The sequence below is a fragment of the Camelina sativa genome, chromosome 15 (assembly GCF_030686135.1).
Source record: "Camelina sativa cultivar CO46 ecotype springtype chromosome 15, ASM3068613v1".
Classification (NCBI taxonomy): domain Eukaryota; kingdom Viridiplantae; phylum Streptophyta; class Magnoliopsida; order Brassicales; family Brassicaceae; genus Camelina; species Camelina sativa.
Genome location: NC_141894.1, coordinates 29,872,437 through 29,979,825, shown reverse-complemented (window position 1 = coordinate 29,979,825; position 107,389 = coordinate 29,872,437). Strand labels below are relative to the sequence as shown.

The following is a 107,389-nucleotide window of genomic DNA, read 5'->3' as shown; positions in this document are numbered from 1 at the left end:
AAAAAGATCATTGTTTTCGCTTAAAACAACAATCCAAGATTAATGCAAGTCTTTAATAAGTTCCTTCTACCAAAGTATTATGGTTCCTTGGATACCAAAACTCATTTGCAACACTCAAGTTCAACTAATTAAGTGAGGAGGGCGATATAAAACATCAATTGTTTTATCGTATTAACATTGAACACTTAAGATAATTGCCTGTGCCGTACACCTGGCATGGGCTCCCACCAAACAAAACAAGTATCCACATTTAAAACTTATTGTTCTTGTATTGATCCAAGACTGCATTATTATTAAGAAACAAATTATGTAAATACAATGATTAATGTTTTTGGTTTTAGATAGCATCATTGATCATCAAATTGGTATCCTAGGTCGTGGCATGCTCAAATTGGTTGAGTCAGGGATCTTGAAGACTCATTGTTAATGATATTTCAATTGAAAAATTATTTTATTTTAAGATATGACCACTCATTATTTTAAGATATTTGCACTACTAATTTCAGAAGATATTTGATGAAAAAATATCAAAAATGATTGTGTTTGCTTATACTAAGAAACAATGTAATTAGTAGGATGCAAAACAACGTGACCCTAGCTCTTAAATGTCTTCTACTGAGATGATATCATGCCCATGGGAGTTTGCAAACTCTTCTGGATAGAGTTTGGTTATAGTAATATTATAAGCAGTCGACATCTAAAAATAAATAACACCTCATTGAATACTACAATTGTTTACGGAATAGACAACTCTAAACAAATATATACAATAAAAACAAAATTGAATTTTCAACAATTTTACAACTAAGTTTTAGATCTAGCGACTACGATGTGAAGAGCTTCGATTAGAGATAGAGTCAGGAGGGGAGAGTGAGATTGAAGAATCACATTCACAATCCTCAAGATCTTCATATCCCCAAAACTCTTCTTTCACTTCTTCTTCCTCTTCCATTTTCCATTTCTCCTTCTCTATATCTTCTCCTTGTAGTACTTCTAATACCTGATGTACCATAACGAATCCACACATAGAAAATTAGCAATATATATATATATATATATATATATATATACATATATATATATATGAATATATCTTAACAATCAATCTTGTAATAATGTAGTAACATCTTTTTAAATTATATATTTGATTAGTTTAAGTGTCGGTAAATGAGCCTCTTTAAACCATAATACTTTTCTTCACTATTTCAATAATCACAATAGAACTATAGTGCTTGTTTTGTTTTGTATGGGACTGTGATTAAGATTAGGTGTCGGTAATTGAGCTTTTTCATAAGTATATTATAGTACGTGTTTTTAATTAAATTGAAAAGTTGAAAGGTGTTGCTTTTCATAAAAAAAATCAATAACAAAGAAAAAGTAACATAATACAAAAGGTTTGATGTATATGTCGTATTAAATAATGATGTTTCTAGTTAAGGACCAAAGACATTTTTTTAGTCACGCAGCCGATGAGCTAACTGAAAAGCGATCGTTGAGTAACATATCGACACGATTACGTCTCATTTATGAACCAATCATCAATTACTATTTTCTTTAATAAAAGAAACTATAATTTCATGGCACCTAGTTATTCGTATGTTGCTCAAATAAGGGTTTCACTTATACTATAAATGAAGGGAAAAAATAAACAAATGACTCACTATTAAAAGAAAAAATAAACTAACATATATATTGAAGTATTAATGGTTATGATTAATAAGCTTCATGAACGTACCTCGATCATGGAAGTCGACATAGAGAGGATGATCGGATACAGAGAGATGCCGCGAAAGCTATTCGATGAAGTTGTTGGATATCAAACTCTTCACTGATCCTCGGATCCACCAGCTTCTCAATATCTCCCTCTTTTATAATCAGTTTTGCCTGAATTACAAAATAAAATTAGCAACTCTACAAATTCGTATATATAACAAAATAAGAAAATACATTTCTTAGGTGTACAAAAAGACCTACAACATCTAAAATGTTGAGTTATTGGTGGAATGTAAGTTTGATTGATAAAACTATATGATGTAAAAGTGATTAAACAGCTGTACAAAATTTCCAAAACTTTTACCAATCACATTTTGGAAGTATATGCATTTTAATAATAAAAATGTTTTTGGAAATTAGTCAAACCCAAAAAAAATAATTTAGATAACTTATGCGATAAAATAACCGATAAAACCGTAAATAAAAATCAGAGTTAATTTAGAATTTACCCAGCTGTGTAGGCTCTGATGAGAAGCATCAACAGGTTTTTTACCGGAAATGAGCTCAAGCAAGAACACTCCAAAAGCAAATACATCAGTCTTCTCATCTACAATCCCATGTGTATAGTATTCTGGTGCTAAGTGCCTGTTTGGTTTATTTTAAGAAATGATCAATTAGTATTACTAAACAAAATTAGAAACTTTGTTAAAAATAGAAACAAAATTTGAGTAAAGAGTACCCAAATGTGCCTTCAATTGGAGCAATGGAATGATGAGACCATTGAGAAGGCAGCCATTTTGCCAACCCAAAATCAGATATCTAAAAAACAAAAAAAAATTATTGACTCTTTTAATAATATAAAACCAAATGAAATAAGTGATTAAACAATAAAACAGTAGAAAAATAAGAGAAAAAAAAACAGAGGAGGGACCTGTGGTTGATAATCTTGGGTTAAGAGAACATTAGAGGATTTAATGTCTCTATGTATGATCCTTCTCTGACAACCTTTGTGTAAATAATGAAGCCCTTTTGCTGTCCCAATTGCAATTTTATACCTTGTCTCCCACTCCAATGGTGCTTGATTCAAATCTACACCAATAACAATAAAACAATCTTTAATATACAAACAAACAAAAAAACAGCACATAACTCAAGAATTGTTGTAACCCAAGATATTGTGGGTTTACCATGAAGGAGAGAAGCAACAGAGCCTCTAGAAGAGAAGATGAAAACAAGATAGAGACCATTGTCAATACAACAACCAAGAAGAGACAAGACATTAGGGTGCGAGACATGTCCAATTGTTCCAATCTCCATTAAAAACTCTTTCTCTCTCCTCTCATCATCTCTGCCTCCTCTTGTTATCCTCTTCACAGCTATCTCTTCGCCATTTTTACTTAATACTCCTTTATACACTTCTGCAAATCCACCTCTACCTACCAAGTTCTCTGCAAAAGAAACACAAACCCTTTTAGTCTAAAAAAAGACATAATAGGAAGTGAAGTTTTCAAGAAGAAAGAGATGTACAGAACAAACCTGAGCTGAAACCGTTGGTTGCGTCGTAGATTTCATCAAAGGAGAAACATTTCCATTTAGGTCTTTGAAACTGCTCTGTTTCTTGAAAACCCTCGACGCATTTGGTGTGAGGAGGAGTTGAGTTCTCAGAGTCAGAGTCGAAACTGCGTCGTTTGAAGGAGAAGAGACGTTTCAAGCTGTTGCTTCGAATGTACTTCATTTGTGGATGGAACAGAGTTAAGAAGAAACTCGAGGTTTTATGCAATCACAGAGAGAAGAAGAAGAAGAAGAAGAGATGAGAAGGGAGAGAGAGAGAGAGAGAGAGAGAGAGAGAGAGAGAGATTATTATTATCTGTCTGTTTTTTTTTTTTTTTTGGTATCTTGTGAATAAAAACACAGAAGAAATAAATTTGGGTTGGTGAAGGTTTACGGTGAGGTCGACCACAGAGAATTAGGTAACGTAAGAGAAACTGTGTTTGGCGTTTTTAAGATTTCCACGTTTGGCGATTAGAGAGTTATGAGAAGAAGTGTTGTTTGTTGTGTTACACAAAAGGATGAATGAATGAAAAGAACATTGTGTTGTGTGGTGTGGGTGAGACTTTAATGGTTTTTTTATGCTTTTTTTTTATCTCACAAGGCAGGTAGCTTCGCTGGAGGATATCCATGTTCTCAATTTTACTTTTTATTTTTTTCTCTCTTTTTTTTTTCTTATATTTTGCCATATTTGTTTCACAAATTTGAGAGTTCGGAAATTATAGGTAAGGAATAATTTTACGGGTAGAATCAGAATGAATTTTTTGGTTTGTTGTGATATATCTATATCATATATGTAATCTATTTCGTTTTATTCATATCGATATTTTTTTTTCATAAACAATCCACTTTGGAAGTAATCGGATATATATTAGGTTATAATTTATCATTTTTAGTTAGATATACGTTCGGTTCTCTAAATTTGAAAAATATTAGATTGATGTTGTATATGTGTTTTGCTTCGTAAACTTACGATTATTCATATTTTTTCGAATCATTCAAGATGTATTGTACATCGAAAATACATAATACGTATAAAAGGATTATGACACCATATTTGTCTCCAGCCATTTTTGAATATGTACAAAATGAGTTAGTATATAGTACCATGCCAAATTTATTTTTGAAACGTAAACATCGTATTTGAAATTTGGCTACAAAGACTGCAATAGAAACATACAAATTCTTAAATCGATTGAGTTAATGACGTTTAGATATTTAGAGGAAGTCTATTGGGTGTATTTGGGATTCGTCAAATAATTGCGGTCAGATTATTGTCGAGTAGTTAATGAAGTAAAAAAAACAATGCTACTTTTGACAGAGATATATAGGATTCTTTTATCTTTTTTGGTGATGTAGAATGGATTCTTTATATTTTAAAAAGTCAAGCCTAACATATTTTGCTTATTCAAGTGAAACTATTGTTAGGTCGTCCAAATTTTAATTCTCTTCGGCCTAACTTAACACTCGTCAGTTTTACTAGCCCCAAATCCTAGCTAGAGTATCACTATTGGGTTATTTATGTTTTATCCTCAAATGTAAACATATAAACAAATGTATATCTGTTTTTGTGTTTGGGTTATCTTACGTTCAACTTCATGTTATGAAGAAGTTATGGCTCTGGCCTTTCATTTAAAGCGGAGTTGCTTAAATTGCAATAGAGAATCTTTTATTAACTATAATTATGATAACATAATTTTTCGTATAAAAGGGAACTAGCTTAGACTTAATTAAGCACTGGTAAATACAAATAAATACGAGCACCAGGTCAACCCTCTTTTGAGTTCATTTGAAGATTATAAATACTTATCTTCAAATCTGGATTACCATCAGAGCAACATATCAAAATATTAATCTAGATATGTATCATTATTGAGAACTATAAGAAAAAATATTGAACTATGTAAATATTGTAATATATTTAATTTGAACAATTTAGCTACTAATTAACTTTTAATTTTGATATATTACTAATTACTATACGCATGTTAATCTAACTAACATAAACAAGTGAAGAAGCAAAACATGTTCAGTTCAACTGAATGTTTCATCTTCTTCTGATTGTCTTCTCTACTTACATTTTATTCAAGTGTCCAAAGTTTATTGGCCTGTATAGATATTATATTAAGTTGGACGATACATGTATAATTAATTAATTAATTATTACAGCCTCACATCAACTTAAGAAGATCAGAAGACGACACATGGCACTTTACTTGGACATGATTGATCTCTTGTGAATGGAACAGTTTACTTAATGTCTCTACTGAGATAATGTTTTGTTTTAAAGCGACGTTGTTAATTAAATTGATACTGGACATGAATAAACAAATTGACAGAAGTACATTATTAGTGGTCGATTTTGTTTATAATATTATTAAGTTACACTAGACGAACCTTGGTTATTTATCGAGAGGTCTTATCTAGAAGGGACTTTTACAGAAGTTAGTGTATTTGATTTGAGAATTATACAAAGGAGTTAATAATATATATATATATAATGTGTGTATGTGTGCACAAGCTACACAAGTTTATTTGTATATGTAGACTATCTCTATTCATAATAGATTTGATGTTTTGAGATTTTTTTTTGTTTCTATAATGGGATTAAATTTGTAGATTAAAAACCTGAAATGATTTTTTAATTTTTTTCCAGGTGATATGTTTATCTAATGTTTATATTTTTTTTCTTTCTAATATAAAGTAGTTATAAATTAATATATAAATAAAACAATAATATTTTTTTAATATGTGTAACAATATCAAAACATCTGTCTACTATAAATAGAGGTAGTATTTTAGAAAAATTAATACTGAATATCCTAATTTTGTGAGAACGCTTGACTTATTTTAGGGATAAAAACATTTTGGTAGAAGTTTTCCACATATTTACTATACGAAAAACATTTGATTCAAGTTTCAAATAAGACCAAATTTACTCGCAAAGTTTACATCAAAAATATCGAATATATATATATATATATATACCATATCATTAATCCATATAATTCACACTGGTTACCTTTTTTATTTTTATTATTATTTTATTTTTGTTTCTCATCATTCACCACTGATTACCTTAAAAGTTAAATCCATATATATATATATATATATATATACTACATTTCCATCACATATGAAAATTAAATTGTGTTCTTATAAAAATATGTTTTTTTCTTTTCAGCGAAATTTCTGCGACCAAAACGCTTTTTATAACAAGTTTACATATATTAATTGAGGAAGAAATATAAGACCGTCGGTCGAAGACGATATCAAAGTGAAGACTGAAGAGCACATCCATACATGTAACCAAAGCTATCAAGACGGCGACATTTTACTTTTGTTCACGAGACCCCAAACCATTCTCCGTTGAGAGACCTCGATTCTTTATATCAGATAGCGACAACAACCTTACATTTTATTGTCAGCTAAGCATTTCATATTGGAATTTTTTATTATTGTTATACAGAGATACATTTTTGTTTGATATCATATATCAAAATTATTATTTATTTTTTTTTTGTTAAAGGGTTTTCTTGCATTAACATAAAAATATAGAGATTACAAAGGAGCCTTATCACCACAAGTAACAAAAAACAGAGTGAGAGGAGGGAAGGGACAACTCATGTGCCAATAAGTAGAAAAAGAGAACGAAAGAAAGAAAACAGAAGAAAAGTGGAGAGAATTGCAGGTCCGAAGCAGATATCAGAGAGTTGCTTAAACGCCAATCGATTTCAAACTCAAGGTTGAGCAAGCCTTGGTGGGAGAGACCCATTCCAACATTGAAGTAGAGTAGCCCACTTTTGATTCTTTAATAGTAGACTATGGGCTCTATTTCTGGATGCATATAACACATTCCGTAGAATAACAGAAGAAGGGAGAGTGGTTCCATCATGATACCTACGGTTCCTCTCTCTCCATACTTCATATATGCACGCTTGCCAAGCTTGAAGCAGGCCGATAGAGATGTCACTGCTGGGGGAAGCAGAGGGGAGCCATTGAATAATAAGATCCCATTCAAGAGGGGGGGGGGCCATGGATAATAGCTTTGAGACTATTTGGGTCCAAATTTCCGCTGAATAGGAGCATTGGAAGAATAGATGATCCCTAGTCTCTTCCTCAGTACCACAGAGTAGGCAAGTTTGTTCTACATCGTATCCCCACCTCTTCATTCTGTCTAAGGTTGGGTTCCGATTTAGAATAAACAGCCATACTGTAAGAGCATGCTTGGGAATTCTCGCTTTATGCCAGACTAGAGATGACCAAGGTACCAAAGGCTTACGCTCCCTGATTGAATTCTAAACATTACGAGAGGAGAAAGATTTCTCGATCTGCCCATCGATCAACCAGACAGTAGTATCACTTACGGAAGAAGTACGGATGGTAGTGATAAACGCATACAAGAGGGTTTGTTTCTCTGACCTAGCAGCAGTTAGGTTCCATCCTGATGGTGTAATCAACTCCTGAACTGTTGAGAACAGAGGAATTCCTAGACATATCAAAATTATTTCACCCGTGAAGATCTTCTTTAGATATAGTTATCGAAGTTGCTTAACATTACAATCTGTTAATCTAAAGATGTTCAACATCAATTACCTACACAATTCTGATTTTTTTTTTTTTCATTCAATTATAGTTTATAACATGTAAATCAAATGATTTTGATTAAAAAAAAAACATGTAAATGTAAATTTAGTAAGATTGATTTGGTAAAATTAGTAAGATATATTTTTCATTCCGTTATAATTTTTAAAAGATGTAAATGAAAATTTAGTAAGATTGATTTGGTAATACATCATTATTCATTAATTAGTCACTACCAATCGGAATCCATTATTTCAGACTTGACTAGAACGTTTGGCTTATTAGCTACTGTATTTGGTGTAAGACCTGGGGTCCCCAAAATCATTTGAATGCTGTACATTATAAGTCTTTTTAATTACTTTTCTAAATCATTAGTTCATTTTGTAAATTTCCGATGCTATAGGGAAAGTACATTGTTTTATAAATTAGTGTCCTACCATTATAATTTTTTTTTTTGGTTTTTCCCTGTCTTTAAATTTACAAAGATGAGTAGGAAGAAATCTATTTTTTGTATGTAGATTTGTATATCAGTATATAGAAACAACATAATTCAACCGAATATATGGTAGAGTAACAAAGTAAATAACACAATGACCACATTAAATCTAAAATGAAATAATTTTTAAGCTGGAATTTTCTAACAAGTACTACTACAGTAAAACCTCTATAAATTAATAAGGTCAGGACAAAGAAATTTTATTAATTTATAGAGGTTTTAATTTATCGATAAATTAATAATTATTAATTTATCGATAAATTAATAAAATATTAATTTATGAAGAGATTTTCTCATTTTCATAATTTTATATTACAAAATAAGATATGTACTTTTGTTATCATTCACATTTTTAAATAATGTTTTCAATTTATAATCTTGGCTATCGTAATATGATGAATGTTAATTGTTTACTAGATTATCTAAGTAAAAATGATAAATGTTAGAAGTTTAGAGTTTAGAAGAAATTGCTACTAATATCCTTCCTGGTAATGATGAAATCGAAAAAGATATTGCGGTACCTTAAGAACCAGTTTCTAAAGAAGCAGTTATCGCATCTAGGACTCTCCACAATTTTTGAATGCAATTTAAGAAGATAACAATGAAAAAGATTAGAGATGAGCTTCAACAAAAATATAAAATCAAGAATATGCAAACAACAATAGAGTCATATTTCACTAGATTTTCTTAGATAGGTAAACAACAAAAGAGTCATATCTCACTAGATTTTCTTAGATATATATGTATATATATTAGTTTATTTAATTTATTAATTTATGATATTGATGGGACTATATTTTTACATAGGATTTCTAAAAAAATTATTATCTTATTATTTTATCGAAATGTGTCATTTTTTACACCGGCTCAACTTGGGACCGGAAAAATTTATTAATTTATAGCGATTATTAATTTAAAGAGTATTAATTTATAGAGATTCTACTGTACATTAAACTATTTGCACATCATTATAAAAAGCTGAAACGAGTAATGTCAGTTAAAAATTTTATATACTCGAGAAGTTTGATTTACTTTACGGGGAGAAATAATTGACTAATGCGATCTTTTTATAGAAGTTCGAGTTTTAAAGATAACATAATTGGACGAGGAAATGGTCCCCAAGAGACGAACAGTAAAGAGTCTGGCCAGTTTTGTTATAGTGAAAAAGAAAGATTTTCGTATTTTACCGATACCGAAGTACGCATGCATGCAATAAAGTTGGCCTTTGCATTCTTCACGAGATGGTGGAGAAGCAACGCTACAAAAACAGTGCCCTTTTATTAATGAGGGTTTCGGTTCAACCGTTTCTGTTTGAGCCAAATTCAACTAAGTTACTTTTGGTCGTCAATGCTAATCATATACTTTTTGTAACTAAAAGAATGGCTTTTTTGAACTTCTTTACATAGATCATATACAAATTGTTTAAACTCATAATTTCTAATATTTAATTGAATTAATGGTATTTATACCATACCAAATGTCAATCTCAAAAAAAAAAAAAATTCTCCAAATGAGAGTAATATGTTTCACTTTCCCAAATTATAAGATGTTTTAGAGAATAGTAGCACGAAAAGTAATTAAAAAATCATTTTTTAACACTACACATCAATTAATAATTAGTTAAAAATATAATTCAACTAATCATAAAAAAGATTGCAGAATCCAGTTAGGCAAAAGTATCAAACAACATAAAAATATGTATAGTAATTTATAAAACATCTTATAAAATGAAGCAAAAAAAATTCTTAAATATCTTATATATATGTATTATGGGCCGGGACAGAGGGGGTGTTTCAATTTATGAGAATCTTGAGAGCTAATATTGTGAATTGCAATTTGTTAAAGTGTGTGGAAACTAGAAATTAGTTACAAAATATCAACAATTTGTGTGGAAAATAAAAATCATTCTTCTAAGAACAGGAATGTGAATGAGGTATCTGATCATGATTAAAGAGTACATCTCACAAGGAAACTCTTACCATGCAGTCTCCGCTATATAAAGTGTTGGAACTTAATATGTTTTGTATGTGACAAGAACACCGATCACTAGACTTCTCCAGGCTGACATTGAGAGGCTGATCGTATCTTATGATCGCATTATATGAGAGACTGATCGTAAAAAATTTGTAGAATTTTTGAAACTATAAAAAAACAGATTTGAAAAAATCATTATTTCACAGAAAACTAAAAAATCTACAAAAACTATTAACGTAAGGAAACTAAACGATAATGAAAATACTAGTACTTATATATTACCTGAAATTTTTTTTTTGGGGCAAACATTACCGTTTTTTTTTTTGGTCAAACTCATATATTAAGAAAAGGAAAGAGTTAGCCTCCAAACGAGGAGGAAGGTAATACAATGAGATTCAAAGAGGAAGATAGAGCTGATTTAGCTAGAGCATCAGCAGCAGTATTGTTTAAACGAGGAATAAAGTTGAAAGAGATAGAGGAGAAGACAATCTTTAGACATGAAATGTCATGGAGAAGTCCTGAGAGCTCCTTGAGGCTACCAGCAGAATTGAGCAGCTTGATGAGGACTTGAGAGTCCGAGAAGATCTTTAAAGATCGAATTTGAGAGATATGAGCGAGTGAAGCGGTGTGAACCAGAGCACTTCGAATCGCCAGAGCTTCAGCTGCGAGAGCTGAAGGAACAAAAGAACGTGAGGAGGTATCCTGCGAGATGATAAGACCATTCGCATCCTCAATGATCCACCCCGCACCAGACATTCCGGTAGTTGGACACCAAGCTGCATCCACAAAGCAAGAGTGTGTACTAACAATGTCCGATGGGACTAAGGGGGGAGAGGAAGGGGATCGTAGAGGCGAGATATCAAGTTGGGCGTTTTGCCACTGGATTGCATCTGTAATTGCCTTAAGGATAACTTCTTGGGCAGAGAAGAGACGACCTTCAAAGAGGTTAAGGTTCCGGGCAGTCCAAAGATTCCATAAAATCCAGGGTGCAAGCGGAGTTAAAGATACTCCCGAAGGAGGAAGGGTCACCAGATGGTGAAGTTTCTGTAAGAGGAGACGAGGGGAAGTAAGAGGGAGGGGATCTAGATGGGTTGCGAAGGGTGCCAGTCTCCAAACCTGCTCAGCAAAATCACAGTGAAGAAAAATGTGAAGTTCATCTTCAAAGGCATCGCATCTCTTACACCCTGTATTGTCATTGAGTCCTCTTTTTGCTAGGTTGGAACCGGCAGCGAGAGCACCAGAAGTGAGTTTCCAGAGGAAGGTTTTGAGCTTGGGAGGCAGCTTTGTGTTCCAGATAAGCTTCGTCCAATCAAAGGAATTCCCTGCTGATTTCTGAGGAAGCTTCTTTGCCAAGGCATAACCTGTTTTGGAAGAATAAGAACCTGATTTTTCAGGTAACCAAATCAATGAGTCTGTTGCGGGGACAGAGCTTGGGATTAAAGAACGAATTTCGGCCTCATATTGAGGTAAGTGTTGACGAATGGCGTCCACATTCCAGTCATTGGAATCTTGGCAAATGAGATCTTAGACTCTAAGGTCTGCTCCTGTTTGAGTTGGGGGTCCGAGGGGGCGCTTAGGTTGGGAAAGTGACAACCACGGGTCGTTCCAGACACTAATGTTTGCACCATTCCCTATTGCCCAACCTAACCCTTGGAGCAAGAGGTCTCTGCCCACAAGGATGCTACGCCAGCCATGAGAGGCTACACGGGGAGAGGAGGAACAAGTTAAGAAGGTGGAGGAACTACAGTACTTGTTTAATAGCACTTTGGCTAGTAATGAGTTTGGTTCTTTGATTAGCCTCCATCCTATCTTGGCGAGAAGAGCGTCATTGAAGTGTTCTAAGTTGCGAAAGCCTAAACCGCCTGCATATTTCGGTTGTGTAAGAGATTCCCACGCCACCCAGCACATTTTTCTCTTGTCAGGCTTGTCATCCCACCAAAAGCGAGTGAAGACAGATTGAATTTGTTTGCAGAGTGATACTGGGAGCTTAAAACAGGACATAGAATAAACAGGGAGGGCAGTGAGAACGGTTTGGAGGAGAACTTGTTTTCCTGCTCCAGACAGGCATCGCGAGGACCAACTGTGAGCTCTTTGGCGGATTTTATCGACATTTGAGGCAAAAATGTCTCTTTTCTTGCGACCAAAATTCTCCGGGAGTCCTAAGTAGTTACCGAGACCACCTTCTTGTGAGATGTTGAGAGTAGACCTAACTCGGGTTTTCATTGAAGGTGGAGTCTTTGAAGAGAACGTAATGGTAGATTTGTTAAGATTGATGCACTGACCCGAAGCTTTTTCATAAGTACTCAAGATCTTCAACAGGTTTTGACAACACGCATCACTTGATTTGCAAAAGAACATAGTATCGTCTGCAAATAGAAGATGGTTAATCGGAGGGCTTGTTCTGCAAACTTTGATACCAGGAAGTAAGCCTCGATTCTGAGCCTGGACGCATAAACCGGAAAGAACCTCGGTACAAAGAATGAAAAGATAGGAGGAAAGGGGATCTCCTTGACGCAATCCACGGGATGGGATGACTAGACCTTGAGGAACTCCATTGATGAGAAAGGAGTAAGAAACTGAGTTAACACAAGTGAGAATCCAAGAAATCCATGTGTCACTGAAGCCAAGTTTTCTTAGAACAGCTTTGAGGAAGCCCCATTCAATGCGGTCATAAGCTTTGCTCATGTCCGTCTTAACCGCCATTGAACAATACTTCTTAGCTTCGGATGTTCTGAGGAAGTGCAAGATCTCATGTGTTATAAGAACGTTATCTGAGATGGCTCGATTTGGAACAAAGGCAGATTGAAAAGGCGAGATGAGTTGATGTAGGAGGGTTTGCAGACGCTTAGTGAGAATTTTGGCAATGATTTTGTAATGAGTGGTACAAAGGGCAATGGGTCTATAATCGCTCACTCTTCTAGGGGTAGTCACCTTGGGGATTAGTCTCACATGTGCTTCGTTCTGGCGTGGGTTCAGATAACCTGTAACAAAGAAACTCCGAATGTCTCGGCAAACGTCTTCACTAATAATGTCCCAGAAAGTCTGGTAAAAACTTGAAGAAAAGCCATCAGGGCCAGGGGCCTTCCCGGGGTGGATTGAGAAGGCAGCTGCTTTTATTTCAGCATTGTCAAGGATCATTGTTAGCTTCTCATTCATTGATTGGGAGATAGAAGAGTGAAGGGTTTCTTCAACCACCTTGAAGTCTTCATTGCCATTCGAGGTAAAGATGGAGCCATAGTAGTTGGCAAAAACAGAGGCGATGTGTTCCTCTTCGGTGAATTCCTCTCCTTGTTCATTTTCGATGACAGAGAAAGCATTAATGGCTCTTCTGCCTCTTGTGACCGCGTGGAAGTAAGATGTGTTTTTGTCCCCGGCTTGAAGCCATTGGACTCTACTTCGTTGTCGCCAAAAGAGTTCCTCGTCCTTATAAGCTTGCTCCAGGCTTGAGGAAAGTTCAGAGATCAGGTCATCATTTGGAACAGCATTGGAGAGAGTCTCATCCAAACCTTGCTGCAAATCTTTGATCAGTTTGCTGCTGTTGTGATGTTGCTCTTTAGTCCATTTAATGATCTCCGAGCGACATCTATTAAGCTTAGTGATAACGTGATCTTCTGCAGAGGTCTGATCCGTCCATGTTTTGGAGATAAGGTCTCGGATTTCAGGTTTTGAGGTGAGTCTGCGATCAAAGCGGAACAAACCTGTCTTTTTGCGAACAGTAACATTGAAGAAAGTGACCAGAGGTCTGTGGTCCGAACCCTCAAAACGGAGGTACTTACAACGCCCAAGGGGGAAGGCTTCTGTCCATGAGCAGTTAGCTAGAGAGCGATCTAATCTTGAGCGGATGAAGTGAGAGTAGCGTTTACCCCTCCAGGATAAAGCCTCTCCCGTGTGCTTGACGTCCCATAAGCCACTTTGAGAGACAAAGCTCCGAAAATTTAAAAAAGAACCTTCCCATCGAGGAGGACCACCAACTTTTTCGTCGTTGTTGAGGATGTCATTGAAATCTCCAGTAAGTAACCAGGCCTCTTCACGGAGAGAACCTAAAGTGGTCATGTGTGACCAGAATAACGCTCTATTTTCTTGCTGAGGAGGACCATAAATAAAGGTAATGAAAGAGGAAACTTGTTTGAAAGTAGCTTTTACATCTATGAAATTTGGGGAGGAGTCCAAAATATCAATAGAGATTCCTTCTTTCCAAAGGAGAGCCAAACCACCACTTAAACCAATGGGGGGAACTGTGAAATGATTTGTGAAACCAAGTTCTTGAAAGGAGGAAACAATAAAATCATCTGCATTTTTAGTCTCCATGAGAAACAAAAAGTTTGGGGAAAAACATCGGTGTAATTCCTTAAGACGACGAACTGCCCGGTTGCTTCCCAAACCCTGGCAGTTCCAGCTCAAAATAACTAAGGAAGAGGGTTTAGTGGGGATCGAAAATCCACCACTTCCCTTACGGTAGCAGGAATAAGGTTGATAGCAGGCTGCGTTGAGGGAACAAAGCTGGGGCCTGCATTGTTGTCCTTATCGCAAGGTAAAGTCCTAGAGGAACCTGCGCACAGTCGCTTCCTAGGAGGGTTAGTTGATCTTACGGAGTTCACTTTTCTTATGCTTGCCCCTTGGAGGGGACTCCTTGCTCCCCTTGGTTTAGCCGGAGCTCGAGGGACTTTCCGTTTGCCCGCAGACTTTGAAATGGATTTTGAGGTTGTATTAGCGACTGATCTTGTGGAACCAGCTTTGGCTTTTGTTTGTTTCCTCTTAGTTGGAGCAGTGGAGGGTCCTAGGCGGAGAGCAATGGGAGTTCTCTCAGGGGTGAGAACAGGGGATCTCGCAGACAAGGGATTGGTGGGTGAGAGGTGAGCATTGGGGTGATCATCAGAAGCCAAATAACGTACCTCAACATCCTGAAGTTTGCTGGAGTTGACAGAGACCTCTTGTCTTTGTAGGTGATTACTAGTACCTTCTCCCAAAGAGAGTCGTTCAAGGGCAGGGCGTCTGCTCTGCGACGAGATAGGCAAACCCTCAGATTCTTGGTGAGAAGGGAGGATTGGTAGTGTTGGGGGGTTTCGTGTAGGCCTTGGGGATGGCGTATGTGATAAGTCAAGTCGAGCAGAGGCTGAAGCTTCACGAAGAAGTGGAGAGTTGTTTGCAGGTCTTCCTCTGGAAGTGCGTGCACCTTCCGACTCCAAAACAGCAGAAAGAGTTCGAGGATCAGTTCTCCTTGGAGAAGCGTCATTAGTTCCTTTGGAGAAGTTATCTCTATCAGAATTTCTTGGTAAAGAGTGTTGAGGACTGCTTTGGGAGAAACCTCGTGAGGGTTCTGCAGGAGTACGGTGAGAATAACTAGAAGTGTGGTGGCGAGGTTGGTACTGACGAGTGTGATGAGAGAGGGTAGATGGGCGCCTAGGGGGGGAATGCCTACGAACTGAGTCTTCACGCCGATCTTCTTTGTTTCGAAAAGTGCTAGCAGAGGGAGGAGCTCTAGGATTAACGGTAGAGTCAAACCTTGGTGTCCTTGTATCTCTTCGACGGTCGATTCTGCGTTTGTCGTCGAGTTTGTTGAGAGTGAGTTGTTGGTTGATTCCCAGGGGTTTGCTATTGTTTTCCTCAGGGGATGAGAGTAGAGGGCAGTGCCGTTTCTCATGAGAGAGAGAGAGGCAGTGGAAGCAATGCTTTTCGAGTCTCTCATACTCTAATTCAACCGAAGTGACCTCTCCTGAGGGAAGACGTATTGGGACACTTCTTTCCAACGGTAAAAGGCCATTGATTTCTACGCGGACCCTGGCTTTAGTTGAGTCTTGGCCAGTTACGGGTCCCAGCTCCTTACCAATTGTACGAACAGTCTGGTCGTCCCAAAGGAGTGCAGGGAGCTTATGGATACGAATCCAAAACTCGATGGTGTTGGGAAAGGAAGCCGAAATGATGGGAGCCCAACGTTGAAGGATAAGCATCCATTGCTTGAAGTGGTATGGACCTTTCTTGAGAACGCTTTGCAGATCCGTTTCAGTTTCAAAACGGAATTGGAAGAGTTCTGGTCCGAGGTCTCGACCAGTAACTCTGTTGTCGAGGTTCCAGAATTGGGGTAAGTACTCGACAATCGCCTTTGCTTTTTGAACTCTAGGGTTAGTAACCCTCCCTATGAGGGTGAGCTTGTTTTCGTCAGCTAGTCTGGAGGTATCTCTGTCAGGAATTCGAACTGGAGATCTACGAGCACTTCGTAGGGAGCCTGCTACCCATTTTGCTTTATCAGATCTGGAATATCTAGGCGACATTTTAGACTGAATGTAGAGAAAAAGTCAGATAATTCCGTGACAGTCAAGTAGGGAGAAGACAGAGCACAACCTAGAGGTTACGTAAACAAAGATCAAGCAGGGGAAAAACGTGACAGAGAGTCAACCAGTAATAGGTGGGTTTAAAGGAAACAGGACTGCAGCGACGCAGTAAGGGGGTAAAAGAACCCAGAGAAGAGTGAAAAGGCAGCTCCAAAAGAAGTGGAGGGGCACCACCAAGATCTGCACTAAAAAGCAGAGAGCCTAAAAAACAGTGGAGAACCTCATGGGGAGGTAGTAATTCAGTCCAGGACAAAAGGTTACAAGAAGTAAACGGTGAAAAGCTAGAAAAAACATGAAAAAAGAGAGATCGGAAAAGTTAGCTGCGGTGGAGTAGAGCTCATGCACGGCGGTTTAGATGGTAGGTGCGGTGGAAATTGTTATTCCGGGAGTTGGTGAGACTTCCTCGGGGAAAGTGCCTGAGAGCTTCTAAACCTTGTACGGACAGTTGACTGACTTACTATTCTTTTGTTGAAGTGTTACATTACCGTTAGTTAATATTCAATAAATTGGGGGGGGGGGGGGGGGGGGGGGTAAACTAGAAGAATCTGACCAAGTAGAGAAAATATTTAAATCCAAAATCCAAATCAATAACTAAAAATCCCCTTTTTAATAAAAGGGAAGTACATGACTTATTTTTGGTAGACCATATAATAGTTATATAGGTCATTAGTTGGTTATAGAATTGACATATTAATAATTTAAGTATAACATTTGATAATATTTTGATATTTACGGGTCTACTTTGATTACTGTTAGATCTTATATCGCTTATTTATTCAATTATTCATAATTAATTATTAATAATAGCAATAGCAATGAATCCACTTTAAAACTAATCGGAAATAATAATAGCATTTGAAGGAATAAAAGATGATATACACAAATGAAACAAAATATTTTAACTCAAGAAATCTTCCAAGTTCGGTAACCCTAAACATAAAAACTGTGATTTTTGTTAAACTAAACAATATTTCGATCTTACCTAACAATATATATCCTACTTCTATATATCTTACTTCTATATATTGTTTAAGGAAATTTAACAAATTTAAATATCTCCCGACTTAAATAGGATTAACTCTAGAGACCCCTTTGACGGTCAAAAATATTCAAAATTAAAAATACCACTTACACATAGTCTACACAACTTTTTATAATAGATATATGAGTCCAGTACATAATTTTTTTAAGGCTATATAATAGATATATGAGTCATTAATTGGTTATAAAATTAAAACATTAATCATTTTAGTTGTATTTAAGTGTATCATTTGTATAATTTACCTTTGCGGGTTTGCTTGATAATCGAGATTCGAGATCGAGATTTATAGGGTTCGCTTGATAATCGAGATTTATAGGGTTCGCTTGGTAATCAAGATTTTTTTTTTTTCAACCATTGGGTCACAACTGGCCGGCCCATTAGCCAAATTCCTACAATCGTAGGAGCCGGGACTCGATCCCGGGTGTGATAGTGCCTTCTACAAATGGACTTACCTCCTGCCACTACACTAAGGTCACTTCATTGATAATCAAAATTTATAGGGTTTACATTTTGCCATTTTAATAAATATCATATCTAAAAGTTATTATTTGTAATATCACAATTTAAAGTTATATGTACTTCTTTGCTTAGAAACAAATGCATATCTTATTAACATATTCTATTATTTTACATATAGTTCGGTTTAAATGTAAAATATCAAGGTTATATGATGATATTGTTTAAAAAATATATCAAATAAAAATATTTAAATTTGTTGTATAAAATAAAATTTAACCCGTGCTATAGCACGGGTACTAATCTAGTAATGTTGTTATAATGTATTTTCATTATAATGTAGAGTTATAAGTACTAGTATTTTCATTATATGAGAGACTGATCGTAAAAAATTTGTAGAATTTTTGAAACTATAAAAAAACAGATTTGAAAAAATCATTATTTCACAGAAAACCAAAAAATCTACAAAAACTATTAACGTAAGAAAACTAAACGATAATGAAAATACTAGTACTTATATATTACCTGATTTTTTTTTTTTTTTGGGGCAAACATTACCGTTAGTTAATATTCAATAAATTGGGGGGGGGGGGTAAACTAGAAGAATCTGACCAGGTAGAGAAAATATTTAAGTCCAAAATCCAAATCAATAACTAAAAATAATGTTGCTCCATGTTAATGTTCCAATAATTCTAAAATTCCAACTGAAAAAAAAAAAAAAAGAAGCGGAATCCTTTCTAAATAGTCCAAAAGAGAGTTTAAAGAAAAGAAAAAACTTCAATCAAATGCTTATCATCAGATGCCACCACCATCAACCGCATGACGCTTTCTTGAAATGCAATCAGAGAATGTATCAATAAGCTGCTCAGCAAGGGCTTTTGTATCTTCTTCAAAAGTAAGACTAAATATGTTCACTACATACTTCTCTTTAGCCGTCGCCCATAAGCTATACCAGGTGAGGAACTTCTGCCTAAACTCACTTGTAACTTGCCCTGAGCATTCAAGCTGCCTGATTAGCTTGACACACTTTTCAAACCCAAAGCTGCTGCAGCCTGCTACGTCCTCCACTTTGTCCGCATTCTCGGGTGTACCTTGACGACTGTCATTGAGTTCGTCTGACCTGAATCTAGGAGGCGGAGGGATGGACAAATTCTCCCGGACCAATTGACAAGAACCGTTTTGCTTGGTCTGTATGACATCAGAACCCGTTGCGGTACTGACCGTTTCTCCTTCACCGTTGAATTCAGTCTGTATTAGTGAAGGCTGTGGAGTTGAAAAATTGTTGCAGTTTGTAGAAGAGCTTGAAAGAATCAGTAAACCTTCTGCTGCCGCCGCGTCATCTTCTGGGACGGTTTTTGTAGAGACTTTGGATTTGTATACGCTCAACTCTTTGGCGCCGCGAGAGGAAGCAACTTTGAAGAAATACTCTGTAGCTGGAGTTAGACCAGAGACCACAAACCTTGTGTTTGGACTGAACAATTTACAAGTCGAATCTTTTGGGTAATCTAGCTCTGTGACCTTACGATGCCACACGCTGTAATGGACGTCGGTGGTTCCCCTTGAGGAAGATTCTTCCGCGGGGCCAATAACTAAAGTGACAGAACTCGCCAAAACATCCACAAATGTGATGTTGAATGATCCTGTGGTTCACACCGAATCAAGAACTTAACAAGAAAACAAAAAATACTGTATTAACTGATCATAAGTGTTTATTGATCTTATTACCATCGATCAGCGTCTTCAAAGCAGAACAGCAATAGTTCTTCACGTTGATCGCACATCGAAGTCTGTTAACGAGCCTTCTCCTCATATTTGATGGATCATCAGTAAGAGGATCACTACGGAGTTCAGTTTTTAACTCCTCCACAGCTTTCTCCACATCTTCAGATATTGCTTTGTACTTCTTTGTGTCCTTTAGGAGCTTCTTAACGAAGAGAAGACGGATATAAAGTACGCCTATTCTTCTTTCTTCTTTTGCTATAACTAACTGCTTCTTCACACATCTGAGAAGAAAACAGAAGACAGAACATAAGTATAAAAATATAGAAAGTGAATTGTAAAAGAATAATGTGACTGATTTTTTTACTCAAGTATACTGCTAGGCGTGCCACATGAGACGCAGATGAAGCATCCATCAACATCACTAGTTTCCTTGTCCTTATGTATACCCGATTTCTCACTCATCAAAGCGCATTCCAGATGGCACGATAGGCCACAAGATTTATCGCCGAATGAAGGATCAGAAGTGCAGGTTAACCAGTAACTATGATCTTTATTGAGATCATACTTATGGCAGATACAACAGGAACACCTTTTGCAAAAAGTGTCTACCTTTCTCAGTTTAGCCTTGCAAGCCCAGTTTTTACAGTATATAGTACCCTTCCCTGATCAATGCTATGTTCAAGTTAGCATATAGAAACAGAACAGAGAATGCTATAAGTGGAGTATTACTACTACAGAACAGGTTTGTTACCTTCGGTTTGAGCTGATGGAGTCACATCATTCAAAGGATCATGATCTTTCTTCTGTCTTTTTGGTGATGGATTCCTCTCTTCTACCTCACGTTCTCCAGTGTTTTTCTTTGTTGATGCGGTTTTGTAAAGCTTCTTGATGATCTGACCTTTCCTCAAGCCTGTGTATTTTCTTTCTTTCTCTGATTCTGCACGTAACATCTCTCGAAGTTTTTCGCTGGGCCAGTCATGCAAGAAGTCTTTAAAGGTAATCTCTGAATTTTTTGACAGTTCATAGACAAGCTGTTTCCTTTCACCAAAACTCATGTTATTGGTTCCGATAGAGTCACCTGCAGCTCCTGCATGGAGATAAAAGGATATAAATTTACATTTCAATCGCAAACACAACTCCTAGAATAACAAATGCATTAACAATGATTCCTCATGACAGGAACACAAAGACTGCTTCCAAGAAGCTACATTAGCTTGCTAACCAAATTTAGAAAGCAGGGTTTTAGATCAAAACTTATGCAACAAGATATTAATATTATGGTACCATGTACAATAATAACACAAAGAAACCTCAACTAGCACCTTAGAACAAACATAGAATCCACATTCAATACTATAGGTTTGAAGAACATCTCAGACACAAGTTTCCTCTTTTATAGTACAACACATCAGCCAATGAGCTGGAAAATGTGTTTTAGAAGCAACAAACTAGATAAGTAGGAAGACTCACGATCAGGAAACTATTCAATTAACTATATGAGAGGATGTAGAATCTAAAAATGAGCAGTAAAATAATAAAACCATCACAACGCTACGGTCATCTTCACAAGTTATAAAAAAGTCTCAAACTTTCTAAAAACTATGAAATGCAGAACCCAAAATATATATTAAAAAAAAAACATTACCTTTATCATGAGAAGACGCCATGAAAGAGGATAGTAGAGAGCCTAATCAAACCTGAATAAAGAAAACCTGCAACAAAAGAGTGATAAAGAAAACAAAATGAGACTAATGAAAAAAAAAAAAATAGTTCAAAAATCTATGCTAAATAATAAAATTAAAAATCATCTGAAAAAATAAAATAATAAATAGGGCTAAAACTTCATAAATATTAAACATATATAACTGTGGGTATAAAAACACAACCATCAAAATGAAAACTTATAATAAAAATATAATATGGCTAAGAAGCTCATAAATAAGAATATCAAACGAATGATTATAATAAGTAAATATATCATTCTGATAAAATAATTTTATAAATAAAAGAAATTTCATCTTGAGAGAAAATTTATCAACCAATAATTATAAAAAAATACCCCAAATTTTTAAAATAAAATATTAAATAGTTAAATTTTAAAAAACACATATTTTACGAAAGTTACAATAAATAAGCGCAATTGTGAGTTACATAATTAAAGTTGATTAAATTTATACTATAATCATTTTAAAAATATTTAGTTAGATTATAGAATAATATAGGATATTGAATATTAAAATTCATTTTATTTAGATTCAACATGAAACAGAAAATTTGTGTAGCGAACAATGATTTGTTAGTTATCTAAGAAAAAACAAATATATATATATATAGAGTTCAAAAGACATAAACATTTAGATAAAATAACTATTGGAATGAAAAATTGTGAATAAGATATGGTGAAAAGACACAACTCTACAATGAACAGAAGCAACAATATGATTTTCTTTTATGGTAAAAGACACAACTCTTGAAACAAAAAGTTGTGAATAAGATATGGTGAAAAGACACAACTCTACAATGAACATAAGTAACAGTTTATCGTAAAAGACACAACTCTACAATGAACAAACGAAACCGTATGATATCTTCTAAATAAGTAATGTTATCAAGTAAATATAAAAACTAGAATTAGAGTTTTAAACTTCATTTACAATAAATCATTAATTAAGTATTCCAATGAAACAAAAATGTTAACAAAAAACTAAAAATATATTTGTTTACGGATTTTCGGGTCGGCCCAAGGCCGATCGGACTAAACCCAAAAAAATCCTATAGCCTAAACGGGCTGAACCAAAATGCTTGATTTTTTCTGGACATATATATAAGCCCAAAACCGATATTTTTAGGGCTGGACCGGGCCAGCCCGCGGTCTTTGGCTCTGATTGACGTACCTACTCTCGAGTAATGTAGAAACATACTAAGTGAAGTGTGGTAAAAAAGAAACTACTTAGGAATATTAAAGTTTCAAAGTAACTTCAGACAGAGTAGATCAGAATACTATAAAGGACTAGATGAGCTAGCACGGACTGACCACATAAAGGAAGGTACTAGGACCTTAAGATCTTGTCAGTAAACTATATTAAAATTTCCACATCACCCTTAGAGGGCACATGGTAAACGAAGAGAGACTTTCAATATGGTGAAGAGAAGAGGTCCCTTAGACTTACCCAATTCGTGGATGAAGAGAATTCGGGTAAGAAGCAAGAAGGGAAAGATGGCGAGGACCTTCAAGAGTCAACAAGATATCAATCAGAAAGCAATTGAGAAAAGAATGAATGCATGATCTTATGAAAACAGGAATCATAGTGCCCGCGATAGAGAAGTGCAAGGTGTGCATTTTTACTGGGGCCATTTTAAATTAACACAAAAAGTAGTGTATTCTAAGGCCAAAAAATAATTTTCAAAATTTTTTATAATGTAATTAAGGACTATTTTAAAAAAAAACTGAACAGAGACCCTAACAATTTTTGGGATTTTTACACCGGCCATCAATTCTGATGGAGAACTATACCATGTGTGACTTTCAATTAATTCCGAAGGTGAACATAACCTTTGACAATGAATTTCTTACAACCTAACATGGATAAAGCTCGTAAACTAAACCCAAAATGACATTATTAAAGGTGTAATTATTATCCGGAGACCGATATCTAAATTTAGATATTCTAAAATTCCAGATTTATGATTCCGTTCCACACATAACCAATATAGTCTACACATTTATTCTTATCTTATACCAAAGATATTAGCAAAATCTCATTGAATCGATATACATAATAGCATATCAATGAATACAATCATAATTCACAATACAAATGGTCTAAGGAAAATATTTTCACACAACAAAATCGAATCTGGAACCTATTAAGTTTATTTCTTGTTTATTACAATTTAAAAATCAATTATTCGATAAAATTTACAATAAGTACAAAATTTGTTAACAGAATTCAACATATCATAAAAGAAAACCAAAGTTAGGTATTTGACATACCTTATGAGATTGCAGTGGAATAAGCTTATCTCCTTGCAGTTGTTGAGCGGAACAAGTTGTGTACTTCGCACAAGATCTAGTCTTATGTGAATCAAGATTAAAAATTGATGAGACTATATAGGATTTCTCTCTAATAAGAGTTCGAGTTTTGATTGGTGTAAACCATGAACAGTCGCTCTCTTTTGTTTTTCAGCGCCGCCCGAAAATATGTGTGAAATCTCTTTATATATGAAAAAATTAGGGAAAGCTCAAAAACCTAGAAAATATGAAATCTGAGTTGTCAAAGGCGGAATATCTAAATAATTGGCGGAGTAAAGCAATTTTTAAAAATGTGGCCCTCAAATTATTTAATAAATTTGACCACTTATATATCTTTATAAATTATTACTATATTTCTTAACTAATTGTGGTGGACCAATTTTATTTATTTAATTAAATTGTGGTCAAAAGCAGAATGATATAACTACAAATTTCTTTCTTTAATAAGTTTGGAGTGACACTTGATGTGAGCCATGAGTTTATTTCTCCTTTTCTGTTTGCACCTCTCTATGTAATATATGTGAGATACCAATTTATAGAAACTGTCTTGGTATACCCTCGAGACCTTAGAATACCTTAATTTTTTTTTGGCTATCGAGACCCTCAAAGCCTTAGAATAGATGAATTTTTAAATACATGAATTATTTCTCTAATAAAAATGATAACTATATATGTATTTTTTTTTGAATTTAATGTTAAATTATATTCAAAAGAAAAATATAGTTGTTTTACAACTTGTGCAACGTTCTTTTAATATGCAAAACATTTAGTAGAAAGAGTTTTTAACTACATATGTATTATCTACTACAATTAATAAAAAGTAATCTAAATGCAATTGTTAATTAGTTTTTTGCATAAATATGTATTGACCAGTCTTAATTCAATATAAGAGCTATTTGAGTTAAAATAAAAAAAAAGTTAATTTTTTGCATTTGTATTTGATGGTTACTTTTGTTCATCTTTTTATAAAAATTAAAATAAAAATTAAAAATACAAAAATGAAGTGTAAATTAATTTCTACCACTATTAGATGCGGTTTAGTTAGAGATACCGGTGTGGTGTTTTCTGAACATATTTTCTTTTCAAGTAAAATTCTGTATCCCCTATTGATACTCAAAATATTCAAATGTATTTACCATGATTAAGTATATATACTTTTTACATAAGTTTGACGCTGATCTTTTCTTCAAATCTGGTTAATTTTGGGGTTTAGAATGTTATTAATTTATATTGCTTACCTCCTTTCACCTTCTAGATTTGGATACCGAATATGTATCGTTTGATATCACACTCCATTACGATAGTCTTATAATTTGCTAAAATGCGTCAGTTGAAGTTATTGATAATAAATTTGAATTATGGAGTGTATTAAAAAAGAAAAACATTCCGCCTCTCTCTCTCTCTCTCGACACTCGCATCGCTTCATCATGACCTTTCTCTGTATGAGTGTTGATCGCCGGTTACCGGCAGTTTCTTCAAGGGATGGTAATGGTAATACGGTTACAACTTCTATAACCGTCTCTTACCCGAACCTATTTAAACCCTACGTTGTTCTCTGGATCCGTCAGGTTGATCAGAGTGAAAATTACTCTTTTCCTTTGTTCATATTGATTATGGCGGATAAAATCCGACGACAACTGCAAGAAATTGCTCTAGGAATTGAAGATGACACGATCACCCTCCCTGTTGATTTGTGTGAAGAAGCGATCCAAGAGACTCGCTTCAGCATGATTGTGAAGCCAGTCAACCTCCGCAAGCAAAATCTTCGTGCAATGCTGAGCACATTACCATGACTGTGGGGCGTCCTTGATGAGGTATCAGGACGGATGATGGAAAACAAGAAGATTCAGTTCTTGTTTCATTCGGAGGAATCCATGGCTGCAGTTCTCCGGCGTGGTCCATGGTCCTTTAATGATTGGATGTGTGTGATTCAAAGATGGAATCCAGCGATTGCTGATGAGGAAATCAGATTCATTCCATTTTGGATCCAAATTAGAGGAATTCCTACTCATTTCCTCACCCTCCAAATGGTAACTTTTATTGGCGAAACTCTGGGCCAATTTATGGAGACTGATTTCGGCGGAGAGACTGTTGTGATGGTGGACTACGTTCGGGTACGCCTCATGTGGAATATTGACACCTATCTACGGTTCCAAAGATAATTTCAGCTTGGGGATAGGACCTGCATCCTGAAGTTTCGGTATGAAAAACTCTGAAACTTTTGCTCTACTTGTGGTCTAATGACCCATGATGCATCTAATTGTACGAATGGGAACAACCCTCCACCACCACCACCGGAGCATGAAGATGATGATCCCGACTACGACCCTGATGGTTCTGCAGGTCATCCCGAAGAGCCACCAATCGCACAAGTTCGTCAGAATACACAGGACAAGAATGAAGATGGGAATCCGACTGCTCCTAAAAAGAGGAAAACATAGGCATCTGCTTCTACAGAATACATTACTTGGCCTCTACTTTGCTGTGACATGCGACAAACTTTTGCTACAGACGATACTGAGCAGTGTTTCTCCAAGTGTAACATTCGTCAGTCAGAAGTCTATGAGGTTTGCAACTGGTTCCAACCACGAGAGACATTCGCACAACCAACACAAGGAATAGGGAGAGGGACTCCGATTAACCCAACAACCAACAGTGACGGTACGGTGGGCCATAAGCCACCGGAGGCGCCATGAATACAGCGTTTTGGAACTGCTAGGGCTTGAAAGGTTCCCTGGTAGTACGATGCCTAAAGGGAATTAAGGCAACTTATCCCCCGGACTTACTCTTTCTGGTCGAGACAAAGAATCCCGATGATGTCGTTCGGGATGTTGCTGTTCAGTTGGGTTATGATAATGTTAAGTGTGTGTCTCCTTTTGGCACTGGGGGTGGTTTAGCTTTACTTTGGAATAACTATGTTTCAGTTTGTTTCTATGATGTAAACGACCGACTAATCGATTGAAAAATCAATAATAAAGAAGTTTATTTCTAATTCTCTTGTGTTTATGGCCATCCGACTCGCAAATTGAGACATATACTATGGGAACATTTACAAAGAATATCTGCTACTAGACATGGAGAATGGTTGATGTGTGGTGACTTCAATGAAATACTACACTCAAATGAAAAACGTGGAGGTCCTATTCGTGAAAACTAGAGCTTAGTAGATTTTCGAAACATGGTACATGCTTGTAAAGTCTCTGATATTCCTTTCAAAGGAAACAATATGACTTGGACTGGTAAAAGTCGTAAACACACAGTCCAGTGTTGGTTAGATCGAGCAATGGCAAACGATCAGTGGAATGCAACTTATCCTGCTTCTGAAGTTATTTACCTCGAGATGATAGAATCTGACCACCGGCCAGCTATTATCCGAATAAAGCGTACAACATACAGTAGATTTAAGCCATTTCATTTTGATAGAGACTATGTCAAAATCCAGACTTTGAAAGTGTGGTTAAGGAGAGCTGGAATGGCATGGATTCCTATGATCTCACACTCTATGTGCGTATTCAGAATTGTCGACGATAAATCTCTGCTTGGAAACGTACTCATGGTACCAACTCTGCCCTTCGTATTAAGGAGCTTATTCAGGAAATTGACGATGCTCACATAGATGCATCTATTACTACAGCTCAACTTCATGACCTTCGAAGATCTTTGGCAACTGCCTACAAGGATGAGGAAAAATACTGGCATTTAAAGAGTCGTAACTCATGGTTGAATCATGGAGATCGGAATACTAGGTTATTTCACGCCTCAACAAAAAACCGGATTGCAAGGAATCGGCTTACTTCTATTAAGGACTCAAATGGTATACTGGTTTATGGCAATAAGGACATCGCCTCAGAAGCAACTAACTACCTTCAGGATCTATTCACCAGTCAAAGTCAGAATATCGATCCTCATGTTCTCCGTAATGTACATCGTGTAGTCACAGATGAGATGAATGCATGCTTAACAAAGGAGATATCTGACCTGGAGATTAAAACTGCACTGTTCTCCATTGGTAAAACAAAAGCTCCCGGACCGAATGGATTTAATGCAGCCTTTTACCAACAATATTGGGAGATCGTTGGACCATCAATCATACTAGCAGTTAAACACTTCTTTGAAACTGGAGTTATGCAGCAGAACTGGAATCACACTAATCTATGTCTCATTCCAAAGATGACGGAACCAAAAACAATGAAGGACCTACGGCCCATCAGCCTATACAATGTCACTTATAAGATCATTTCAAAGATCCTCACAAAGCAGTTAAAAGCAGTACTACCAGATGTTGTCTCTGAATGTCAGGCTGCCTTTATCCATGGACGCTACATTACTGATAACATCATGATTGCCCATGAGATATTACACTCCTTGAAAGTTTGAAAACGTTGTGCTAACTCATACATGGCGGTTAAAACAGATATAAGCAAAGCTTATGACCAGATTGAATGGAGGTTTCTCGAAGATGTCTTGGCTAAGAAGGGATTCGCTTCTATCTGGATCAACTGGATAATGACCTGTGTACGGTCAGTAACGTTTTCTGTACTAGTTAATGGCAGTCCATACGGTTTGTTCTCACCAAGTCGAGGCCTACGCCAAGGTGACCCATTATCACCTGCTCCGTTTATTCTATGTGCTGATGTACTCAGTTCTCTAATGAGTGAGGCAACCCGGGAAGGATGTATCCAGGGTATTCAAATTAGTAATGGGGACCTCGTGTTTCTCATTTACTTTTTGCTGACGACTCATTGTTCTTCATTAAAGCAGATCATCAAAATAGCTCTAATCTTCTGGAAATATTCAAAGAGTATGGTGAGGCTTCAGGTCAAATCATAAATTTCGACAAATCCTCAATCACTTTTGGAAACTGAGTATTTCATCATACTCGAGAGAGCATCAACATAAACTGCAGATCCCAAACGTTGGAGGTAGTGGCAAATATCTAGGATTACCAGAGCAATTTGGCAGAAAAAAAGAAGGAGATGTTGCAATACATTCATACTCAAGTTACAAAAAAGACAGATGCTTGGCAAACAAAGTTCTTATCACCCGCAGGCAAAGAAACACTCATCAAGGCTGTAGCATATGCAATGCCAGTGTTTTCGATGAACTGCTTCCAACTACCGATGTAGTTATGCTCAGAACTTGATAGTCTAGTAGCAAATTTTTGGTGGGGATCAACAAAAGACAAAAGGAAGATATCATGGGTGGCTTGGAAAAAACTTATTTCAACAAATAAAGAAGGTGGATTAGGATTTCGTGACTTCCATCTATTCAACCAAGCACTTCTGGCTAATCATATCTAGAAAATAATCAAGAGACCGGAGAGTTTGATATATCGTCTTCTCAAGGCCATATATTTTCGTGATAAAAATATCTTCGATGCATCAAAAGGTCATAAGCCTTCTTATGGATGGAATTCCCTCCGCTTTGGATGTGAACTGTTGACTACATGAATCTAGTAGGCGATGGTCAAAAGAAAAGGATGGGCATAGACCCTTGGTTGCCAACTTCACCCCCACGTCCTCCGACTGTTCTTAATGCGCATAGTCTTGAGCTACCAGTGCAACTATTGATTGATCAGGTCACCAAACAATGGGACGAGGATAAGCTAGCCAAATATATTGACCCGAGTGACCATTATATTATACGGAAGATATATCTCCCTCAGACAGATGCGTCATATGACTATCTTTGGAGTCTCACATCAGATGGTCAGTACAATGTGAAATCTGGATATTGGCAAGCTCTAGTTTTGACAAGAAATGAAGATACACCTAAAGCTCCACTAGCTACTAAGCCAGATATTGCTGCTAATATTTGGAATTTGGATATTAGTCCAAAACTAAAACATTTTATATGGAGACTGGCTTCTCGAGAAATAGGAGTTGCTGATAATCTACGACGCAGAAACATCAATGTCAACCCGTACTGCTCCACCTGCTGTATAGAACTTGAGACGAGTGAACACATATTTTTCTCATGTTCTAGTGCTATTGCGATACGGAGAACATTAGGCATCCCTACCACCATGCTAGCAGATTCGACTATTACCTTAGATGACAAACTAAGGTACCTCATCAACCTCCATCAGGACAATAGCCTCCCTAAAATCACTAGGTATGCTCCGTTCTGGTTGCTGTGACACATCTGGAAAAGTCGTAACAGTCTGGTATTCAATCATAAAGTGATTGATCAAAATGTCACCAGCACACAAGCATTTTCTGATGCAGAGGAATGGCTTTCCAATATGTCAACACAAATAGTCCAGGGTCATGAGGGTCACCGATCCAGATCACAAGGTACGAAGTGGACACCACCAGACCAAGGATGGATTAAATGTAAATATGATACCTCCCACCACGAAGGTGACAGAGATTCAGGATTAGGATGGATCCTCCGCAGTATAACTGGTGCATTCCTTGAAGCTGGTATGGGAAAATTCCAGAGACGAGCTACTATTGAAGAATCAGAATGTACATCACTTATTTGGGCAATCCAATCATCATGGGGTTTAGGATATCATTTTGTAGAATTTGAAGGCGATAATTCCACAATAATCAGGTTACTCAATACTAAATTAACAAATCCTCGCCTGCAACACTATTTGAATACAATCATGGCGTGGTGCTCAAGATTTATCGCCATACGGTTCTCCTTCACATCTCGAGAGCAGAATACATGTGCAGATATGCTAAGCAAAGTTGCAGTCGCTAGTAACCATCTATATGCTTTGTATAATGTATGTCCAACATTTTTGTACTCTGTTGTAAACTCTGACCTTCATTTTGGTCCTTAATAAAGTCATTGGAAGAAAAACAAAAATTGAATTATGTTTATTGTTTGTATAAGTGAATCCGCCTCTAGCTTTGTTATTTATTGTCTATTTATTTGTTCAAATTAAAAAAATTTAATTTTATTTTGATCAATTTCAAGGTAAACTCTTACAATATTTATCAATATATATATATTTTTTGGTTCATCAATAAATTAGTATCACTATATATGAATAAAATACCATAGTTCTGATATTATTATTTATAAATTTTTTTACTGTAATTAATATATTTATATATCGTTAATAGATTAAATTGTAAAATTATGCACGTATAGTATTTGAAAAACTTTTGCATAGACTTATATTAGCAAGATAATTATGTTATCTTCATTTAAATAAAGTTAGAGGGCTTTGGTATAAGGAGGAATGCTATTTTTCCAGTAATAATTTTTGAAACAAATTTAATGCTCTTTTTATTGGTCAACACAATAAATATTCTATCATTGTCTTACAAAGGTCTTTGATTCTTCAAAATTCTATTCGATTTACATTTTCTGTTTGTTTGAAATACGATTAAATTAAGAAATTTACATCGAAATTTACATAGGTACAAGAAATTAGCCATACATGCTTTCTCAATGTTTTGTATCTTGTTAGAAAGCATGATAATTGTTTAAGCGTCAATTGGATTGTTATATGGTTTACACTTAACACTTACTTGACATAATAATAGTCTCGTAACCTCTATTTTACTAGTACTAAGGGCATCTCCAACCCCACTCTATTTTAGAGTCAAATCTCTATTATAGAGCAACATTTGCTCCAACCCTACTCTATATTTTACTCTAAAATAGAAGAAAATAATAGGATTGCTCTATATATAGAGCAACTCTATTCTCACCTCTATTTTTTTACACTAACTCTATTATAAAGGTGAAAATAGAGTAATACATTGGAGGAAAACAGTGCTCTATTTTTGAGTTACTCTATTTTAGAGAAAAAAATAGAGAAATACAATGGAGATGGTCTAAGTACTAACATTAGTTGACTACAATCATTAAAGATGATTATTTGCATTTGGGATCGTACTATGAAGAAAAACATACCAACACAAGATTACAACCATTCAATTCATTCATCTATAATAGTAGTAATACTCTACAGCTTGCAACTTGCTGTCAGCAATTGTTCTGTACAAACGTTACAAATACGAATCCAACAACATTCATATCAAATTTTATATAACTCTTTATGTTATCTTCCTGTAATTTGATTTAAAAGACATAGGACATTTCTTTGTGAAAACAAGAGAAATTACAGGAAGAGTTTTTGATCTTTGCACCTGACATTTGCAATCTAATCGTTCAGCCACGCAGTCCATTGACAGACTGTGGAGGAGCTGAGTTCCTTCTCCTATCTGTCTTAGGTAAATGTTTAGACATTATAGATTCCTGCATCAGAAGATTGTAAATTTGTAATTCTTTTAGATGATCAAAGTACATTGAGATATCAAAGAAGACCAGGTTTTATAACTTACCTGTTCTTGAATAATACTGCGTGCCTCGACGAGCTGTGCTTCAAGTTCAAGTTCCCTCTCTGACGCTTCTGAAGTGATAGACACATCTTTTTGTGCATCTACTAACTGACCCATACGTTCCTTCATTAATCAAAACAAACAAAAAAGGGGAACAGGTGTTAGTAAATGAAAAACTATAAAATACGGTGAAATCGTAAACCTCGAGTTTTTTACCTTAATGGAAACCATCTTAGTGCGCAAGCTATCTTCTATTTGACCTCGAGCCATACGAAAAGGTAGGTCAAACACGTCCTGTCAATACCGATGTTCGTTCTTGTTGATATATATTTGGTGTTTTGGTTGTATAAATTGAAAATTGAATTAGCCTATTAATGAAATTCATGTACCGTCTTCCCGCCTAAGGGAGACTGAGAAGGGTCTGCGCCGTGTCTTCCATTAGCTATCAAAGATTGGTTGGTTAATCCACCGGAAGCATTCAAGAAAGATCGCATGTCACCCTGGCAAAAGGTGTCATAGTCTTCAATAAAAATATTCTTTTACACAATGTTTTTTTCAGATGGGAAGAAAGATGAAAGGTAAATAACCTGTGTGGATCGCAGTAACGCTCTCAGATCGGTGTTCTCTGCCACTAGTTCTTGATTTTTCGCTTCATATGCATCCACCTGAGAAGATCATACCGCGCCAATAATATTATAAGTAACACATCAAATCAATGGAATATGTAAGGCATGAGAAGCTAAGATTTTCATGGTGGTTACAATTTTTTTGTAGAAATCAGAGTCAGCTTTCTTCCCACTCCATGTCCCACGCTGTCTGCCTTCTTTCTGTGCATATATGTACCAGAGAATATTCATTAGCCAAAGGAGATCTATTCACGGATAACTCAATGAATAACAATATAAAATCCAAACTAGTACCTGGAGTAGATTCATAATCTCCATGCCTGATCTGGTTTCCTTCTTTTTCTCCATCAACACTTGGTTTAACCTCTCCTAAAATAAGATCAATTTTTTTCATCAACTAAGATTCGACCCTATATTACAAACACTTAGAACTTGTATTGTGAACCCATACTTTATGTACTCCTTTTCTTTCTTCTTTGTTTCATGTAATTGTTGGGTCTTGACTTGCTTTCATACACAAAGAAACAAAATGTTCAGAGAGCACTGCATCAGCATTCTCAAACTCTTTGAAACAAGCCACACTACAAAAAAGAACTAAGCAATGATCCAAACCTGGTTAGCAATCACCATCCGTTGAAACTCATCTCTTTCTTTCTGTAACTTCTCGTTCTGCGCCTTTAAAGCCGCTGTATTCTTGGCTTCTGTTCTTGTGACAGAACCAAGTTCCCTCTCTTTGGCTTGCAGTTGAGTCTCAAGCCTTTCAACTTTTGCCTCAAGTCTCCCCATGTCAGATAAAAGTCTGAATCAAACCAAATAAAAAAAAAAAAAACAAATGAAAAAAACCTTCAACTAGTAGCAATTTCAGTAACTTCTATGCCAGTTACAATTTTTGTCTTCTTCATTACTCCCAAAAAATGGATTTCACCATAACACATAAAACCAAAAACAGTAACAAATTTTTTTGATCTATATACACAGAATGATCTAAATCACAGACTCGATCTCATCCAGAGCAATATAAAGCATTAAGATTGAACAACTATCACAATAAGGCTACCACATAAATCCAAAATGCAAACACTGAAAAATCAACATTGAGGTACACAAGACGAAAAAAAAAGAAAGTCACCGTTGTCTTTGATCATTAGAAGATTCTCTGAATTCCACATCTCGTTGCCTCTGTTGAATCAAAGCGTATATACAATTGCAAGTTCTAGCAATCGAAACCTAAAAAAAAAACAAGTCACATCGAATCAGATTCATCAAACACATTAGGTGACTAAGCTCTGAGTAGAGATTTTGATTAAAAACACACAGGATCGGTAGCAAAGAGGTCAAGCGAAGCTGAGAATCCATAAGTGACTAAGCTCTGATTCAAATACTTAACACAGTTCTCGAGATTATCAACATCGGCGAAATTATGCTCCCTGAGATCGATGAACAGATAAGTCAAAATCGAATCCAATCGGAAAAGATAATAAACACACGAGAGAAAAATAAACTCACCTGATCGGTGAAAAACCAAACTGAGACGGCGGCGTCGACTACACAAAAAATGAAGCAAACACGAACCTTAAAGAGAGAATCCGTGAAGCAGTATCAGTAAAATGAGAGAGAGAGATAGAGAGAAGACGTACTCTGAAATCGAATTCCGGTACAGTCAATGACATCGTTGACCGTCGTGGAGCCGCCGTGAAATCGACGCCGGAGAAGAAGAAAAAAGAGAAAGAGACAAATAAAACTTTTCACCAAAATCCAAAAAAAAAAAAAAAAAAAAGTAAGTCAAAAAACAGTGAATGTGTGTCTCTCTTGGATAGATCTATCTTTCTTGGGGGCAGTGAGCTGATATTAAATTTAAATTAAAGATGAAATTTAATAATTATTAATAGCTGTTTTGATTGTCTACGTTGCGGTGCACTCAATGTAATCCGTGTTTCTTCACGTGATTGATAACTGGTACGATTAGTTTTGCGTGTTTTGCTTACGTGTCATGTTACTAATGGTTGAGATTAGTTTCGTTGTGGTCTATCGCATTACTGAGAATAATTATAAAAAAAACATTCGATAACTAACTTTGCTGGATTGCTGGGCGGGAGATGCCACGTAAGTTGGTTCTCAGCAACGTTCGTTGGAGTCGTGCTGCGCAATATCTTCCTTGAGTATTATAATTTAATTTAATTTGTTTCTATAAGTTTTGAAAAACTATATTATAGTATAAGTAACATTGTACTATATGTAATGTTATTCGTTTTCTAATGTGGTCATATATACATGTTTTATGTTCTGCTGCGCTTATATTTCCCTTAATTACCCCATCATATGACTTTTTAAATCTAATTACCATGATTTTTATGCTTCTTATAGTTTTTTTTTCCGTAGTATTTTATGAAAGTTTTTCCATATAATTTTTTTTTGTGTGATAAAAAAATTCATGAGAAAATTCCGAACCGACATCTCACATTTTGATATTTATGTGGCTTATTAAAAGAGAGCACCCAATTTTCAAGGAAAAAAACTCATTAATTACTTGTTTAACATTTTCCACGATGATCAACATCAAATAACTTGCACAAAATTTTTGATAAAGCAAAGTAGCAAACCGTCCGGTTATAAACCTAATCCAAATCAACAGCCAACCTTTTTATATGGTAGGATACTTATATTATAGAAATAACGTTACCGATTTGTGAGAACCGCAAAACAGTACGTCATTACCGTTTACCAAACGAAGTCTTTGACGACTTGGTATACAAGACTTGTCCGGGACACTCCTTTAACCACAATGATCAAAACCAACCTAATCTATTTCAATTCGTAAAATATGTATATAAACAATTTGAGAAAAAACACAATTGTAAACATCTCGAGAAGAGAATTTCTTTGCATACACAAGTTTATTCAATTTATCAATACACATTCTATTTCAATTTTTACAATATCGACTTTTATATTCCAAATTTTTTTGTTCATGTAAAATGATTACGTAAACCTCTTTTTTATATTTTGGATAGCTTTGAATATTTATGATGCAAAATCTCTTTCCAAGCTTTCTTAAGAGTTAAGATAGACATAAGTTACAAACAAAAGAATTAAAAAAAAAAAAGTAATCTAGATTTTTTTTTCATTTTTATTTACCTAATTTATAGTTTGAGGTTTGGAAAAATTGTTCGGCCCTTCCAACTATATTAGGTACTAACCCGCAGATAAACCGCAGGCTGAACTTTTTTTTAGTAAAAATTTGTAATAATTTATTTTGTTATAATGTTATTTATAATAGTTTGTGATTAAAAATTTGGGTTGCTTATATTATAATTTTTGCATTTTGAAAATATTTCTTAAAACATTTGCATGTAATGAATAAAATTGTTTAAACATTTGTCAACTAAACACAACCCTTACTAACATGTAAAAAAGAACAATTAAATATAGTTAGTAAAAGTTATAAAAAGCTTCTTTGAAAACAACATTCATTGTTTTTTTTATGTGATTTCTTTTTCTTGTCTGTAATAATTTTAACCTATGGTGGAAATTTTTTTTGATTTGGTTTTTAAAAACTTACCTGTTAATTCTTTTTAAGTACGAATTAGTTTTGATTCTAATAGATTTTATTACTTTTCTACAATTTATTTTATTTGATGTGTACCCGATTTTCATTTTTAATTTTATTTATTTAATTAATTAATTAATCTTAATTAAGTTTTTTTAATGGCAATTGAATATAATTTTTACAAATTTTAAGGTTAGTTTCATATTTGTACTTCCTAATTAATATAGTAGGATAAAATTTGTAGTTGTAGATTTTATTTGATTAGATTTTTACAATTTTAGCTGTTAATTTTTTTTTAATACAGATTAGTATTGATTCTAATAGATATATTTTTTTAATTTCTACAATTTATTTTATTTAATGTGTCCCTGATTTTCGTTTTTAATTAATTATATTTATTTATTTAATTTATTAATCTTAGTTAAGTTTTTATAATGGCAATTGAATGTAATTTTTTACACATTTAAGGTTAGTTTCATATTTGTACTTACCAATTAATATAGTAGGATAAAATTTGTAGTTGTAGATTTTATTTAATTAGATTTTAAAAATCTTAGCTGTTAATTTTTTTAAAATATTGTTTTGATTCTAATAGATTTTTATTTTATTTTTCTACAATTTATTTTATTTAATGTGTCCCTGATTTTCGTTTTAATTAATTATATTTATTTAATTAATTTATTAATCTTAGTTAAGTTTTTATAATGGCAATTGAATATAATTCTTTACACCTTTAAGGTTAGTTTCATATTTGTATTTCCCAATTAATATAGTAGGATAAAATCTTTAGTTGTAGATTTTATTTGATTAGATTTTTAAAATCTTAACTGTTAATTTTTTTTAATACAGATTAGTTTTAATTCTAATAGATTTTTTTTTCTACAATTTATTTTATTTAATATGTCCCTGATTTTCGTTTTTTATTAATTATATATATTTAATTAATTTATTAATCTTAGTTAAGTTTTTATAATGGCAATTGAATGTAATTTTTTTACACATTTAAGGTTAGTTTTATATTTGTACTTCTCAATTAATATAGTAGTATATAAAGATTAAAAAAAAACGCTAAAACTGAATAAGTATTCTAGACTTGTTAAAACAAAAGCAACATAAAATAATATATTTTTTTGAAACTTTTAAGAGTTACAAACTTAAAATGAGGAAATTAAAACAAAAAATTCATATCAATCACTAAATTCAGATAAAATATAAGTTTTGAATTCTTTCCAAGTGATCCCCAGACTCAAACTTCAAACAATGCTTGTAATAACCTCCCCTAATCAATGTCGCGGCTTCTTACATGACGCACCACTACTGCCACCTCCATGGCCTACACCAATCGTACCAGAACCCTTTGTCGATACGCAATAAGAGAATATGTCAACGAGCTGTTCAGCCAGAGCCACTGAATCATCCTGGAAAGAATGAATGAACGTCTTGACAACACTTATCTGCTCGGTCGTCGCCCTTAGGCTAAACCAAGTCAAAAATTTCTGTCGAAAGCTGCTCTCTAGGTGACCTGAACACTCAAGCTGTCTAATCAGCTTGACACAGTGTTCAAAGTCAAAAATTTCCAGACTCTTTCCCTTCTCAGATCTATCTTGACGGTCATTGATTTGGTCTGACCTAACTAGAGGAGTGACAATGGGAGAATTTTCCATGACAGGTTCTTTCAGGACAATTCCACAAGAATAGTTTTTCTTCATCAGTCGTACATCAGATTCAGTTTTGATGCAAACTCTTTTGCCTTTGCCCTTGATGTCAGTTTCTAATGAAAAAAAATTGTTGCAATGTGTGAGAAACTGAAGAATGATGTAAATGGACAATAACAAGTCCCAAACATGTTTTCTTAACCTGAAGTTTTACTAGTCCTCTTCCCATAGGAACTTAAATGACGAGGCTTAGTATTTTTCCTTCGTCTCTTATTATCATCACTTATTTCTATAACCTTTGAGGTACTTGCACCTCCTGCGTGAAGTAATTAAAATGACCCACCAATAGAATTAGCATTACATCAACCAATGAGTTCATGCATGGAGCTTGGCAAGTAATGGAAAGAAAACCATAATATTAAATCACTAGCTAGTAAGTAAAAGCATCACAATCTTCATGAGTTGAAAAAAAGAAAAATCCTAAACTTTCAATTCTATTTGATTTAAAACTATGCAAGAAAAAGAATTCCAATAATTCCGAGGCTTTATCTTAAAACCCAAGCATAGTAAATCTTGAAAAAAAAAGATTTATAAAAACTATGAAATCAAGAACCCAAAAAGCGAATTACCATCGAAAGAAGAGGCCATGGGAGAGAACTGTAGAGAGCCTAGTTAGAATATTCACAGCCAGCTGCAGTGAAAGAGAAGAAGAAAGTGAGATTTTTTTTTTATTTTTTTTTTTGTAAAAGCTTTTGAGTATGAAATAAAACAGATTGGGAAGAATAATAATAAGGTTATTCCAAAAACTACAGAATCGAAACGTAACGTTACTTAATAAATTACATATGTTAAAATCTAGTATCATTTAGGTAGATAATCATATCGAGTGTGATATAAAATCGAAGTCAAACCGTTCCTTGATCACAAAGTGGTTCAAGAGTTTAACGCTTGATGCCTTGCGCAAGTGTTGTTTCGGTGGAGATGGAAGCGCGTAGTAACCAACACGAATCAATTAACCAAGGGGAAACTTAGCAGACAAACTAAACTTTTATTACTTGAAAATTTCGTAAATGAAAAGAACAAAGAAGAAGATCTTATATAGACTCGAACCAAAGAGACCTCCAACAGTCAAGAAATGAAAATAAGGAAACATATATTTGAAATATGTGATAACTTGGAATTCTAGCTGTTGGGGATAAGTGGTGGCGATGCGTAGGAAGCTCTCAAAACAACGGTCAAAAATCGAAAATAAGAAAACAAATTTTCAAAATATATGATATCTTGGAGCAAATGTGATATTCTAGCCGTTGGAGATAAGTGGAGGTGATGCATTGGTGCCAAGTATGGAAAATGGGACGGGTCTTCTCGATGGGAAAAGGATCTCGTGGCTTGATTCTTCTGGTTGAAAATGAGGCTTAGCTGTCTTGACGATATGTGCAGCTTTAATGCATTTGTCTGGATTTGATCCCTTTGGGTACAAACATGGTAAGTGTCTCCAATGGAAGATCTCAAAACAACGGTAAAAAAAATCAAAAATAACAAAACAAAATTTTCAAAATATATGATATCTTGGAGCGGATGTGATATTTTAGCCGTTGGGGATAAGTGGTGGTAATGCGTTAGTGCCAAGTATGAAAAAAATGGGACACGTCTTACGAATGGGAAAAGAATCTCGTGGCTTGATTCTTCTGGTTGAAAATGAGGCTTAGTTGTCTTGAGGATATGTGCAGCTTTAATGCATTTGTCCGGATTTGATCCTTTTGGGTACAAACATGGTAAGTATCTCCAATGGAAGATCTAAAAAAACATGGTAAAAAAAATTGAAAATAAGAAAACAAAATTTTCAAAATATATGATATCTTGGAGCGGATGTGATATTCTAGCCGTTGGGGATAAGTGGTGGTGATGCGTTGGTGCCAAGTATGAAAAAAATGGGACACGTCTTACTACGGATGGGAAAAGAATCTCGTGGCTTGATTCTTCTGGTTGAAAATGAGGCTTAGCTGTCTTGAGGATATGTGCAGCTTTAATGCATTTGTCCGGATTTGATCCCTTTAGGTACAAACATGGTAAGTGTCTCCAATGGAAGATCTCAAAACGACGGTAAAAAAAATTGAAAATAAGAAAACAAAATTTTCAAAATATATGATATCTTGGAGCGGATGTGATATTCTAGCCGTTGGGGATAAGTGGTGGTGATGCGTTGGTGCCAAGTATGAAAAATGGGAAACGTCTTACGGATGGGTAAAGAATCTCGTGGCTTGATTCTTCTGGTTGAGTAGTCCTGGCATATAATCTGAAACCGAACAAACCGAACCGAACCGGTCCGAAAAAACTGATTTAAATTGGATTCGGTTTTAACAGAAAAACCGATCAGTTTTTACATTGATTGTAATTCGGATTTCAGTTTTAAACCGATCCGAACCAAAATCCCATCGGTTATCCGCTATATCGAATACATAATTAATTTCTATGGGTTTAGACATTATATTTCTTTTGGGCTTATATTTGGGCCTTTGTACGAGCCCGTGAGATATTAAAGTTTTAATTATAATCGCTGGAGAGGGTATCAAACCTCAGAACTGAAGGTAAAGGGACACACGCTGAAACCATCTGAGCTATCTCAACTTTGTGATTATAATTTCCGAGTGAAATATATAACGTTCGGTTTAGCTTCGGATTTTGAAAAAAAATGGAAAACTGATCCGAATCCGAATGAATCCGAACCGATCCGATCCGAAATATAGTCGGATTCTAAACGGATTTTATACAGCCCAATCCGAAAAATCCGAAACCCAAATAATCCGATCCGATCCGAACCGAAAATTCGAATGCCCAGCATTAGTCTTGAGGATATGTGAAGCTTTAATGCGTTTGTCCGGATTTGATCCCTTTGGATAAGAACATGGTAAGTGTCTCCAACGAAATATTTCAAAACAACGGTAAAAAAATAGAAAATAAAAGAACAAAATTTTAAATTATATGATATCTTGGAGCGGATGTGATATTCTAGCCATTGGGGATAAGTGGTGGCGATGCATTAGTGCCAAGTATGGAAAAAAGTGGGACGCGTCTTAGGGATGGGAAAAGAACTTCATGGCTTGATTCTTCTGGTTGAAAATGTGGCTTAGCTGTCTTGAGGATATGTGCAGCTTCAATGCATTTGTCCGGATTTGATTCCTTTGGGTACGAACATGGTAAGTGTCTCCAATGGGCTGGGGAATATATCTTCCGTTATCATAGTATGTGCATCGACCATCTCTTGATTCATCTCAATAGACCAGAAGATCATCTCCATCCCTCATCTTATGGAAGATGTCTTCCCACTATTATAAAAAAATAATGTTTTAATGTATGCGTGTCTTTAAATTGAGATATTGGGTCTTTTTGGTGGAGACATTTTAGAGGAGGATTTCTCCCTTTTATAGACCCATTCACAATTAATTATTAACACTTTTTGCAACTTTTTTAATATAGTTAGAGACACTCCTCAATCCCCAATGTATGTGCAATGGAGATGCTCTAAGTGACGCATTGATTCTTAATAAATGATCTATATTGGCCATGTTCCTTTTCAAGTAGCTCAATGAGCGATTGCGACAGAAAAGACAGACAAAAACAGTCATCCTGCTGTGAAGAAAAGTTACTGCCGGTGTGAAGAAGAGTCGCCGCACTGTTTAGATGAGCTGTCGCAACAGTCACTAAAAAATCTGGCGACTCCTCTCTCCTCCCCCCCCCCCCCCCCGCGACACTTTTTTTTCTCTAGCAGACACATCCGCATCTTTCACTTCCCTTTACCGTTGTCATTTTGCTTTTTGGTTGCCATTATCACCACCGTTTTAAGCTGTCGCAGTCACTCATTCAGTGACTTGAAAACGAACAGGGCCATTGTCGATGGATCTTCAGCCCCACATTCAATTGAGGGCTGGAAATGCTGGATTGCAACATTGGCGGCTTGTCAGCGACTTCATCAACAAGTACATCAACTACTCAGTCAGCGATGTCCACATCAAAATACAAGTCTTATATACAACAATTCTAAATTTTTTATATTAATTATAAGGTGAGAGACCCATCCGCTAAAGAACACAATATTTTGAGCACATAACCCTCCATAATTTCAAATTTGTCTTTTTCCATTTGTATCATAAAATGATTTTGCAGAGTGTAATAACTATACCTTCAATTAGATAACCTTACTTTGGTTTTAGGTAAACAATTTTAAGGCCAATCATTTGCACTCCTAAGGGCCTAACTGGTTCAAACGCTGCGGTTGCGGTTGCGGTTGCGGGAGATTGCGGAAGCGGGCGATTGCGGTTTCAAGCGTTATTAAGCGTTTTGAACGACTGGTTTAGCGGTTTAAAATTGGTGCATTTGCGGGAGGTTTACGACTGGTTGACCAGCGGGTGCAATAGCGGTTGGAACATAATAAATGTGATATATAATTATATAAATGTTTTAAAATATCAAAAACTTTATTAAACTTGATTTATAATTAAAATTCATTAAAAATACTAAAATAATTATTAAAAAATAAATAAATTTCATAATGAAATACTTATTACTTTATGCATTTGGATTTTTACCAAAACTTTAATTAAGTAATTTGATAAATGACTAAAACATATGTTTTAGATCGTAGATCTTCTTTCTTAAATCTCACACACTCAATAAGTTTTGTGGGGCAGTATTTGCATCGGTAGTAATGATCAAATGAGAGTTGAGAAGAGTCACTCGTGATTTGTTTTTATTTTTCACAACTAATCTTATTTTCTTAAATTTCTGATGAAACGTTATATTTATTTAGATTTTTTTGAACTTATGTGCGATGTGCCATTAAATTTACATCAAGTTTTCTGGGTTATTGTTAATTGAAATATTATTTTCTTCCAATTATTTATTTTTTTAATATTTTTAATCTTATCCGTACTTCATTTTCTCTCATCCTTAATGAATAAAATAGTTAGGTAAAAAATATATATAAAATATATTTCATTATCATTGATTTGTTTCAAATTTTTTCTAAAAAAAAAAAAAAAATTTGAAACGCAAACGCCCGCAACCGCAAACGCTTGCGGGAACCAGCTTTTGGAATTCAACGGTTGGGAGCGATTGGGAGCGACTGGGAGCGATTGGGAGCGATTTGTGTGATTGGCCCCAAACGCTAGCAACCGCCCGCAAACGCAAACGCAGCGTTTGCGGGAGCTAGCGGGAGAACCAGTCAAGCTCTAAGTCTCAAGACACATTTCCAATTAGCCTAAAAATTTATAGTATCCAGAATCTTTCGATCAGATGATTATATACTAACAATCTCTCCGGATACTATTGACTTTTAAATTTGGAGATAGATAAGTTATAAACAAGAGAAAATTTAACTTTTTTTTTTTGTGCAAAGAGAGAAAACTAACCATGATTGAGAAAACTAACTATGAACAAACTCGACCGTAACAAAATTTTGGTTTAAGGATCAAGGCTGGCAGCTATATAGAAGCCGGTATAGCTAGGAATTAGAATGACATAACCAAGTACCAAGATTCAAAGTTCTTAATTTATAAGAGAGCAAATTGTTCTAAAAAAAAACATAGCACAATCTTGATTTATTATAGCTTTGTATGGTCAAACATCTACGAAACCTATTTTGCATTTACATCTTTATCAATGATAGCCAAAGCCGTAGTATATCAACTCTACCCCCTTTACTTAATCTTACAAATTTGTTTGTTTTTCTATATGTTCCCTGAAGAACCACAGCAACAAATTAAAGTAAATATATGCAAATTACATTTCAGAAAAGAAAAAGAAAAAGCTTATTGATCTCTCTACATGTTCTTGTGGGATGATGAATCCTAACCATTAGATGCAAACGCTGATCTCTTTTTGGCTTCTTCTTGATAGTTTTCGAACCGTGGTTGAATTCTCAAGATGAATACACTACAAAGGGTACTGCATCCGTTTAAACAAGGGAAAAAATCAACACTCGTTAGCAAACACTCTCAATATCGAAAATTATATTAGCAAATAAGTAGAGTGACTCACATAGAAGGAACACCATTAGCATTAACGAAACAGTGAGTTTGATCGGGTGATCAAATGGTAAGCGTATCGGATTCTGGAAACAACCAGTCTTGTCAAGCAGCTGAAAACACACACACTACACAAGTAAGTTACTTCCTCCTATCATGAGTAAAAGCTAGTACTAATCAACTAATTGTGAGAACTCTCACTCACCTGATTATGATCAGGAAGCCTCTGCATCCACAATACAGACTTAGTTCCTTTGACCTTAGGAGTTGCTTCGATTTGTGCCACCAGTCTCTCGTTTACTTCTTCATTACCACCAGGAACTATAATCCTCAAAGAATTGAAATTTGGTGAACTACATATCCTTCTCATCCCAGCTGACTTCTGTATCCTCGCATCTGCATTTACTCTTTCTACAATATCTATGACACATTCAGAGCCTTTACCACAACCTTTCACTTTCTTGATAGTCTCTTTTCTACAGTTTACTTCCACACCGTTCGTTCCTCGAAGATTATCAACTAAGGAACTATTAGTAGTAGACTCTCTCGAGTTAGTGCTAAAACTCTGTGAAGTTCGAGAAGAAGAAGAAGAACCAGAGAGAAACATGGCCAAGTCATCACGCTCTTCTTCATTCAGATCAATCCAACGGAGTGGTTCTTTACCATTCTCACTGTAAGCCTCTTGCAGAGAAGTTTCAACGCGATCAATCTGGTTCTCAATAGCGGTAACAAACTGTTTACGTCGTCTAGATGCAGAATCATCATCCCCACAACGTTTATGGCTCAACCTGACTGCTTTCTCAAACTCCTCCAACTGAATCACACACACACACACACAGTTTCAACAACTCAAGTTAACATAAGAAGTATCATCAAAAACACAACAAAAACTTTTCAAGAGTACTCCACAAGAACCTGAGATGATTGAAACTGTACCTGCCATTTAGCAGTACCTAAAGCTGCTTGGAGTTCTTTACAGATCTCATCTTTCTTATCTCTAATCCACAATCTGTAAGTAGACTCCATTCTGATAATCCAACCAAAAGAAAAAGACAAAAAAATCAAAAAAATCAAAACTTTAAACAATAGCAAAATCAAACACATCTCAATCTCTTCATTTCTCTGAATAAAAATCCTAAATTTATAAGCAAAAAATCTAAAAGCTCAAAGAAGAACATCACAAAGCTATCATAAAAGCTCAAATAACAAAAGTTACACATACATATCAGCAGATTTTTGAACCTCTTCAGCTGCGGGGAAGAAAACATCTTTTTGCCATAGATCAAAACTGTTGTTCACTACCATCATCTTCTTCTTCTTCAGGAGAGAGCTCTACCCATAAAACACACACACACAAATAGAGAATCAAACGAAGCTTTTACGAGCAAAAGAATCGAAAAAAAATCAATCTTTTTTATTTTTCTTCAATTCTCTTTGTGACTTGTTATTATTTAAAAGAGCTTTTATGTAAATTATTGTCAGTGTCATACCAACTTGTGTCTCTATTAATTGGAACGTGGCTCATTATAATAGGGTGAATCAGGAAATTAATATGCTCTTTGGTACAGGAGATCCCAGCTCTGCGTTAGGAAGCGAAGAAAACGACAAAAAGTGTGTAACCTGGAATTGTGGGGTCCGCCAATTTGCTGCCACCAGCAGCCACATTATTTTCTTCATTCATTCATTCTTTGTTTTTGATTTTGTAATATATTTTTGTTAGGTTTTTCTGTTTACTTTTATAATAATATGCTCAAAATACTGATAATTCTATTTGCCCCACAAAAAAAAAAAAGACCATACAATGTATATAGTCAAATGGTAATGAATTTGATGACTCATTTGGCATTCAGACATTGAAAGGTTGCCAAAAAAAAAATGTGACATTCGAGTTTCAGAGAAGTTTAAAAGAATTGATTTGACTACCTATATCAACAAAATGCGCACTTAATTTATGAGTGCTTGAGCTGGAGTAGTTTCAAAATGGGTAATTTTTTGGGAAGTGACTGTCGGAACTGTGTGAATGAAGATAAAACACAGAGAAAGATCATGTGGGGATTTGTAGGAATGGTAACAAATCTTTAAAGCCTAAGGAAATTGGGCTCATGGACTGATATTAGACATAGACCCACTAAAAAGTGGTGATCGGGAGGTTTATACAGGTCTTGCATCACATGTTTTTTAAAATATCATAACTAATCAAACTCGATAAGAAAAAAAAGAAAAAAAAAATCAAACTGGACTATAATTTGTTTTTACGTGAGTGTTAATATTGCCACATAGCAAAAAAAATCAAATCAGAATAAAAGCTTTAAGAACTGGTTAACTACTAAACTACCATAACAATTCTTCGAGTTGGAATCTATTAGTCACACCCTCTATTCTGATTTCTGAGGTGGAGTTTCACCACTAAACCTACTTAAACCACCTTGACCATTTAAGACTACGTGTATTCATGATAAATGTTCTTTATTGCATTCTCTTAATTAATCCACTTAGATATAGGTGTATCGTCATTAACAAACTTATTAGAATATTATTCATTTGGAGCAAATTTTTAATTAACAGTTTCATAGGACATGTTAGATATTTCAGAATAAGAACAAATTTCAATTGTGAAATTCGTAAAACATGTACAAATGGTAGAATGGATAATCTATACTGTATTTTTTAAAACATGTACAAATGGTAGAACACATAATCTAAATTTTAAGAACATGAACAAATGGTAGAAAATTTATTCTAAACATTGCAAAACAAAAGTAATTATCATAAACAGCTAATTATTCTCAACAAAAAAACAAAGTTTTTTTTTTTTGACAAAACGAAGTTTCTCTTCATAGTTATTTATTAGGGCGATTTAGGTGGATAACCAAATTCACTAAAAAAAATGAAGAAAATAGCATGCTAATCATAGGAATTAGGTGAGTAACCAGAGGGGGCTGTGATTTTACCATTTTACACCCACATGTCGTGAACAAGAAAATGTGATGGCGGTGGAGTTCAATGACGTGTCCTAGTAGGCTTGTAGCTCTGTTTAGTGACCATGCATAAACCGTAAAGTGTCTAATCAGTGTCATAACACAAAACTTATTAGCAAAGTAATTTGAATTTAAAACTATATCTTAGCTATGGTATAGAGTTTGTGGTCAATAAATAGAGTAGAGCCGTCGCTTTCTTTATCAGTTCGAACAGCTGTGTTGTGAATGGTATGAACGAGGAGAGTAGTAGGTTCGCAGTAAAGGAATTTATTCCAACCGAGAAGGTAAAAAGCTTTAATTTGTCTGGTTCATTAATTGTGTTGCTGATGCGGATCTTTCGAAAAGTGGTTCACTATGCCTATGTGTATTAAATATAGTTTCCATTTTCAATCGTACTATATAGCGGCAGCAAGTCTATAAGAACTCCTAAGTGTGGATATGTAGATTGGGATGAAAAGAGCGTGGTGTGTTTGATCCGTATGGTTTTAGATTAATATTGTATAGGACAGTAGTAGCAGGTCGTATACGGTCCTGTATATCACTGTTTTTTGATATCCTACTTACGCCTCTGTTTCCATGTGTGTTCGCAGATGAGTGTGAAAGACCAGGTGCGTGTGATTTTAGGCGAGTGGATAAAGGTCGATAGTTTCGTATGGAACTTTGAGCCAGAGACAGTCCCGGGGAACCATTACGTCTGGCTTAGAGATGGAATGACATACAAACAACTGGTGGCGAAGGTGAAGGAGAAGCTGGTGTTGCGTGCACATGAAGTTGTCATTAAGATGTCTTACCAATTTCCTGCATGGTTTGAACTTGATGAGGGTAACAGATCCACCCCGCAATACATTACTGACGATGAAGACGTTGCTGTATTCATAAGGATGCGGTGTTTTATAGAAGAAGTTGACCTATGCGTAAGTGTTGTTAACAAGAGTTGTCCTGAACAAGCTTCGCCCCCACCTCCGCGGAGACATTGGCTGCGCTATGTCTCTGCTAATGATGATGAAGATTCTGAATCAGACTCAGATGATTTTGACTGGCATGAATTTGCATTAGACTACTCAACGCCAAAACCGAAACAACAATCAGAAAACCAAACAAACGTTGCGAAGGAGGATATCATCATGGCCTCGGTGCAGCCGACAGCGCAGTCAGGCATTGTTATCAAAGAAGGCGGTGGTAGCAGTCGGAAGAAGCCTACTAGCAGTTGTGCACGTGATAAAGGAAAAGCTGTTGCGGATGCTGATGGAGAGGAAACTTCTTCGGACAGTGATGACAATGCCTTCCAGATTGTCCCCTTTTCGCAACCTGATAATCCAATGCTAGTTGAGTGTAGCCAAGCTCGGCCTCGCCACAATGATCCTGTCACCGAAGGTGAGCCAAATAGACCCCCCTCTGACGCAACTTCTACTGGGAGCACAGAAGGCATAGGTGTTGAAGTGGAAGTTAACTCTGTTACAATGTGGGGACGAGTGGAGGAAGCCTTACATTCCATGCTATCAGATATGACTGACGATCCGGCGTTGTTCTGCCGTAATGCACCACCGGTATTCAATGATGGAAAAGGTGAAGGTAATTCATACTAACAGAGTACAAGAAACATATAGTAGGTATTGTAAAATCAATATTATGGAACATATGGAAACTAACACTCTGTCGCGCTCGTACTGCTGCAGGTGTCGACACAGCTATATCAGACATACAATACGAAGGGGACAAGTTGTTTGTTGGGCGTGTTTTCAAATCAAAGTCAGATTGCAAGATAAAGATTGCCATACATGCTATCAATCGGAAGTTCCATTTCAGGTTAAGCCGGTCAACACCAAAATTCATGGTGCTCAAATGTATATCGAAGTCATGTCCGTGGCGTGTTTATGCAGCTAAGATTGATTCTTCTGATCATTTCCAAGTACGCCAAGCAACTCAAAAACATACCTGCACGGTTGATGAGAGGAGGAGCTACCATTGACTGGCAACCACACAAGTTATTGGAGAGATAATGCAGAGCCATTTCGTGGGCGTGAGGCGTGGTCCAAACGCGGCTGCAATCCGCAAAATTCTACTTGACGAGTACCATATCAACATATCTTACTGGAAAGCTTGGCGTGCAAGGGAGGTGGCAATGGAGCTGTCAATGGGTTCAATGGCTGGTAGCTATGCCCTTCTGCCCACATATATTGGATTACTACAGCAAACAAATCCCGGGTCTGTCTGTTTCACTGAGCATGTCGACGAGCCTGATGGGGCAATGCGATTTAAATACCAATTCATCGCATATGCAGCATGTGTTAAAGGGTATCAATACATGAGGAAAGTTGTGGTGGTTGATGGAACTTCCATGAAGGCTCGATATGGTGGTTGCCTCCTTACCGCAAGCTGTCAAGATGGCAATTTCCAAATTTTTCCGCTTGCTTTCGCGGTAGTTGATAGCGAGAACGATGATTCTTGGGAGTGGTTTTTCAGGAGCCTTTCTACATTTGTACACGACACCACCGACTTAGTTTTCATTTCAGATCGACACAACAGCATATATACTGGGTTGCGGAAGGTAATTGTTAAGAATTAACGTCTGTTCTTTTGTAACATATAGTTTTTAAAACACCTCTGCTGAAATACTAATCACTATACCATTTTAGGTATACACTGAGGCGCACCACTCAGCCTGTACGGTGCATCTTTGGCGCAATGTGCGCCATCTATACAAGCCCCAGTTGCTGGCTGGTCTAATGTCTTCGGCAGCTAGAGCATTTGTCATTGAAGATTTCAACAAAAAATTCTTGGAAATTCAACGAGTTAACCCTGGTTGTGCAGCTTATCTAGTGGACATTGGTAAGCACTTGGTCAACTCTGTTTCCATCTAACTTACTCTGTATTCAATTAACAGAGATAAGTCATGAATATATTTTTACAGGGTTCACACACTGGACCAGGGTTCATTCGCAAGGGAAGAGGTACAATATCATGGACAGTAACATTGCAGAGTCATGGAACCAAGTACTTAAAGAGGCCAGAGAATATCCCCTCATTTGTATGTTAGAATACATCAGGACGACAGTGAAGGAATGGTTTGCTGTACGCCGAGCTAGGTCTGCACGTTCCGCTTCAGTAATAGCTCCAAAGTGTCGTGAAATTGTTGAGGAGAACTTCGAAAGTGCCATGTCTATGGCGGTTCGGCCTATTAGTGACTTTGAGTTCCAAGTCCAGATAAGGAGTGGAGAATGCTTCACTGTTAAATTGGTTGAAGGGACATGCTCATGCAACGAGTTTCAGTGTTTGAGCATACCTTGTCCGCATGCCATAGCAGCCGCAACGCGTTTAGGTGTGTCTATAGATACATTCGTTGACACAGCTTACTTTGAGGAGACTATCCGCCACTCATACGAAGAGAAGATATATCCAATTCCGTCTGTTGGTGGTCATACTACGGCGGATGCTGCATCTGGAACCAGGGGTGACCTTAACCCACCACGTTCCCGCCGTCCACCAGGTAGACCCAAAAAAATCAGGATCTTGTCTAGAGGAGAGTTCAAGGTTTGTTTTATTAGTGTAAAAACGTAGTTGTACTTATCCCTTGCTGTGTTCCATTAATGCTAGACAATCTCTATTTATGTTACGTTAATTCAGCGTCTGCGCCCTAAATCAACAAGGAGATGTTCCCGTTGTTGCCGCACAGGGCACAACAAGGCATCTTGCAAAAACGCCATATAAGTAGCTATCTACAGCAATGGGGTACGTAGTATGTGCGGAGCGATGGTCTTTTGGATGTGTTCATAAATAATGGAAGCAACCAGTGCAATGATGTATATAGTATCGGTGACAGGGGCAATTTTTGACTCAAAATAATTTGGTATATCCAAGGATGGTGTATACCACTTTATTTTGAAATATAAGCACCTCTACTTCTGTTCATATATTTGTATCTGGTTGCTAAATCGTCTATGGTGTATATAGTGTTGTAATGCTCACTGGCACAATGGTTTGTTTTTTGTGTAATATTAATAAAATACCCTGCTTGGCTATGTAATTAGTAACTCGAGTTCTCTTCTATGGCACTTCACGAACATATTAAGGGCCCAATCGATAAAATAGAACGTATCATAATATATTAAGTTCACATAGAAAATATCCTACCATACTCTAAAACCCTGGGAAGGTGCTTCGCCTCCCATGACAGCATGTGTTGTCATTGTTGCAATTTCCACTATCTACTCCGGCTCAGGTTTATTAATGCAGCTCTGTCAGGATATAACAGTCATGACACGACTTCTAAATGTTTCTCCAAACATTGGCGACCCGGTTATCCACGTAAGCCGTGGTCACTGCAAACAGGAAGTGTTTGACAACCTATGGGAAAGTGGCTTTATCCTGACAGAGATAAGGCACTATACCCTACAAGACTCAACATTCAGAACCCCAACCTCAGACTCGGTTTAGGTCCCTCCGAAGAAGCTTTTAGTGCCAACATCCATGCATCCGTTGACTACGGTTTACCAAAAAACGGCACTATACCCTACAAGACCCAACATTCAGAACCCCAACCTTTGCTTTGTTTAATGAAAATTGGAAGAAGAGTTCAGTTTGATTAAATGGTAGCTCTAAAAGAATAGTAAATAGACTAGGGAAATAGAATAGTATAATCTCAAATGTAGAAATAATAATTTAGCCTCCATCCAATCTCAGTAGATATAGCTTAAGAATTTCAAGAGAGAAAGAAAGAAAATACAAGTCCTCTGCATTTTGGTGCAGAAATCTGATAACATCACAACGATAGCCTAACCGCTTCAACGCCTATATTGGATTGGTAGCAGCCGAGAATGTAGCAAACGCACCAAGAGCATACTGCTTCGCCGCTATTTGTACTTTCTCCTCATCAAGTTTCCTATAATAAGTTGCTAAGGACGATACTGCGTGAAGCTCGAGCAGAATTAGCGAGCAACTCCGACATAGGCTACGAGACAAAGGATTGGTCAGGTCGTCAAACATGTAGATGACCATGTAATGTTAAACACAACTTGCACAGAAATTGCTTACCCCGATTTGAACAGCGGAATGGTATACTAGGCCGCAGGATGGATAGAGGATCAAGCCCTCGAGTAGATGACCCTCCATTATCAACATATTTTCTTATTAGATATGGAAGCATAACGGCAACGTGTTCTACATATTTATTAATTTGCTGATCCGTCAAACAAGATTTGTTGCAGTCTAGAACCATAACCTGCCATGTCGTCAAATCAATAACAAGAGCAATCCAGTGTTGTCGCTCGATCTGCATGGGGCTGTATAGAATATCAACTTCACTAAACTAGTTAGGTCGCGTTCGAAATGGCAACGCCGTTAAATCAGAGAATGGGAAAGTGGCTTTATCCGGCGCTCTTCCAAAACGGTTATATTGACGGTATAGCATGGACAGAAACGAGGCTGGTATGAAATCAAACCGCTGGTTAGGACTGGCATCACGACGAGCTTGGATAAACTTAACCAGCATATCTGCCCCTTGTTTTGAATACAATGTACATGGTTAGCCAAGTTGGTGAGAAGACAGAATCACTAATACAAGAGGGTTGTTGCAAAGTATAAATAGCTCCCCAACTCATCTAGGAATGTCGTCGCTGTATATATGCTTAGAAACTCAGTATTATCCACAACCATGCCACACGACAGCTGATATGATCTGCCAATAGGTATTCAGCAGCAAATCACCATGTTAAATCAGTTGCTCAAATTTATGCAGGAATAGTAAGGATGAGTCATCACTTACCTGGCCCTTTCCATTTCACGGAGGAAAACCTCGACCAGTTTGTCATCTGGAGTGGAGAAAGCATCAACCCCCCCCCCCCCCACAAACCTCAAGGGGACCACGGTACTCGCGGTAACTGTCGACTCAACTTTCTCTGACTGCATCGAAAACCTGGACCTTTTCCTACGGTTACCATCTTTGGCATTTTGTTGACTACAAGCTTTGTTACCAATATAGTCACTCAATGTGGAAGAATCAGGTGCAACTTGTTCCTTGCGTATTAAGCGGATGCTCATACGAGTAGGTGTTGCTCTCTTTTGAGTCACCCGTTTGGTCCGCCTACTGGATCTTCTCTGCGAGACTCTACCCTCATCCTGGGTCAAATCAACGATGTCTGAAGCAATTTCTACATCAACCTCATTACCTTGCAGACTGGGGGACGGTTTCTAAAACAAAGTAAATAGTGTATTTGAAACTGTTAAGCTGTATAGATTCGCATAGTATATGTAAATTAATAGGATACAAGTTATACCGTAGCATTATTCAAAGTTTCTTCCGCCACAAGTTGTGTAAGTCCTATAGAGAAAGTGGGGGGGCGTCAACATCAGCCATGATGTTGACATCTCCATTGGACTCCCTAGACTGGGCTTCACTCTCGTTAGGTTCCTAAAGGTAGTGAAACGTATCCTAGTTATTCGGGCCTCAACATGTAAATAACAGAGCAGTAAGGAACAGCAAACAAGAAACAAACCTGGCCAGACGGATGCGTGTCTTCCGCCTGGCTGCTTCTACCACCAATTGGTTCGGTTGATTCCTGTACAATCACAAAGTTAATGACATGCATATCGATTGGTAAGTATGATACATTCGATCTTCCATATACATCCGTGCATCCGTCCTTACCTTCGCCTCACCGCACTCAGCCCGCTCCACATTACCAACGGGAGGGTTATCCTCCTTATATGCTTTCAACATTGAACCCACCTTTTTTTCAAAACTTTGAAGTTCCCTTACAAAATAATTCATCAGTTCCAGGTCACGTTTCCTCTGTATTAGATTAAAGCGCTCCTCACACGCTTCTACTGCATGTTTGATCAAAGTAGGCACGTCAACATTCTGAGAACTGGTAGATCCTAGTCCGACACTAGCCCTGCTTCCTTCGGCTTGGGTTGGTGTTCCCTGGGTGCAACCGTTATCACACTCTTCATCATCGTCTACCAAAGGAGCGTGTGGTCCGTCATCATGGATGGAAGCAACATCTACGCCACCACTCCAGCTGTTGTGTTCAAAAGGGTACTCGTCTAAGACCATCTCGACAAGATGTGTTACGTTTTCGTCTTCCTCCTCGTCTGTGAAAACGAGTTCCTTGTCTACCGAATCTAAATGGCCAGCCAACAAAGAACACACACGCGCCTAGAAATAACGGCTGAGAAGTTAGCTTAGTAAATAGTAAGATTAAGCAGTATGAAAACAGGGTCACTCTTCATCTTACCTGGCCTGTTTGGTCCACCACACGCGCAGTTTGAACATTAATAGTCAAACTTCGCTTCACAATACGCTGGACTATACCTTCTACTGCAGTGTTTGGGCCGTGCACATCGTCTCCGAAAGCAGGCCCTTGAATGATGGCTGGACAACAAGCAACTGTAACCAGAACCAACGCATGCGAAAACCCTTGTATTGCACATGTATCCTGTGCAAGTTGCTTTACAGTTCTGGCTTTTGCACTCTTAACCGTCTTAAGAAAGGAATCACGTCCCCAAGGATATTTTAAAAACGCTTCTGTATCCGCAACCAGCTCTACATGTTCTGGACTAATGTTTGTATTTCCACATGTGGGGCATAAAATGCCATCCACTAGAACCAATAACGCAAGTCGGAACCTGGTGTCAGCATCTCTGTATTTTTTCCCCAGTAATAGTTTCTGTAATATCCAGGTAACTGTTGGTTTCGGTTCACTACCAAACAACGATTTCCACATTGCAGAGGCTGTACCGCAACCTCTCTTTACAGCTTTACCCTTCCGCTTGTCCAACTTGAATCCAACTTTTCCACAGTTTAGGCCAGTCACGACGGCAAAATCTTGCAGAGCATACCTAATTGGTTTTCCCGCAAACACCCACCACAACTCGTACTTTCTATCCGTGACCAGTTGGCGTGACAGGATGTAATGTACAAACATGACCGAGAAAGTGTGGTTCCCCATTAACATCAAATGCCCAAACTGTGAATTTGCCAACTTCTCCAAATGGTCCTCATCAAGTGCCTTTTTGATGTTTTCTATCCATCGTAAATTGAAATAATTGTTGACCCTGTTTCTGCCAGACGGCTCACCCCCGGTCAAGAACAGGCGGTGTGGTAATCGACTTTCGTCCATCTCCAGATACCTCTGCAACTCACCAACATTCTGAAATTAGTTATCTTCTAATTTGAGTCAACAAATAGTATGGACAATACGTGTATTGGGACCAAGGTGGCACTGAATGTATCTATCGACACCTCATGGTAACTGCAACTAAATTATGTAAGTGACTACCAAACAAGGAGTTTGTTTAGTTTAAAACCAAACTGTATCCACTTTCAACACATCTAATATTTCCGTTTTCGTTAACCCCTAAACGCCGGATCTAGTGACGGCGGCTGCTCCTAGTTCATCTACACGTCTAATCATAACTAGCGAGATTTGTGATTCACCCAACTAACATAGACACAGACTTACTCGGAATTGTTCACCGGGAGGGAATTTGACTGGGTACGCGATATTCCGATTATTGCCTCGAGATTGTCGATTTCTCCTGCAAATTCCTTGGGTAAAGCTGGCGTCTTCAACCCTCTTAATTTGCAGATATAGGAGGATCTATTACGCAGCCGTCGGAAGATTAAAACATGGACAAAGAGAGGAAGAAAAAAGGGAGAATCGCCTATAAGATATTTTTTTAGTCCAAATGAATCGAGTTTTCGGAGTGAGCGGGATATCAAAGGTCTACTCTAACCATCAACTCTTTGCCTTCTGAACGATAGGCAACTGTTGGGCATGCAACGAGGGTAAGAGGGGAAATATTATACAAAATACAGAGTATATTAACTCCTTATGGTTAGAGTAGTCACCCAATTAATTATAGTTTTTTTTATGTTATTTCTGCCAATTCCCCTATTTATTAACATAATTTTCTTATTTTTATTTTTTATTCTACTTAAAATTGGCTTTTTTCTAAATAAAAGTATAGATGGACAAACTTTTAAAAAATATTTTTTTATTTCCAATTTTTCATAAATATAGGAAACCCTCTTAGTTCATTGTCATGGGTTATTCATTCGATAAATTGCCAAAACGTCATAGTATATGTGATGTATCTGTGTCATCAAAACTTAAAGCAAGACGTGTGACTGTCTACAAATACCAATAAAAACAGTGTCTCCACAGCAAAGAAAATAAAGTAAAATAAAACAGATCTTCTGAAGACCACCATCATACCTTACGTATAGATGGAAAGACAACAACACGGGGTGATGCTCATGGACCTCATATTCTTGTGCTCGCTCTTCATATGGATAACTATAAGATGGGTTACGACTTACGAGTGATAAGTTCACGTTCTTATTTCTATTTAGTCATCTTAAACTTATACACATGAAGCGCTAGCAGAAGAACATGAGATGATAGAGGCGTTAACTTTGTTGTTGGTGAAGAAGAGAGAAAGATGACCAGGGTTTTTATATTGGAGAGGTAGAGTTAGGGTTTTTCTGCTTATGGGCTCAATGATTTTATTAGCCAAGCCCAATCTTATACTTGGGATGATAGCACATAATCGAAGTAAACCGGTGTCAACAACTAGGTCAAAGATAGAAAATAGATGTTGTTTTGTTATTTCTCCTAGAACAATTCTCTTTGTCTTTGAAGTTTGAAGAGTGACTGAAATTAGCTTTTATAGCTAACATGGGATCATCTCAAGTTTCTTTCAGTCAGACACCGTTTTATGATATGATATATGTATGTACGTGAATACGAAGCAATTCAATAAAGCAAAAAGAGGAATGTCCCTTGTGAATTTTTGATCATCTAAAATGTTGAGAACTACATATTAGTATATTACAACAACTTTAGTCTTTTCTTTCAACCAGTTTGATGATACATGTAGAACAAACAACTTATTAGACCTCTGGTTTAGTTATGAAGTCTTGAACCAGTTTGATACCTGCAGAACATGAATCAAGAATGGAAGAGACAATCTTTCTCTGCTGCTCTTTGAACTCCATCGCCATTTTAACATCCTGATCAGCGTTTTCCCTGTATATATAAACACAGACAAATAAGCAAAACTCGCTCGCCTCTGTTTCAGCTTTTCGTCTATATCATGATAAAATACAACTAACTTTTACCTGTCGATAGAATCCGCATCGCCAAGGTTTTGCAACATGTCGTCGAACGTGGATCTGAGAGTTCCGAGTACTTCCATCTCAACTTCCAAGTTATTCCATAGCTTACAAGAATCAAGAAAAGAGATAAACGTGTTAGATTCAGAGATAGAGATGTAAATTACTGCACCAACAGAAAATTTATAAGAAGGTGATCAAGATTTAGATACATCTGTTTCAGAATGATGAACAAGACCATGAGCTCTCCGCAAGTAGTTCAACAATGGAGTAGGTAAGCCGTAGTGGAAGATGTCATGATTACTCGATAGCCAAGTCCCACGTAACATGTGAGTTGTCCAAGAAGAAAAATCAGTCTCGATGTCTTCATCATCAATGACATCAAAATCTGCAAGGAAGAGAGATACAAGTTCAGGCAAAAGAAAATATGTAAAAAAAGGTTGAGTGTGATCTCAGAACAATGAGAAGGTAAAAACTACCTAAGGGAATGACATCATATGGGTTATCGCCTTTTGGTAAAAATCCGTAAAATGTTAACAGATGGGAACTCGAGTAGTTTCCATAGCTAAGAAAACATTGTTCCCCTTTGTTGCAAGGCCTTGAGACTGGGAACTTCAAGGAACTCGTCTCAGTGTCTACTTTTCCATATTTCACTATGTGTGGGTATACCTGCAGACTCACCAAATTATCAACCACGAAAGTGATAGGAGTTTCTTAGTAAACCAGAAAGAGAGAGCAAACATACAGAATGGTTGAGAAAACCAGCGACAGGAATCAAGCAAGTCTTCAGCTTTCCATCAGGGAACTTGATTTGCATGCTATTTGAGTAATACAACTCACATGCCCATAAGTAATGTTCCCATGTATAGAGTTCAGGTGGGAATACATGCCGGTGGTTCGATAAAACAGGAACCAATTCATCATACCTCTCACGCAAAAGCTGCAGATAACGAAAACAATGGCCAATGGTCAAAATAATACACAAAAGATAAGAGACAGGGATCTAGTCACACCTCTTTAGCTTGCATTATTTCATCTAAAAGCAATGTACCATCAAGCTCCATGATTGCATCAACTCCGAAACTCAAACCTGCAATGAGAATCAATGTTTGTTATATCCCTTTGAAACAAACACTGCTACAGGAATTAGGTGAGTGATTTAGTTCACTAAACAGTTTTACCGGTACAAAAATTCTCCTGCAGCGAGTCGAAGTATGGTTTGAATTTCGAGTCCTGGTTATGCTTCTCCCTCATGGTCCATAAGAGCAGCATTGTCTCAGATGTAATCCCATCAATTTTCTCCAATATAGAGTACTAAAGACAAGACAACACTCATCATATAGCATTAATATGATGAAACTGACACAATCTTTAAATCAAGATGAAACAAAATGTTATACCATGTCAGAGTTGTACACATACTCCTCAGAAATGATACTTGAGATAGGAATCTCTAAAGCAACATCGCCAAATTTCAAGTCTTCACTAGCTATAGCTCCTCGTCCATAGCCATCAATATCTACACATATAAACCACATTGTAATAAACTTAAATCCCTGTTCATCATTTCTGTAATTTCTAACTTCATATCAGAGAAAAAAAGCTAAGCTTACGAGCTATCTGTAGTTTGGTTTTGACTCCATTGTCCTGACCCCATTCTACTAATCTGCTTTCCTTGTCACATCTATAGCTATCAACAATCCTAGCTTTCTCCTTTTCCGCTCCAACAACCTCACTGATTCTACCTTTTACAGCGGCTCGTAGAGCTTCCAAGGTAACAGCATGTGTTTGTATATTACAAGAAACTGGTATGAGCGAAAGGATCCAGCTAAGAGCTGAGATTTCGTTTCTAATACTGTAAATTCCTGCTGGAGTGCAAGCATCCTCACCAAAGTAAACTTCCACCTGCATTTCATTCAATCCATCATCTAAAGAGACTTCACAAGCATGAGAAAGCAAGAACGGGTCTACGATATTTGCTTTTACCTTATCGAGGTTCGCTATTCTTCCAAACAGAAGCAACTTTTCCAATGCAGCATTCAACAGCTGTTCAGTTAATGATCCCCTGAGGTTCAATGTTTCCTTTACGCCTAAACCTTTGCAACTCAAGAGCGTCTACAGACAAAAAATCATAAGAAATTTTTCACCTCTATTTTAATAAAAATCAATCAATACATGTCATGATCACTGCAACACTAACAAAGCCAAAAAATGTTAAACCATTCAAATGTAGATTTATATATCAGTCCCAAGAGCCAGATTAAGATTCATTGTCTTTCGTCTCATTCAAACCAGCGACTAATAGCAATTAGCAGTTCCCACATCCCAGGAATATTATTATCTATCTAACATCATAGTTCCTATACTGATCCACACAACTCAATTAGCCAGAATGCATAAAAAAGGTCTAATCTTTAGACTATCATGGCAAAAGCTGGTGGAGTTTGAGTATTGAGATAACAACAGAAGGAGCAAAGAAAATTAGCAAAGCAGACCTTTTTATGTTGATAAAAGGGATCATCTTCGGCCAGCTCTAGATATAAATCACCAGTCTCTGACATGATATTTCAAAGCACCAACCTTGCAATAAACCAGCAACGAGATTAACAATGAAACACAAAAACACGCTAAGAGACAAGACACTGTCTTACTGTTAGCAAAGGTTTCACTAAACCAAGTCTATTACAGAAGCAGCAAGTAAAATTAGGAGTTGAAGATTACTGCCTTGATAAAGTGAGGAACTTAGCAGTAATATCAAAACCAGCAAGTGAGGCACGGAAGAAGAAGAAGAAAGGGAGAGAGGGTTTAATTGAAGGGAAAAGAGAAATGAAACTCTCTCTCTATTTCAGAAGGTTTCACGCTCTCTCGGTTTGAGTTAAGATTCTGATTTTAAATTTGTGAGAATTATTTCTAAACCGGTTAAATTCGTGAGCTGTTTTAAACCTTTCTCTTTTGATACTGTATCTCGAGAAACCACCATATGAAGTTATGTTGGTAAAAAAATTTGTATTCATGTTCAAGAAGATAAATGTGAGCAGGCAGGCACATACAAATGGGGATTTCTTTAGCCAAAACCAAAAAAAGGGGTCAACGAACATGTTTATACATATGACCATTAGAACTCAGAATTGTTGGTGTGTGTGTATCTATGTAAAATTTATATCCAAGCTGATTCCCATGAATACCCGTGATGATTTCTTTCTTTTTCTTCAAAATTGGATTCAATTAATGGCGATGATGAGGAAACCAACTGACACATACATGAGGAAAACGGGGTATAGAGCGAGTGCTTTTCTTCTCGGGTTAACAGCAGAGCTCATGAACGGGTAAGCAGCCCAAGAGCTCCAGGCAAGTGTTACAGATACAACTACCATTTTCAGTATCACATTGTCTTTCAACATACAGATCACGGCTCCAACGTCTAGCGGAAATAGACAGTAACCTAGAAGACTCAGGCTTTGGAAGAAGATTATGTGTCCACCCTGTTTCATGACACGATACAGCGTGTATAAGTATAAGACCAAACCAAGACATCTGCACGGGATACAAGAGAGAGAGAGAGCAGTTGAGTTTTACCAGGAGAAGCACATTTAGTGTAAGGATCACTGCCCCTGCTGCTAATAGTGCAAATGCCACTGCAAATACCTCGGACTGTAATCAAAGGGAAAAAGAATGAGACAAAGTCAACAACAATTATGTAGTGTGATGTGACTTCAATGAGACAAGATGAAAACTATGAAGGATGGCTCACTCAAACTTTCAAGTCTAGTAGACCAAAAAGTTCACATTCAAATGACAATAAACACAGATTTGGATTGGGTAACAATCACAAAAGTGAGTCATAACAACATTTGGACAACTATAAAAAGAGAGTCAAAACAAAGCACAAAGAAAGAATAAGAACGTGCTATTTTATCAGATATATATCATCCATACCTAAACTGCATCAAAAATAATATATAGTAAAATCAATGCCATCTTTGGCATTAGTGATTCAAAAGTCAATAATCTCAGCATCTTCTGAAATCTAAATACAATTACCAATTCAACACAGAAATCAACAAAGCATTGGCCACATCAAGCAACTCAATATTTCCAAGATAAGATGTAATCACAGCACAGCAGATTCAAACTAGATCCTTTAGTCCTATACATCAGATGCTCATATCATAAGAGAAGATGGTGCATCTAAAGCGCTAGTTTGTGAGTCAAAACTCTACATGATACACTGTACAAGGAAGAAACTTTATACAAACCTATATAGCCTAAGAATCAAATGAGAAGCAATGCCGCAAGAACAGCAATTATAGAGGAACCCTCAGTCCTCTTTATCGTCATCGTGTTCCATCTATAATCTAAACAATTGAAGAAACAATCTTAATGCAAAGAAGAAGTAAAACACTATCTTCATCCCACATTTGAAACAGAGACATTCTAAACAAACTCAATCAGATACGTTCCGGATCACATTTTCACCGCACAAGCTCAAAGCTAAGAAACTAGCCAATGCAAAAGTAGCATAACCTCTCCAGTGATCTAAGAGCTAACCTTCTTAACGGAAGCTGACCACGAAAGAGTCAATCCCAAGAAGACAATGAAGAAGAAGGGACCCCAAAGATCCCAATCTCTAAGCGCCTTCCCAGGATCTTCCCTATACGGATTAGGAAACACAACAAGCTTCAAATTACTCACGATCCGAGACAGATCTCGCTTCACAGTATCCCACACAGGCTCCGTCAACGTATTAGGCGGAGATCCAAAACCACTCGCTCCGATCCCCTGTGAGCCTCCTTGAGAATTGCTGGAATTACTTACAACCGGAAGAGGCGGAGGAACGGGGACAGGTGTCACTTTCTGAGCTGATGACGAAGGAGGAAGCGGTGGAAGATTCGATTGCATAAACGGAGAAGAAGAAACTGGAATCGAAGGTCTCGTTGGGCTCGGTGGACGAGCGGCGAGAACGGTTCCGGGACCTGATTGAATGCTTTCGTTGATGAGATTCTCGATCTCGTCTATGTCTGATTGAGATGAGGGATGAAGCGGTACTGTATCGCCTTGTGACATTTTTTCCAGTTTTTTTGTTTTCTTTTTTGATTTTTCCCGGGAAAGTGATTCTAGGGCAAAAGTTTTCTCGGGGGAGAAAGTGATAAGATCTGAAGATGATGAGTTGGAAAAAAAAAAAAAAAAATCACAATCACGTGATCAGAGAGATGGACGCAACGTGCGAAGTCATGATCCTATGAAACGCTGTCGTTCGAAAAGTTTTTTTTCATTCGGTTACGGATTGATCTTGAGGTTTAAATTTCATTCGGTTATCTAAATTTTTTTGGTTCTGTCTTTGGTCAAGTTTTGTCTGGTCTATTTTATACTAAGAATCGATAAAATTTTGAAGAAAAAAAAATTGGAATACGATTTGGTTATTTTCATCCAGAAATATCTAAAATTAACACTAAAAAAATGGAAAGCTATCACAAAAAAAAAAAAAAAAAAAAATTGGAATTGGAATTCGAGTTGGTTATTTTCATCCAAAAATATTTAATACTAAGTAACAACACATCATTTATTTATTTTTTGACATTTAACATCTCGTCTTTTTTTGTTAGAAGAAAAATACATCATTTAATTAAAACATGCGATTTAATACCTAAACTAACAAATTTTATTAGTTTCATACCTACGATTTTTTGATAAAAATAAAATTCCATTTTTACCCTTACTATATTTATTAATAATTAATTTTAAATAACATGGCATTAATATATAATTTTATTTGAATTAAAATTAATTTTACTTAATATTTATTTTTATTATAATTTTGTTTTTACAGAAATAAATATTTTTTTTAAACAATTAATTTATAAGATCTGAAGCACTTTCAAATCTGTTTTCTTTCTTCAGAATTGTGCATTAAACAAAAACATAGGAATATATGAATTCATGATTAGATAATTTTGTACAATCGATCAATGCCATCAACAACAGACCAACGGATTTATGAATATATTGACTTATTAAAAAAAGAAATCAAATCGGAATAGTCATCTCCGCCGCATCATCGCATATTTGTTCCTCATCTTCTTCTCAAGAACCTTCCTTTTAGATTCGGGAACTAACATAGTGAAAACAATCCCCATGAAATTTAATAGCACCAAGCATCAACAACGAGTTCCTAACTCCAATCCCGAGAAGATAACCAGCATTAGTCTTCTCCGAATTTGAACTCTGCGCCCGAAAGCTCGAACAATCGCACCCGCCTTACCAGCCGCCGCAGATATCCATGACAAGTCGATCTCAGCCTTGTCTCAGCGGGAACGGTGCTGCAGAGAGCGATTAGTGTTTAAGCTTTGGAGACGGTGAAGACTTTGTGGATAGTGTTCATCGTTTCGGCGGCAGGGATTGATCCATCCGATTGCAGTGTAGATGTCTTTTTAGAATAGGTTGCTGTTGTACTAAGCGATGTTGAGGATGAACCATGTGGTGGTTGTGCCAAAGAGGTGGCGGCCGTGAGTCCATCACGGCGAGCGAGGAGAATAAACAGGAATTAGGGTTTGATGAAGATGATTGTATTTTTTTGTAAACAAAATTGTAGTAAAAACGAATATTAAAGAAAATTAATTTAAATCAAATGAGTGGAAGCCCCTTGGTCTAGTGGTTGGCCTAGGGTTTATTAATGTATCTACACCAGGAAGTCTAGGGTTTGAGCCCCAGATAATACGATTTATTAATTTTAAATTTACAGACGATCTCCAGTGAATCTATTAGGGTCAGAAGGAATTGTCCATAGTGAATCATATGTAATAGTTTTCAATAATCTGCAATCAATAATAAATCCAGACGATAAAAAAATAAAAATCAAATGAACTTATAAATTAATGTCATATCATTTTAAATTAATTATTAATTTATATAGTAACGGTAAAAACAGAATTTTATTTTTGTCAAAAAATCGTAGGTATGAAGCTAACAAAATTTATTAGTTTAGGAATTAAATCGCACGTTTTAATTAAATGATGTATTTTTCTTCCAACCAAAAAAGAGGAAGTATTAAACGTCCAAATAAAAAATAGATGAGGTATTTTTAAGCTTTTTCCCTAAAATAAATTAAATATACTTCAAACTGAGTGGAATTGTTGTCAAAACAAAAATGGTTAGTGGAAGTAGTTTTAAGAATTGAATCAGTTAAAAAAAAAAAAAGAGAATTTGTTAGAAATGCCCTTTTTAGCACACGTCTTTTCAAAAATGCTCTATTTTTTGAACATTTTCATTTTTGCCCTCTTTTACACAATTACACTATATTAAATTAATTTTTAGAATTTTTTTCTTTTAGGTTTGGGTTCTCAATTTATATTTAGGGTATAGTTTTTAAGGAATATGATTTAGTATTTAGAGTTTAGGGTTTATAATTTTGTCATTTTATATATTAAAAAGGGATATTTTTGAAAATAGACACTATGAAAAAGTATTTTTTAAAAGTAACATAGAAAAAGGGATATTTTTGAAAATCCCTCAGAAAAAAACTAGTCATGCTAACCCAATACATTTTTCTTTTTGATAGGAAAAATGATCTTTTCTCCAAAGAAGAAAAAATGTTCTTGTATTTTTTATTTTGAGAATTTAAACTCACGACAAATAGTTGAGAGTGTGAATCCGACATCAACAATGTTTTTTGGCGAAAAAATTGAAAATTAGATTTTGCGGCAGAAAAATAAAGAGACTATTTTTTGGCAGGAAAAAGAAAATTTTGATTTTAACTTATTATTTTTCAAGGGTAAGATGTGGTTAAAAATTTGAAAAAGATGAATTTTAAAATCGACAGAAAATTGTGTCTTTTTGAGAAAGGTAGTTAGAAAATAGTATTTCTAAAAAAACTCATGATTCTAAATCTTTTAACCCAATAGTTACTACTCACATTATAATTAGTCTTATATATTGATTGTAGGTTGTGGGTATTTTTATTTGTTAGATGAATCAAATCAATTTATTTAATTTTCTTGCATATGTTCGACAAACTTTTGCTTGATTAGTCTATTTCGAAAAACATCTTCAAGAGTGAAGTGAAACTAACTTCAACTAATCAAGAATTTTTTTGCAAGATCTTTTCTTATTTGTGTGTGCAAAATATTTACAAGATTATCTCATACTAAGACAATGTGTTTGAATCCACATTCCAAAATGTTAAAAAATGATTAGAATTTGTAAAGCATGGAGGTATACCATTGGCAAAACACTGGAAGTATGTTGGTTGTCGAAAGCCACTGCTTATTGTCCACCAAAGGATCACTCTCATGTTCGTATAGCTTCAGTACAACGAAGATATAAATTACATGAGGCATTACCCCAAATCCAGTTTCACCCCATTGGAGCATCCTTGGCTATCTTTCAACTAGATTATCAGAATATCAAAAAGGTACAAAACCATAAATTCAGATTTTACAATAACTTTTTTTATGATTTCATTAGACAACAAGCTTATGTATTATGTGTTTTAATTTGTTAGGGAAAGTACCGGGGACCTATGTCCAAAGGATCTATATATAAAGGTCTCCATGCTGTATCAATATATGGCATTGTTGTAGAAGATGGAGAAACAATTGCCTTGGTAAAGTATTCTCATGGAGAAAATGTGGGAGATGATGGTTATTTCAAAGTTTCTTTAGATATCATGGTAGTTGAGGTTCCATGGGAAGGAAAAGAGGCTCATTCCGATTTCAAACGCCCAAGGCATCTGCTCACTGGATTTTGCTTCCCAGAACTCCTCCCTCGGGAAGTTGAACTACAACAGGTGCATATTTACAGTTTTCAATAAAGTTTTTGGTATAAGAAATTTATATGAATGTTAAATCATGTCTTAGCTAGTAATTAATTACAGGGAGTGCATTCTCACATTCTGAGAGACTTGTGCAGTATATGTATATCATACTTATCGTTATCAATGATTGCAGGAACTGAAGTAGTTCCTCCTTCCCGTTTGACTTGAGGAAAAAGAAAAAGGACTGGAGTACCTTTGACCTACCTAAAAGCCAGTTTATGCCTTCCACTGATGAGAGTAATCGACACTGCTGTTTTCCAATTTTAGACTCAGAAAATATTTTGGACATAAATGTGCTTGTTTTTTTTTGTTTTTGTTTAAGACATTACCATGTCGTTTCTTTAAAGCTCATCTTTCAGATTACCACGCTTTATGTAGTTTCCCTATAGTTTCTAGTAACATCCATAATATTAGTACTTTTCTAGGCCTCGTGGCACTAATATCAATTTAGAATCATCTCGTCAACTGTCAAGACTCAACACTCAACAGGTAGGAGAAAGCAATAATATCAAACATAACACACATTGGGAAAGCCTCGGTTTGTAGAGATTAGGCAACATAAAAAGTGTCTTCAATCCTATCCTATTGTCTATAAACTACCACTCTCTTGATTAACAAACCTTGCAATAAACCAGCAACGAGATTAACAATGAAACACAGAAACACGCTACGACACAAGACCCTGTCTTAGTGTTAGCAGAGGTTTCACTAAACCAAGTCTATTACAGAAGCAGCAAGGAAAATTAGGAGTTTGAAGATTACAACCTAAGGAAGAGTTGATAAAGTGAGGAACTTAGCAGTAATATCAAAACCAGCAAGCGAGGCACCAAATCGAGTAACGGAAGAAGAAGAAAGGGAGAGATGGTTTAATTGATAGTTTAGTCATAAATAAGAATTTTAAAACTTAGGTAAATGACATTATAACTCAAAATACAGTATAAAAAAGTTTGTCCCGCTGGGTTCAAACCTAGTTACATAAATTTAGGAGGGACATTCAACTGGACTTGTAGGCCAAGCAGTCAAACTCTAGGCAAATGTGTCCCGGCATCCCATCCATGGTTCTCCTTACAATAGCTTGGTACTCCATAGGTGTACCAGTCGGATCACCATTTCCCTTGAAACTTATGTAGAAGATGGCGTTGGTGGCCTTGTCTATCATATGTGGTGACGCTTCTCTGTTTTCCAGAGTTTGTACAAATATCTTCTTTATCTCAAGTGGTAGAAAAGGCCTCAAGTCAGTCTAGAAAAACATAAACTCGAGAGTTATGACATGAATGAAAAAAAAAAACCCAATCAATAAATGTTTTAGCACGAAGCCATTTGAGTGAAAAGAGCCTTACCGTATATGTAATGCTTTTGGAGTAAAAAGCAAACTCAGCGTACATATGAAGCCACTCAATTCCTTGCCAGTCTGATTCTTGCAACTAAGGAGAGATCCATAAAACTTTGTGAATAATCATATATCATATATCACACACAAATAAGCGGAAAGAAGCAAAGCTAGATACCTCATAAAATTGCCCCTTATTGCTAGCCAGGTCTTGGTCCGTCAACCAGGTCGGCATTTTACCTTTGTAAGAATCATCTACTGCATCATCTTTCCATCTCCTCTGAGGCCCAATTAAAGTAGTCCGAGGGCCAGCAGGAACTAAGAAATTCCAACAGTTAAAATATATACACACATACATGCAAACTAGAGGAGAAAAGGTAAAAGTGAAATAATAGAGAGAGAGTGTAGTTAGTTAAGTTACCTTTCAGTCTGGAAATTTCGGTCTGCACCATAAAGGATGACTCTTTGGGAGAATAATCTTGGCAAACACAAGTCTGAAAATTGCAAAGAGAGTTGGATGTATCCGTGGCCTCCAACGTTATGTAGTACAGGCACAATCTACCAAGCATATCATCGTTGTGTTTGTTTATACCAATCAATCTGAGGTTGGTTCCCTACAAAGCCCAATATCTATCTATCTATCAGTAGCCTCAGAAAGAAACAACGCAAGAGAGAGGAGACAAAACCAATTTGTTTACCTTCTCAAGATTGAAACAGTGAAGTCCCACTCTACCCAAAAGACCCATGTCGTATGGATAGTCATACGCATCTCTCAATATGTAGGGATATAATCCACCATACCGAAGATTAAAGCGATCAACATCGAAACCCTGTTTGTTCCACATTTATTAGATAAAAACCACAACTTTGAAGAACATCACAACAACAACAACAACAACAATATCAATTAATTTCAATCCAACTAGTACTATGATAAAATCTTACGTCAGACTCTAGAAATTGTCGATTGTATTCCTTCTCGACCATAGAGGCAATATAATCGTCCTCATCGTCCTCGTCATCGCAAGAATCGTACTCAACCTTATGGAAATTTCTTATCGGGGCCGCGTAGGATAAGCTCTCCGATTTCCGTTTACGCTGCGGCAACTCATCCCCAAACTTTGGAACCAAGATCGCAACCTCATTCATTCTCGCCTTAAAAACCCTTAGATCTCTCTAACCCTAATTCTCTGCGATTTTTTTGTTTTCCTGTTCGACAACAAACAGCAGGGCTCAGAGGGCGACCTTCCCTTATCAATTTTACGCTTTAGACCCCTTTCTTTTTCAACTTTTCACATCAGACACTTTACTTTTCTTATCCAATTCCTGTTTCGAAAAAGGGAAACAAGGCATGAATTTACTAAAGTGATCAAAAATAAATTTTGTTTGTAGTAAAAATTAAATGTCTAATTTTTATTATTTTCCCAAATAAATCATAATTTTCGTTGATTTTTAGTACTATTATTAAATAACACTAGGTGACATTCCGCGGTAAACATGTTCTAAGTTTATATCTTTATTTCTTTGTTTATGTTAGTAAATGTTTTACTTATTTTTATGTTTTAATGTATCTGAAAATATAGATTACTATCATGTTACTATGTTAGTGCCTCTATAAACATTATGTATATTATTCATATATTCATTCTAATCTAAGTTTCTTCTTATTATTATGTTTTTATTATAACTATGTTTATAACTTTATATATGTTATGTTGTTTTACTTAATTATATCACACACATATTTTATGATGAATTTATGCAAGTTTTTTAGTTTTGTGTTTTGCTTCTATAGATCATAGGCTCCCTGACGATAATGATCTTGTTCTAGAATTCTAACTCTAAATTTTGTAACCTTACATGTTTGTTTAATTTCATTTCTATGATTAATTTTGTAATCTCACATGTTTGTTTCTATGTCTGTCTACATTCATTCTTAAAATATCGAATCTTACATTCTTACTTAATCTCACTAATACATCTTTTTTTCTCAGTGAATATCAACTACCGTTCATAATTTGACAACTATTTTCGATCCTTTGTTGCACCTCTTGCTCGTCATGATTACTACGTTGTCGTTTCCTTCGCTAAAGGGCTTAACTATATCACTGTTGCATCACTATATATTGCTTCGACTCTTCTCCCCATTCATTGATCTAAGTTCTAACTAATTGACTTTCTTTAATTTATGCACGTTTGTGTTTGTTATGTTTTTTTATCCCTTTTTTTTTTTTTTACATATCTTTTCTACCTCATTATTTTTGATGCTCTCTAAGCATCTCAATATATTATTTTGTTTTAGTCACTTATGCTAAAAAGGTAAACTGAAAAATGTGGTATTAGAGTGAATGGTTTGATACTAAAATAACTGGATTAACAACTGGTTATTTCCGGTTTACATTTGGAGATACATTAGCTTAGTATATTAGCTGGAGTAGGAACAACAACTGTATCGGTGGAGCTTTTTAACAAAATCTTTACGGATTAATTTCGATATCGATCAGTTCTCTTCTTCGATCTTGAGCTCCTCCGGTTAACCAGATTTAATATGTGGTGTTAGATTATATTATTCAAAATTATGATTCCAAGCAAGTATACAAATGATGAAGAGAAAATTCATACTAAGAAAACAAATAGATGTCTTCAAGCCTCCGTTCCACCTGCAACACATCAAAAAGAAACAATCCTCAACAAAAATGATACTGCAATTTCTGAGACTATCTCCAATGGTTTTCTCTATTTTTTCCTCTATAAAAGAATATTCTAAATAGATTCTATTTTTATTTTACAATTAACACCTTCTATTTTTTAAAATTACAAACTAACCCATTTTATTTTAAATTTTGTAACACGTTCAGAAAATTGCCTTTTGCAAATTTTAGTCTCAATTATTTTAGAATAAATATTTATATTTTAATTTATATTATTAGTTCTTAAAATACTTATTTTATTTATTTTGGTCATGAATAAAATAAGTTAAAGATTAAAAGGACTACTTTACAAATAAAATAGTTCACCTCTATTTATAGAGGAAAAATAGAGTTCCTCTATAAATAGAGAAAAAAATAACAATCTCTATTATAGAGATGAATATAGAGTATCATTGGAGCAAAAAGACAAAAATAGAATACCATTAGAGATCTGAAAGAGACTTCTTATTTTGATTGGACATATAAGAGAATCTGAAAAGGTAAAGTGTAATTAGTTTACAAATTAGATTGGAGGGGAGAGGAAGTATAACGCTGTGAAGTGAATTTAAAATGAGGGACTATTAATGATACTGCAAATTGGGAAATCGAATCGTTGCTCAATTAAAAAAAAAAAAAAAAAAAAAAAAACCACAAGAAAAGAGTTTGCTGACGTGGCTTAATTATAGAAGAGATTTTTTGGCTGATGTGGTTTGCTTCAGAAACCTCAAATTGTCCCTTCTATTAATAGTAATTTTACTATTAAATAACATATGTCATTTTTTTAAAATACCATTTTATGTGATCTGTTTTCAAAAATACTTTTTTCTATGTATAAAATGACTAAATTCTAAGCTCAAAATATTAAACCTCAACCTCTTAAAACTATATACTAAATATAAAATAGAGAAACCAAAACCTAAAAAAAATTATAAAAATAAATTTAATATATAGTAGTTGTGTAAAAGAAAAATAAAACTGAAAATGTTCAAACAATATGGTATTTTTGAAAAAGGTAACCCAAAAAGAGTATTTCTTAAAAAATTAACAAACGATGTTAACATAAATTATGAAATTTAATTTATTTTGTAACGGATAATTAAATCTTTAAATTGTTACAGATTATGTAATTTAAAGTCATCTTTTATTTGGCATAAGTTCATAATTTTTTTTTAAAATCTCAACAAATATTCATATAATTTTTTGGAAAGTCAAATAAAATTTAGATATTTAATCTACCACAAATAAAACTCATACTTTTTCTCACCATTTTTAACAAATTCATGATTTTTTTTTTTTTTTTTACATTTTGTGCTATTAAAAAACTTATGAGTTCTTAGTTTTTATAGGCCAATCACCTTCGCGTAACCGTCCACACCAGTTACGTGCCCCATATATATATGAATTGAGAATTTGTGCGCTACGAACATATATAGGTACTCTATAGATAAAGTATGATGTGAATGAACCTAGTATTTCCGTCTGGAATATCAAATGGAGAAGAAGTACGTATTCATTAAACTAGTTATGCTCTGAGTTTTCTAAAATCTATTAAATTATATCTTGTCTTTGATTTTAATTTTGGTTAGGGCAGATGGCAATTGTGACAGCTGTGGAATATGTAAAGAGAGAGGTGAAGATAGTACAAGCTATATTATTACATGTTATTGAGAGGCTCTCATGGGGTTCCATTGATGTTCTTATGATAAAGAAAAAAATTAGGTTTTGTAATGCCAAATATCCAAATTACTTTCTGTATTAAAACCAAAAAAAAAAAAATTACTTTCTGTATTTTCTAATTACTATATATATATGTGGCGTTATAATTTATAGAAAATGTATACGACAAGTAAATTTTCTTCACTTTCTAGATTGAAGAAAGAACAACAACTTTTTTCCCACTTTCAAAAACATATCAATAAATCAGTCCCAAAGTTTTAGCTCTTTTACCATTTGCCATTAAAAAAAAAATATCACAGAAACTTTCTCGTAACCCAAACAATGAACAAATCACGACCAATGATCTTAACATAAATCAAGACCCTAAAATTCTTTAAATGCTCAAGACTTAGTGTTCTTGTTTTTGTTTTTGGCAGTGCATTCGACTGGCAAACCCTTAGAAAACCGTTTCTTGTCCTTACAATAATTGTAAACCATGAACTTCTTCTGGACCCATCTAAGAGCTTTTTGGCTTGAAGAATCCATCCCTCTCTGCGAAAACCACTCACTAGTACTGCTCGAAGAAGAAGACTTCGAGCCACCAGGGCTACAAGGGGTAGTGGTCGTGGTTCCATTATCAGTGGACCAGCCACACACATTCTCGGAGTTGTAGTTCATGAAAGAGGCTACGAATGGTCCCTGTGACCAGTTTGTCTTGACAAGGCCTCCCCTTGTGGCCCAGTCGTCTGCGTTCCATAGACTACCGTACATTCTCATGGGTTGGCTCTTTGGATAAGCCACACCCATTGCTTCCAAATTCTTGAATTCTCTAATTGGCTTCCCATCAACATAGAACCTATTAAGAATTTACAAATATTAACCCAATAAATTATTGTTCAATGAAATCCGGTTCACTTTTGTACAGTTCAATTTCTAAAAGAACTACAATTATAGTTCACATCACTTAGTGAACTCGTCAAAATATCATTAGGATTGTGGTATATAAGCTTACACTATGTGACTCGGATTCCACAGAATAGAATAGTTGTGGAACTCAGCTGTAGGATCGAACCAAAGGTAGAACTGTTGCTCTCTATCACCTTGGCCTTGAGTGTAAACATTAGTGTGAACAATGTATGGATCTCCACTAACATTCCCCAAAAACTCGAAATCTATTTCATCCCATGTTAATCCTTGAGACTTCAACTACCCACCAAAAGAACCACCCAAAAAATCAATCATTCAATATAACATAAGGTAATAGATTTATGTATATGTATGTGTAGCTAATAAAGAAGAACTTACGTAGAAGGTGGTCACGGTACCGGCAGAATTTCCCGGGACAAGTTTGATCTGCATATCAACTTTTCCGTACAAATACTCGGCTTTCGATTGAAACCCCGATCCCGAAGATCGATCGAGAGAGAGGTTTAGAAGAGTACCATTGTTTACAATATTTCCTCTACCATCACCCCAGGTTATGTCGATGTCTTGGTTGAAATCTTTAGCGTGTACAACAAGCAATATGTTCAAACCAACAAAAAGAGATATCGACAGAACCAAAAGAGTATGAGAAACCATTTTAAGTTTTGGACCTTTTGGTTTGCCACTTGCGGGAAGTATCTCTTCTTGAAGGTTTTAGGTGGGTTTAAGGATTTGATTTGAGTTTGAGACACTCAGACGGCTATTGATTGGTGGGGGTATTTATAATGTGGTTTTGATTCCTTAAAGATTAATAATTTCATTAAATTTTTCAGTCTTTATGTTTACTTTAATTTTCTTAAAGAAAAAGGTGAGTTTTAGTGTGGGTATAATGTGAGAACCGATAACAGCCTGGAGAGCATACACCAAAACTATAGTGCGATAATGTGTTGCATCCCCTAATCTTAGCCAGCCAACTTAAACATTTCCTGATTTGAAAAAGAAAATTCAACTTTTTGGACGGTACCATTTCATCATAAAAAGTATTTATAATTGGCAGAGGTGCAAATGGGGTCTAACAAAATAACCATTTCAATAAAATAATTAAAACTAAAATGAAGAAAAATGTGTTTAAATTATTATAGGTTTGATTGGTTAGTTTATAATTTAACAACGTACAAATTAAAGAGTTCGTAGAGGTGAAAGTTGGATTCCATTTCCATGTTGACAGTTCTTGACTTGTTGTGAAAGATGAGAGCAAGAGTTGGATAGATTTACATTTTGCTCCATGAACACAATGCTTATGAGTTATGACTTTATTTTAACCGCTGATTCACCAAAAAGTAAATAAAAAAATTTGGATGGTTAAAAAGCCCATGCTTATTGGGCCTTACGTTAGTGCCGATCCTTGTCCAAATCCACCACCACCCTAAACTTTTGATTGATTGATTAGGTCGAACTTTTCAATTGAGTCTGTCTGTCTGTGCGATTTGTATTCTTATCGAAACATCTTTCTCCGTCGGGTCGGGATCATGGATAGCTCAAAACCTTTTGATTCCATTCCAGATGATCTCCTCATCAAGATACTATCGAAATTGCCAGCAAAATCTATAGCTAGGTGTCGTTAAACTTGTCTCTAACCAGGTCCAAAGCTCGTCGACGACGACTCTTAATTGGGGTAAAACAACCACAAGACGGTGAGTGGAGCTTTTACTCAACTCTTCAGCCTCAGAATCCATGTAAGAAGTCTTCTCTTGTAGTATCATCCGCCGCTGATTTTCATATCAAGTTCTCTAAAGGAACAAGCAAATACGGTTGTACCTATGCCTCTGGATTGATCTATTTCCATAACATGTGTATCCCAAGGGAAGATGAAGATGTAAAGCATGTGATATGTAACCCTCTCACAGGACAGTATGTGATCTTACCTGAGCTTAGAGGTGGTGTTTCGCATAGCTATTCGTATAGCTATTTAGGGTTTGATCCGGTTGACAAGGAATTCAAGGTACTGTTTATGAACACTTGCGAATATATAGCTTCTAAAGATACAGATCATTATATTTTGACACTGGGAACTGGGGAGTTGAGGTGGAGGAAGATCCAATGTCCTTTTACACATGAGCCTCTATGGGAAAGGGTTTGCATCAATGGGGTTTTGTATTACTTAGCTCATGCTACTAATGGATGGTCTTATGTCATAGTTTGCTTTGATGTTAGATCTGAGAAATTCAAGCTCCTTGACCCAAATTGCAGTTCAACTTACGGTTATGAACGCCGTTTCAATGGGATGATAAACTACAAGGAGAAATTATGTGGGATTTATTTGGATTATGCTTATGATGGTGGGTTTCCCGTTAAGTTGACTATGAGGGTTCTAGAGAAGCGGGAATGGTCCAGCTATGTCTACTCTTTGTCCGCTGATCAGAGTGAAGTTGTTAAGGTCAAAAAAAATCTATCTGTTATTGGGGTGACTGGTTCTGGTGATATTGTTTTGTCCACGAATTCTGCGTCTAATCCTTTTTATGTTTTCTACTTCAATCCGGGAAGGAACACTCTCCAAGTTGTTGAAATGCAAGGTGTTGGAGATGATTGTGATTTGAGATACGCCTATGTAGAAGACTATGTAGAGGATGTTAGTGTTACTGATGCAATGCAACTGAAGTCAACCCTTTTACAACTAGGCCGAAACATTGTTCCCCAGAGGCCAAAACCACAACAACGCCGAGATACGTCTCTTGATCTCTCAAGTCTTCTCAATCTGTGGAAAACGAGGAGCAACTTATTATTGTTCCCAAGAGGCCAGAACCACAACGACGTAGGGATACGTCTCCTGACCTCTCCAAGTCTCCCCAATCTGTGAAGAACAAGGAGCAGAACGGGTGCGGATCATCATCAGCTAACCTGCTTTATCGCTCTGTTGGCTTATTAGCTATTTTATGTTTTGGTACACTTAGCTATGTTAGTTTTGTCCAAAAAAAAATAGTGTAGCTCTGTCATTCGACTGGCTTAGCTAAAAAAAGCCTAAAATTGTCATTGTTCCCTGTGTCTCCTCTTTGGCTCTAAATTTGTCTGATCCGAAAACTTTTAAACAATGAGACTAATATGGCTTTCTCATTATCATTTCAGTTTGGTCACATTCATCAATCAAAATATGTTCCCTTCTTTTCTCATTATCTCTTCTCTCTCGGAGTTATCAATTTACACAGCACAAACAAAACAAGTCTTGAAATTCTCTATAGCTACTGTTACGTTTTTTTCCCCCGGGGAGCTGAGCTGAACGCAAACAAATCTCCTCTTCTCTACTACTCTCACCGGAACAAAAAAAACTTTCTACCCTCCTCCGACGTCGTTAGATACAACACGAAAAACACACATACACATACAAATGATACAAACTCTCATACCAACTGAAATGTGACTCTAATATGGCATCATCAACATCATGTCACCGCTGCCACTCGCGGTTGACAATGGGCGTTTCCTAGGATCAGGGAGTTCGAGAATGATGAGGAAATATGACCGTTCTGATTCTCGGATGTATTGAACCTCACCGTTCATTAGCTTTAATATCTTTCGGCATACGCTTAGACCTAAACCTTCAGGGCTTGTCCACCTGCTGCTGTGGAACATGTCTCGGACCAGCTCTGGAGGCAGTCCTTCACCTGGACACGCCATTCTGAAAACAACAAATAAAGACATAACAGAGAAACCAAAACAATGAAACCCAAGTTTTACACTTTTGAGCTGGTTGTTTTCCATTAATTTGAAGACATTACATTCTGTGTCTGCTAATTCTAGGCTTATGGTTCTGTCTAGAAGTTCCCGAGTCACACTTAACCAAACCAAAGCTGCCACCTAAATAACCGATCCAAAAATCAAAACGATCTATATCCGAGGAAAACAATAACCAAAACAGAATTAAGTTTTAATAAAAATGAATTGATTAAAATCTCAGTTTCTTTAAAACGCCTAACCAAATTCATATTCTTCTTTATGTACCTAAAAATATGGAACCGAAAAAACCGGATTGCACAATTATGGTTATGGATATGAGGAGACAACAGCGGGAACAATGAAATGTACCTGTATTCTGTGCGGATAGTGGCGAATCCATTAGCCATTTGCTTTGAAACTTGGCTTAAATGGATCTCCACCCACTCTTGAGATGGTGCATACCGGATTATACTCAGCAGAAACTCAGACAGGAGTTGTTGAATCCTTATCTGGTCTCCATAAACAGCTACTGATTTGATCTCTTCTGGAATGTCACGGATCAGCTGAAGACCTCTGTCCCTTAATAAGAACATCGCTTGGCTTACAATCGCATTTATGACACTTCCGAGGAAAAACTCCGCTCTCTTTAGCTCAAACGAACTGATTAAATGGAAAAACAAAATTTGGGATTTGGTCACATTTTGTGAAGTAAATAAACTAAACTTGTTTCTAGATAATCCTAACTAAACTCACCCGTCTTCAATGCTTTCAAGATCCATGTCACCGACGATCCTTGAGATCTGTTTCTCACAAGAAACACTTGTTTCAAGGAACTGCTTTTGATCCTCGTTCAAGTCCGTGGCCTCCAACAATGAATTCGCGAAACGCATACCGCTCAAAGGATTCTTTATCACCTGACAAATATAAGCTAACTCTTTCGCCTTCGTGAAACACTCTGTGTCCTGCCTCCGTTGGACTGCTAAAGCTTGCTGCAGCTCAAGACTCGGGATCTGCAAGAAGCAGAAAGCCCCAATAACCTTTCCGTCGAGGCTAACCCGTTTGTTTGCAGTTAACAGAGCCTGAACAAACTTCCCATTTCGGTCAAAAAACGGGAAAGGGAACTTATCCGTGTCTTGGCCACCAATCGCATTATGCAATACAATCATGAACTTGGTTAAAGCATCAGGACCCTTTAGCCTGCAACTGCTCCCAAACACTTCCCCAACGAGCATTTTCCCAATCACTTCACTGTTGGACCAACCCGTAAGCTTTTCCATCGCCGTGTTCCATTCCAGGCAGCACGTGTTCTCGTCAGCAGCAAATATAGGTGGGATTAGCGGGTTTGGGCTATGGACAATAGCCTTGTAATCTCCTTGTATGTTGATGAACTTATCCATTACGATTTTCTGACCAGTAACGTCTTGTGCAACAAAACAGACGCCTACAATGTTGTTCAAGTAGTCCTTGCTGGAACACGCATTCACAACCACAAAAACCGCTTTGCCTTGAAGTTCGGGGCTGAAAGTTTTCAGCTTAACCTCCACATTCTTTTCCTCGTCCCCTGCATTGATTGCCAAATGCAACGAAATAATCAAATACTCGCGAATTGTATATACACCGCAGATACAACATAGTTGGAGAACTGAATATACCTCTCAAAGCACGAGAAAGAAGCTTACTGACAGTTTCTTCATTCTCTTTGTATATTAGATCAGAAACCAGAGACTTCCCCATAGCTTCTTCAACTGAGAGACCTGTCAGTTCTGCAATCTTAGCGTTCCATCCATTGATGCAGCCTCCGGCATCCACAGCGAATATAGGAACAGTTGCGGTCTCGATGAGCCTAACCATCTCTCTTGCAACTGCACCTAACTCATCAATCCCTTGCTCTCCTGCCATATCCTTATATGGCTGAACCGCACCATCCACAGTTTTAGAGTTCATGGCCGCCTCAGATTCTTTAAAAGAGTCTCTCAGAATAAGCTGGAGCGAGTGAATCGCATCCATTTCCGCAGTTTCCCATGGCTGACTCCGGCTCTTAACAACTTCAAGAAAAGCCTTAAAGGATGAACGAGGATGCATTCGTTGCCCATCATCTTTATCCTCGGGATGATGCTTAGCGCCTCCCCATTTGATTTCTTTCGCAGTGTGAGATCGAAACCAGAAAAGAAAGTCTCTTTTTGTGATATATGCAACTGCCATACCGCACACAGCATCCCCTAAGGCAGATGCACCAGGATACCCCGCATCGCCTAAACTATCAGTGCTTAATCCAGTTGAATCCGCGTGATTCGCAAGCAACCACTCCACAATATCTTTTATCTGAACTTCACTAGGAGCAACACCCAACGGGTAATACTTGCCGTGGTAAAGAAATGCTGCACCGTCACATTTCACCAAGTCCATGATACTAGGACTCTGTGTAACAATTCCAGCAGGCGAGTCACGCAGAAGCATATCGCACAACAGTGTCTGCGTTCTCAAAACGCGTTTCTCTGACATTTGCAAAGCTAGCTGCAATTCCATATTCAACTGTAAACCAAAAGCCTGCATCAGAAACTCACAAGCATACCTTAGCGGAAACGGTATACAGCGAGAAGAAGTGTGATGACAAACAACTAAACCCCAAAGCCTCATTGAGCTTCTCCCACTAGCTACATTGCTCCCATCATCATCATTCCCATTAATTATAACCGCCATAGCTAAAGACGCAATAGACCCCATGTTAGCCATATACTGAGAGTGACAGCCATGAGGAGCCCTAAGAGTAGAACCAACCAAGCACATAGATTGAGTCAGCCTATCGTCCTGGACCACAAGAACCGGCGTGGCATGACAATCAACAATCATTCGAACACGATTCTGCTTAAACAAGAAACGTGACGCTTGAGGAATATCAGTAGCTGGATAATGCAGTCCAATATAAGGCTCCAAATCATCCCGCTTACTCTCAGCTACAACTTCTCCATGCTCATCTTCATGAAACTTATAAACCATAACACGATCATAACCAGTCAAGTCCCTCACACTCTCAACAACAGTGTCACACAAAAGCTTAATATCTCCACCGGGAAGAGACTGTAACTGCGAAATAGCACGAACCGCTAGTTTCTGAGACTGAACCGCACCAGCGATAGAAAGCGCCGGATCTTCAGTTCTAGCTGGCTCTAAATCAATCACAACACCAACATCAATCCTATGGAGAATAGCGTAAAACGGTTTACCAGTATACTTGGAATGGATCCAAACCGGATTCAACAACGTGATCTCTCGAGCCACGAAGGCACGCTCGAGTAGAATCGAGCTGGAGGAAGTGAACAACGACCTCACGTCAGTTCCCATGGTTAGAATCTCAGGCTTCTCAAGACTAGGAACAGACTGAGGCATGAGCCCCAACATTTCTCTAGCGTTTTGGCTGTAACCGATGATACCGAAGCTCGATTCGTCGACGGCGATCATGCATCCGAAAGGCTGAATGTAACCTCCTCTCTGGATTCGGGAGAGATACGCGGTGATCTGCTGCTCGGGGACGGAGGAACCGTACGTCGTCGATTTGAGTGATTGAGAGTAGTCGAAGGATTTGCCTGATCCGCCGGATTGTTCGAAGACGGCGTGGAGCCTCGCGTCGACGGTGTACTGTTGAATCGCTTTGCTCATTGAGGATTCTTGTGGTTTGAGAGATTTCGTTCCAGAAGATTGAGCTTGTTCTCCTCTCCGTTTGTTGTTATTATTATTAGCAGTGTGATGACTTGACGACGCCGCTCCTTCTCCGACGCGGCCGCCGCCGGTACCTCCGGAAACCATGCGGTTGGTTGAATTTTGAACAGAGAGAGGAGAATTAAGAAAAAATCTCGGAATTGAGGGATTTAAAGTGAATCATTTGAGAGAGAATCTATACTCTGAAAAGATTTTGCTGAGAATTGAAACCGAGAGAGAAGAGTAATGAATTTTGTCGAGAAATTGGGTGAGATTAAATTGGGATGGGAGAGAGAGAGAGATGATATGTGACGAAAACTAGTAATTCTGAAAAGGTTGAATTTTGTGTTACTGATACCAAAAGGCAAAACCAAAAGTAGTAGAGAGAGATATTAATGGTCCAAGTCAAGCGAGATGATAATATATGATGCGGTATAAATAAAAATTAACGGATAGGAAGAATGGTACGTAGGTAGATGGTTTTAAAATAATTTAAAATATTAAAATAGATACTGATATTAATAAATATTTAACTGTATAGGAAAAATGGTAGGTAAATGATGTAAAATAATTTAAAATTATATTAAATTGCAATATAAAATCTCGATATAAAAACTTGGAAGTTTGATTAACAATATAAAGTGATATGAAAATTTTAATGTGAAAAGAAAAAATAATGATTAGTAGTTTAGTACTGGTTTTTGTTAGTAAAAATAATTGATAATTTATCTGTATTATAACATTGTTGAATTAATAATATTTTAATTTAATATCGATGTGAATCCAAACCCGTCTTGTGGTAGTTTAACTTTCTATAAATTTAAATATTTGATAAACTTTAAATCTATCAATAATAATAATATTCAAAAGTTTATTACATTTAGTATAAATAAATGGTTCTACTAAATAATTAAAGTAAACAGATATATTTTTTTTAGGATATTGGTTAATTTGTGCTTCATATTCACTCATTTAAATATGTATTTAGATTGATATTATTTACAATATTATTTTAGATTATTGTTAAAAAATTATAGTAGATGTGAGACTTTGAATACACTTTTTTCTCTTTCATAAATTAAGTAATATATGCAGAAAATACTTTTTTATTTATTTTTGTATTATCTGATGATTCAAAATAAGTAAAAATTTCACACAAAACTCACTGGGAAATCATAATTTTAATTTGTAAAAAAAAAAAAGCTTCTAAGTACCTATATTTTTTATTTGTGTACTATAACATTATAGAAATATTCCTAATTTTGTAATTAACGTTAAAAATATTTTAGTTGTGTTTGATTATATAATAGTAGATACTCCTAACTAATTGTAAAAATTGTTTAGATACATCTATATAAGTATTTTCTATTATATATTTTCCCTTAGCGAGGTTTTAATTTTTGTTTACAAAGATTTTTTCTTAATAAATCTGTTTTAAATAAAATATCTTTCAAAAATATTATTATAGATATATGAATAATTAAAAGAAATAAGATGCAGATGTAAAAAACAAACCGAGAACAATTTATTTTTTATTGTATTTTGTAACGTTACTTCCTAACTTTTGGGCTTTGATTGGTGACAAAAACAAAGTTTTACCATTTGTACAGCTTTAAATTTTTACCAATCATAAAAAATTTACCAAAAACTTTATTAAAAATTTTAGTCTCAGTTTTTTTGTACAACTTTCATGTACAGCTCTTTCTTACAGCTTTGCACTATTCTGTAACAGTTTACAGCTTTTCTGTATAGTTTTGACTCAGACCCATGATGAAAATAGTGTATCTCGTACCATTGCGATAATTCAAAACCGAAGGAATTACTTTTAGTTTAGACTTTTACTTTTGTATTTTATACATTTTTTTGTTGGTAATTTTATCAAAATACTATATTTCATATTACAGAAATACAAATTTACGGAAATTAAATTACAAGAGTCAAAATCTGAAAATATTATTATTAGAGCGATACTAATTTATGGGTTTACCAACCAAAACCTAATGTGTGTCTGAGAAAATCATAGTATTTGTCTGTTTATTATATTTTTTTTTCTAGCGAATTTAGTAAATGATCACTAAAAGGTTGCTATTTATCAATTTAAAGTTTTAAACCAGAGCAATTTTGGTTTTGTCGTTTAACGTGAGGGAGAAAGATACAATAGTTGTTTGGGCCCAAGATCACGTGGGCTAAGCTTTATTCTCTCTAGTGGCCGCACGTGGCCCCTGGGCCAGTGTCGCGTGGGAGCCCCTGGACTTGTCGAATCTCTATATTCAAATCGCATCATTCATCATCATCAATCGTACTATTTTGTTTTTTTGGGGTCAACTCGTCCTCACATCAATTTCGAAATATTTCATAATTCTCATAAATTCATGGTAGATAGAAGAACCACATTTCAAGTATACTATCTATCATTCTAAAAATGTGAAAATTTCGATATAATAACAAAGATATCATATAATTTATACGTCACTTAAAGATCCAAGTTCATGATACTCGTCTAAAGTAGTATGTATGTATGTTGCATAGTAAAGTTAAGTAATCATTATTTTGCATATTGTGCACTACTACATGCATTTGCATTATGACGTTTTATTGAATAACATTCTAGTAACTTCTAAGCGAGAAGAAAGATGTGTCCAAAAACGACAAAAGAAAAAAAGTGATAGATTTTGGATTATTCGATGATAGCATATACTGATATACCTCATTTTTAACATACAGTTATTTTGTGTGATTCGAAAAAGAACATCAAAATATATTATAATAATATTATATAAAAAACTAAAACACAAAAAGAGCAGCAGAGAAAACATATATGGCCGGTGGAGAAAATTCGTGTGCATGAAAAAATCTAAGGGCCGCACAACAGTTTCATGTTTAGTCACACTGCTTTTGTCCTTTCTTTTGGTTGAATGGCTAATTTCTCCGTTTCTTGTTTGTTTGTTTGTTTTCTCAAGCTCTCTCACAAGAACCTTTTTACGCCTCGACTGGACCGGTTGGTTCGATCAGTTCACCCCGATTCGGACATTTCTCCAGTTCGAGTTTAGTGCTAATATTCGGTAATTTTGAAACTGGAAAACCGCATTAAAAATATCGTCATTAATCTGTGATCCGATGAACTGGTTGTTGCAGCCGGATTACGGTTTACAAATAGTTATTAGATTTTGAGAGTTTTAATTATGTTTTTATGTTTTTAATTTTTAGTTTCACTTATATTATTATTATTATTATTAAATTCATATTATGTTAAATATGATATGGTTATTTTTATTTTTATATTTATAAAATAAAACTGTGGAATCTAGAAATATTAAAAACTTTTAATCAATTGATCATGGTAAAACTCGATTAGCCTATTAATCCAGTGACCCAAAAGGTAGTCCAGTTCACAATCCGGTTTGGATTTAGAAACATAAATATTAAATAATGTATCTCTGTTTTTTCTTTTTCTTTTTAATACTATTAAAGCTCTCCAAAACAAGTCAATTCTCCGACGCGTCCAAGAAATTCAAGCGCCAGAAATCACCACCATTTAACATTGTTAGTTTCATCAATTTATTTCATCCAAAATGCCTAATTTTATAAGCATGGAAAAAATGTCTTATTTCAAAATTTTAAGACAAAAAATATCTATTTTAACTATAATCTATCAGTAAAAACATCATGTTCTTTACTACTCATTCCGTTTTAATTTAATGATGTTTTAGCAAAAAATTTTTGTTTCAATTGAAGTAATGTTTTCAGTTTTCTATGCAAAAAATTAATATGCTTAATTTTCTTTGACCAGTCATATTTTACTTGATGTTTTCTTATTAGTTGAATGCATTTTATTTAATGAAGTTCTAATATAAAAGAGGTAAATTAAATAAGATTGTATTTTTTAAATTTATGTGTAAAATCCTTAAATATTATCCAAACTGAAACAGAGGAGGTCATCCACAAACCGTCATCTCACTTAGTTTGTGGCTCTTAATGTTGAGATGAAGCTCAAAAACCACTACAGTGAGGTTTGATTTAAGTTGCTGCGATAACAACATTATTTCACACCTCCTCTTTTACCTAGGTTGCAAAAAATATTCATTTTTTTGGGTTTTGTGCGAGGCTATGGATCTGGTAAACGGTCTATTCATCGACATGTTCAACTAAGTGAACAAGAGCTGTGTAAACCAACTTGAAGCTCTCACTAAGCATTCCTATTTGAACCGCTGAAGGTAATCTTGGTGGCACCTGTACCAGTTCTAATAGTTGACACTAAACTTGTACTGACAATTGACACTTAATTGCATAGTTCCTTCCAACCATATTGAGGCTTTCTTTTGAGCAAGGGATTCAAATGCTTCAGGTGTGACTCTCTTTTCGTTTTTGTTTATTTGAATGGTCCAACAATTGTTAGCCTTTATTTGAGAGGAATCTGGTAAGAATGTTGAAGACCATTCCGCAGGTTTAACAACTGAACATGAGAGAAAAAAAAATACTTGCCAAACTAGTTTGGGAATAGTAATTTTTCTTTTTATTATTCATTTGTTTTGATTATCATAATTCATTCCTGGTTACTGATGTAAACTTTGAAACGTGGGTTTGTAATTGAGAACTTACAATTTAAGGATATCTAAGATTAGGTTATAGTTCTAGGTGGTTTTGGTACGATGCAATGTTTCTCGTCGATCTAATTTGTTTTCTATTATCCATATAACAAGATAAAACTAAAATTTTAATAATTAAAAATAAATAACAAGATACAACTAAAATTTTAATAATTAAAAACACTGTTCAAGAAAGCGCTAGGCGGTATGTGGGCGGTGATCTAGCGCCTAGCGCCTAGAACGCCTAGTCGGAATTTTAGGCGTTTTAAGGCGGTTTAGGCGTTTACAATACGAACATTATATATATAATATTATATGTAAAATTATGTAAAAATATATGTTAGAAGAAATAAATAATAATAAATCATAAACTAAAATTAGTAAAAATATATTTATTTAATTTAGATTAATAACATTTTAACATTTATATGAATATAAACTTAAAATTATAAATATATGTAATTAAAAATAAAAAAATATACAATAAAATAATATTATGTGATTTTAGGCGGTCTAAGCGGTCGTCTAGGCGTCTGCTGAGCGCCTAGCGCCTAGACGGCGCCTAGGCGACCGCCTAGACCGCTTTCTTGAACACTGATTAAAAATATAAATATTTATTTGATTTTCTTCAGAATTACCAGGTTAACTCTTTAAAACACTTCAGATTTTAATTTTATAACTTTAGTATTGAATTGATTAAAACTTGTCGATGAATTACTAGGTTAACTCTTTACAATATCGGTCAAACACAAGATTCACGATTACAATTTAATTGTTAAAGTTTTTTGTCCGGTCAAATACAACATGCACTGGCCTCGATTATACCATGTCTTTGTCAATCCAAACATTCACAAACCCAATTAAAATTTGATCTTTAACAAACATTGTCCATTAATAATTTACACATGCATTGGTTAGTTATTTGAGTTTGACCGAAGGAAAACATGCATTAGTTAAAAATATGCGTAGACAAACATTAAATAAAGTAGTTGACTAGAAAATTGTTCATAAAGACTTCGTCCTATTGAATCTATAAATAGTAGTATTGTTAAACATTTTGCATTCACAACTCTAAAAGAATCGATAGCATATATACTTATTAATAAAATGTCTCGTTCTTTAGGATATTCTCTTGAAGAAGACAGATTATTATGTGAAGTTTATATGCAAATTTATCAAGATCCAATTCAAGGTGTTTATCAATCACCCGATCGTTTTTGGGGTCGCGTGGTCGAAGCTTACAATAATGAGAAAAATACAACGTGGAGTGAACGTTCCAAAAAATCAATTCAATCTCGGGTTCAAACAATTCAGAAGGCAACAAAAAAATTGAATGCATGCATAAAACAATGTGACAACAGACATCAAAGTGGTACTTCAAATGATGATATAGTAAGTATTTATTTGTTTAAATTTTTTACTATAAATGTTTTCAATATTTTTGGTTTTGGAGTTTTGTTTTTTTTTTTTGGCTATCTTATATATTTTACAAAAGAGAAAATAACTCTTGTTTAAAATATACGAAATTAATATTATTTTAATTAAAAATTGTAATATTTAAAATTTTTTATTTATTGTTGAATTCAAAAAAAAATAATTTTTTTATTTTAATGGTGTGCAGTTTAATCAAGCAAAATTAATGTTAAGTGAAGATCCAAATTTTAAAGAAGGTTGGAAATTTGGACATGTTTGGGATATTGTTAAGAACTTTGAAAAGTTTCAAGATGGTGTTGCTCGTCGTAATCGATTATCTATCCCATCTGGTTTTGACTATACATCGTTAGAATCAGATAATCCTACCATTGGTTCTCCTACACAAGCATCTCCACGTTTATCTTCTTCTTCACTAAATTTGAATGATGATGATGAGATTGTTGGTGGATCTTCCTCTCCACGACTTCTTGGGGTAAAAAAATCAAAAATGAAAAGAAAAATTGGTGATCAAACAACATCGATTATCAACACTTTAGAAGAAGGAAATAAACAATTTTTGGAGCAATTAAAGAAGACAAGTGAACAAAGACAGCAACATTTGGAGATGCAAAGGCAAAATTATGCTTTGAAAGAGTTAAAGGAAGAAAACAAAATTTTATTTTGTGACTTGAATTCCGTACATCCAAATGTTCGTGGATATCTTCAGGCTCAACAAGCGCAAATTTTACAAAAGCGGAACGATCAACAACAAAATCAGCAAGCTCCTCCTCCATCTATGTCGTTTGGTTCGATTGGACAAATTTTTAGGAATATTGGTGAATCCGGAAGTAATTTACCAGAATATTAAATAATTAGTCTTTGTTGTATTAAAAATAATATTATAGTATGAATAAAAATTAAAATATTTAAGTTATTTATATTTAATAAGATTTTATATAAATTTTCTTTTGCAAATAATAGTCTCAAATTTAACTTTATAATGAATTATCCTATTAATATAAATTATTATTAAAATATTTAAATTGTTATTAAACTATTTAAATATATATTTTATTTATGGGTTTTGTTAGCTTCCAAGGATCCAAGCGACTGATCCACTCGCAAGATACTTCAGACTCAAACGTGGGCAGGTCGTGAAGATCAATACAAAACCTCCACTTCATTAAATTATTATTAAACTATTTAAATATATATTTTATTTATTTTGATCATAAATATAAAAGTGTTAAAAGAACAACGACCATTTTATAAATAAAAAAATTCAACTCTATTATAGAAGAAAAAATAGAGTTCTTATATATAGAGGAAAAAATAGAAATTTCTATTATAAAAGTAGAAATAGAGATGGGTTGGAGTAGATTTTACTCTAAAATAGAGTTAAAAAGCAAATATAGAGGTGGGTTGGAGATGCCCTAAGAGACCCAATTTTATATTCAACAGAGACAACTTTTTAAAAAACACAACAATATATATTTTAAACAAATTATAAAATAATAATTTTTTTAAATAAAAAAATTACTATGAAAATGCCACTGTTATTCACATTTATTCAGAATGCTATTATTACATATAAATTACGTGGGTTAAATATGTGTCGAATGGTAAACTTGAGTTCCTCAATAAGCAGATTAAGGGGGGTGTATTCAAAATAGGATTTTAGAGGATTTGTGTTTTTTTTTTAAATCCACTGTTATTCAACTAGTGATTTAAAAATCACATCTCAAATCCACTGTTATTGAATATGAAATTTGTTAAAAATCATTCAAAATCACTCACAATCCACTGTTATTCAATCAACAATTTACAAAAATCATAACAAATCCATTGTTATTCAAAACCAAATTCTATTTTTTTTTAAAAAACATAATAGTGATTGTGAGAGACTTTGGATACAATTTTATAAGGGAAATCCTGTTTAAACAATCCCACCTTCGAGAATGGTTTTGCAGGATTGGTTTTAAAAAAAGAGAAGAAAATACTCTGTACAGAGAGGAAAAAGAGATAATAATACTCTGTACCTTCCTCTGTTATCTTCCTCGTCGAGTTTCAAAGGAGGAAGCTTGAGAGACTCATCATCATTCAAATCAAATAGATTCAAAAATAGAGTTTCATCTTGAACACCCTCTCTCACATTCTTCTCTCCACAGTAACTCATCTAACGACGACGACACATACAATAAAACTTTACCACACTCTCTCTTCCTCGTCGAGTTTCAACACATGCCTTCTTCTCATTACTTCCATAGCCTCAAGTCCTCTGGTTTTAGGTCACATTTAAGTAATACTTTAAAATATTTTATAAGATTTATTTTAATAATATTTTTAGTTTGAGAGTCAATTGTTCTTCTCTTCTACGCATATCAACTCATTCCATGATCACTTGAAATATATTATGCTAGATTACAAAAGAGAAGAGCCACTGAGTTGTGTTGACTCGTTTGAAAAGAGTATAATCCCTAATCAAATTAATAAATATAGTGCTTTAATTTATCTTTAATTCTGTTTTGTACCTTTCAATTTGTTATGTAATATTCTCAAAAAATCTTTGAGTTATGCGATCAAATTGCCAATCTTTTTGTTAAGTTATATTCTCGATTTTAATGCTGTTTTTTGTTATGTTATGTTATGGACTTGACAAAAATCACAAATTCCCACTTAAAATCTCACCAAATCCCATCAAATCTCATCAAATCACAATTTTTTTCTTTTTTCAAAAATGGAAAATAATAACAAATCCACCAAACTACCTTAAAATCTCACTGAAATCTCCTAAAATCTAAAAATTTATAAATCCTCCAAAATCCTCCAAAATCCTGTTTTGAATACATCCCCCTAAATCTCGTTATTTCATCGTCATAATTAAATTTCATCTTACGGTTATTGTGCACATTAATCCTTTTTTGTGTGAGCAAGCAAGACAAAAGAAAAAAGGAACCCAAATCTCATACACAGCAATCAAACAAAACAATCCAAAATCAAAAGACAGACCCGAAAAACACAATAATCAAAAGCTCCAAAGATTGAAAAAGATTAAAAGAAAGTTGTAGAAGCCTATATAGTTCAACTTCAATTTATATTCATTTGTCTAATATGCTCAAGTAGATCACGACTTGTAATACTTCGTACTGATAGCCCATAGTTATTGGCCTCCTCTTGAGATAGTCTAACATTATCTGGAGGTTCCATGAGTATCTTGACATTCTTACAACTCCTCTCAACCATTTTTAAAGCCTTTTGAGATATTTCTATAGAGTTGCTGATATCGAGCTCCCTAAGCTTAGGGCAGTTCGCAGCGATCTTGGCTATCGATGCATCTGTAACGCTTAGGCAGCTCCTAATCCAAATAACCTCCAAGTTAGGACATCTGCCCATGTAAACCCATATAACTTGTGAGTTGTGAGTATAAAGCAAACTTAATTTTGTTAACCGTACTACAATTTAATTTGTTTTGTTTTAATATGATAGCATTAACCTAAACCTCGGTAAATATTAACATTCACTTAATATAAAGTTTTCTAAATTCAACTCCAAGTTATATCAGACAAAATATACTAAACCACGAAACTACTATCAAAGATGATCTGAAGAGTATTTTTCCACTCACACACACACATTTAAACGTTTTGGGCTTTTAAGAACTTGATTGGGACATACCTCTCAGCTGCGTATGACACAGATAGATCAGAACAATGCCTGACACGAATCTCCTTGAGACCGCCTTGGCTTCGATCCACAACACACCGGAGAAAGGAGTCGACCTTTTGCTCGAAATCGAAACTATACCAAATATTCGATCTACGATTTGACTCAAACCAAGTTTCGAGATCGAAGACCGAGTTAAGCGATGGGTCGTCACAAGCGTCCATCCAAGGCTTACATACGAGCATAGGTCCTATCCAACGGTTTTCCAGACTTAAACGCGTAAATATGTCGATGAGACATTCCTTATTCAACTCAGCCCAGTCACAGCCGAGCCCTGATCCCATCTCTTCTATCTTTCCTTCATCATCCTTGTCGTTCATCATCAGATGAGCTTCATTCATGTGTTTGATTATTCTTCAACCCCTACTACTCTTTAAGACGAACTAAAGTTGCATCAAAATCTGCCAAGTAAAAGGCCACAAGTGTCTCCATTTCATTCGCCAACCTTTTGATAAATCTTATAAGTTATAAATAAACTGTCTTTTTTCTTTTGTCCGACATATCTTTATTTGTTCCTATCATCATCCCGTCACGACGTCCACCTTTTGATTACTTTATAAACGGTCTTTTTATTTACAATCTAAATCATGTATTTTGCAAATTGCAATATTCTATTCAATGATTTGTTACTACGAAAAAATATTTAAAATGTGAGAAAGCAAATAGATGATTGTGGGCGATAGTGAGGTTTCTTGGATGAAAGTCTAAAAGATCCAGTCAATGCAGTTAACACGTTTTCAACATGTAAAAAGTCTTCCAATAAATACCATCTCAAATTATAAACTCATGTACAAAAAAATGAAAAAAGACATTTAACTATTTAAGCATATGCTCTGTGATGATCACACATTTCTCATGGCTTAACGTGTTCTCTGATGAACTCTTGCACCTGATAAATTTCTCCTATTTAAGCATATGCTCTGTGACGCCTCAGCGACCGTGACCTTGTTGTGACAATGCGAAAAGGAAAACACTTCTCCTTCAATCCCGAGAGTGAAGTCATTCGTTATATCAGCTGTTGATACTGCGCTCCTCGAACACCTAAGTTTCTCTCTGCAAAACACACACACATTAACAAAATGAACATTAACGATATGGAAACAGATAAGAATCAGTCTCACATTTCTTTCTCCATTTGCTTGCGGATGAACTCTTTGGTGTGTGCAGTTATTTTATCTGTCTTGTTACAGCAAAGCAGAACCGGGGTCTTATTCTTAACAACACTAGCATTTGTCAGAATGTCGTAAAGGTACCTGGAAAAATACAAACTTTCAGATGAGCTTCATTCATGTGTTTGATTATTCTTCATCCCCCTACTACTCTTCAAGGACTAAAGTTGCATCAAAATCTACCAAGTAAAACGCCACAAGCCCACAAGTGTCTTCATTTCATTCGCCTACCTTTTGACTAAGCTTAAAAATAATACGAACAATAAAGATATGTCTGGCAAAAGAAAAAGACAGTTTATTTATAAAGACAAGAATGAATGAAGCTCATCTGATGATGATGAGCGACAAGGATGAAGGAAAGATCGGATCAGCGCTCGGCCGTGACTGGGCTGAGTTGAATAGGGAAGGTCTCATCGACATATTTACGCGGTTAAGTCTTGAAAACCGTTGGATAGGACCTATGCTCGTATGTAAGCCTTGGATGGACGCTTGTGACGGCCTATTGCTTAATTCGGTCTTCGATCTCGAAACTTAGTTTGAGTCAAATCGTAGATCGAATCTTTGGTATAGTTTCGATTTCGAGCAAAAGGTCGACTCCATATCCTCGTTCGGCTCGAACACCTCAGATTTTGACTCCTCAAACTCAGTATCCCGTGGGGAATATTGATGTATGGTTAAGTAGTTCATAATTTCTCCTCTTTGAAGCCTCTCATTAGCAATTGGACTAAATGTTATAATTTTTGTTATTTATTATATTTTCTTAATTTCATGTTCATGGATTCTGCCTTGACAATTATGAAGGAGTAATGATTGCAGATATTGATGCTCTGGGTATCCCAGAATTCCTCCTCTTCTTTGAAGCATGAAGCATTAACATCTGACGGTGGATACTTACCTTCTTTAAAGGTAAAAACTATTGTGGCTACTAATTTAGGTCCAATAAATCAATAATTTAGACATCTTTTTTACATGTTTTCCATTGTTCCTATTGTTTTTACTCGCTTTAAAATAAAAATTTATATTAAAAATTAAACAAGTTTGAGAGCTAAGTATGGTGTAAATCTCAAAACTAAACCAGCTATGACATTTTCCGCAACACATTACCATGATGCTTCTTTGCCTTTTTCTAATTAAGTTTGTCAAGGCTAAAGTGATGAATTTTATATGATCTCAGTTTATGCATCAAATTAGCAAGTAATATTTACCAAAAAAAAAAAATAGTAAGTAAGATATATGCTTTGATTTGTTTTGTCCGAAAACACAATACATACAACATAACTTGAGCCACCAAATAATATGCATGAAAAAACCAAGTAGTTTGTACAAAATTTGATATCATGTTGCAAAATTAAAGAGTTTAGGTGCATTCACTTGTGAGATAGCATTTCTTAATTCGTGGTAATGACTAAAACTTTTGATTATAATAAAAAAATGAGTTAGCATATCCATAAATTAAGAAAAATGAATTGTTAGATAGAAATTAACAAAAATAAATCATCCATATAAAATATTTATTACCTACAACATTAAATTATGACGTTGAAAGAGAATGATATAATAGATTTGGAACTAACAATGCATATAAAAAAATATAACGTAATTTAAATATTATCATAACACAAAAATGTGTAATGCACTAAAAAAAATTAGAGAAATATGTAATGAAAATTTGAATAAAAGGAAGTCAGATAATTTTAAAATTATATATCAATAAATCATCTTAACTATATTTGTTTAGGTTGTTAGTTACTAATTAACCATAATTATATCAGAATATATGATGGAAATGTAATGTTTTACTATATGTATCTACAGTAAAACCTCTATAAATTAATAATGTTGGGACCAAGACATTTTATTAATTTATAGTGATATTAATTGATCTATAAACTAATAATTATAATTTTATAGTGTAAATTAATAATTATTAATTTATAGATATATTTCTAATAGTTTAAATTTTTTAAAATTATGAATTGAGACAATTTTAGCAAAATTATATTAGACTTTTGGATTTTGTAAATTTTATGGTATTGGAATTAAATTTATAATATATAAAAAACATTATTAACAATAAACTACAAATACAATATACAAATTCACTTATACACATAATTAACATACATAAATTCAAATTTATGAATAATAATATCAATTATTGTATTTTAATAGTCAATCAAACCACCAAAATGTAAATGATGAATATCTAGAAATTAAAAACTTTAAAAAATTTAGCTATTTTTGTGACATATTACAAAATATTTTACATCACTATAGTTTGAAAATACAATTTAACAACTGTTTTATGGATATGAGCCTTAAGAGAAACACACATTATTATATCAGCATATATATATATATATGTAAATTTACATGATTATTAATTTATGATATTATTGGGACTATAATTTACATGGAATTTTCAAAAAAAATATTATCTTATTATCTTATCGAATTTTGTTATTTTTTACACTGGACCGACTTGGGACTAGCAAAATTTATTAATTTATAGTGTTTATTAATTTATAGAGTATTAATTTAGAGAGGTTTTACTGTATGTAAGTTTTTTATTATGTCATTTAAGAGGACTTAAAATAATATATGTGAGCTTTTTCGTATACTTATAATTATTTAAGTTATATATGTGAGCTTTTTTGTATACTTAAGGACTAAAAGTTGCATCAAAATCTACCAAGTAAAACGCCACAAGTGTCTTCATTTATGATTGTGGGCGATAGTGAGGTTTCTTCGATGAAACTCTAAAAGATCCGGTCAATGCACTAAACACGTTTTCAACAATTAAAAGTCCTCCAATAAAAATACCATCTAGCTCAATGCTCAAATTATAAACTCATGTACAAAAAAATGAAAAAGACATTTAAGCATATGCTCTGGTGATGATCACACGTTTCTCATGGCTTAACGTGTTCTCTGATGAAGTCTTGTACCTGATCTATTTCTCCGGTTAGTCCAGACGCCTCAGCGACAGTGACCTTGTTATGACAATGCGAAAAGTTAAACACTTCTCCTTCAATCCCGAGAGTGAAGTCATTCGTTATATCAGCTGTTGATACTGCGCTCCTCGAACACCTAAGTTTCTCTCTGCAAAACACACACACATTAACAAAATGAACATTAACGATATGGAAACAGATAAGAATCAGTCTCACATTTCTTTCTCCATTTGCTTGCGGATGAACTCTTTGGTGTGTGCAGTTATTTTATCTGTCTTGTTACAGCAAAGCAGAACCGGGGTCTTATTCTTAACAACACTAGCATTTGTCAGAATGTCGTAAAGGTACCTGGAAAAATACAAACCTTGTTTAAGTGTTCTATCCTCTAAGAATCACTAATGCCTAAGCAAATAATCTACTATGCAGCAGTTAATTACTCTGAAACTGCGCGAATATTTGGGAGGAACTCCAATGCATCTACTACAAACACAATAGCAGCTGCTCGGGGCAAGTATTCTTCTAGCTTAGATCTAAGCCGAGAGTGTCCAGGAACATCAACAAGATGCACAGGCTTTACTTTTCCTTTCTATCAAACACATTCAAGTCCCTTAAACACTTTACATTCTTGAACAGAAAACCCCAAAGTGAAGATCTTTCTTTACCTTGATGTTTTCATAGTGAAGCACAAAGGTGCCTTCGTTCGGTTCCATTGATGTTACAGCACCCTGATGCGAAGATCCATCTCGTAGCTGTCTCACAATATAATAAAACGTAAACCCTAAACCATCTTATAATGACACAACAACAAAGTCGAAAGCATTCTTGGAAAACACACATGAAAATACTCACTCGATAGAAGAGCATTGTTTTGCCACTTCCACTAAGCCCAGAGAGGAGTACAGTATTGGACTTTGTACGTCTAAACAAACGAACTGCAGCAGAAATCAGCAAAAAGAGACAACATTAACAACCAAAAACAAAGGACATACAATGGGATAGTATTGATATATCATCTAATGAAGCCAAAATCTATACACCTAACAAAATTGTCACTCGTACCAAATAAGGGAAAGATCAATGAGAAGAAGAAGTTAAACTTACTAGAAAAGAGCCAAATGGTAGCTAATAAGAGAAGAGCAATAGCAGCATAAAGCTGAGGCGATGGAATTTGCTGAACAAATTCAATTCCTTGTTTAGACCACTGCTCTGCCACTATCTTCATATCTTCCCAATTGTCCATTTTTTTTTGGTTTTTTTTTTGGTTCCCACTTCCTCTGCCTCCAAAATTAAGATCAGACAAAATTACTATCAGCTGCAGATCATCAAACCATCGATCGATCAACCAAAAATTTCTCGATATCAGCTTCTTTTAACCAACAGATCTTAGGTAAATTCTAAGTTTTCTCAAATTTGTCAAAAAGTGAAATTGATCACCGATCGAAGAAGATAACCAAATATTATAAAAAACGAATGTGAATGTAAAAGAGAAAAACAAAGACGAATTATAAAACTCACCGCTGCGAAGCAAAGGTAGCAGCGTAGATAGCCACGAACGACGGTGTTGGAGGAGATGCCCCCGGCGATATTGTGCTCGTGAGTGGTGGTGGTTGTTATCTGATCACAGAGAGAGAGAGAGATAGGGTTTCTTGTATATCTTGAAACTAATAAGGGTATTGTAGTCAGACAGACATCAAATATTTGATGATGAGTCAACGCATAGAATCTGAAGTCCGTTTCTAGATTGATAACCAAATAAAACCAAACTCGATTGGTTCACAATAATTTGCTCGGTTAGAATAAAGATTTGAGACTGTGGCTAATGAAAGGACCGGCTAATGAAAACCGCTCTACTTTTAAGTTTTAACAGATACGTCTCTGTACATGATGCAGACGACTTGGATATGAACTTTGGTACTACAGAGTAATCAATCATCTACATTGGCCGTTTCGTTAAATCTACTAAAGATTTTTCCTCCTTTATATATTTCGGGGAAGCATCATATGTTACAAAAAAAAAGTACACTTTGAATTGGAAGTGTAAGTGACTTTGGTGGTAAACAAAAAAAGGGAGAATTTAAGAAAAGCGTCAGCTTGGTTATAAAGAATAAGGGGATACTAATGTCGCCTTCTCCATCTTCAGACTGGAACAGTAGAGACATAAAAAAAAACCTCTGTTTTCATTAGTCTTTATATTCTGATTTGAGGACCCAAACCGATCTATTTTGATTCTTCTCAAGCGTGGCAATCTCTCTCAAGAGATTCTTAAACAACGGCTTGTCATCACAAGAAACGCTATCCCTGAAATGGTTGACGATGCTGGTCGTGTCCGCACTTCCACCTTTTCTCTGTACAAAACTGCATATCTGTCTGATCAGGATCTCTGGCTGCAACGAACCTACTCTGCTGCTTGAACCCGAAGACGACGGTAATGAAGACTCGTTGCCAACGCCAATCGCTTGTTCTCTGCTTCCGCGGATTCTGTTGAGAAGCTCTGCAGCAGTTGGTGCTTTTCCTGAAGATAGACCCGCACTGATTCCGTTCTTGATCACTGATGGTTTGTCTCCTGTCTGGGTTAACCGGGAATTGACAGTTGATCCAAATCTCCTCCGTACAGATGATGGTGCACCTGCACAACCAGATCTTCCCGTCCATGTAGGCACTGAGATGCTTTCCCGGCTACGCAGCATTCGTGATTGCCGCAATGCTTCCGCAGCTCTTCGTGCCACTTGAGATGCTTGGTGTTCAAGTCTCATCTTCTCTTCCTCGTCGTTTGCATTTATAATGGCGTCGTGATTCACAGCACTCTGTGTTAACAATTGTAGGAGAGTGAGCAATAACTAATGTACTTAGTAAACGTAAGTCGGAGAAGAAGCTTCCATGAGCAATAATTAATGTACTTACATGTATTCCATGTGCGTCAAAGAGACTCTTTAAGATATTTGTCTCTTCATCCATAGCTTCACCAGTTTTATCAGTCGTATCCACATCTGCTTGCTCTGAGGATCCCTCTGCAGTATTGTCTGATTGAACTCCTACGATGTTTATCTCTTCAGCCAGCTGACTGAAGATGTTAGAGGTTTCCGTGGAGGCGTTGCTATCGCCATCATCTTTCAAGATGAAAAGATCTTTCATATCCCGAGCTTTGAAGAATCTTCTCTGTTGTGGATTCTTCAATATCTTATTGGTGAGAAAATGTTTATAAATCTGTCTGTGATATACCTTCTCCTCAATTGTGCCTCGAGTGATCAATCTGTAAATGGTAACATCCTTCTTCTGCCCAATACGCCATGCACGTTCCCTAGCCTGACCAAAAAAGCGAAAAATTGACTATCATTTAAGGCCATGACAGGTTTTTCGAACACTGAATGTGTGTCATTTGAAAGCAAAACTTACCTGCATATCATTTGAGGGGTTCCAATCCGGGTCAAAGATAATGACCCTGTTCGCGCCAGTCAAATTTGTTCCCAAACCACCCACCTTCGTCGTCAGAACGAAAACAAACACATCATCTGAATTATTAAACTCATCAATTAAAGCCATTCTCTGTTTCACTGGTGTAAGACCATCCATCCTCCGGTAACTATACTCGTTTGCAACCAAGAAGCTCTCGAGGATGTCCAGCATTTGCTGAGTCTGTGAAAACAGAAGTACACGGTGTCCTTGCTGTTTCCAGACCTTAAGCACTTCTGCAGCAACCTTCATCTTCCCACTGCGTTCTGGATTCCCATAATCTGGGTTCTGGTGAGAATGTTCTCTCTCAAGTAGATCAGGGTGGTTGCATATCTTACGCATCACATCAATCCCATAAAGCGAATTTTTGTTGCCATCAAAAATATCTTCTACTTCGGAGCTCGCAAGGAACGCCCTGTAGGTAGATCGCTGCTCCACAGTGAGGCTGCAAAAGAGAACGTGTTCCGTCTTTTTTGTAAGATGTGCGTTCACATCGGCCTTCATGCGGCGGAGGAGGTACGGCATGATCATATCACGAAGAACAACAGCACACCTGCACATTGTCAAGAACTGTTAGAACACAAAGTGTGACGAGATAACTACAAGCTTCAAAAGAACAACCAGGTAATTACCTATAGGCAGTCGACACTTGTAAGGGAGAAGCATTGGCATAGCCACCCACTGTTATGGGAACAGAAAACTCTGCTTCAAACACGGGCAGGACACCCAGTTTTCCCGGGAAAACAAAATCGAACAAGGACCAGAGTTCTGTTAGTTTATTCTGGATTGGTGCCCCAGTCATAATTATTCGATGGACGGTCTGTAACTGTTTGCACACCAAAGTAATATCAGAATTTGGGTTCCGGATCCGATGGCCTTCGTCCAATACTGCATAACCCCATTCAATATTGAGCAGCTTCTCACCCTGCAGCCTCAATTGCTCATATGTGGTAATGAGGAGCCCCGACTCAGAATTTAGAACCCGGTTTATCAAAGAATCCCATTTCTTGGTGTTCTTGGACTTTTTTTGCTCATGATCACTATCGACTGAACACTCACTGTCGTAATCGCTTTCAGAGGCCTTGCCTTGTCCTTTGCCATTCCCAGAATCTTTTGCTGAGTCATGGAGTAGTTCCACGTGAAAATCTGGATACCATTTCTGTGCTTCTCTTCTCCATTGACGCAATAGCGTAACAGGGCATATGATAATACTTGGTTTGTACATCTTACTGAAATGCAAGGATCCAAGAAAAGATAAGACCTGCACAGTCTTACCAAGACCCATCTCGTCCCCGATAATGCCACCAGCCCTTTGGCAGTGAAGTTCCCAAAGCCATTGCACCCCTACTCTTTGGTATTCGAAAAGATTACGAAATATGCATTGAGGAATGTTTAATCCACCTTCAAGCTGTATAGAAGATGTTTCGTTTTCATCTGCATCATCAAGATCATCTAGGTCTTCTTCCTCACAACTGGAAGTGGCCAAGATTCTCCCTCCATCTTCTGAAACATTGCAACGAAAATCAACATCAAAACTGCACCTTTACATAAACTCAAGTGAGAGAAAATATCATACGCTTAACATTGGTAGAAACTGTTGAGACTTATCACTTTAAAACATTGCATTGATAACATGGTAATTCCTAAACATGGAAATCTAATATCACGGCCTTAACTTTTCCAAAAGCATTCACTCCAATTAATAGCCATCAAATTCAATCAAAGGTCCCAAACAGCAACATGTAAATACGTATAGTTTCCATTAGAATCAGTCATACCACTTTCTTGAAGACTAGAGTCTTCACGAGATATTCGCTTTCGCCATTTACTTTCAGGCAAAGGCCGCTTCTTTTTGCTCTTCTTCCTAGCTTTACTTTTTTTTACTTCATTATCCGAATAATCATGAGTCTTGTAAAGCTTTCTTAGCCTTCTAAAAGGAGCAGGGTTTGGTTCAAGCTTTGGCAAGTCTTGTGCATCAAGTAGCTTGGTTGTAGGGCGAGCCTTTGCAGCCAGCGACATTGATTGGACAGCTCTATCAATACTTCCGGAGTCCTCATTTTCGTGGTCTCCTTCAGGTAGGTTGCGCGAGTTTGACGGTCCAGGTTGTTGAAGTCGGCGTTCAAAACCATCAAGCTTGTGAAACGGAGTTAAAATTCCTTTCCTCACCAATTCATCTCTTTCCTAGACAAGAATACCTATGAAATTAGTCACTGTCATATCATATATGCATAGTCCATACCCAGTAGACCCACATATAAAGAGCATAATCTCACAGTGAATTATATAAACCTTTAGAAGACAAGGTGGACATACCGTTTCAACAAAACCTGTTGAAGCTGCTTGGAAAATAGCATCAAAATCCGTGTCCTCATGAAAGGAGACTACTTTCACCTTCTTCCCATCTCTTCTGCTTGGTTTCCGAGTCTCTATCAATTTCCTCTTGAGACTAGGCTTCTTCTTCGTCTTCTCCTTCACCAATTCTCGCAGAAGATTATCTCGATCAGCACTACTAGTAGACGCACTCTGACCATGTAGAGCAGCAAATTCTTCTTCTAGTTGAACTTTTCTCCTCTTAAGACTTTTAAGACGGTCTGTGGCAAGAGCATGCTGTAGTACAGAACCACTATGCAACCCCTGAACATCTGATTCATCACCACCATCTTTCTGTAATAAGCCATTTTCATCCGCAACCTCATCCACATGCTCAACAGTTGAAGCAACTGCATCAATCTCAAACTTTACAGCCCTCAGTTTATTCAAAAGCTCGTTCTGGCTGCTTCCTTCAAGCTTCTTCTTGATAGACTGCTCCTCCACACTCCCACCTTCATCGTGATCTAGTTTCTTCGTTGCCTGACCAAAAGAGTATATATATATATATATATATGATAACAAACCTTTAGATACAAATTTGCATAGAATCCTAAAACCCTTCAACAATGGAAAACGAATGAGGAAACTATATTACCTCATCGAGTATCGTCTGTTCTAAATCTTCAGGATTAGCCGAAGTCACACCTAAGCTACTCAACAAAAACTGATCCTCGTCTTCTTCCATTGAATTCAAGTTGCCAGAATTATCGAAATTTTCTGGCTTTCGCTGCCTCTAAAACCTAACAATTACCACAATTGAGCTCCTTCAAAACAGCAAAGAGTAATCTCTTTCAATCATTACATCGAACACATGGTACGCAATATGATTTCTAAATTCCTGAACATCCAAAAAAAAAACAAAATTAGCGAAATAAGTTGAAATTTTCTAAGTCCAACATTGTTTTCTCTTGATTGATTGATGAACAAATCTCAAGATTCTTAGGGATTCCAGATTAAAAAAAAAAAAAAATCAAACATGGAAACATTAAAAACCCGTATGAATTTTTAGGTCGGAAAGTTTTTGGAACTCACTAATCGGCGATAGGCGAAACTGTTTTCGTCAAAAGGTTGAAGGAATTGACGTGAAGATTAAGAATTTAAGAGAGAAAGTAACTTTTTTAATTAAATATAGTTTTCTTTTGTGTATATATTTTATTTTGTTACAATAATGAATTTTCAATCTATTTTATCAATTTAGTATTTTATCTGTCCCATTATATAAGAGTACTTCTTTTTTTGCTAAAAGCACGAATAATAAATATTTATGATTTATAAAAAATTCAACCAATACAAAAAATACTGCATAATATAAATAGTCATAAATTATTAAATTAATATAAATTGTGCCTAAGAATTTGAGAAAATCTAATAAAATGAAACAAAGAAAATAACCTAAAACATTTTATGTATTAGAACAGAGAGAATATTAACTATTGTAGATAATATTTATTCAAGAAAAAATGTCAAAAACGGCGATGAAGGATACAAAAATAATAGTGCTACATATTTGTTCTTAAATTAGAAAATTGCAATGTTTTATTTCTTTTTAAAGGAAAGAAAACAAACATTATTTTCATGTGTGTATTTGGAATTTTTGTTTAATAATTTCAATTTCAATGATACATATTGCTTGAAGCTATCCTCTTTTTACAGGGTTAGCAATTCAGAGAGCTAAAGAAGATGAAATCCTCCACAAGAAAAATATTTCTAAATAAATATTATCAAACATACCCAAAGAAACACAACAGAGAGATTATGCAATAGAATTACATCAGGTTTTGTTTTTAGTTCTTGAAAACTTGGTCAAGTAAAGAGAGATTACATATATAAGCACAAACAAGAAGAGAGAACAAAGCTTATACTCTATACAAATGAAGAAGCTCCACAAGAAGAAGAAACCAAAACAAAAGACTTCTTTTTTTCTAGGAAACTGTTAAAAGAAAACCATCATCAGAAATGAAACCTTCAGATCTATGTCTCTCTTCCTTCTTCCGGAACCCTATTGTTCGTCGTCGTCATCGAGCTGAACAATCTGTGCCCGTCTCTGAGCAGCTTTCCTTCTGATGAAGAACCCCCATCTCATGGCTGCTTTGATCTTTAGCCATCCCACAACAGCCTTTCCCGAGTTTGAACGGTCCTCTTCGTAATCAGCCATTGACGTCTCACCAAAGGAGTGGAACCCAAACCCATCTTCTCCCATGTTCATTTGAGTTTGCTGGTCACCACCATTCATGCTAAAGAGTCTCAACAGTTGCTGCATATCATCGTTCTCCAGCATTTCGTTACTTCTAGCCCTAATCTCTTCCTCTGATAAGAACCCATCAACTCCTCTGTTGCATGTATTTGACCAATCATTGTAAGAGTTAATCTCAGGAGGAGGAGGCTGAACCAGTTGTTGGTTTTGGGATCCTGTCGCTGGACCAAGCGCTAATCTCACACCACCGTTGCTATTAATCATGGTTTGTGACTCATGAGTGTTGTTAATCAGCTGGTCTTGTGGTGCAAATGAAGAGTTTCCAAAGTGCATGTATGTAGTAGTATCAGCTATCTGAGACTGACCCGGGAAACTTGAAGCTGGACTCTGGTTGTACACTGATGCTGTAAAACCCCCAATGAATGACTGTTAAAATTCGGTTCACACCAAACGAAAAATAAAGTTTTGATATTTGTGGCTACTGAGAACCTCTACCTTCAACAGTTACGTCTGAATAAGATGTAGATGGTTGGCTTGGACCTGAAACTGGCATAGAGTAATCTATAGCATCTGTTTTGCCAACTTGATTGAAGTTCATAAGTGACTTGCTGTCATACTCAATAACCTGATCCCAGTTTTCATAGGCTTTCCTCACCAGTCCATCAACGTAATCCTGCATTATATATAACCTTTTACTATTTTCCGAGTATATGATAGACGAAGCAAGTGTGAATCTATATGAAGCAGAAGACTCAACAAACATACCTTTTGATTGTCAGAAAGAGAATCAGCAGAATAATACTGCTTCCCTGATATAAGACCACTGAACTCGTATATATTGTTAAAAACAACACCAACTGAGTCCTCTGGATAGTAGACGTAAAGCATTTCACTCAAGACACATGTCTTGGAATGCTCTGCAAGTGTCTCCCACATCCTGTTTGACATGCCACTTCCAAGAATCTGAAGATTAAAAGTAAGAGTCATCATGATGACCATTTCAACATCTTGTTAATATACTAGATAGTGGAATCGTGCACTCACAGTTCTCAGTTTCTGAGAGTCTTTGACCATAAGACGCAAGAATTCTTTAACATTATAGATTCCTGCTTTATTGAGTTTCTTATGGAAAGCCCCGTCCTTTCCAATCTTTTCCAACCTCCAAACCTCATCATCCAAAGCAGGTGGGTAATGTTTCTTGTACACTATAGAAAAACAAAGAGTCAGATACATCAATGGCAACTTTAATATCACAGGATATAAATTGGAAAGAATGAAAGCAATAACTTACACTCTCCACGATGGTCCTTCACGGTAAAAGCTTCTGTCTTTGCCTCGCGTACACGCATCCCTTCACAGTAACCAGAAGAGACCTTTAAACCTAGCCTGAATTTTCTGCACCTTATCCAACTCGAGTTGTCTGTAAAGATAAGTTCCCCTAGTGTTCCCACACCTTCTTTCAACGTCACCTGCACGTCACCGGTCAAGAGAGGCCTCTTTCCTTGACGCTCTTTCACCAAATGACCCTCAAATTCTTCTTCAGTCCAACCTTCATCATCTTCAGTGTTGAAATCACCGTCAAGTACGACAACATCGAGCTTTGCAGAAGCTTCAGGTCCTACTGTCAATACATGCCCAGTGTTCATATCCAATAGTACAACATGGATCGCAGCACCTTGCTCCCCTTCTATCTTCCCTCCAGTAAACAAAGGAACAGACAATCTAGACCTGAATTGCAGCTGCAAATTCCTTCCATCGATACCTTCAATTCGCTTAGGAGACGACCTGTGAACTCAAACAGCATTAGAAAGAAATAAAACACAACTACTGCAACCACCAATTCTATCTTTCCCCCGAACTGTTATATCATATGTTACCTTTCACTAAGTCTTGCAGGGCCTAGTTTCGCCAATGCCCGCTCCACCTCTTCGCTTACCTGTTTGACAATGCTCACAAGACAAATCAGTAAGCCAGACAAAGAAACACCAAAAGACATGTAAAAAAAGCGTTACTAAGCTTACCACTCGGCGAAGAATCGGTTCCAAAGACGAACAAAGCCTCTGTAAACTATCCATCTTCAAGGCTTCCACAATTACACTGCAAATAACATACATAACTTTCTCAAATCCACAGACAAACAACATACATAAAACCCTTTTTTCATTCATACGACTACAAATCCCCTGACGCTTGCAATCAATTACAGATTTAACAAAGCCAGAAATCTACTAAGAACAAACAAAGCAAAGGGTATGTAACAGTTACAAACATAAACTCAAATCACCTCGCAAGAGCTGGCCTTTTACGCTCAGGCTGCTGCTGCTGCTGCTGCTGCTGCTGATTATCATCTTCTTCCAATTTTCTCTTCTCTCTCATACTATTAGTCCTCTCCATATACCTCGTCTGCATTTCTCTCCGCTGCTAGAAGCTCCGATCTGTAAAGAACGTTGCAAGTAAAACACTTCACCAACTCAGATATAAAAATATCAATCTCAAATTCAGCTCTAATCTCTCTTTTACAAACTCAAAAAAAAAAAAATCAAAACTTTACCACAACAAATCAAACCCACCAAGCAAGATTTATGATTTTTACTTAAGCTTTCTTCAATAAAAAAAGGGAAGAGAAACTTGAAAACTCGATTCGAAGGAGAGAGAAAAATACCTCAAAAAATGGTGTTTTGGATAGGAGAAGAGAGAGAGAGAGATCAAAAATTAATGGGACACAGATCAAAAATTAATTTTACTTGACGCACTTGTCTAGTTTTGTGATTAGTTGAGTACTTTGACTTGTTTTTAGTAATTTTAAGACAATTATCCCGTGCGGACAATACCACACTAGACATTAAATTGCCGTCACTTTGCTGCTTACTTATTGGACGACAGTCTCGGGCCGGCGGCTAGTGTATGTATTTTTAGCACATGCCATATTCTAAAGTTGATAGTTATAATATAATTCTTTATGCTAGTTTTGTATAAAGACCAATTGTATTTGTTATTTTTTTATAAAAAGGATTATAATAGTACAACAACCACATCATTTCACCAATAGCAAGATTAAGGATAAGCTTCAACATGGGTTACAGCATGGGTTATAATATAGATTACATGAATATTAAAAATCTAATTGCAATGAAAAAGTTAAAGTTCGTCATGTAGATTTCTCCATTTCTATATAAATTTTTAGTATAAAATCCTTCTGTGTGTTAAAGGGATTATTCTGATTGGTCTATTAGAATAATGACCACACTCGGTCAGGTTCACCAAACAAACAAAAGTGATAGAATTTTTTTGTCAAAATCAATTGGTTTAATTATTTTATAATGTTTAAGCAAATCTTGGCTAAATTTATACAGAAGAAACATAGATTGAAAAGTTGCAACAAAGATTAGTCAAATCATCTTGACGAATTATCAAGCAATTCTATTTTCATCTATTACAATACTCTAAACAAAAATATTATGCCGTTTAAGTAAAGAAAACTCCAAATTACAGTATACACCAAAAGGGACAAAAGATCATCTTTTGAAGTTTTAACCAATCCACTAGATTCGATCAAGCTCCTTAATATCTCAGAGGTTCCACTACATTGTAATATATAATACGACATTGAAGAAAAGAAAGCATAGTCAAAGTACCACCAATTAAACTGAGGAAGAACTCAACACATATTTAACATAAGCTTGAAGGTCAATGAAAAACCGAGATCTACGAATCCACCACAGAGTTTGTTTAGACAGACATCACTTTCCCCTGTTCACATAGAAAGGAGGATTGTGTTTAAATTTCTTGTTATCTGACAAATCAAGTTGCTACATCATAAAGAGAGAGGAAAAAGTAGAGACTGTGTTACTTACGTGTTCATCATCAGAGTTATGTTGTCTCCTTTGAGTAGAATCCTTCCTGAAAATAGGTATTTAAGATAGCGTTATCAAACCATGACCAAACAAAATCAAGAAATGTCACGGGAGTTGTGTAATAAAATCGTGAGTCCAGGATAACTCACCAAGTGGTTTCCTGGTGTTCTTCTTGATGCTTACTTCTTCAGCTTCATCCAACACTAGATTCATGTATTCATCAAAACCCTGCAAAAACGGAGTAATTGAAACAAAGAATCAATAATACACCCAAATTCAAGTAGACAAATATCCAAGTTTAAAACCGATAAAGAGTAATCACAAATCTCAAGTATCTCCTAATAAACACAGAATCAACCTCACAAAAGCTTCAATCTTAACTCAGGGAACAATTAGGAAAACAAATTGAAACAAGGAACAACCAAAGTCAAGTAGACAACTCCAAGTTTTAAGGCAATGAGAAAACACCATCACAAATCTAAGCTTCTCTGAATTTTAATGGAACTAACCTAAGAAAAGCTTGAATATAACCCCAGGGAACAATTAAAAGTATATCAAAACAAATTGAAACAAGAAAACAACCAAATTCAACTAGGCAACCCCAAGTTTAAAGCCAATGAGAATTACACAACAACATACATCTCAAGATCTCTGAACTAACATGTACTCAACCTATGAACAGCTTCAATTATAACTCCAAAAGAGTACAAGTATAGCAATACAGATGCAGTCTGAGTCAGGATAAAGCGTGGATCAAACCTAAGAATCAAACTAGTTTCTCTTCTATACACAGGCTCTCAAGTGCTTTGTGCAGTAGAAGCCGTGACAACTATCAATGTCAACTATATAAGTTACACCTATTACAAAAGGAAAGTCCAATACCACCCAATCTATAGACTCTTTCCTAAAGACTAGATTAAAGAGATAGTCACACCTCATGCTAATGATGGACATCAACAAATTCATAGCAAAGATTAGATGACTTACAGTGATTCTTCCTTCAATCCTCAAATCTTTCTGCTCAAACAGCCAAATCTGGATCCTAGCTTTCTGCATCACAAAAATACAAAAAGACCAGAGCACGAATCAAAAAGAAAGCACTTATATAACCTAATCCAAAGTAGATCAGAAGTAATTGAGGAGCTTACACTTTGGAGAAACCTAAAAATCAAGTTCTGGAGCCGCCACGAAGCCACCGGAAAACAAAAAGCAAAAAAATCTAAAATTAGGTTTCAGTAAACGAAGAGATAAAAGATTGTAAAAGAATCGAAGAAGAAGAAGAAACGTACGATAGGCTGGGTCATAATCCTTTGAACTTTGGTGCTCGCCATGGCTGCCGACGTTGAAAAATCTCTCTGAAGCTTTCGGAAAAAAATAAAAATCTCTGAGAGAAGAAATCTAAAACCCTAATGAAAAAAACAAAGAGTTTCACTGCGTTTAGTGCTATTTTCAACATCTTTATTAAAATTCGTTATTGGTCCTCGTAAAACTTCATAATGTTATTTCGGCCCCATATCAATTTTGGCCCGATATACTACAATAACCGGCCAAACAAACAGTAAGGGCCTGACGAACGCTAGTTACGGTATAAAGGACAGTTTTTCGTAGGGATGTTAATATGGGTCAGAAATGGGTTTGTTGAACTAAAATAACCCCATTTATACCCATTTATTTATACCCGGGAAAAATTAAATGGGGTTAAATGGTTTTCCCC

At 35.7% G+C, this 107,389-nt stretch overlaps 21 protein-coding genes and 3 pseudogenes across 37 annotated transcripts; 7 read left to right on the top strand and 17 right to left on the bottom strand.

Moving 5' to 3' along the window:
- Positions 1 to 698: 698 nt before the first annotated feature.
- Positions 699 to 3,625, bottom strand: LOC104747734 (putative receptor-like serine/threonine-protein kinase At5g57670; annotated as a pseudogene). Its single transcript, XR_015581316.1, has 7 exons — positions 3,250 to 3,625; positions 2,901 to 3,161; positions 2,645 to 2,802; positions 2,453 to 2,532; positions 2,223 to 2,358; positions 1,736 to 1,884; positions 699 to 1,000 (listed from the first exon to the last, which is right to left on the bottom strand). The product of XR_015581316.1 is annotated as a putative receptor-like serine/threonine-protein kinase At5g57670 (transcript).
- Positions 3,626 to 10,672: 7,047 nt separating this feature from the next.
- Positions 10,673 to 11,071, bottom strand: LOC147927337 (uncharacterized). Its single transcript, XM_087487410.1, has one exon. It carries the CDS (start codon positions 11,069 to 11,071, stop codon positions 10,673 to 10,675), a length of 399 nt encoding a protein of 132 aa, XP_087343536.1.
- A 7,698-nt stretch (positions 11,072 to 18,769) lies between these two features.
- On the bottom strand, positions 18,770 to 24,125 carry LOC104748864 (VIN3-like protein 3). Its single transcript, XM_087489363.1, has 7 exons — positions 23,859 to 24,125; positions 23,035 to 23,092; positions 21,510 to 21,576; positions 20,616 to 20,951; positions 20,229 to 20,526; positions 19,868 to 20,145; positions 18,770 to 19,782 (listed from the first exon to the last, which is right to left on the bottom strand). Exons 3-7 carry the CDS (start codon positions 21,529 to 21,531, stop codon positions 18,938 to 18,940), a joined length of 1,779 nt encoding a protein of 592 aa, XP_087345489.1. The 5' UTR covers positions 21,532 to 21,576; positions 23,035 to 23,092; positions 23,859 to 24,125; the 3' UTR covers positions 18,770 to 18,937.
- Positions 24,126 to 25,510: 1,385 nt separating this feature from the next.
- On the top strand, positions 25,511 to 26,338 carry LOC104748862 (uncharacterized; annotated as a pseudogene).
- A 3,005-nt stretch (positions 26,339 to 29,343) lies between these two features.
- On the top strand, positions 29,344 to 30,690 carry LOC147927336 (uncharacterized). The gene is made up of 2 exons (XM_087487409.1): positions 29,344 to 30,011; positions 30,102 to 30,690. The coding sequence occupies exons 1-2, from the start codon at positions 29,344 to 29,346 to the stop codon at positions 30,688 to 30,690; spliced, it is 1,257 nt and encodes a 418-aa protein (XP_087343535.1).
- A 1,093-nt stretch (positions 30,691 to 31,783) lies between these two features.
- Positions 31,784 to 35,749, bottom strand: LOC104747733 (uncharacterized). Of its 4 annotated transcripts, XM_010469426.3 has the most exons (13): positions 34,467 to 35,749; positions 34,336 to 34,373; positions 34,145 to 34,256; positions 33,959 to 34,056; positions 33,442 to 33,628; positions 33,262 to 33,336; positions 33,124 to 33,198; positions 32,965 to 33,030; positions 32,791 to 32,868; positions 32,593 to 32,703; positions 32,420 to 32,497; positions 32,207 to 32,326; positions 31,784 to 32,120 (listed from the first exon to the last, which is right to left on the bottom strand). In XM_010469426.3, the coding sequence occupies exons 1-13, from the start codon at positions 34,497 to 34,499 to the stop codon at positions 32,034 to 32,036; spliced, it is 1,158 nt and encodes a 385-aa protein (XP_010467728.1). In that variant the 5' UTR covers positions 34,500 to 35,749; the 3' UTR covers positions 31,784 to 32,033. The 4 variants fall into 4 exon arrangements, with proteins under 4 accessions (XP_010467728.1, XP_087345367.1, XP_087345368.1 ...); XM_087489241.1 differs by lacking the exon at positions 33,262 to 33,336; XM_087489242.1 differs by lacking the exon at positions 33,262 to 33,336 and having other exon boundaries at positions 34,217 to 34,256; positions 34,467 to 34,641.
- Positions 35,750 to 37,433: 1,684 nt separating this feature from the next.
- Positions 37,434 to 39,271, bottom strand: LOC147927335 (VIN3-like protein 2). 2 transcript variants are annotated; one of them, XM_087486715.1, is made up of 4 exons: positions 38,943 to 39,271; positions 38,661 to 38,722; positions 38,234 to 38,347; positions 37,434 to 38,147 (listed from the first exon to the last, which is right to left on the bottom strand). In XM_087486715.1, the coding sequence occupies exons 2-4, from the start codon at positions 38,677 to 38,679 to the stop codon at positions 37,660 to 37,662; spliced, it is 621 nt and encodes a 206-aa protein (XP_087342841.1). In that variant the 5' UTR covers positions 38,680 to 38,722; positions 38,943 to 39,271; the 3' UTR covers positions 37,434 to 37,659. The 2 variants fall into 2 exon arrangements, with proteins under 2 accessions (XP_087342841.1, XP_087342840.1); XM_087486714.1 differs by lacking the exon at positions 38,943 to 39,271 and having other exon boundaries at positions 38,661 to 38,790.
- A 4,342-nt stretch (positions 39,272 to 43,613) lies between these two features.
- Positions 43,614 to 45,572, bottom strand: LOC104747732 (uncharacterized). The gene is made up of 5 exons (XM_010469425.3): positions 45,277 to 45,572; positions 44,991 to 45,081; positions 44,260 to 44,868; positions 44,068 to 44,167; positions 43,614 to 43,974 (listed from the first exon to the last, which is right to left on the bottom strand). Exons 1-5 carry the CDS (start codon positions 45,360 to 45,362, stop codon positions 43,949 to 43,951), a joined length of 912 nt encoding a protein of 303 aa, XP_010467727.1. The 5' UTR covers positions 45,363 to 45,572; the 3' UTR covers positions 43,614 to 43,948.
- A 1,639-nt stretch (positions 45,573 to 47,211) lies between these two features.
- Positions 47,212 to 49,598, top strand: LOC109129175 (uncharacterized; annotated as a pseudogene). Its single transcript, XR_015581677.1, has 3 exons — positions 47,212 to 47,316; positions 47,623 to 48,604; positions 48,709 to 49,598. The product of XR_015581677.1 is annotated as an uncharacterized LOC109129175 (transcript).
- Positions 49,599 to 49,674: 76 nt separating this feature from the next.
- On the top strand, positions 49,675 to 51,049 carry LOC147927334 (uncharacterized). The gene is made up of 2 exons (XM_087489605.1): positions 49,675 to 49,861; positions 49,944 to 51,049. Exons 1-2 carry the CDS (start codon positions 49,759 to 49,761, stop codon positions 50,588 to 50,590), a joined length of 750 nt encoding a protein of 249 aa, XP_087345731.1. The 5' UTR covers positions 49,675 to 49,758; the 3' UTR covers positions 50,591 to 51,049.
- A 599-nt stretch (positions 51,050 to 51,648) lies between these two features.
- Positions 51,649 to 55,737, bottom strand: LOC147927333 (uncharacterized). Of its 2 annotated transcripts, none has more exons than XM_087487755.1 (8): positions 55,492 to 55,737; positions 54,265 to 55,161; positions 53,676 to 54,185; positions 53,524 to 53,586; positions 53,305 to 53,438; positions 52,794 to 53,218; positions 52,064 to 52,706; positions 51,649 to 51,980 (listed from the first exon to the last, which is right to left on the bottom strand). In XM_087487755.1, the coding sequence occupies exons 2-5, from the start codon at positions 55,147 to 55,149 to the stop codon at positions 53,349 to 53,351; spliced, it is 1,548 nt and encodes a 515-aa protein (XP_087343881.1). In that variant the 5' UTR covers positions 55,150 to 55,161; positions 55,492 to 55,737; the 3' UTR covers positions 51,649 to 51,980; positions 52,064 to 52,706; positions 52,794 to 53,218; positions 53,305 to 53,348. The 2 variants fall into 2 exon arrangements, with proteins under 2 accessions (XP_087343881.1, XP_087343882.1); XM_087487756.1 differs by having other exon boundaries at positions 52,064 to 52,522; positions 52,626 to 53,218; positions 55,492 to 55,724.
- Positions 55,738 to 56,791: 1,054 nt separating this feature from the next.
- LOC104747731 (uncharacterized) lies at positions 56,792 to 60,047 on the bottom strand. Of its 2 annotated transcripts, none has more exons than XM_010469424.3 (12): positions 59,868 to 60,047; positions 59,642 to 59,726; positions 59,133 to 59,261; positions 58,760 to 59,051; positions 58,547 to 58,665; positions 58,328 to 58,460; positions 58,160 to 58,236; positions 57,892 to 58,086; positions 57,626 to 57,815; positions 57,359 to 57,534; positions 57,153 to 57,253; positions 56,792 to 57,060 (listed from the first exon to the last, which is right to left on the bottom strand). In XM_010469424.3, the coding sequence occupies exons 2-12, from the start codon at positions 59,705 to 59,707 to the stop codon at positions 56,925 to 56,927; spliced, it is 1,614 nt and encodes a 537-aa protein (XP_010467726.1). In that variant the 5' UTR covers positions 59,708 to 59,726; positions 59,868 to 60,047; the 3' UTR covers positions 56,792 to 56,924. The 2 variants fall into 2 exon arrangements, with proteins under 2 accessions (XP_010467726.1, XP_010467724.1); XM_010469422.3 differs by having other exon boundaries at positions 59,798 to 59,986.
- An 88-nt stretch (positions 60,048 to 60,135) lies between these two features.
- LOC104747730 (protein YIP4a) lies at positions 60,136 to 62,309 on the bottom strand. The gene is made up of 3 exons (XM_010469421.3): positions 61,695 to 62,309; positions 60,723 to 60,797; positions 60,136 to 60,628 (listed from the first exon to the last, which is right to left on the bottom strand). The coding sequence occupies exons 1-3, from the start codon at positions 62,208 to 62,210 to the stop codon at positions 60,368 to 60,370; spliced, it is 852 nt and encodes a 283-aa protein (XP_010467723.1). The 5' UTR covers positions 62,211 to 62,309; the 3' UTR covers positions 60,136 to 60,367.
- A 3,019-nt stretch (positions 62,310 to 65,328) lies between these two features.
- Positions 65,329 to 66,100, top strand: LOC147927332 (protein HEAT-INDUCED TAS1 TARGET 2-like). The gene is made up of 3 exons (XM_087487408.1): positions 65,329 to 65,553; positions 65,644 to 65,928; positions 66,089 to 66,100. Exons 1-3 carry the CDS (start codon positions 65,329 to 65,331, stop codon positions 66,098 to 66,100), a joined length of 522 nt encoding a protein of 173 aa, XP_087343534.1.
- A 717-nt stretch (positions 66,101 to 66,817) lies between these two features.
- Positions 66,818 to 68,689, bottom strand: LOC104747729 (UPF0725 protein At4g28920). Its single transcript, XM_010469420.3, has 6 exons — positions 68,231 to 68,689; positions 67,984 to 68,115; positions 67,707 to 67,899; positions 67,464 to 67,603; positions 67,296 to 67,379; positions 66,818 to 67,195 (listed from the first exon to the last, which is right to left on the bottom strand). The coding sequence occupies exons 1-6, from the start codon at positions 68,432 to 68,434 to the stop codon at positions 66,950 to 66,952; spliced, it is 999 nt and encodes a 332-aa protein (XP_010467722.1). The 5' UTR covers positions 68,435 to 68,689; the 3' UTR covers positions 66,818 to 66,949.
- A 3,285-nt stretch (positions 68,690 to 71,974) lies between these two features.
- Positions 71,975 to 73,311, bottom strand: LOC104747728 (putative xyloglucan endotransglucosylase/hydrolase protein 21). The gene is made up of 3 exons (XM_010469419.2): positions 72,937 to 73,311; positions 72,644 to 72,837; positions 71,975 to 72,487 (listed from the first exon to the last, which is right to left on the bottom strand). The coding sequence occupies exons 1-3, from the start codon at positions 73,210 to 73,212 to the stop codon at positions 72,034 to 72,036; spliced, it is 924 nt and encodes a 307-aa protein (XP_010467721.1). The 5' UTR covers positions 73,213 to 73,311; the 3' UTR covers positions 71,975 to 72,033.
- A 708-nt stretch (positions 73,312 to 74,019) lies between these two features.
- On the top strand, positions 74,020 to 75,722 carry LOC104748861 (putative F-box protein At1g30930). Its single transcript, XM_019237204.2, is given in 3 exon segments — positions 74,020 to 74,175; positions 74,178 to 75,293; positions 75,296 to 75,722. Coding segments are annotated over 3 exon segments (1,452 nt in total). The 5' UTR covers positions 74,020 to 74,084; the 3' UTR covers positions 75,541 to 75,722.
- On the bottom strand, positions 75,695 to 80,373 carry LOC104747727 (phytochrome B). 2 transcript variants are annotated; one of them, XM_087486712.1, is made up of 4 exons: positions 77,919 to 80,373; positions 77,020 to 77,827; positions 76,636 to 76,926; positions 75,695 to 76,228 (listed from the first exon to the last, which is right to left on the bottom strand). In XM_087486712.1, exons 1-4 carry the CDS (start codon positions 80,068 to 80,070, stop codon positions 75,973 to 75,975), a joined length of 3,507 nt encoding a protein of 1,168 aa, XP_087342838.1. In that variant the 5' UTR covers positions 80,071 to 80,373; the 3' UTR covers positions 75,695 to 75,972. The 2 variants fall into 2 exon arrangements, with proteins under 2 accessions (XP_087342838.1, XP_087342839.1); XM_087486713.1 differs by having other exon boundaries at positions 75,695 to 76,407; positions 77,919 to 80,369.
- A 5,266-nt stretch (positions 80,374 to 85,639) lies between these two features.
- Positions 85,640 to 86,829, top strand: LOC104748860 (uncharacterized). The gene is made up of 2 exons (XM_010470442.2): positions 85,640 to 85,940; positions 86,170 to 86,829. The coding sequence occupies exons 1-2, from the start codon at positions 85,656 to 85,658 to the stop codon at positions 86,827 to 86,829; spliced, it is 945 nt and encodes a 314-aa protein (XP_010468744.2). The 5' UTR covers positions 85,640 to 85,655.
- A 2,078-nt stretch (positions 86,830 to 88,907) lies between these two features.
- Positions 88,908 to 90,162, bottom strand: LOC104747726 (putative F-box/LRR-repeat protein 19). Its single transcript, XM_010469415.3, has 2 exons — positions 89,637 to 90,162; positions 88,908 to 89,346 (listed from the first exon to the last, which is right to left on the bottom strand). Exons 1-2 carry the CDS (start codon positions 90,023 to 90,025, stop codon positions 89,049 to 89,051), a joined length of 687 nt encoding a protein of 228 aa, XP_010467717.1. The 5' UTR covers positions 90,026 to 90,162; the 3' UTR covers positions 88,908 to 89,048.
- A 3,467-nt stretch (positions 90,163 to 93,629) lies between these two features.
- Positions 93,630 to 95,600, bottom strand: LOC104747724 (uncharacterized). 3 transcript variants are annotated; one of them, XM_010469409.3, is made up of 7 exons: positions 95,323 to 95,600; positions 94,909 to 95,119; positions 94,657 to 94,739; positions 94,470 to 94,556; positions 94,245 to 94,393; positions 94,024 to 94,155; positions 93,630 to 93,955 (listed from the first exon to the last, which is right to left on the bottom strand). In XM_010469409.3, exons 2-7 carry the CDS (start codon positions 95,045 to 95,047, stop codon positions 93,766 to 93,768), a joined length of 780 nt encoding a protein of 259 aa, XP_010467711.1. In that variant the 5' UTR covers positions 95,048 to 95,119; positions 95,323 to 95,600; the 3' UTR covers positions 93,630 to 93,765. The 3 variants fall into 3 exon arrangements, with proteins under 3 accessions (XP_010467711.1, XP_010467710.1, XP_019092869.1); XM_010469408.3 differs by having other exon boundaries at positions 94,909 to 95,081; positions 95,323 to 95,539; XM_019237324.2 differs by having other exon boundaries at positions 94,909 to 95,085; positions 95,323 to 95,499.
- Positions 95,601 to 95,752: 152 nt separating this feature from the next.
- On the bottom strand, positions 95,753 to 101,142 carry LOC104747725 (protein CHROMATIN REMODELING 8). Of its 4 annotated transcripts, none has more exons than XM_019237321.2 (8): positions 100,660 to 101,142; positions 100,223 to 100,391; positions 99,571 to 100,107; positions 99,036 to 99,438; positions 97,890 to 98,760; positions 97,201 to 97,810; positions 96,709 to 97,110; positions 95,753 to 96,611 (listed from the first exon to the last, which is right to left on the bottom strand). In XM_019237321.2, the coding sequence occupies exons 2-8, from the start codon at positions 100,310 to 100,312 to the stop codon at positions 95,988 to 95,990; spliced, it is 3,537 nt and encodes a 1,178-aa protein (XP_019092866.1). In that variant the 5' UTR covers positions 100,313 to 100,391; positions 100,660 to 101,142; the 3' UTR covers positions 95,753 to 95,987. The 4 variants fall into 4 exon arrangements, with proteins under 4 accessions (XP_019092866.1, XP_019092865.1, XP_087344700.1 ...); XM_019237320.2 differs by having other exon boundaries at positions 100,223 to 100,465; positions 100,660 to 100,818; XM_087488574.1 differs by having other exon boundaries at positions 99,036 to 99,433; positions 100,660 to 100,815.
- Positions 101,143 to 101,331: 189 nt separating this feature from the next.
- On the bottom strand, positions 101,332 to 104,702 carry LOC104747723 (calmodulin-binding protein 60 C). 3 transcript variants are annotated; one of them, XM_010469406.3, is made up of 9 exons: positions 104,484 to 104,702; positions 104,106 to 104,256; positions 103,843 to 103,918; positions 103,699 to 103,757; positions 103,113 to 103,606; positions 102,866 to 103,026; positions 102,587 to 102,784; positions 102,317 to 102,494; positions 101,332 to 102,225 (listed from the first exon to the last, which is right to left on the bottom strand). In XM_010469406.3, the coding sequence occupies exons 2-9, from the start codon at positions 104,228 to 104,230 to the stop codon at positions 101,627 to 101,629; spliced, it is 1,890 nt and encodes a 629-aa protein (XP_010467708.1). In that variant the 5' UTR covers positions 104,231 to 104,256; positions 104,484 to 104,702; the 3' UTR covers positions 101,332 to 101,626. The 3 variants fall into 3 exon arrangements, with proteins under 3 accessions (XP_010467708.1, XP_010467709.1, XP_087342837.1); XM_010469407.2 differs by having other exon boundaries at positions 104,373 to 104,605; XM_087486711.1 differs by having other exon boundaries at positions 104,392 to 104,576.
- Positions 104,703 to 105,341: 639 nt separating this feature from the next.
- Positions 105,342 to 107,135, bottom strand: LOC104747722 (uncharacterized). The gene is made up of 6 exons (XM_010469405.3): positions 106,965 to 107,135; positions 106,824 to 106,850; positions 106,663 to 106,725; positions 105,825 to 105,903; positions 105,676 to 105,721; positions 105,342 to 105,571 (listed from the first exon to the last, which is right to left on the bottom strand). Exons 1-6 carry the CDS (start codon positions 107,004 to 107,006, stop codon positions 105,562 to 105,564), a joined length of 267 nt encoding a protein of 88 aa, XP_010467707.1. The 5' UTR covers positions 107,007 to 107,135; the 3' UTR covers positions 105,342 to 105,561.
- Between the last annotated feature and the right edge of the window lie 254 nt (positions 107,136 to 107,389).

Coding starts and splice junctions, on each gene's coding strand:
- LOC147927332 (XM_087487408.1), top strand. CDS start 65,329: ATGATTAGAATTTGTAAAGCATGGAGGTATACCATTGGCAAAACACTG. Junction 65,554..65,643: donor ATTATCAGAATATCAAAAAG/GTACAAAACCAT, acceptor TTAATTTGTTAG/GGAAAGTACCGGGGACCTAT.
- LOC104747726 (XM_010469415.3), bottom strand. CDS start 90,025: ATGAATGAAGCTCATCTGATGATGAACGACAAGGATGATGAAGGAAAG. Junction 89,347..89,636: donor GTGTCATACGCAGCTGAGAG/GTATGTCCCAAT, acceptor TTACATGGGCAG/ATGTCCTAACTTGGAGGTTA.
- LOC104748864 (XM_087489363.1), bottom strand. CDS start 21,531: ATGGCGTCTTCTCATGATAAAG. Junction 20,952..21,509: donor GGCGTCTTCTCATGATAAAG/GTAATGTTTTTT, acceptor ATCTCCATGCAG/GAGCTGCAGGTGACTCTATC. Junction 19,783..19,867: donor TTTGAAGACGCTGATCGATG/GTAATAAGATCA, acceptor TGTGAACCACAG/GATCATTCAACATCACATTT.
- LOC104747731 (XM_010469424.3), bottom strand. CDS start 59,707: ATGTCAGAGACTGGTGATTTATATCTAGAGCTGGCCGAAGATGATCCC. Junction 58,237..58,327: donor GCAGGAGAATTTTTGTACCG/GTAAAACTGTTT, acceptor TTCTCATTGCAG/GTTTGAGTTTCGGAGTTGAT. Junction 57,816..57,891: donor CTGGTTTTCTCAACCATTCT/GTATGTTTGCTC, acceptor GTGAGTCTGCAG/GTATACCCACACATAGTGAA.
- LOC104747723 (XM_010469406.3), bottom strand. CDS start 104,230: ATGCAGACGAGGTATATGGAGAGGACTAATAGTATGAGAGAGAAGAGA. Junction 103,919..104,105: donor AAAAGGCCAGCTCTTGCGAG/GTGATTTGAGTT, acceptor TGTTATTTGCAG/TGTAATTGTGGAAGCCTTGA. Junction 102,785..102,865: donor ACTCTCAGAAACTGAGAACT/GTGAGTGCACGA, acceptor TTTAATCTTCAG/ATTCTTGGAAGTGGCATGTC.
- LOC147927336 (XM_087487409.1), top strand. CDS start 29,344: ATGAATCTAGTAGGCGATGGTCAAAAGAAAAGGATGGGCATAGACCCT. Junction 30,012..30,101: donor AGCCTCCCTAAAATCACTAG/GTATGCTCCGTT, acceptor AAATGTCACCAG/CACACAAGCATTTTCTGATG.
- LOC147927337 (XM_087487410.1), bottom strand. CDS start 11,071: ATGTCTGGTGCGGGGTGGATCATTGAGGATGCGAATGGTCTTATCATC.
- LOC104747724 (XM_010469409.3), bottom strand. CDS start 95,047: ATGGACAATTGGGAAGATATGAAGATAGTGGCAGAGCAGTGGTCTAAA. Junction 94,740..94,908: donor TACCATTTGGCTCTTTTCTA/GTAAGTTTAACT, acceptor TTTCTGCTGCAG/TTCGTTTGTTTAGACGTACA. Junction 93,956..94,023: donor AAGCAAATGGAGAAAGAAAT/GTGAGACTGATT, acceptor TGTGTTTTGCAG/AGAGAAACTTAGGTGTTCGA.
- LOC104747725 (XM_019237321.2), bottom strand. CDS start 100,312: ATGGAAGAAGACGAGGATCAGTTTTTGTTGAGTAGCTTAGGTGTGACT. Junction 97,111..97,200: donor ACCCCTCAAATGATATGCAG/GTAAGTTTTGCT, acceptor TTTTTTGGTCAG/GCTAGGGAACGTGCATGGCG. Junction 96,612..96,708: donor TTGACGCACATGGAATACAT/GTAAGTACATTA, acceptor TTGTTAACACAG/AGTGCTGTGAATCACGACGC.
- LOC147927335 (XM_087486715.1), bottom strand. Junction 38,148..38,233: donor GAGGACTAGTAAAACTTCAG/GTTAAGAAAACA, acceptor TTTTTTCATTAG/AAACTGACATCAAGGGCAAA.
- LOC104747727 (XM_087486712.1), bottom strand. CDS start 80,070: ATGGTTTCCGGAGGTACCGGCGGCGGCCGCGTCGGAGAAGGAGCGGCG. Junction 76,927..77,019: donor CTTGAAAGCATTGAAGACGG/GTGAGTTTAGTT, acceptor CCATTTAATCAG/TTCGTTTGAGCTAAAGAGAG. Junction 76,229..76,635: donor ACTATCCGCACAGAATACAG/GTACATTTCATT, acceptor TGTTGTTTTCAG/AATGGCGTGTCCAGGTGAAG.
- LOC104747722 (XM_010469405.3), bottom strand. CDS start 107,006: ATGGCGAGCACCAAAGTTCAAAGGATTATGACCCAGCCTATC. Junction 106,851..106,964: donor GGATTATGACCCAGCCTATC/GTACGTTTCTTC, acceptor TGGCGGCTCCAG/AACTTGATTTTTAGGTTTCT. Junction 106,726..106,823: donor TTTTTAGGTTTCTCCAAAGT/GTAAGCTCCTCA, acceptor TTTGTGATGCAG/AAAGCTAGGATCCAGATTTG.
- LOC104747729 (XM_010469420.3), bottom strand. CDS start 68,434: ATGAATGAGGTTGCGATCTTGGTTCCAAAGTTTGGGGATGAGTTGCCG. Junction 67,604..67,706: donor CGAAATTTCCAGACTGAAAG/GTAACTTAACTA, acceptor GGAATTTCTTAG/TTCCTGCTGGCCCTCGGACT. Junction 67,196..67,295: donor CCAAAAGCATTACATATACG/GTAAGGCTCTTT, acceptor ATGTTTTTCTAG/ACTGACTTGAGGCCTTTTCT.
- LOC147927334 (XM_087489605.1), top strand. CDS start 49,759: ATGTCTTCGGCAGCTAGAGCATTTGTCATTGAAGATTTCAACAAAAAA. Junction 49,862..49,943: donor AGCTTATCTAGTGGACATTG/GTAAGCACTTGG, acceptor ATATTTTTACAG/GGTTCACACACTGGACCAGG.
- LOC104748860 (XM_010470442.2), top strand. CDS start 85,656: ATGTCTCGTTCTTTAGGATATTCTCTTGAAGAAGACAGATTATTATGT. Junction 85,941..86,169: donor GTACTTCAAATGATGATATA/GTAAGTATTTAT, acceptor AATGGTGTGCAG/TTTAATCAAGCAAAATTAAT.
- LOC104747730 (XM_010469421.3), bottom strand. CDS start 62,210: ATGTCACAAGGCGATACAGTACCGCTTCATCCCTCATCTCAATCAGAC. Junction 60,798..61,694: donor GGTCAGCTTCCGTTAAGAAG/GTTAGCTCTTAG, acceptor CTTTGATTACAG/TCCGAGGTATTTGCAGTGGC. Junction 60,629..60,722: donor CACTAAATGTGCTTCTCCTG/GTAAAACTCAAC, acceptor GTCATGAAACAG/GGTGGACACATAATCTTCTT.
- LOC104747728 (XM_010469419.2), bottom strand. CDS start 73,212: ATGGTTTCTCATACTCTTTTGGTTCTGTCGATATCTCTTTTTGTTGGT. Junction 72,838..72,936: donor GTACCGTGACCACCTTCTAC/GTAAGTTCTTCT, acceptor TTTGGTGGGTAG/TTGAAGTCTCAAGGATTAAC. Junction 72,488..72,643: donor TGGAATCCGAGTCACATAGT/GTAAGCTTATAT, acceptor AATTCTTAATAG/GTTCTATGTTGATGGGAAGC.
- LOC147927333 (XM_087487755.1), bottom strand. CDS start 55,149: ATGGACGAAAGTCGATTACCACACCGCCTGTTCTTGACCGGGGGTGAG. Junction 54,186..54,264: donor TGGTGGACCAAACAGGCCAG/GTAAGATGAAGA, acceptor CGTTATTTCTAG/GCGCGTGTGTGTTCTTTGTT. Junction 53,587..53,675: donor CTGAGTGCGGTGAGGCGAAG/GTAAGGACGGAT, acceptor GTGATTGTACAG/GAATCAACCGAACCAATTGG.
- LOC104747733 (XM_010469426.3), bottom strand. CDS start 34,499: ATGTCATTGACTGTACCGGAATTCGATTTCAGA. Junction 34,057..34,144: donor ACCTCTTTGCTACCGATCCT/GTGTGTTTTTAA, acceptor TTTTTTTTTTAG/GTTTCGATTGCTAGAACTTG. Junction 32,327..32,419: donor CTAAGATGGTTTCCATTAAG/GTAAAAAACTCG, acceptor TGATTAATGAAG/GAACGTATGGGTCAGTTAGT.
- LOC104747732 (XM_010469425.3), bottom strand. CDS start 45,362: ATGATGGTAGTGAACAACAGTTTTGATCTATGGCAAAAAGATGTTTTC. Junction 45,082..45,276: donor GTTCAAAAATCTGCTGATAT/GTATGTGTAACT, acceptor TTGGATTATCAG/AATGGAGTCTACTTACAGAT. Junction 44,869..44,990: donor TAGGTACTGCTAAATGGCAG/GTACAGTTTCAA, acceptor TGTGTGATTCAG/TTGGAGGAGTTTGAGAAAGC.